We start from the raw sequence: 107,500 nt of genomic DNA on the forward strand, positions 1-107,500 counted from the left end.
GGGTTAATTTAATCACTTTCTTTGGACCCTCAAAAAATAATTGTGTTTTCACAAACTTTGTGAGATTATGATGGTACTTTGGGGGTAAACATTTTACTGACACATTTAATTCTACTTAATTTTTTTACTGAAGCAGGTCATTAATTGTTTTCAATTGTTATTAGAGAAAAATGAAACCATGGGAACAAGTAAGCTTGTGTGAAGACAAAAAAGACAAAGAAACAAACTAAACAAGTTTAAGGAACATTGAACCATGGACCTAGGCCCATGATTGTACATTCCTACTAAAAATGCAAATTTGAGGGAGGTAGGGGGCGGTCGCCACGCCCCCCCCCCCCCAGAAATTTTGAAAACTTTACATTAATGTGTTGAAAATGTCCCATGACAAGCTTGATCGCTTCGCTCGCTCGCTTTTCTTCGAAAATTTGTATTTGAGTCTCCCCCCCCCCCCCCTATTCCGTCCATTCCATTCCTTGTTTTATTTGGCAATAAGTAATGAGTGTCTATTTTTGCCACACTCTATATGTAAAGTAGGATAAACATTTTCTTCATTTTTCTTTCTTTCATTTTTTTCTATGGTCATGTTTCTACATTAATGGTGAAGATCATACACGACATTCGATCATTTTCTCTTGGTGCTGTTTTCGCAGCAAGGTCAAAATGGCAGTTGAAATTAGAATACACCTTGGTTGACTGCCTAATATGAAATATGAATTTGGAATTTACGACATATTTCAACCATGCTAACAGGGTTCATAATTATGATATACTTGGGAATTACGAAATATGATATCACTTACTGTTTGCGTCGCCAGCACGCACATGAACCTGGTACCTTGCTGGGTTTCTTCTTCTTCTTCTTCTTCTGGAAACAGTACAGTCCACCGTCTGGTGTATTGTCGTACTGGTGAAGTGCAGCGTGCAAGTGTATGTACATTATCCAATAAAAAATTGCTTACAGAGTGCAAGTAAAAAAAAAAAGCACCGTTATTAACGGAGCTGGGTCTTTTGTACCTCTTGTTTAAAGATGTGTAGAGAGGTACAATTAACTGTGCTTTGGGGGAGGGAGTTCCAAAGTCTTATCGAATCTGGGAAGAAGCTCCTCTGGTTGACAAGTGTTCTGGCAAAGGGAACAAGGATCTTCTGAGAATGACCTCTATGCATAGATGTGGATGGAGTGAGGAAGTAGGTGGGATGCCAATGAGTGAGTTGGTAATACAGTAGATCACCACCTTGGCCTGTGCTCTACGCTCTTATAAAGTTGGCCATTTGAGCTGGTTCAACATGGCTGCAACACTGCTTGTCCTACGGTGATCATTACAGACAAAGCGTGCATAGCGTCGCTGCACCATTTCAAGCTTTTTTATATTTGCTTGCGTGTGAGGGTCCCATATTATGCTGGCATACTCCATGATTGGTTGCAGGAGAGCTTTGTAGCACAGTTCCTTGACCTTTCTTGGACATGGCCGGATATTTCTCTGGAGGAAGGCACGCGTGGAGTTGGCCTTTTTGGTTACAGCATTTATATGTTGATTCCAGCTGAGGTTTCTCTGCAGCTCAACTCCAAGATACTTTGCTGTATTTTTATCAGATATAGTCTGTCCATGGATGAAGTAAGGCTTGATGATAGGTTTGCGCTTATTTGTGACATGAAGTACTTGACACTTCTGTGGATTGAATTCCATCAGCCAATCTTGCTCCCATCGTTGCAAGGAGTCGAGGTCCTCTTGGAGACGAATTGCATCTTCCTCTGTCTTGATGTTGGCATAAACCATGCAATCATCAGCAAAGAGCCTTACTGTTGACTTGTTGGAGAGATACTCTGGCAGGTCATTTACGAAGATGAGAAAGAGCATTGGCCCGAGGACACTGCCTTGCGGAACGCCTGATGTTACTTGGCTGGTATTGGAGATGGATCCGTCCAGTACAACGCGTTGGGTCCTATTACTCAGAAAGTCAGCTATCCAATGGTGAGTGTGATCTCGGATTCCATAAAATTGAAGCTTGTGTAACAGGCGTCCATGCGGTACTTTGTCAAATGCTTTAGAGAAGTCAAGGAGTATCATATCCAGTTGACCCTTGTCATCAATGGTTCTAGCAAGATCTTGGACGGCAAGAATCAGCTGAGAAACACAAGAACGTTTCTTGCGAAAACCGTGTTGAGCATCAGACAATACATTGTGGTCTTCAAGGTGGGTCATGACGTCACTAAGAACGATGTGCTCTAGAATCTTACAGGTCACAGATGTCAGAGAGATAGGCCTGTAGTTCTCTGGTTTACTACGGTCGCCTTTCTTGAAGATGGGGACAATGTTTGCCGTCTTCCATTCAGCAGGTATAATACCTTGATCTAGGGTGGCTTGAAAGAGGCTTGAAAGTTTCCCAGTGCACCTCAAGTCAAACCACGCAGCCATCTTTATACACTTTCACGAAAAAGCGCAAATTTACTGATCAAAACAAGACAATCTAGTAAGCCGATCGTGAGTGCAGAATTACGTAACCCAGTCCTACACCCATAAGATCACGTGGTTACATTAGGCGAACCAATCACATACAAGTTCTTCTCGGTTTTATTTTTTACGTACCAGTGTACGTATTGTAAAGGCGAGGAATTATGGGAAACATTTGAACAAGCAAGACTGCCAAACTTTCAAACATGTTTGCATCAAAGATGGCGAGAGACTCCTGTAATTTGTCAAGTGATTTTAATTTTATCTATTAAATATTGCACATATTTTAAAAGGGTAGCCCAATCAGCAGACACTGGTTTTCAAGGGGCCCTTTGTAAAAATACAAAATAACAATATACACAAATATATAAATATAGTGCAAAGATGACGGAAGGTGTATTGAAATATGTTACAAATCACAATATAAATGTGAATATAAAGTAATCATAGAAATTAGAAGGAAAACTAAGGTGAATAGGTATTAATGCCTGACAATAAATAAGAAAAAAATATTTGTATATACAGCTCGGATTTGTAGCACGAGAGATGGAAATTAATTAAGATGATTATTGAAAAAAATTTAGAATTATTATTATCATTATTATTAGTATTATTATTGTTGCCATTGTTATTGTTATTATTATCATTATCAATAGATTATTATAACTATTGTTATTATATCATTATTTTGATTTCTTGAATATAATCACCATTATATTATTATTATCATTATCAGTAGTAGTAGTAGTAGTAGTAGTAGTAGTAGTAGTAGTAGTAGTAGTATCATTATAATCATTGATGTTACTATTATAACTATTATTATTACTATTATTATTATTATCATAAATATTTTTATGATAATATTATGAGTATCAGTATTATTATTATTATTGTCATTACTATCAATATTATAATTGTCAATATTATTATCATTGTTTTTTTATTATTACTTTATTAAATCAAAGAAATATATAAAAAAATCTTGTTTAAGATTTTAAACACCTGTTCAAACAACTACCATAAGGTTTATATAATAAACAGCGTTGTATAAAAAAAAATAACAGTCATTTTAATGTGTTATTCTTCTCAGTTTTCCAAGAATCGAGGACGGCGTTGGGGTGGCTTTTGCAGTTAAAAGAATTTTAAATCTGCTGTCCACTTTTTTCTATGTAATTCCCCAAAGTGGAAACCATATGAGGATAACTTGTGTTTCAGTCATATAGCTCGTCCCTTCACATACTAAACTAGAACCATTATGACATCACAATCCAACATTATATGATGTCAATCTCACATGACTTATTATCATGACTTCCCGAGATACTTAACGTGTGCAGCGCACCAATCTCCCACTTTCGTTTTCCTCTTTTCATGCTTTCTGGCATACTGGCATTTTCATGGAAACAAAAGTCAATGAATATCACTTACTATTTTGTTACAAGCTACTTAAATACTCGTATCTGATTGGCTCAGAGCAAAATTTGTCAGTGAAAATCACTGACCGATTGTCTCATGAAACGTTTCCGCGGTCTTTTCAGTCAGAGTGTCATAAATAGTGGTATATTTTTGTCTTCATGCTATAGTAAAGGGGGTTTGCTATTTTAGACAACAGAATTAGATAATTTCCCTATAGAACCATGATAATCAAGTAGGGAAATTCGAAAGCTTATGACGGTTTCCACTTGTTTTTGGTATCTGTTGTTGTAGTTTTCGTTCTTGTTGTTGTTGCTCTTGTTGAATTAGTTTTAGTTTTCTCGTCATCGCCGTTGTTGCAGTTGTTGGTACTGTTTTTGTTGTCATTGTTGTTGATGTTGTCTCAGCCTTCTAAGACGGTCTTTCGAATCTTTAGTAAAGTGAATCTTCTCATGTAGCTATTCAAATCTTATCTCACATGACCGCTATATTATTTTCATTCTACCGTAATATTTTGAATTCTTATTGTAATTTCTTGAATATTTTGCTACACTGCTTATTTGTTAAGTTTATTGTTTTCTCTTTTGATTGTAGAACATCTGTCATTTCAGCTTTTAAGCTGCGATCACATGGTTTTAATAAATTTTTAATCTCGTCAATGCTATTGTTGTTGCTGCTGACGTTAGTATTGTTGTCGTTTGTATTGTATACGTTATTGTTTATTTTGGGGTTTTATTCTACTGCTTTTAACATGATATTCAGTTGGTTTGGGGAACATTTCATCGATTTTTAACTTATTTCTTCAATCAGTGCACCTTAGTTCTGTCCATATATTTTGATGATATACGCGTATTCAAATTGCAATAATCATTAGACTAATGTCGAAATATTAACACAAATATAACTTAATGAAAATTCCCATTAACGATAGCACCTCCATTATATAAATATGTATATCACACTTTTCCTACAAGAAAAAAAATGTCGAAAAGTGCACTATAAACCTCTTATTTCAAAATGTTTTCTAAAATAACTCTGTATTTATTTGATTTTACAATTATATACTACATAATATTTATTATTGCGTGATTTAAAAAACATAGATTTTGCAAAAATTCAATTGACAAGAAAATGAAGAGTGGGAAAATTTATACAAGTCCTTTGTAAATCCTTGTTAACTATTAAATATTATAATTCATTTTTAGTAGGTGGGCATAATCATTGAAAGCGATATGGATGAATCGTAACAGTCAGACGACAATTAAACCGACAGAAACCGGTCGAAAATAAATGTTATTTCGAATGGCAAATCATAAACCGGTTTGGAGTCGGTTATGTATAGGTGTGACTGCATGATAATACATCACCCGGATTCGATTAAATTCGAAATAATAATTAATGTGCGTGGATGACAATATCTCATACTGGCGCAATATCCTCCTTAGGAGTTACAGAAATTTTCTTAGATTTTGAAATGTGAAATCCATAAAAAAAATAACCAAAAAAACATAGCTTCTAATTAATCCCGGCCAGATATTTTTACGCAAAGATTGCAAAATATCGGTGAAATTACTTCGGGGAGAATTCAAGCTGAACCCGAACGGATTAGAAAATGATTTATATTAAGTAATCTGTGCTAAAGCTGATAGAATGATAAAGACGAATGATTGCATCTTGGAGTAGATGATTTTATGACAGGAATGAGGCATGTTATCTCACTTTTTGAAAGCAATTTTATAAAACTTGAAGAGATATTTTGTCGATGGGGAACTTTTCTTTCGTATTTTTTGTTAACACTATGCTCTGTCCAAATTAGCAAGAATATTGGGATTTACTTTTATTCTAAACAAGCATCGTTTTCCTATTATTTGTCCTTCTCATCATCATCATCATCATCACCATCATCATCATCACCATCATCATCATCACCTGATCACCATCATCATCAATATTCATCTTCATCATCATCAATATTCATCTTCATCATCATTATCATCATCATCAATATTCATCTTCATCATCATTATCATCATCATCATCAATATTCATCTTCATTATCATTATCATCATCATCATTAATATTCATCTTCATCATCATCAATATTCATCTTCATCATCATCAATATTCATCTTCATCATCATTATCATCATCATCAATATTCATCTTCATCATCATCACCATCATCATCATCAATATTCATCTTCATCATCATCAATATTCATCTTCATCATCATTATCATCATCATCAATATTCATTTTCATCATCATTATCATCATCATCAATATTCATCTTCATCATCATTATCATCATCATCAATATTCATCTTCATCATCATTATCATCATCATCAATATTCATCTTCATCATCATCACCATCATCATCATCAATATTCATCTTCATCATCATCAATATTCATCTTCATCATCATTATCATCATCATCATCAATATTCATCTTCATCATCATTATCATCATCATCAATATTCATCATCATCACCATCATCATCATCAATATTCATCTTCATCATCATCAATATTCATCTTCATCATCATTATCATCATCATCAATATTCATCTTCATCATCATTATCATCAATATTCATCTTCATCATCATCATCATCAATATTCATCTTCATCATCATTATCATCATCATCAATATTCATCTTCATCATTATTATCATCATCATCAATATTATCATCATCACCACCATCAAATCATCGCCATCATCATCATATTCAAATCATCATCACCATCATCATCATCATCATCATCAATCATCATCATCATCACCACCATCATCATCATGATCGTCATTATCATCACCATCATCATCACCAATACAATCACTTATAAAGGACTAAATATCAACATCATCATCACCATCATGTTCAGCCTCATCAGCATCAATATTCATCACCATCATCATCGTCATTATCATTATCAAATCATCACCGCCATCATTATCATCATCATCATCGTCAGAAATTTACATCATCATCAAATCATCATCGCCATTATCATCATCACAATCACCATCAAATTATCATCACCATCATCATAATCATCACCATCATCATCATCATCATCACCATCATCATTACCCTCACCCACCACTACAATCACTTAAAAGGACCAAATAGAAAAACTACATTGAACTGCTGTGATTTCCTTTCATACAAAATGTATAAACTCTTTTTTATCACATACGTACATAGACAATGTACAAGAGAATAATATCAATAATACTAAGATGAATTAATCATCGCTTTTCAATATCTTACAACATAATTCATGAAATAATAAAAAAACGAGCATAAAATAATTTGGCAGTTGAAACTTAACTCACTAAACGGTACTGTTAAAAATGAATACGAACCGACTATAGAGGGCGCCATACACATTGCAAAATCATAAAATTGTGAATACAAAAAACGGTGTATACACGATGATTTTAAATGAAACTTTCAACATTCATATCTGATTCAAATATCCTTATGTAGAAAGAATCATTTAAGACAATAATTAATGATTTTTTTTAAGACCATGGGTCTTGATAATTATTACAGGATGTTAAGCATAAATAGCCTTTTTTCGTAGTTTTCTAACGCATAATGTCACATGTCGCAACGCATGATGTCGCAGCAAATTGTCAACGCATAATGTCACATGTCGCAACGCATAATGTCACAGCGGTATTTTCTTTAGGACTCGAGCTACAGATAAGATATAAAATATGCTTTCACTTAGTATTTTGAGACACGAGAAAGAGAAAGGAATTATTTGGAAATCAGGATCACTCTTTGTATGGATATTTATCGGTTTATTGCCATTTCGTCTTCTGCCTTTTTCCCCACTATCGCATGGTCTGATATCATTTCGTCTACCATTAGTCAACTATCAACATAGTCCAATAACCATTTCGTCTAATTACCATTTCGTCTCAAAATAGTAAGTGAAAGCATATTTTATATCTTATCTGTAGCTCGAGTCCTAAAGAAAATACCGCTGTGACATTATGCGTTGCGACATGTGACATTATGCGTTGACAATTTGCTGCGACATTATGCGTTGCGACATGTGACATTATGCGTTGACAATTTGCTGCGACATTATGCGTTGCGACATGTGACATTATGCGTTAGAAAACTACGACATTATGCGTTGACTGCGACATTATGCGTCGGATGCTCTTGGCATAATGTCGCAAACTGCGACATTATACGTTGATGCGACATTATGCGTTGGTGCGACATTATCGGTTGTAATAGGGGTGACATGCTTCCGAGCAACAGCTATTTATTATATGCTTTTATCACCCTGACCAGCATGTAGCACTGCTCCATTCTGTAGTGTTTGTTTTTACCATGTATAATGTCATCTATGATTGTATCATGATTTGGTAAAAAAAAATGATAAAATCATCGCCAACATTATCATCATCATCAATATTATCATCATCACCACCATCAAATCATCGCCATCATCATCATATTCAAATCATCATCATCATCATCAATCATCATCATCATCATCATCATCAATCATCATCATCATCATCAATCATCATCATCATCATCATCATCATGATCGTCATTATCATCACCATCACCATCATCATCACCAATACAATCACTTATAAAGGACTAAATATCAATCATCAACATCATCATCACCATCATGTTCAGCCTCATCAGCATCAACATTCATCACCATCATCATCGTCATTATCATTATCAAATCATCACCGCCATCATTATCATCATCATCGTCGTCAGAAATTTACATCATCATCATCAAATCATCATCGCCATTATCATCATCACAATCACCATCAAATTATCATCACCATCATCATAATCATCACCATCATCATCATCAAATCATCATCATCATCATCATTACCCCCACCCACCACTACAATCACTTAAAAGGACCAAATAGAAAAACTACATTGAACTGCTGTGATTTCCTTTCATACAAAATGTATAAACTCTTTTTTATCACATACGTACATAGACAATGTACAAGAGAATAATATCAATAATACTAAGATGAATTAATCATCGCTTTTCAATATCTTACAACATAATTCATGAAATAATAAAAAAAAACGAGCATAAAATAATTTGGCAGTTGAAACTTACTCACTAAACGGTACTGTTAAAAATGAATACGAACCGACTATAGAGGGCGCCATACACATTGCAAAATCATAAAATTGTGAATACACAAAACGGTGTATACACGATGATTTTAAATGAAACTTTCAACATTCATATCTGATTCAAATATCCTTATGTAGAAAGAATCATTTAAGACAATAATTAATGATTTTTTTAAGACCATGGGTCTTGATAATTATTACAGGATGTTAAGCATAAATAGCCTTTTTTCAAAGAGAGAAAAAAATTATAATTTAAACCATGTCCTTTGATTTTTTAAAGGTTTTTAAAAATACATCTAATTCTGATAAGGACAATTAATTGTACAAATTTCAGTGCATAATTGTTTCCTATATATAACCAGAGGTATAAAAAAAACTATCAAAAACACAGTATCACACAAATTTGTCTTTTAAAAAATGACAAAGAGAAAAAAAATAGATTAAAATGTATAGAGATTTTAAAGTATCAATTGACAAAAAGATTTTTTTTGGTTAAATTAAATAATTTTCACATGATAAAAACCTAGCCCTTTTGTTATAATGACTTTAGATCAGCCATTTGTTAAAATAATTAAATAATTTTCAAATGATAAAAAGCTAGCCTTTTTGTTATAATGACTTTAGATCAGCCAGATGTTATTTCGATTAAAAAGTCTCTAAAATCATACACATCCACATTAGTCATGCTTACATTAATTGTTATCAAAAGTTTTCATAAAGAAGCATTATCATTAAAAAGGGCGTTTTGTATATATATAAAATACGAACAATGAAGATGCTTGAATTTTTTTAAAAATTGTATAAAATGCAGCGAAATTTCCCTTGATCTTCATGAATACACACATAAAAAAAAACATTTGCTTGAAATCTGACTTTAATACTCCTTTCATAAACCTATCCTCCAATTAGCCACCTAAGAGTAATGCGCATAATTCAATAAAAATTGTGTTCACACACTCCGAAAATAAGCCGCATTATTTTTACGAGCGCCCATCCTGAAAAAGGCGGATAATCGTCATGAAAACTGGACACGCCCCCTCCGATGCGGTTAAGTTGGAAAAGGGTGACCTTGTGACCGCACCATGGCAATTATCCGCATTTGGAAATGCGTTCATAAACTCAAAATCTTGTCCCGATGCTGCTATTAAGCGGAAATAGCAGCATCAAAATAATGCGGATAACTCTGGTCCTCCTCCAATTTTACGACCAAATTATGCTGCTATTAGCCGCATAATTGAGTTTATGAAAGGGGTACTAGACATGGATACTAAAGAGGATCCTAAAATTTCAATAAATAGTACATGCAAGATAAAGAGGATCCCGAAATGTGAGACAACCCATAATTTCAATCGAAGTGATAATTAACGGTCAAGTCCACTCCAGAAAAATGTTGATTTGAATAAATTAAGTAAAATCAAATGAACTTAACGCTGAAAATTTCATCTAAATCGGATGTGAAATAAGAAAGTTCTGACATTTTAAATTTTGCTTATTTTTTATACAAAACATTTATATGCACAACTCAGAGAAATGCAAATGAGACAGTCCATGATGACCCTCACTCACTATTTCTTTTGTTTTTCATTGTTTAAATTATACAATATTTCGTTTTTTACAGATTTGATAATAAGGACCAACTTGACTAAACCATATCGTATTAAACGATGGTAATTCCACATGTTCAGGGAGGAATTAATTGTTGTTTCACTTCAAAATGAGGAGAAAATTAGAATATTTCATATTGCATATAATAAAATACAAAAGAAATAGTGAGCGGATGACGTAATCAGTCTCCTCATTTGCATACAGACCAGGATGTGCATATAACTGTTTTGTGAAATTAAGCGAAACTTGAAATGTCATAACTTTCTTTATTACATCTGATTTTGATTAAAAAAATCAGTGTTATGCTTGTTGGAATTTTCTCTTTTTATTTAAATCAATTTTTTGTTGGGGTGAACTTGTCCTTTAACATCTTTCAATTCACTTCTTTACCATGGGGATATTGTCTCCATAATTTTACTCCAAAGTAATGATCAGTCTGCAAGTATTTGACCAAAACTCAGTTATTCATCCACATTGCAAAATAACCATTGATTTCAATAGCTGAAGGGAAATCCAAATAGAATTTGCAACTACAATCATTCACCGTAATTTCTGAGGTAGACATATATTTAGGGGCAAATCATCAACATTTAATAATTACATACAACCTAGCTTTAGTACTAAAAAATGTACTTCTCAAAGAGTGTACTGAAAATAATTTATAGGGGTGTCCTCCTAGTACTCATAATTATTAATAAGTTGGGGGTGATCACTGATTATTTTCAAGTTATAAAAGTTTAGTAAGAAAACAAATGAGGAGGAGGAAGAATAAAGAGTGTTGAAAAGAGTGTCTAGCTCTTAGAACAATGTAAAAATCTTATTATTTCATTTAGAAATAATGAATAAAACTTAACATTCATACATGTAGCAATTTTTAGTATTATTTTGTTCTCGGTTATAGCAACCAAACAAAGGGCACTGTAAAATACGCATTTCTGAATCCGTTAATGTGAAAAAGGTCTAGGAAATCAGAAACGCAGAATTTCACGGTAATAACTTTATTTTTCATCACATAACAAAAATATTAGACTGATTGTCAGGTCATAATGTGAATACAAATACAAAAAAACAAAGGTGTGTGCATGGAAGATAGGTGTTAAATGAAAAAAGTATTTTTCTTAAAGGAAGCAAAAAGTAAAGGTGTGGAAAAAGAATGAAAGCTTTATCTGATGGAAGAGAACAGGGACAAGAGGGAGAGAAGGGGAAAGCTGGAGAGAGATATGCAACTCTCAGGTTTAAAAAAAAGAAAGACAGACTCAAAAGAAACATGAATCGGAGGTAAAACCCCAAAAAAGAAGATATAAAGAAATGAAAAAAGAACTGAATATATATTCAAAGATTGCCAAGGGGAGGAAGAACGCAACAAGGATCTGAGAAAATGTAAAAACAAGAAGGCAATCTTCAAAATGAATAATAATATAATGATACCGATGCAACAAAAATGTCGAAAACTCGGCTGCCCTGGGAATAAATAATGAATGGAGTAAAGCTCATATATTACTAGTCTAACAAAACAGATATTTCAAGGGAGATCAATGAATACAGAACTGGGCAAAAATATACCCCAAATATATTTCTGGTGATATGTCTAGAAACTGTTCTAACAATTCTCGATTGTGAAGTTTTGTTTGGATCAGATTTGGAGCATCACTAATTTCATATAGAGTGGATCTCTTTTCCTTTTCTTGGTGTGTATGTGTCTCTCCTCTTCTCCTGCCCCCCCCCCCTTTTGCTCTCTCTCTCTCTCTCTTTCTATCTCTCTCATATAACGGTCTAAAAATATTTCCATAATCACACATTTTTTACTATTATGGGCTTGATCTGTAATCATGTTCTCAATGACATGAAGTCTTTTACCTCGTGTCTTCTTAAAAAAAAAAGATAACAAAATACAGCACCACAGAATATTAGAATGCCGCCAACATACGTCACATTCTTGTTATAACCTACAATATAATCTAAGTACAGACCTATTGACCTGAATAAGAACATTTCAGTATTCTAAGAGCTGAAAATCAATTGATGAGGAAATTTGTATTTTCAAAGAAATAGCGTAGGACAGAACATTAAACTGAAACTTTGGAAATAAGTATTCTGCATCAAATCATTAGTATTCTTCTTTTCATTACTAATGACTGAAAATTGGTAATAGTTGGCAACTCTCTAAGTAGTGCATATTTAAGAACAAAATTACATTCGTGATTAAAGATAAAGATTGAGGTGGTTTTTATGAGGTCTAGTACTGGGTGAAAATAAAAAGTACATCTTTGTTCATTGACTCTCCTTTCTATGTTTTCATATGAGGTGGGTATTTGATTGCTATAACCTGCTTTGGTAATCACTCAGCTATAAACATCTTGGGAACATTTTACGAATTAGAGTGTTATCATTCCGGGGTGGTGTTTCATAAAAAAGCTTTTCGTAAAGTTACGCACAACTTTAAGCAAGACTGGAACATGTTCTGAAGTGCTACATGTAAATCAGTTACATAAGGATATCATTTAGGAAGGATCACCAGTCGTGCATGAAGTCATTTGTAACTTACACAGTTTTATGATGGTCTGTATTACAAGACTACTCTGCTAAGAATACTGGATTGTGGGTAAGAAGCCTGGTCAGATTTGTGTAGTTGAGGACTTGAGCTGGTGCTATACATGACTGCTGCTAGTTTGTATTTCCTTTAAATCTTGCTGACACGCTGATGATGATCCAGACGATAAGTGAGCATACTCCTGAATTTATCGATTTTCTCAGTAAGTGAACAAACATGACAGGAACCTGAGGATGATGAATCTCAAATGATGTATCAATCACAACACCCCGAGATTTGTAGGATGCTCGCTGTTATAAGCTACTGAAATCCTTGTACGTGATTGGATGAAAGCAAATGCTCACGATGGGTCGGTTCCTTACATTTGCAATAACACAGTTGGATGCAATGACAGAATTTTCCAAAATACATCCTGGTGCGACACAAATCCTTATCCACATGAAAAGCAAGTACATTCTTGAAAAATTTAAACGATTTTCTCCAAGGGAAATTTGACGATTCAATTCAACGAACGATGACGAAACAAAAAAACGATGTATCAAACGCAGGACTGATCAAATTGACGGATGCTCACAGCGGGTAGCTAGCAGTTGTCATTGGTGCATTACAAGTAAAATCACATAGTTGAGAAATAAATAAACTTGCTTAGTTGAGATGCTTGAATTCGTGCTGGTTACAACGCTTCCAAACTTGGTCTTTTTCCCACCAGCATACAATATATAAAACAAAAAAAATATATATATCATATATGTATATCCCTGATATAGATTTTAATATAAACAATAGTCATGGCCGGCTCTCCCAGTCAGTGCAATAAAAATCTCATATCCTTCGACCGCTCATAAAGTTCTTTGACCTTTTGCATGAAAGTAGGTTAGAGGTCAACTGTCTTTCTTCATGTAGGTCATAGTTCAAAGACTTTCCAGAAGCGATATGGTCTCCGCTCGATGAAATAACCCGTTTATTAAAATCTTCCAAGTGCATGTAGAAAATATAAAGTCTCTTTTGTGCTTTCTTTCTGTGCTACGTTGAGTCCGTGGCGGGGGAGGGCGGTGGTGGGTACGGGTTGAAGAAACTCCGCTCCGTCGACGGCGACGGCGGACAACTGTCAAAATTGTCGCTTAAGTACTGGCTGTGCGGCGTCGGCGGGGGCGGATAGGGTTCAGAATCATAGTTCACCGCCTCCGGATTGGCAATGTTCGAATGGCTGTACTTGCCCTTTTTCCGCCGTGATTTTGAAATGTTTGTGTATTTATGATGCGGCACTGGCGGCGCGGCTGCGGCCCCTCCCATTGAGTAGGGCTCGCTGTCTTCGCAGATGTCCGTCGAACACGGCGTCGGCGGAGGTGGAATATATTTGGTGGAATATAATTTGTGATGTCTGCAAGGGTGAACATAAAGAGAAAACAAAAGATTGTTACCAGATCTTTGCTTGACTGCATAATAAGAAAGAACTATCAATACCTGTATTACAAGTTTAATATGTTTCACTCGTTTGAGTTGTATAATATTATTCAAAGAATTTCATATTTCACCAAACATGGTAAATCTTCCTTTCCTTCAACTTTGAGAGATAAAAAAAATGGGGGAGGGGTATTTTGTTTCTATTAATACATCCTAGGAAAGTACATTTCATTATGGCTGCATGAAATAAAATGACCTGAACTGGGTACAACCTCAGCCCAAAACTAAAATTATTTAAAATCTGATTTAGTACACAAGATGAAGAAAAGGTCACCAAACCTCATGCAAAGGTGAACAGAACACACAAACAGGTGGGTGATTCGTAAAGCTGTTCGTAAAGTTACGAACGACTTTACGCAAGACTGGAAAATGTTATTTATGTAATAACTCAATTACATAGAGATATCCTATAGCATAAGAAAAGATCACCAGTCGTGCGTAAAGTCATTCGTATCTTACGAACAGCTTTATGAAACACCCACCTGGATCATGAAATGGTCCTTGATTATTCCAACTGCATCACTTACCTATAAGGTCTGAAGTTACTGAGGGATGGATTGGGAACGGGGGCATAGTAAATCTCCGTGGTGCAGTGGGATCGCTCCGTGGCGGGGCTGGGAGGGGGGTTGAGGGTCTCCTTGGGGTAATTACTGGTCCCCGTCGAGCTGAACATCTCGGAGGAGCAGGAGGAGGCCCCCGTGGGGAGGTTGCGCTCGTAGAAACACGTGCTGCTCTCCCCTCCGCTCCCGCTCTTCGGCGAGACTTTGGATGAGCAGGAGTTGAGGTTGGTGGACTTGGGGTGGGGTCTTCCCGAATCTGTGGGGGAGGGGAAGAGGGATTATGAATATACCAATCTTTATGTTCCTCAGTGACATTAAAAAAAAGCCCTGATTATGTTGTTTTTAAAGCAGATACGAACCAATAACGCCATCTTGAGTCCTCAACTACTCATACCTGGCCAAGTTTCCTGACCCATAATGCTAGTGTAGTCTAGTAATATAGACCCACTTGAATGATAACATGCTAATTAACTACTCAATACATTTACACTGTTAAAATTATGTTACCAAGTAGCAAAACAATTACTTTTCCTCTCAAAACATTTTAGTTTCTCTACACAAATACAATTATAGGTCAATTTATTATCTGTAGTATAAGTATATATCTGAAAAGGTATTTTTAAGACTATATATGTATAGCACACAGTCAATGAGAGACCACACACAGTTCCCCTTTTAAGTGCTGCATACTTTTACCCCAGCTTAAGCAGTTTACCCTGACCAGCTGCTCAAGCATAAGAAAAATTCCTTCCTACTAGGTAGCCATTCACTCCACCTATGTGAAGAGAGGCAAATACGAATAAAACCAGAAAATCTCAGATAAACGCAAGTATCCATTATTGAAACTTTATTACCCCAAAATATAATTTTTTTTATCCAACAATTGAAAAATCTTCCCATATTCTATTGGCACAACTTGACAACTTACTGAAGTATTTGCTTGTGATATGTTCTTTGAAAGGCTATTTAGTTAGGTTGGAGTTGTGGTTGAAACTTTACCAACAAAAGTATATACTGTGATGGTAAAAACTTAGTCAACCCACCAGAAAATACACTCCTTCATGCTGAGTGTTCAGCTAACCCCCCAAAACAAATATTTCTCAATAAAATATCTAAAAACATGGCAGAACTTGAACACTTGAAATCTTCTCATTTCCATGATGGGTTCACTAACTACTTAGCACCACTGTATATAATATATACAAGATACATTTTTTCCCCCAACTATCGAAAAAAAATCCCAAATCCTGAAAGCTTACTGAGGTATTTGTGGGTGATGTGTTCTTTGCCAAGCTGATTCAACATGAGGACTGTCGAGAAGTTCTGGTCGGTCGGAGTCCCATAATCCTCCTGGCTTCCTGATTGCTGGATGCAACGTCGCCGACACAGGAAGAAGGTCCCGATCACCATGATGGCCAGGGAGAAGGCTGCCACCAACGTACCAACGAGGGCGGTGTTCATCCTTCTCCCGCCGTGCGGGGTGTAGCCGGGTGGTATGTCGCTAGGTGATAGGTCTGGAGAGAAAAAGATTGAAAGGAAATATTTGATTTTGTTGTTTAAAGAAGGCTGCAAGTAAGTTACAACTGATACTTATCCTGGTAAAAAGTTGATCATGTGATAAAATGCATGTATTTCCAATGAAAGCTGAAGAGAATAAGGTTAACCATTGCAGCTGGAGCGAACAATTTCATTACAAAGATTTTAGAATCAAGGGTAACTGTCACCATATCATCATAGATCTAAATCTGGTACATAGACACAAAACTTTACTTTGTGAAATCTATGCTAAAACCCCACATCCCTACCCTTCTTGCCCAATTTAGCCTTTTTGACACCTTTATGTGTCATGTGAGTGATATGCCATGATCAGCAAAAAGTACCATTTTAACAAGTTTTATGGTCGCAATATAGTTGAGTGCCCCCCCCCCCCGGGTTGAGTAGCATCATTATAATACAAAGAGAGGACTTACAGCAGCCAGCGTGCTCATCGCTCCCGTCCACACAGTCGATGATCCCATCACATTCCGTACCCTGCTTGACCACACACTGACCATTCAGGCAAGGGAAAGACTGCGGGTTGGAACACTGCGGACACTGCTCTTCATCGCTGTTACCGTAGAGACAGTCGGGCTTCCCGTCACAACGCAGAGAAAGAGCGATGCACTGGATCCCGCTGCACTTGAACTCGCCAACATCACATTCGACTGTATAGAAGAGATGAAATAAAGTTTAGGTTTCTTTAAGGGTAGTTGGTAACTCTTCAATCTGAAATTGACTTCAAATCGTCCCTCAAACCTCACTTGTTTCAGCAGATGTGTAGTGATTAATGTAATTGAATAAGCAAGCACCTTTGAATGTTTTGACAGAAACATGGCACAATATAAATGCTGTGGTTCATCATTTTTTTTCCAAGATTGATCATTAAAGCTAAAGATGAGTAGTTTCAGCAAAACAATGATTTCATCAGAAAGTCTTTAAAATCAAAGTTAATTGTCAGTCACCATATTATGGTAGGTCTAGCCCTGGATTATTTACATAAATCTAAATCTGTGTGAAATCTTGCAATCTACGCTGAAAAATCACCACACTGAAAACCACTAACACAGATACACACACAGTTTGAATAAGACTAAAATACTGCAACTTTATCAGTTGGAGATAATCACAAATAACATGTTATTCAGTTAAACACACTGTACCTGAAAATATATAAAGTTCTTTTTTTAATTAGATATCGTTAAATTGGTCAATAAAGGAAACCCAAGGCATACAAGAAGTGACCATCGATCTCAAGTAGACAGTTTCTATCTTCAAGAGAGGCTGCAGAGCCCTTTGAAGCTAATTAAAGAAGAAGAATACACCTTACAAATGAGAGAAAGTTATGGTGGCCATAAAAGACAAATTTTCAATACACAGGTGGATGCTAAGATAGATTTGACTGTACATGTAATAAATGAATGATTAAAAATTTGGTTGTTGTGTTAGTTCTCCTTTTTTCTATTTCTTTTGCTGTTGCAGTTCAGAATAGCTCAGACAAACACATACCACAATCCATTTCATCACTGGCATCTTCGCATTCTGAGAACCCGTCACAGCGCCAGCCAATCGGGATACATGCAATGTTCCCCGACACACAGCTGAAGGCGTCCGGTGCGCAGGTCGGCGGTTCAACGCACGTCTTCTCGTCCTCGTCCAGGACCAAGTTGAGAGGGCAGGAGCATCTAGCGCCCCCATCGGGTGAGATGATACACAGATGAGAGCATCCGTAGTTGTCAAAAAGGCATGGATGGTCTTCTAAAGAACACAATGATAAAAAATTAAAATGATAATAAAATATAAATAAAAAAAATATACCTTCAAAATATTTTTGGTAAGTGGCCATCTCCTATATCATTCACACTTCTTTCATTTTTTTCCTTTTTTGTAATATGTATAAATTGTTCAATGATAATGCTTTTATTGCCCACAAGTGGATGGAAGAATTCTCACCTATCAAATTGCCGTCAACCGCCAGGACATCGGTCAAGCTCACCATCTGACCCTTGACCTTGTACTGGTTGTTTCCATCCAGCTTGTCTGCTTGCTTGACCGCCTCAGCCTTACGGTCAACCCAGTAGAGATAGTCATCCATGATGGTCAGACCAACTGGACTTGCTAACTCAACGGTCAGTCTTAGCACATCCTTGCCTGCAAGCAGAAATTTTGGAAACAATTCAAATTTTAAAAATTAAAATCCAGTGATTATTAATGGTCAGACCAACTGGACCTGCTAACTAAATGGTCAATCTAAGCACTTCCTTGCCTGCAGATGTGAAAAAGAATTCAATTTTCAAGTTTCAACTTTTAAATTCCATTCCATGGACTATTTCAACAAGTTGAAATTAATTTTCTAATCAAGCAATCGAACAAAGAAGTTCATGCCTGGTAAGAGGGTTCGATGAACCTAAGACCAAGATGTGATAAACAGAGCACCAACACAGAGAGAAATAAGTGTAAAATAGACAAACAAAATTTAACTGAAATTCATAATGGTAAATTACATATTTTAAATGGAAGATTGTAAATTCATATTTAATTGAAATCAAACTTGAAGTGTATTGAAATTGAATTGAAATGAAAATTGAAATCCAATACTGAATTTAATTACATATGGTGAGTGTGAATTTGAATCTACATTAGATTTGAAATTTGAAATGCAAATGTGATTGAACCTGATGTAACAATCTATATGAAAATTGAAACTGAAAGGACATTTGGAATTGGAAACTAGACATTGGAATTTGAAATGGGTATTGGAAATTGAAAATCACCTGTGATTGTAGTACTAATGACATAATCCAGCTCTTGACTAATCCAATATATCCTCTCACTGCGATAATCAGCAGTCAGGGTTCGTGGCCGACCTAGACCCTCCGTCACGATGACCATGTGGTCCTCGCCATCGAGGGCAGCACGTTCGATCTTCGGTAACAGACGGTGGTTGGTCCAAAACATTAACCTATCGTGGGAAAGAAGATAATGATAACAACTGAATTTCTTTGGATTTTTTTTCAGAATATGCTTCCTCTCACACTTCACCCCTATAAAGCCAGAAACTCAAGAAATCTACACAAATTGGAACACTGAGGCCAAAAATTGCTACATTACTCATTTTCCTCCACATTTGTACAGATATGATTTTCTCTTGCCCAACCTATTCAAATATAATAATATCATTAACAATTAATGTTCATCCTAAATATCGTATCTGTCCGTTGACGTACAATCACCAGCATATGGTTGTCATGTACGTTTGGGTTTAGGGGTCAAGCGCTAAACACAGTTAATTTTGGTAGTGTGCTTTGGAGACAAGGGTGTTGATATCCAAACTTTCAAGTTTGAGTTTGAATACTCCTACGTCTTTAGAATTTCTGACATCCTCACCAAGAAGGTTCCATTCTGGGATGGAATATATGCAAACATGATTATTTATTCAGTGAAAAGAAAAAAAGATTTGCATCATATCAGTAAATCTGGCTATTTTTAAATAGTTACTGGCCCGACAGCAATTTTGACCAGCCTTGGATCGTCGGACTGCTGCCAGAATTCTTGAAGAAATTCTCGAATTTCCAACTCAGTAGCTTGGTATATGTATAACAAAAATAAAACACCCTTACATATATATCTTTGTCACAATTCCTATATGAAGGTATTGGCTATCTGTTTACTTACCCCTTCTCCGGCATAAGAGCAAGGAGGCGTGGCTTCTGAAGCTTATCGCTTACGACCACACCCACTGCCGAGCCGTTGAGCCGCGTGACGTTGATCGTGCTCTGATTGGCGCATGTCCAGAAGAGGAGGCGGCTGTAAGGGTCGATGGCCATGTCTGTGGGTTCAAAGGGCGCACCCCCGCCAGGATTGGCAATGAAGGTACGTTGCTGCATACAAAAAAAGGGATGAATTAAGCTGGGTGTAAATTTTCACATACAAAATCCCTGTAAAATGACACATTGGGCGCTTCGTTATCTAGTGGTTCTGAACTTAATTGGCTACCCTGGATATATACGGCTAATATTATTATTAATTTAATATGATTTTAAAGACTTTCTGTGGAAATCATTGCATGATGCAAGCTCTTGAGTTTAGCTTGAACTACCAAATTGGCAACACAAAAGAGAAAAATAATTTTTCAAACATGCAAATTAGCAATATTTGGTTGAAATACATGTAGTTCTTTTTTTTATTTGTGTTATATCCACAGTCAATTTTTTTAGAGTAAGAAACGAAACAGAAAATGAATGATTGTTGCAAATTTTAGGAGCAAAAAGAGATTAATGTTAGCCTCAGGAAAATACTTTGTTTCACAGAACAATGAGGAATGAAAAATAGAATATTTCAGATAATTAAATACAAAAGTATTTAATCAGTCCCCTCATTTGCATACCGACAAGGATGTGCATATGACTTCTAAATATCGTAACTTTCTTATTTCACATTCGATTTTGGTGAAATTTTCAGTTTTATGCTTGTTGGATTTTTCTCTTTTTATTGAAATCAACTCTTTGTTCGGATGGACTCGTCATTTAACTAAAACCTACCTCAATGCCATTATCATACGCCCTCTTGATATCATTACTGCTCTTGTCTATCCAGTAAACTCGCTTCTCGTCAAAGTCGTAGGCGATCCGTCGGATGTTGCGGACGCCGTGGATCGGGAGGATGATGTCCGGACTATCCTTGTAGTCAAAGGTTATACGACTGATGGAGTTGCGCTGGCTGAACAGGAGGAACTTCTCTGGAGCTGTTGGGCAAAAAGGAAAAAAAATCATATTTTACTAGTAATCGTCAGCATACATTTGTCTCAAAATACAATCGTGTAACGCTTAAAATTACAATTTCTAGAGTGGCTGTAGATATGTATTGACAAGTCTATAGAACAATTTGCAGAAATGGAGGTTGCCACTGAAACATCTGCTGATAAGACGCTGCCCTCGCCTTCCTCCTAGCACTATCGTCATCTAATTGAGCATTCCATGTAGTTTCTGTCCTCTCGACACCTACACTAACAGTGACTCCCTGTAGATGATGACTATCGGCAAAACTAGACTAGACAATACTAGTAAGATTCATTTTTATACTGTATTTTGCCAACCACCGATCTGCACTAAATTGTAGTTATTTGCCATACTGACATACATGTATATCTATATATCCTCCTGAATTTTTCAGACATAGCTTCCAAAGAAGTCTCAATTGATGACAAAAGTTCAAGCAAATAACTGGGAATACTGCATCATTCTTTGATTTGGCTCTCATCACACTTCGTTTATTATTTACAACTCAAAGTCTGGGCCCTGTTGTACAAAGAGTTACGATTGATCCGATCAATCGCATCTATGGATGGCCAGCAATGTCAACATCTATTATGCATGTTTGATCAAAATATTATTTAGCTGTGATGCATATTCATGCATTCAATGTTTTCTTGAAAATTCACTGTGCTTCTCTTTGCATAAAAAGGACATTGTGCAAATTTTCCGCAGAAAAAATTACGACACTAATGGATTTCCATAGAGTTACGATTGATCGGATCAATCGTAACTCTTTGTACAACAGGACCCTGGTGTACGTAAACTCATTATCATGATAAATAAATTTGAGATACATATCATCACAAAAGAAACTTTCCAATACAACAGTCTTATCTTCTATAGCATTATCAGTTCTTTAAAAATATGACACCAGGGGAGGGGGTGCATTTTTATCAAATATTTTGTTCAACAAGTTGACAGATTTGACTTTCTTTGAGTTTGATTGGCTGAGAAGCAATGTTACTATGTTAACTGCCTGATTACAGAGTTTGTCAGACAAAATGTCCAACAAGTCCTTTCATAAAATGCTCCTAAGAGAATGTTTGACTTACGTGAACAGGTTTTGTTGTCTGGGTTTAATGTGTAGTGAGTGCTGCATCCGCACACATAGTCCCACTCATTGCTAGTTTCGTTGGGGTGAGAGAGACACAACTGCTCACATCCTCCGTTCTCCTCCGAACATGGGTTCCAGCCTGTGACAGTCAAGAGACAGATGAAAGGTGGAAGTAGAGGGGATTTAGTTGATATACTAACAATAATAATACAATACAAATAATGCACAGATATGAGCGTATCGGTAGGGTTTTGTGAGAATAAGGTATCTATGGAACTGTAAAACCCACAAAGTGCAGCCAAGTGGGTATAGACCCGTTTCCATAGTTACCGCATGCTACAACTAGCACTACTGATGCACAAACCTGTGCATCATTTGTTTTATACAATGGTGGAATTTTTCGGCTCAAAATTTATTTTTTTCTACAACTATGCATAAATATTACTTAAGCATGGCTAGCATTACAGGATGCATTGCTGGCCATAAAACCGGTAATTACCGGGGTACCTTCTGCATGATACCCATTCTATAAAAGTTCTTATAGACCTTATGCATATGACATCATAATCTCATAGCGCCCTCTCTCAGAGGATACAGGAATACACATAAACTGGGTTGTCAGAGATGCGCCAGCTATAGATCACCAAAGCATGCAAGGCAATGGCTTCAACCTCCAAGATAGTGGTGTGATGACGTCAATGCCTTGCATCCTGTGGCAATTAATCTACACTTGCCAACCTCCACCCAGGTGTTAAATGGGTACCCGGTAGGATGCGAAAGCCTATGTAGTATTCCTAGCAATTGAGCCTTGGAACTCTTGTTGGACCACTCCGCAGGGAGTGGAGAAAAGCATACATTGTGCGCAAGGTTCCGATGGCCAGGTAAATGGCCAGAATTACAATGTTAAGTGCTTAGAAAGACAAAGTATGAAGCACTATATAAACTATTATTATTATTATCATAATTATTATCACAATTATTATTCAAAATGAATTTGAATTTAAATAAATGAATATTTTCTCTTACAGTTTTCTACTCTTTAATCATGCCAAGAGCTACTCACCGGCCTGCCTTGATGAATGAAAGACCAAAATGTCCATGACATAGTCCAAGCCACCTTGGATCCTGGTCCTGTTAGCTCCGCTGGTCTTATTACACCTCTCAATGGTCTGGGACTCCCAGTCAGACCAGTAGACAAAGTCCCGGAACTGCGTCACTCCGAACGGGTGGGGGAGCTCGTCCGTGAACAGATGCCTATGATCTCCACCTAAGGGGTGGGGGTAACAAGAAATTGAAGAAGTTAAATCAAAATAGAAATATTAGGATCGCCTTATGAGACAGTCAAACCAGCAAATCAACTGCAAACCAGCCAATGGTGTTGGAATAAATACACACGTAGATTAAAATGGAATTTTCTAAGACTAATTGAGCAAAAATAGAAGAGAGCTTGTAAGATTATACTAGGTCCTGGGTATGATTCGTATTTATCTGCTCTTGCCTCTTTACACCTGCAATCTTTGGAAGATATAGAAGCAATCAATTATGGCGTGTTTTTGCACGATCCTTAGTAAAAAAATGTTTACATCGATGATTGGTTTAAGAAAACAAAACAAGGTAGATAAATGCGTAGGAAAGAACTGAAATATGAACAAGCTAGGTGCAAAACAAAGAGATATGTCTTGTTTGAATTTTTATCACTGTTTGTATGATTTAACAATAAACCAACCAGCAAGGGAAAAACTTTTTACAGGTTCAAGCTCTTTTGGGCTATACCGGGACAATAACTGGTCACTGGTACTTTCACATCCTTTGATTTATATTTCATTTGATACCTTTGCACAAAATTCAATACAGTTGACTTAGTCTAAGTTGAATATCTTTGGGCCACAGAAAACTGTTTGACTTTAACAGACAAAATGAAAACCTAAGCGAGTCCTGAAAACTTACCGATCATGTTAATGGATTCAACAGCGTTGGTGTCGTAGGATGCCCAGTAGAGCCTCCGGTCTTCATAGTCGATGGTAAGACCGCTGGCGCGACCGCCCTGGTATAGTATTTCTCGGTTAGTCCCATCCATGTAGGCACGCTCGATGTGAGAGGCACCATCCCACTCGCACCAGTACATATACCTGATGACAAAACAGGATGAGAATAATTACTTTAAAGATATCGCAGAAAACTTCAGAGTTTCGCCTCAAATGTAAGTGAAAAGTCTGCTTGTCAGGGGCACGTTGCAGAAAGAGTTGCAATCAATCGAAACTCTAAAAATCATGCGAAACTTGATTTTCAACCAATCAACAGCGTGCATTTGGAACTTGTGATTTATTTTTTGACTTGCATTTAAATGCATCTCTTTCTGCAACGGCCCCCAGGTCATTAGTGTGACCACCCTGGTAGAGAATTTCTTGGTTTGTACCATCCACGTAGGCAGCGCACAAAATCGCGCCAGGTTACTTCACCACATATTATGTTGTTAAATACAATACATATTCATACAAAAGTATCTCTTTTTGACCCCCCCTTACATTTTTCTTTTCCTCTTCTCCCCCCTGAATTCATATTTTTGTAATTTCACATTCATGTCATATTTTCTTAGCAAACATACAAATACAAGTCTTTCATAGGGGTTCCCACTCTGACGATGTGACACAATGGTCAAATATCAAAGTGACCAAAACATGATGGAATGTTACACTCACCCCTCCATAGGGTCAAGCGCTAGTGACCGGGGCATGACGATGTCCTTCCAGATGATGACCCTTCGCGAGTTCCCGTCCAGCCGGGCGACTTCGATGCGTCTCTTGCCCGTATCGGCAAAGTAGATGTTATGGGCAAGCCAGTCAACGGCTAACCCCTCAGGCTGCTGTAGGCCAAACTCTATGACATCTTGAAGGTCAGTTCCGTTCATGAATGCACGCGTCACTTTCTGTGAAAAAGAAACCAATGTTTGTATACGAAAAGGAGTGTTTAATATTTTGGTCACATTTATATGCCAGTACACACTGGAGGCCTACTGCAGAACAAAGCAAGTCATTCTTGAAGATTTGTTAGACCTTTCTGCTATAAAAAATGTTAAATTTAATACCTCTCTACCCTCTAGCATTCACATCAGGGTGAGGGGGCAATAAACATAGTTTTACATCAACTTACACATTTTCCTCATTTTCATTACATAGCATCTTATCTTCCAACGTTATACCTTACATGTCATTTCCACGTTTTATATTTCTTCCAATTAATGTCTGGAACTAATTGGTATGGAAGGAGATCCAAATTAACGTATATCTTTAAAATTATCAAGAAATGTTCCCATGGCTTGGATTTAATATAATTCTTCTGTAGTCCCATACCTTTGCTTTTGAGTCAGTCCAATATATCCTATTATCCAAGATATCAAAGTCCAATGCTGTAGCCTCCTCAATGCCGCTAAGCGGAATCTCAACATCCTTGTAAGTCGTCTCCAAGGAGATGCGTCGGATGTCTTCAGTTCGGAGGAAGAGGAGGAACGCTTCCGGGACGATGCAGGTCTTTCCGTCGGCGAGGAGCTCGTGACCCATCGGACAGGCACAAACCTGCCCCTGAGGGCGGTAGAGACACAGGTGACTGCAGCCTCCGTTGTTTGTCCCACATGTGTTGGTGCCTGGATGGTGGATATACATGGGCAAACAAGAAATAGAAATGTAGCATTTTCTCTCAGAATGTCAATACTCAGAAAGCATGATTGAAGTACCCAATTCTTAATACAGAAAAATCTTCTTGAAATGGCTTTTGTTTACAGGACCCTGCTGGTATAAATCGACTAAATATACATACATTTAATGTATCAACTACAAAATGAATGATATTTAGTTTGCCCAATGTTGAACTGACTAACCTGTAACATCTAAATGATATACCATTATATGGTATGGACAAATTCATGAATTCATATCAATAATTACCATGAATATGAACTGATAAGTTTGTCCAGGCATCTTTGGGAAAATACTATTGTTGCACTGAACTTATTACAAATTTTATCAATCCATACATGTTTGTTGCCTGGTGAACAAAAAGAAATCTTCTGCCTTGAGCCACCTTCTTTCTCCATGTATTCCATTCAATTTCACCAAGAAATGTATGAACAGGGTTATTCTTGTCCCTCTTACCAATCTGTTTTTCCATGGTGATGGCTTTCAGCCCCATGAGTTCCGGAAGGGATTCGATGATGATCTCTCTTCCCGATCCATCCTCTTTGTTAACTCTCTCGATTGTTCTCTTCTGCCAGTCCGTCCAGTAGATATAATCACCTGTAAATCAACAAAACATAGTTGGTCATGTAAACTGAAGGACAAGTAATTTGCTCTTACATGTAAGTTGATGCCCAATATATTTTGCATGGAACACATGATTAATTAGTCTCTTTTGCAATTTAACTTGATCTTTTTTTGAAATTTTTTCCATGATGATAGTAATGATGATGAAGAGGAGGAGGAGGAGGATAATGATCGTGTTGCTGCTGCTGATGTTGATGATGACGACAATAAAGATGGTGGTGATGGTGATGACAATTCTAGAGATATTGGTGATGATGATGGTGATGATGATGATGATGATGATTATCATGATGAGGAGGATAAGGATGATGATGATTGTGATGATGATGATAATGATCCTGATGAATCATAATGGGCAATTCCATAAAATAATCAACCTTTTTTAATGTTAGGCCCCCATTTTTCTCAAGTTGTACTTCACTTTAACATAAACAGACTAAGTCATGGTCATTTGAGAGCATTATAGACTGAAGAACAAGAAATCGGAGACAGAAAATTTCATGAAGGTCGCACATATAGGGGGTCGGACGTACATATTTTATGGAATTGCCCTAATGATAATGATAATAATGAAGGTGACAATAAAGATGATGATCATGATGATCATAATAAATGCTTTAACCACCTACCCAACAAACTGAAGCCAAATATATGTGGAATATCCTCCGAGACGAGAACCCTTCTATTCGTTCCATCCGCGTTGATCATCTCAATCTTATCCTTCATGCCATCTCCCCAGTATATCCTCTGCTCCGCAAAATCCACTGCAATCCCATTTGGCCAAGCGAGGGAGGTGTTCACGAGGACGGTGCGGTTGGATCCATCCAGGTTTGAACGCTCGATCTTTGAAACGATCCCCCAGTCCGTCCAGTACATGTAACTGTGTGGAGAACAAATGCCGATTCAGAATTATCATTGTGTTACAATATATTCCTGTATATAAAGATGTAAAATCTGAATTTTGAGCAAAATTGGGGAAAGGTTTCTATTTTCTTATCCAGTCAAACGGTTTGAAAAAAAAATTATGCCTTCAGGGGCCCGTTGCAGAAAGCAAAAGTTGCAATCGAACGCAACTCAGATCAACCGCAACTTTGCGGGTGATATCTTACGCAACTTGCAATCTATCGCAAATCTCCGTTGCAGAAAACAAGTTGCGATTGATTGCAACTTGCGTTTGATTCGGGTGTGAGAAAAAATAAAAAATTTTCGTGAACGAGCCTGATATGGTCGCGCGCTGTTTCACCCGCGAAAATTTTACAGAAATCCACTGCCTGCACCGGAAATTTCTGCAAAGGTAAGACATTGAATTTCGCCCCTACTTTCTAAATTATGTCATTAATACTTATGTAAACCATGTAATTTTAGCATGAATTGGTATTTCAAGTATAAAGATGCTAAGTATCGTTTGACCAATCGAAGTGATGATGTGAAATTGCGAAATTTAATGCACATTTTTCGTCTTGGCATCGTTGAAATTCTCGCACAGACGTACCGAGCTGACACATGCAATCGTCTTCCCCGGAGTTGTGGCTGTGCTGTAGTGTGGTGACCTGTGGCGTTGCATGTGTAATGTCTAACGTTAGCAATGGTGTTTGTGCGGCCCATTTAATACCGACTCCCGGTAATATTATATTCAATGTCAGATGAAATACTAATAGTAATGACACGTTAGAATAATGTGAGTAAATCTAATGTTTGGTCCACATTTCAACCTGTTTGGAGAGTTTCCTGAATTCCCTGAAATAATGTACGGTAGGCTACCGTACCGTAGTCTAAGTCTGAGACTCTGACGTTAGAAATATAGAATTTAGGCATACCTGAGACTAGAGATGCTTTCAGACCCATTTTATTTTCAAGAGCAAATGCTGATTATTCTATTTCCATTAGTTTTTTCTTCAACCAGTCGACTGCGTGCGCGGGCGATCGTATTATTCGGCGAAGGTTTTGGGCACTACGAAACAAAAAACTATATTGAAATTCTCTATCAATCCTAACTAGTCTAGATTGAATACTAGTGCCATTCAGTGCAAAAGACCATCGCCGCATAATTTGATCCTCCGCGCACACAGTCGACAGATTGATAAAGAAATTTACCGACAACAGTTTATCCTGGAAATAACAAAGGTCTGAAATTCAGAATCAGATATATTCCCTATTTCTAAATATTTGGGGAAGATGTCCACAAATATTTCAATTCTGCTGGGCTGAATACTAGTGGGCATACTAGTCTAACTTGCACTTGCTTATCAAAAAAAAAGGTTAACATTACACTTTAAAAAGCCATCCATCATGATGGCCATGGGAATTAAAAATGTACAACATGTGGGCAATACTTTCACATATAATCTTGCTTGGGTTTGGCCTGCATGGGTGTCGATCACAATATTCAAGTGAGGGGGTGGCCTGTATAATCACCCCCCCCCAAAAAAAAAAATAATAATTCAGGGCAGAAAAATTATAATGATGAAAAAATGACAAGTTTGATCAGGTTTTTGCTGTGTACATTTTCAGTGACACAACAGAATTTCCATTTTTAGATAAAGTTAAAATGGAATTACAGATTTTCAGAAACGGAAAAGACAAGTTTTTTAATGGAAAATCACTGTCTCTAAGAGAGGTTTGGAGATCACAATTGTTGAATCATACGGGCATCGCCATTGGTTAACCCAATTTTTTTATTTTCGAAATTCTTTTTTAAACTATAGAAAGGGTTAATTTGACAAACTGGTTCTGACTTGAAAAAAATAAATGATTAAGTTTGCTTTCATTTTTTCACCATGATTTGTAATCTTTTTAAATTTTCTTCCATTGTGCAAATTCTTCTCCCCCCCCCCACTTAGATTGTCAAGACTCAAAATATTCCAGCACTACATGTATATATGTACATGTATGAGGAATAAACTAAAAAAAATTCAACTTAAGTGTTTTTTTTTTCTGCATTCTATTAGTGGTAGGCCTACCATGATTTATTTCCAGGGGGGGGTATGAATTTTTCTGTGGGGAATTCATTATCAAAAATTGCAGTCTTCTCTTAATTTGATACTCCCAAAATGTATTTAAAACATCAGACTGTATAGTTTAATTGATTTGCAGAAAATTGCATCATTCGTTGAAAAAAGAAAAATTAAAATGTTTTAAAACAAAAAACATTTTTTTTAAATAAAATGTTTTATTAGAACCCTGCTGACATATAGCTTTTATAAAATTATTTTAACTAGGGTCATTTAAAAGGCAAATCAATACCCTTTAATATTTTGGAGTACTGGCTTTAAATTTCACATAAAAACTTGTCTCTGTTTATATTTTCAGGTATGAATATTCATATTTCTTGTGAAATCATAGTTTTTGATTGGTCAATGTTTCAGTCATGGATAATGTCAAAGTCTGAAAAAATCTGAAAATGCTAATTTTATCGGTTACCAACATGCAAGATGGTGGCACACATTAAGTTGGCGCTATGCATGTACGTGATTTTATTTTTCCCTTTTATCTGATAGAGCTGCATGAGGTTTACCAAACTTGTACACAGAATTTTGAAATTTTGACCAGAAAATTACTCATGCTAATTTAGGGGAAATTTATAAGTGTTTTTCAAAATTAACATAAAATGCTTCTTTATTTGTTGACTGATTTTGACTTTGTTTCCATGTGGTAGATGATCATGAGGTTCACCAAACTTCTACCCATTGTTGCAGATTTCACAAGTTTCAAGCCAATATAAAAATGGTAAGAATCAGTGCCATCCTCCCAATATAAATGGAATGAGGAAGGGGGGGGGGTCACTGAGAAGCATTGATTCTTTTATGTAGTTTACTTTGTCAAAACATTTTTTTTATGTTTCAATTGGCTTTGAAATTTAGAATAGTGTTTACATACATGTAAAAGTGATCATAATTCAAATTAATTTGTGTATCAAACTAAACTCTTCTCAAGTGTTATCATGACTCCACATTAAAGCCGAACCAACCTTAAAATTTGTGTGAGATATTGAGTGAATGCATTATTATGAAATGGCATGGAAGGTAGAAGGCCAGATCTCTGTGCAATCACATCATCCTAATTGCCAGAAAATGGTTGAGAAACTTAATATTTTAATGGATCCATATTTTTCCTTGTCCAAGTTGGTACATAATTTTCTTTTTTATACAGGAAGATGAAAAGAAGAAAAGACGAAGAAATTGGCATGATGGGGAAGTGCACTGCCTGTGCCACTATGTTCAAAGGCACAAATCTGTGCTTTTTGGCAAGGCTGGCCATGCCAGCGTTCCGGTAAGAAAGATCTTCCTTATTAGCTATCATCATTTTCAAAGTAAAGATTGTAACTTTATTCCAAGATGGTCATAATATCTCAATGGATTTCAATTTGTAAATTATTTGTTTCTTTTAGTTTTGGGCTCAGTAACTCAAAGGTTTGCAATGAATTGCAAAAATAAAAGAAGCGCACCGTTTGGTTCCCGATCAGTATTTTAAACAGCGCTCATGCAATGATGATCTTGCTTGGTCATTGGTATTTAGCGATTGATTGCTAACCTTCGTGTTAAGAAGCCCTGGATATTAAACCTATGAGACCTGAAACAACTCTGTTTAAATTGAGAATTATAATGTATTTGAATTAAAGAAAAAATCAGCTTGATTTCTGTAAATTCTGTTTTATGTTAAAATAAAAAAAAATCTTGGAAATATATTATGTATTTGTCATTTTTCATTCATCCATCAAATGTAGTTTGTGGTATTAACTTTTTTGGGGGGCGTCACACTATACCAATCTTCTACATGTACATGTAAGTATTGTACATGGCTTTGTCCTCAGATTTGCAAGCATGGGTCTTAGCCTTGAATTAGATACAAAACTGCCAGAATAGAGTCAATTCAAAGGTTTGTTAATCCGAATCTGTAATATGGTTCGTTGTCCAAAAACGCAATAAGATTTGTAGTTCTTTAGGTTTGTTGGACAAAAAATGCAATAAGGTTTGTTAATCCAAAGATTTGTTAGTCTGAAAATGAAATACAGTTCGTTAATCCAGAATTAAAAATTAAAATGAATATTTTTTTCATGTTCAGGTGGAGAAAAGAAAAAAAAAGTACTGGAAAAAGGCAACGGCAGTACTTAGGGCCAATGGCTACCAGAGGGAGGAGGAGGAGGTCGTCCGGAAGTGGGCTGACCTCAAGCAAAGAGCCTTAAAATATAAGGCCCAGCGAAACATGACAGGTAATGAGCATGATCAATCGGTTAAGGGTTAACACCTTGTTGAATTTTTTTCATAGATTTTTCTGTAAAAATTGCTTTTAAAGTAATCTTTATCTCAAGTTTCAAAAACTTCAGTTTTATGAAGATTGATGAGTTTGAAAGTACCGCAATAAACCAATTTGTTCATGAGGATGCTGTTGCGTCTCAACACGGACAGACATTCCTACTCAAATTAAGTTCACTCAAGTAACTCCTACTTCAGTTGGATGTTCTTGCACTCTGAACATTAATCCATCATCAAACATAAACTAGTAGAACAAAGATAAATTCTTGAGTGAAATATTGTTTTATTGATGGAGAGATGCTATGCTCAAAGGAGTTGGCAAATTATTGTGGTGTGTTTACTGGTTGGCATGAATATTTAAATGCTAATATTTTAATGATCTTCTTTCGTCAGACAATTTTCTTATATGTGATTTATTTTTTATCTTTGGAAAAAAAAACAAATTTCAATTTCATCAAGGTAATGAGTAATGGATTTCAGTTTGAGATTTAAACTGACTGTTATATTTATTGCTACTAATGCTCTTGCTGTGAGATATTGATGACTTCATTTTTTTTTGTGTATTGAAAAAAAAACAGGTGGGGGCAGCCTTGAAGTCCGGCCCACGTTAGAGGCTGTTCTGGAGGTTCTCGCAAGAGAAACGGTGCAGGGGGTAGTCGGGTCCTCCGACGAAGCAGGCTTTAGCTCGTCCCAAGTAAGAAAATTTTTCAATTTTGATTTTGAAACTGATTTTACAAAATTATGCTCAACTGCAATTACTTGGAATTTTGCTGTCCATGTTTTGGAAATATGTAAAAGAAATTGCTCAAAGAACACTTTCTGTTATTCCTCATTCATATCAAGCAAAACACGTCAACATTTCTGTAATGTTTCAATGTTGTGAGTAAAATTTTCTGTCTTACGACATTAGATGCATTTGAAAAAAATAATTAAGCGACAGAATAAAATTGATTAGTTGTGCATGATATTGTTTAAAGGAGAAAAAAACCCTGGGAACAAGTTCGCTTGTGTGAAAACAGAAAAACCAAAGAAACAATCCAATGAAAGAGAGAAAAATTGAACAAATAATGTTATGTCCATCTTCCCATTGCAATGCGACTGTTTTTTTAAGTTGTACAGCTCCCCAATCACTTGTTTACATATTTTTTACTGAAATTTTTACTTTTATCAAGCCTGTTCATAAATCAGGTAATTTTCTATTTCTTTTTTTTCCCTTCATAGGAGGGCATGTTATAGGGGTTCCATTAGGGGCAAAGAATGTGTACTATCATAAGAATGAGCAAAAAAAGGATGTTTTGGAGTACATTTACAAGGGGGGGTGTAGAATGATTTGTGGCATCACAAATTTTGGTGATTTTGCCAGTGGAACCTCCATAGCATTAATGATTTCGACATTAAAATGCTCCTTTCTTATTTGCTGTTCCAATTGTTCTCTAACTTTCTTTGATCTTATAATTTGATTGCAACTTTTTCATACAACATGTAAAAGCAAACTATGGTTTTATTCTTCTTTAAAGTTAGATGTAACCATTGTTCTTTTGATCCTTTGATCCTTTTCATTTTTACATTTCCTTTGTCATCTCCTATATCCATCTCATCTCCACCATTTCTACCCATTGTACACATACATTTCCTCATTTATCATGCAATGATGTATACTTGCATTCCTTTGCTAGGATTTTCATGAGAGTCAAATAAAAACAAATAGAAATCATTGATTTGTGGTATTAAGTCAGTACTGTGAAGTTAAAATTACTTCATTTTATTGTTAAACCACAATATTAAGTTCATTGAGATAATAAAAATGCTTATGTGTCAAAATATTTAATCATCATTCAAACTAAATGCAAAACAATAAATGCACTCTACTATTATGTTGATAGATTGTTCAACCATAATGATAAGTGTTGTATTCTGACAATTAAATCCATATTCCTATTCACGGAAATAATGTCTCAATTTGCTGAAGATGTTAAAACTGCCACTCCATGACTTCTGAATTGAGTGGTCTAAGTTAAACCAGGGTTTAAAATAAAAATTGAAGATAGATGAAAATTCACTTAAAATAAGGTACAAGTTGATTTTGCACTTAGACTGCTATCTAATAGTCTTATAATCAATGAACAGGTTTTTTTTATTCATGCATTTAATCAAATGACAATGTTCATTTCTGCTTAGGACACAATAGATGGAGACAATGAGGCTTGCCTGCTGTTCAGCAGCATGGCTGCAGGAGCGTGTTCACGCACCCCTGATCGTGTCAAGACAACCTCCACTGTCGTCAACACAACAACTACTGTCGTCAACACCGCCACCGCTGCTGTCAACACCTCCACTGCTGCCACAACCACTACCACAACTGCAATACCTGCTGCAACCAGCTCCGCCTCCACCACCAAGACCCCTCAAAGAAAACTTTCCTCAACTGACCAGCTTGTAGAGCTGGAGAAGGAGAGGATTCGACTGCTTGAGAAACAAGTTTCCCTCTCTGCAGAGCGAAACTTGTTTCTCAGTAGAATTGCAAATGCCTTAGAGGCCATTGAAAAAAATGGCATTCAGTCATTGGGAATGATTGAATTTTAAGGCATTTGCAATGTGTATTTCATGTGATGTCCACCTTGGTAACAACAAGCTGAAACTTCAGCTTGTTGGTATCAAGATGGACTTTTCATGAATATACTCTACATGAAGGAAACCATACTCTGTTGATGATTGTTTTTTAATTTGTTTATCTCTTACATTCTTTACCTAATATTTTCAAGTAACCTTTAAAAAAAATCCTAGTTATTCCACAGTGCACATATTGAGAGAAGAAAATTTGGTACACAAAATATCGATGGCCAATGAGAGAGGCATATTAACCATTGGATAGGGCATGAATATTGCATTTTATTGATTTAAGCTGGGTTTATTCCACAAAAAATACATAATATTGGAGATACATGTTCATGTTTCAAAAAAAAATTTATTGCAAACCAACAATTTAGAGATAATTAAGCTTTTGGTTCCTGATCTGCTTCTCATTTCACTGTGGATGCTATTTTTGCCCAAACTAGTTACATTCACTCTGAATGTAGTAACAAGGAGACATTGTCTTCTGCGATTCATGTACAAGTATGGTTTTCTTCACGTCGAATCTTCTCCTTCAATATGTAAATGACATCCATGTCAATTGAAAGGCCAAGTCCATTACAACAAAAAGTAAAGTTAAGCACGATACTGAAAGTTTGTTCACAATTAAATGAAACATAGGATAGTTACTACGTTTATTTATATTATCAAAGTGCAGTAATATGCAATTCGTCTTCAGAATAGAAATGATAAAGTCACTGCTACTACCATCAACAGCAACTTCCAGAATAAAAAAAATGTTTATTTTAATGTTCAGGTGGAAAATAAAAGAAGTAGTACCGGAGTAATGCAACTACTGTTTTGAAGGTAAATAGGTTTCTGAGGAAGGACATTATGAGGAAGAGGCTGAGCTTAACAAACCGTTTGAATGTGATTTTGATGGAATGTTCAGTATCATAAATGCTTGATTTGTTTTTTGTTTTTTAGTAAACTTTTTCAGAGTGGACTTGGCCTTTACTAAACATAACAATTTGCTTTTCAAAATGTTTTTTAAACCAATTATTCCTGACAATAAAATCAACCTTACCAAAGGTGTGTTTCATTCCTAACAATTATTGCAAGCAACACTTCTTTTCAACTTGGTATTGTATTTGAACAAAAATGTGTACAGGTACAAAATTGAAATTTTGCTGCATTTGCTAGAAAAATTTGCATGAAAGTAAAATCAAACTTAACAAAGAAAGAGATCCATTATAAAGGATACTTATTCTACAGAGCATACATTCCTTAAAAAAAAAGGAACAAGAGTATTTGGCCATGGAAAAAAAGACAACTTGAATAACTAATATATAATTACATTGATGTACATGTAAATTCAATGTAGATTAAAAGTCTAAAAACCTTCAAGGTAGTGTTTTTTAATGGTATAAAAATCCAGCAATACCAACACATCAATAGTATATTGATGCTCACCTTGTTCAAACATTTCAATGTTGCTAATTATCAACACTTGCTGAGGTTGAGATTTGACATGAAAGGGCATTTTAACTCGAACAATCACTTTGAAAGATGCGTTAGATTGTGTAAAGAATATAAAAAACGCAAATCATTCCCATTCTCAAGACACTTGATTTTTAAACGCAATGGTAGATTCCCTTGCATTGTTGTATATGAAAATAATAACATGACAACTCAGTATGTTTTACATATTATGTTAATGTCTTGCCATAATACGAACCTTTTAAAATGCTCAGTATGTTTTATATACAGTAGTATATGAATGTCTTGCCATAGTTGGAACATTATTTAAAAATTGTGTTCTTAAAATCTTCACCACAAAAACAGTGTGTGCCATTTTGATGCATATTAAACATGCATTTCAAAAGTACAAGGATTCTTTACTTGGCTTTTACAAAATGAAGTGTTTACTGTGTTATAGCAAATCACAGTTTCATCTAGTGGACAGTAAATATTTATTCATAATGGAAGAGCATCAGTGTATATAATTTGAAAACTTATGACCATGTTGTTAGGTATTTTTGAAACGGACTACAACCAAAAGAAATTTGACCAACAAGTGTGTAGAAGGTTATACGTAATTGCCAGCTCCAAATATTACTTTTTAATCAACTTGTTATCCTTATAAAGGGGGGGGGTGGAAATTATTAGTGCTTACGGCATTACATAAATCCCAGCATTGATATAATGATAAAGCCATTGAAAAAATGATATACTACACAACAAAAGACTGTACGATCTGGGCCCGGACAGCGATGGCCGCTGCATCTCCCCTTTCCCTGTTGATTTCTCCTTCCATGTTGTCATCGATCATGTGGTCATCTTCATTATCGTCTGCTGCTGGCTGTCTGAATCTTTTACTAATGTTGAATAATATGCAGCATGCAGTAATGATGTTGCAGGCCCTATTTGGTCGAATTTGTAGGCCATGGCCGAGCAGACATCTAAATTTATTTTTTAGCTGTCCATTCACTTGCTCGATGATTGATCTCGTCTTGCACTGTGCACTGTGGAATAAGTAGATAATGTATGATAATCAAAAGAATTTCATTTTGAGCAAAAAGATATTTAAAGACAAATTGAAGTGTATCTTTTAAATGCAATCTGTATGGACAAAAATATTCAAGATAGCTTTGTGATGAGAAAAAAGAAATTAGGAAAATATTTGGTTTGAAAAGAAGGCACAAAAGCTATCAATATTTTGGCATTATAACACTACGAAGGCTTAGGATTAGCGGATATATCTCAAAGCAAACAATATCATTGTTAGTGGATACATGAAGTATAGAAAACATTACAGAGTACATGTCTAGTCGTAAATTTTCCAGGATTTCTTGTAATCACACACGAGTCTGCCAAAACTGTTAAAGGACAAGTCCACCGCAACAAAAATTTGATTTGAATAAAAAGAGAAAAATTCAACAAGCATAACACTGAAAATCGGATTTAAAATAAGAAAGTTATGACATTTTAAAGTTTCGCTTTATTTCACAAAACAGTGATAGGCACATCTCGGTCGGTATGCAAATGAGGGAACTGATGACATCACTGACTATTTCTTTTGTATTTTATTATATGAAATATGAAATATTTGATTTTCTCGTCATTGTCATGTGAAATGAAGTTTCATTCCTCCCTGAGCATGTGGAATTCCATTATTTTAACATTTCGTGCTTCAGGCAAGGAGGTCCTAATCATCAAATTTGTAAAAATTGAAATATTTTATAATTCAAACAATAAAAACAAAAGAAATAGTGAGTGAGTGACGTTATCGACTCTCTCATTTGGATGTAACTGGCTCGTTCATATGACTATTTTGTTAAAAATAAGCGAAACTTTAAAATGTCATAACTTATTTTACATCCGATTTTGATGAAATTTTCAGCATTGTGCTTGTCTGATTTTCTCCATTGATTCAAATCAACATTTTGCTGAGGTGGACTTGACCTTTAAATATAAGAATTACTTTTCACTACAAGGCGGTTGTTGACTTGAGAAGGTAGACTTATGCAGACACAATTGATATACGATAAATTGCATGATGGATCATAAATTGAGTGTCGACTGTTATGTGTAGCATTTATTACATGGTACAGAAATCGCTCATTCAAGCGATTTCAAAAATTTTCTTTTTTTACATGGAAAAGTTGAATTGCTCACTTGTTGTAGGCTTGTTCCTCTGGTGTCTGTGGATTAAGGATGGGGGTCATTAACCATGTCATCAAGGGATAACCAGAGTCACCGAGGATGATCCCTTTCAGTTCTCCATTATTGTACTTGCGGTACAGTCTGCTATTCTGTTAACAAATTAATAGAATAAATCAAATTTACTAAGATATCTCAGCTTTATGGTGATGCTTTTCTAACAATTAAGTTCGCATAATCTTGTGAAGATATTGGATTTTCCTTCTCATAATGCTTTTTTTAACAAGGATTAGTTATGTATTGCATGGGATCTATGATCATTTGCAAAGTGGCAATTCAAGTCCACAGCAATTTATCTAGTATTTGACATTAAGTACAAGAATACAATTGTACAAATCTAAATGCAAATGATGCTGATTGTTTTACCCCCAAAGAATAATTATTACTGTTGTGATAACTGATAAAGGTCTGCAAGCATAGACTATACTATGTGATTTCATGTGACTACTACCAAGGAGCTGGCTCCTACAAAGATGGTCACAGTGATGTTGTTGCAGCTAACCTAATATGTCTCTTGTATATCACAGTGATGTTGTTGCAGCTAACCTAATATGTCTCTTGTATATATACATATGTTACAAAGAACTGACTTCTAGTATGTTCAAGTTTGCCTCCAACATAAGTCGGTAATAATTACCTGAAGAATCCTGGAGTCGTGGGTACTCCCCGGCCATCTCGCAACGACATTTATTATCTGGAATTTTGCGTTGCAAGCCAATTGGACGTTGATGGAAGACCTGCCCTTTCGATTGGTGTAAACGTATTCATCTGGGCCTAATGGGCAGCCATGTAGGCACACGTGCGTGCCATCAACAGCCCCTACCACTCTCGGGAAGCCTGCGATTCTATAGAAATCCTGAATATTGGCGGCTGTTTCGGCATCAGTCCTGGGGAACTTGATGAACTGCCAAATAACACATACAGGATAAAGAAAACAAAAAGAATATTTAACATTATTTTGTGGAATTAAAGATAAGTCTCTTTTATTGCACTGTTATGCTGAGAAAAAATTATTATACTTGTATATACTTTTGTTATTGGAATGTAGAAATAAATCAAATTAAATCAAATCAATATTTCCCTTGTTTATGTGAGTATGATAATCCACAAAGAAAGGGATGAATGATGTTGTATGAGCAGTGAAAATACAGCTTGGAAAGTCGGTGAGCTCAGAGGCAATGAGAAGAGAAGTGGCAACAACCCTTAAAAAATTTCTAAAATGATTTTCTTCAAGATAAAAGGGGGCAACATTATGAGGCAATGTTTACAACAAAGTGGCAATCAAACTTAATGTTTGTATAAAAATTGGGGATGCCTTTGAAATTTTCTACCCCATATCCAAACAGGTACCATGAGCATAAAAATTATGGTAAATTGGTGTTTGAATCCCATCATACCAAGTACACCAATTTAATTTCTGTAAGGTATTGAGATTATTTTGGTAAAAGACAGTATTTCATGGCTTTTCATAGCTTTTAGAATTAAGTGGGTTTTTTTTTGGGGGGGGGTGGCTGACAATAAAAAGGTTGCAATAAGATTGTCATTTTATATTTTTGAAAAATGTCGATAAAGTGGGGTGTAAATGCTCTCACCTGAATCATGAAAGGTTATAAATAATTTACACGACTACCGCATATGCACTGGCATTAATATAGGCCTTGATTATGATTGAGGCAGAGATGTTTGTTCAAAGACTCGTATAAAGCTCATATATTCATTTTCATTTAATTTATAATTATTTTTTCATTATTACTATCATCATTATTATTACCATCATTATCATTATTACCATTAATGTTATATTTATCTAAGTTATTATCTATTCAAATTTAACCAGACCCATTCTTATCATAAAGATGGCTCAAACATACTACAAATGATGAATGTAATTATTTTCGTATAGCATAACAGTATATAAATTAAGGTTACTAATTAGTAATAGGAGAAGGTAGTGCACTGGGGTTTAGGGTGATAGTCTGATAGACATAGTGCATGTGCCTGTTTTATTACTATAGTCAGGGGCAGCAAAACGGGGAGGGGGGCTGAAAAAATCACAATTGTATGGTCATTTTTGCATTTTTGTACCAGATTTTTGTACATGGTTTTGGAAAAAAGTGGGGGCTGAAGGCCCCCCCCCCGTTCTGCGGTCCCTTATTGTTTCATGCTTTGGTGAATTAAAAATAAAAAAATAAAAATTGTGCTATTTTTAAAATAAATCAATTTTCATTTTCTTTTTATGGTAGATCAATAAAGAAATTTGCCAAGAGATTGGTTAGATACTATAAGTATTCTAGGCATGAATGAAACTAGCATGATTTCAAAATATTTTAATTGAAGTAAAATTCCTAATAATTTAATTTAGATTTCAGTTGGAACACTTAAATTGATTTGAAGAGACCATCGACTTCATTGTATCAGCAGGCAGGGCGAGCACGATCGATAAGCTAGCTCCTATCTTCAACAATAACAAACGAAAGTTGGATGTCGACTCGAAATTTTCAACCCCACTTCTTCAAAAAGGGTTGGCTTTAGAAATTGTAATCAATAGAAGTACAAAAAAGGAGAACCATTTAATGGTGAGTATATCAAGTCAAACATTATCGACATGCATATTGGCATTCATATCTTAGTTTGCGGTAATAAATTATTAATATGGATTAATACATCCAGTTCCGAATATCACTAGCAGAATTTCAGGAGCGCTCACCATGCATGCTAAACCGCATCCTGCGGGAAAGCCCCGGCCGTGCCTGCCCGCTCGCTCTGCACCGTCGGGCCGGCTGGATTACGGCTATCGCCGGATAGGCGTCTAACTCTAAGTAATAATATCCATTTACGTTTTTTTTTAAAGTTTCGTGCATTATCATCTTCACTAACTAGACTCTATTGAGTCTTGATCTATGACATGTAAATCTAGAAGTCCCTCATTTATTTCTGCATTTCAGTTGACAAACTCTGAAACATACAATTTTAAGTGTGGTGATCATGATGATGAAAATAGAAAAGTAAAGAATAATTACCTGGCTCTTGTGACCACACAAGGCTTCAGAGACCCTGTGGATTATCCTAGACACGGTGCTGCGATGAATGCCATGGATATTTGCATCACTTTCCAAGACCGATCCGGTTGCGAAGAAATTAAGGCTTATCAAAACTTGTAATGTGGGGTGGATTGCCTTGTTGCGTTCCGTTGTTGGTGCGATTTGATTGGTGAGTAGATTAATTAGAAAGAAAATTGCCTCGCGACCGAACCGGTATCTCTTAACTAACTGCGTCTCAGAAAGAGAGTCGAGGGGCTGGTCCCTATCCCTTATCACTCGGCCAGGACGTGGCTGCACTTCCTCAGCTTCTGCTAATAGTATGGCTGCCATGTTGTTGCTATGGATTTACTGCAACTTGCGTATGATCACTGATCAAACGCAAAGTTGCGTTTGATCGAGGAGAGTTGCGCTTGATAGATGCGTTAGAAATCAAACGCATCTCTTTTCTGCAACAGAGTTGCGATCTAACGCAAAGTTGCGTAAGATTCAGGGGACTTGCGTTTGATTTTTTGAGTTGCGTTTAAACGCAACTCTTTCTGCAACGGGCCCCAGAGGTCATTTGAATTGGCTGTTAGACGTTATGGCCCGTATTCTGAACTCGGGTTTAAAATTGTAGTTTAAATATGGAGAGCCAATTGAGGCAAAAATCTCTATTAGTACATGTTCCATGAGACAAATCAGAAGTAAATAGTTTTATCGTGCTTTGGCTGTAACTCTCCTATACACTTACATAAAACCAGGAAAGCTGTAATTTGCAATAAATTATGCAAGAAAAGAATAAAATCAAGAAGACCAAACTTCGTAAGAGACTTACCCATTGACAGGATCAACCGTAATCGCTCGAGGCTCGTCCATGTATTCTGCGTGTATCATCTTCCGGGAGGTACCGTTGAGCCGCGAAACCTCGATACGATCGTTACCCGTGTCTGTCCAGTACAGATTCCTTGCTACCCAGTCCACAGCGATCCCGTCGGGGTGTAGGATGTCATTGGTGATCACGTATTCACTCTCTGTATGGTAGGGGAGATGGCAAAACAAGAAAGGAATATCACCTTGAAGAATTATTGTGCATGGGATGAAGCATATATACTGAAAATGAACTACATATATGCTCCCTGTATGGTAGGGGTGAAGGCAAAATTAGAAAGGAATATCATCGTGAAGAATTTTTGTAATATTCATGTAGGTTGATGGGCTGAAAGCTTTACTACGGAATGCTCTGAAAAGGAACTACAGTACAAAAATATCTTTAATCAAATTCAATGGAAAACAATAGTACCTACATGTTCATGCACAAATGATTCATATAATCGTAAACATACTCGTACTAAAAAAAACTGCAAAACAATACATACTTTATGTATTACTTATATAATGCAGGCTATAGACAAAACATAGAAGGAAATGAAGAGTAACATCAACCTTAATCAGGGGTAAAATTACTAAAAAATAACTTTCCAGGCTATTCTTCCGCTCAAAACCCCAAATTTGTTACATTTTATTACACTGCATTCTGGACCCAGCGCAAATTTCTTGGGCCCTTTAAAGCATTTCGGGGGTAAATTTAACCCTATATCATTTTCCAGGTTTTATGGATATTTACTAAGTATAAAAATACAAACCTGAACCATCAAGCTTCGCTCTTCTAATTGCTCTGATTGCATCGTCTGTCCAGTATAAATAACCATCAATGGGATCGTAGTCGATGGCGATGGCATGTTCGATGTCTTCGAGGGGGAGGATGATGTCGGTGTAGTCTGGTGTGTCGAGTGATATCCTCCTGATATCTTTACGACGAGCCAGAAGCAACATTTCCTGAGCACCTGTTATGATAAATGAGATATCAAATCAATTAGTTTTTCAGTTCAGTCCCACTATATGCAATTGGATGTCATGTTTACAAATCCTACCACTCCCATACCATGATATTGTTTTGTTGGCCCAAGATCTCAGTGGTGATCGACATGAAGATGCAACATTTCCTATAAAGCTCCAAGGATGCATGATTATCATCGCATCTCTGTTTTTCGTACAGTCCCATCTATGCAAGTGGGTGTCATGTTTAGTATTGTTTACAAGGCATACATCAGTCCCATTATGCTTTGCAAGTAAAGGTCAGTGTAGGTCAATTTGTACATTTAATGACAGGCCTGAGGCAACATTTCCTGGGCTCGAGGTGTGCATGAATCATATAGGAATTGTTTTAATACATGAAGTTCAGTCGCACATATATGTGACTCGATGTCATGTTTACATTAGTTAATAAAATTAACTCTCATATGTCCTAGTGCTGTGCATGTCTAATGCAATACAATTCATTCTTTGAAAATGACAGTCATTTGTTTCCAAACAAAATTCACCAAAAGAATGAATATCAAAACGTAGGATACAGTATAAAATCTACATCTACTTCATTTTTCTGAGATAAAAAAATCAAAAAGGCAACTAAGAAAGAAACACATCATACACCTTTCCATTTTACATCTATGCTCTTTTAAGCAGCTATCCTAAATAATGTTTTCCCTTTTCAGCAAACCGTTACATTACACACTACCAATGCAGTGAATACTGAAAAAAAAATCTGAGGTAAAAATATCACACCCTAACTGTTAACAGTCATAAAGAGTCAACACTATTAAAAGAGAAAGAAATTTCATTCATACAATGTACAATGTAATTGCAGTTCATACATACGTAGTAATATCCCTTTTTCACATATCACAAATTAATTGAATTTTGAAAACTGAATAAATCATATATTCAATCACAATCAATCTAGAATTTATTCAGTTTCTTCTGCATATAGTATAACCAACATTTATTGGGGACTACACAGATTTTTCATGAACATTAACCAGTTGTCAGATGTTAGCAGGGAGAATTTTCTACATCTCATCCAGCATTTCTCCCGAATATTGTTTGCATGACACGGGCAACAGAAGTCATAAAGAAAACAGCCATCACATGTACACAACAACACACAAACACACACACACCACGCATTTCTGTCTACTGTTATTATCCACCCCTGCACACACACACAGTAGCCCTATGCAGATGAGCGCACCCATACACACAGCCCCACTGAGTGCGTTTTCACAGGCTGATGCCCGGGTTGATGAATGGTAGTAGACAGAAGCTGGGGTGCCATCAATCAAACTCTTTCCTGACAATACACACAATAGAGCCAGGGATGACAATGGTTATAAACAGGGGACAATGGCTCCCAGGTCAAAGGTCAGGGTGGCAGAGTACACTGTGATAAAGAGTTAAATCTGTTGAGAGGTGGAAGAGGAATTTTTGGAGAGGTATTGAGCGACTGACGAAAGGAGCAAAAAATTGGGTCTCGTAGCAATTTCTGGTGCAGATTTTTTTATTTGCAGAAATGAACCTGTGCTGTGGTATAGGCATATACATGTATGTAAAAATACCAACCCTGCGAACAATATCATATTTTAATAGCTTTTGTGAGAAAAACAGAAATTAAGGCCTGGTCACACCGCCCGAGCATTGTTGGAGCGGTCGTGGAGCGGAAGGGAAAGAGAGTCAAATTTCGCTCACAATCGAAATAAAAAATGGTGAATGGTAGCGAGCGGTGATGATTTTTCTCTCCGCTTCACGACCGCTCCAACAATGCTCAGGCGGTGTGACCAGGCCTTTAAACCTATGGTCGATAGTTTGTTTGTTTATGGTTGGCCATGTTCAGCCATGTTCATCCTCTGTCCATAATAACGATGACCTTATGTAACATGTCCCATTGTGTTTCACAAAGAGTTATGAACGATTTAGTCTTGTGCCTGAACGCCAACGTGAACATGTGGTAATTCAACACGTTATCTGATGGATACTTCGTAGAGGGCGCCCCATACATATCATTTGACCAATGCGGTGATGAGTTATATACCACACGCAAATGAAGTTTAAGGGTAGTTCTAAGTCACATTTAAATCTTTGTGAAACATCCCCCCCCTCCCCCTGATGTGTTTAATTTCCTCTGCTTTGAAGTGGTGGCAGCGGTGGGATAGTAAAAAAAATTCTAGTACCCTTTTTACACAGGATTTTCTTAACCCCGGACTATCGCTAACCCCGTACTATCCTTAACCCCGTACTATTTTTTTTCCTTTTCACACATGCCAAATTGTTATTGCTAACCCCGGATAAGGAATGCTTGCTTTTTACACACGAAACTCGCTAACCCCGGACTAGTGATTTTGTCGATCATTCGTAGTACAAGTACTTCACTCGTACACTTTTTACACACGCGAAAATTTCCTTAACCCCGTACTATAGGTGGGGCTAAATTGCTATTTAGCCCCACCTATAGTACGGGGTTAAGCTTAGCCCACTTTCGTTTTACACTAGCGATCTTAACCCCGTACTATCGCTCTTAGCACCGCAATTGCTGGGATAACCCTGCTTTTTTGCAGGGCCAAATAATCCCGTACTATAGGTGGGGTTAGCCCACTTTGCAAAAATGCTGTGTGAAAAGAAAGTGGGCTAAGCTTAACCCCGTACTATAGGTGGGGCTAAATGGCAATTTAGCCCCACCTATAGTACGTGGTTAAGGAAATTTTAGCCTGTCTAAAAAGGGTATAGGAGTATGAAGGGTATTGAAAGGACATCTTTTTCATCGAAAAATACAGTATTCCCTCTACAAATTAGATCCAAACATAATACTAAATTGCTTGTACAAGTGCATACGGATGCATGATCTTTGTCTTAAATATTCCAATTGTGAATATCTTTCATACTACTGTATAGCTATTTTATAGGCCTATATGTTCACAAACTTCAACCATGTTGTAAAAAGATGGAGTGATATATGAAAGAAAGAAAGAAAGAGAAGGAATTAGATAAATTTTCATGAAGAAAGCATAGGGATACGTGAAAAGTGAGGGACAATCTGACCAGAAAAACAAGAAAGAAAGAGAAAGAGAAAGAGGGGGAGAGAGAGAAAGAGAATTAACGAAATGACATACTGTCATACATGAATAAAGAATAAAGCAGTATGAAAAGCACACCTGCACATAAGATGCAAAGCTTAATGGATACAAATGTCTTTTCATTTACTTTTCTACTTGATTTATGACGCCATCCATCAATATTAAGGCCTGCCTAAAAGCACGTTCACACCATTAAAGATAAAAGTCAATTCAATGTACATCCCAACGTCTCATTACATGCTTCATTTTGTAACTGTAAGCGATTCATACATGTAAATCAACATTGAAGTAATTACATTTTTTAATGAAATGATGTACTTTGCGAGGAGTGAACTTGTAATTGTTATCACATGAAATTGGCATAGCCCCAAATTAAAGGGGAATTACATCAAAGTTAAAACAGATGCTTAGCACAGCAGCAGGATAAATGGGGAAAGATAATTAAAAAGGTTTAGGCCAATTTTTAAACAAATCTTAGGATGTTTGGAATAACAGACGATAACAAAGCTGTGAAAATGAGTCTAAGCCATCTTTGTTAAATCATTCTTAAATTGAAACTTCAATTTTCTCTTTCCATGTGATTATTTCCCGATCAGCATAACCACACCTGGGGCCCGTTTCATAAAAGACTTGCAACTGTTGTAAGTTTGCCATTATGGCAACTACCATGGAAAACTTGATTCTGATTGGCTACTGAGCCCTGTTACCATGGTAGTTGCCATTATGGCAAACTTACAACAGTTGCAAGTCCTTTATGCAACAGGCCCCAGAACTATTTCTCTGATTTAGCTCTAGGACAAAGCTCATTCCATATTTTAGGAAAGAAGACATTGGCATTCTGAATAATAATATTGCATATTTTACCAATATCTATTTTTCTTTCATCTAATAACTGATGCCAGCAAGAGATGAAGGTCTGTGTTATGGGCATATCAATGTAATGATAACTACTGAATGAAAAATTATATTTCAAAATATGAACGGTGTGGTATATTTGGTATTGCCTATTGGGCTTCCATGATGCTAGCTTTAGAGGACCAGTCTGCTCACTTAGCCTTCTTTTGAAATATTTTTGTGGAAGTAACATAAATAATGTGAAACAAAGTTTTTACTTTGAAGGGAAATTGGCTATATTACTTGAAACAGAGAGAAATCAACAGATTTAAGCAGTGTTCAACCCTCTACATACTAGAATACTGTCAAAAGTTGAGTGTATGTAAAAAGTTGAAATATAGGTCACAATGAGGTCTGAGAGAGTAGGCTAGCAGGAGTGTAGGGCTCTAGAGAGAGGTTATGGTTGAGAGCAGAGGTCAAGGGTTAAATCCACATTGGGCCTCCTGTCTGCACACTGGGGTTTAGGTCATCACTCAGCTACTGGTGCTGTGACCTTTGACCTTGGACTGCCGACATTGACAAATCACATTGCTGTTGTTTAGTAGTAGGCGCTGGCTGGGTGTAATGATTTGGGGCAGGATTTCTTTATAACGAGGTCATCATACAGGTGTATTATTTGGTTCATAAAATGTGGGGATCAAGGACGGTTTCCCTTGCAACTTTTCAAAGAATTCATATCAATACCAACAAGATAAAATCTCTGCTGCAACTGGTGCACAGGAAGAAAGCATGTTGTAACATTAATTACACCAATGGCAGACAATTCCAACATATTATACGAAAAGACAAATGCTGTGTTGTAAACATGCAAGATAATGTTTGGTTCTATAAAGCCTAGCCCTACAGGTAGAATTCCTGAAGTTGTGTTAGTATTGTACACATGATTTCCAAAATTTTCTTTTTGTGGACCTTTTCCTTGGAATGATTTTTAAAGAGATTTCACTGTTTCCTGTTTTTCTGGAATGTTTTTTTTTTAATTCATTAGGGCTACATAAAGTATTTCACCACTGAAATACAAGTAGGGGTCTGTATATACATAGTCTTGAAGTCAAGGTATCATACAAACAGAATGAGTGTTCTGATATTTATTTTAAAGAGAAATTCCAGTAGTTGCAGTAAACGCTGATTTCATGAGAAAGTCTGTAAAACCAGGCTTAATTGTCAGAATATCGAGGATCTAGATCTGGTACAGTTACATAAACTGAACTTTGTGAAATCTTGAAATCTACGCTGAAAAACGTTCACATTGAAGATCACCAACACAGATAGGCACACGTGGGACAGTGTATTATTATTGCAGGAATAAAGACCCGACGGAAGTGACCGAATCCGCGCTTATTTTGCTTATTTCTCAGCAATTACACAATTTCTCCCAGAATCCTTTGGCACATATTTTTTATTCATACAAACAGACACTTGGGTGGTCATTATATTAGATTCTGTAAAAAGTCATTTTGAGATCGTTACCAAAACTGGAATTTATCTTTAAAGTCATTGGCATCACTTATCATTGGTATGATAAATCATCATCGTCAGCAGAAGCAGTGCCATTATCCTAGTCATCATCATCATCATTACTGATCACTGATCTTCACAGACAACATCATCATCATCATCATTATATTTTCCTGCTGCTGCATAGTCACGGATTATTTTTTTAATCTGTGTCTTACCATTTGCACAGTTGAAACCATCCTCCAAGAGTTTGACCCCGGTAGGACAGGCGCAGGAGTATCCCCTTTCAGATGGAGAGAGCAGACACAGGTGCGAACAACCCCCATTGTCCTCTTCACATGGATTTGAAACTGCATTGGAAAGACAAATACAACAATAAATTCATGTTCCCATCCATATTATCATGACCATAATTATCAACTACTCTACTTCCTTAGACATTTTTAAAAGTTGCAATGGAGACATATTCTACAGCATAGAAGTCTATTGAAAATGCCTGTCAAATCACGATGAACAGCTGAGAGGCCTTTGTCAAAATTTGGTGGATGAAGACAGCTAATCATCGTAAAATTCTGAGCTGACAAAAAACTGCAAATAAATAATGTGTCCAGAGACGTGGACGACACTCCTGTTTATAGTCATTGAGATTCAACAAAGACTGCTTTGTCATGAAGAGCTTTTGACAATAGGTTCTCTACATTTCAGAAAGCATTGGTGTAATGGTTGCAAATACTCCCTACTATTATCATTAGCAGCATTAACATTGTATTTTTTCCATTAATCATCTGCTATCACCATCATCATCCTCATAATCACCATCATCAACATCATCATCATCGTTAATATGATCATCACCACCACCATCATCATCACCACCACCACCACCACCATCATCGTCATCACCACCACTGTCACCACCACTATTATCACCAACATCACCAACATCCTAACTATCACCACCATCATCACCATCATTATCACCACCACTATCACCATGTTTACCCTCAACCCCAAGACTGCCACCATCATCAAAATCATCACCTTCAACACCAATACCACCACCATCATCACCACCACCACCATCACCATCCCCACCACCAACATAACCATCACCATCATTCATGACTACTTACAATTGGAAGGTTGTCTCTCCCCACTCTACACATGGATGTCCATCGGCGATATGTCGGTATGGATGACCCATCGCTCCAGACCGGTGGTTTTATTGCAAGCGTGTATTGATTGAGTCTCCCAGTCTGTCCAGTACAACCACTCATCCTGAACGGTCAGAGCAAACGGGTGTTCCAGCTCCCCCTTCCCCTCTAAAATAATCTGCAAAAAAAGGTATCAAAAATTCAAGAATAAGCCCGCATAAACGTTAAATTATGAAGGGTGATTTCAGATTTCATATCAACAACTTATGTTGGTGTTTGGTAGAATTTCTGCTTCTTCTACAGCACCAAACTTTTAGTACATGAAGCTGGTGTTCGATACATTTGGGTGATTTCAAATTGAAGTTCCATGTAGAAAGTCAGTGCTGGTGTTGGGCTGAATGTTTAAACCTTCTACAGCACCAAATTTGTAAAGCTGGTGCTAGATACAGTAGGTGACTTCAAATTCAGTGCAAGTATTACCAAAGATAATTATAACATCATATTTTACCCATGGTAGCCACAGTTCAGTTCCGAAAACTGTTCTCCCAGTGGGCCCTGATTAACGTGATTATGTTGGACCATGGAGTTACTAGCTCAACACTATGGTTGGACCTATCGGTAATTAGACCAAAGTGATAGTAAACCAAGGGAGTTATATAGCCATAATGGTGGCAGGCAATCTGAGAATTAGAAAATCTACTAGAAGATATGAGCATAAACCCGACATAGTACAAATCGTAAATTTACAGAATAAACCAGACTGTCATTTTGATAATTTCCTTTATTCAAACTTTTAATGGAACACTTTTTCTTTCCAAATTCTAGTCAAATATGCAAATTTAATAGTACTTACCTCTTGATTTAAACCATGCATATCGCTGCTTTTGATAAAACTCTCCTTTGCATCCACCCAGTAAAGACGTTGGCTAGGGTAGTCGATGGTCAGCCCATTGGGCCAATAAATACCATCGGTCACTATAGCCACCCGGTCACTGCCGTCCATGCCCGCCCTCTCAATTTTTGGAATTTCCCCCCAGTCAGTCCAGTACATGTACCTGTTAACGAAATAAAGCAATGGTAGTAGACATCAATAAACAGAATAACTGAAATATCTTAAAGGCAGCAGAGATCTCAATCATTTTCCATGTCCTTTGGCAAGGCATCAATCGTCACTTTGCTGCTCGCTACCCAGGTGTAAAATGGGCACCAAGTATGATGTGAAAGGCGATGGGGTACATGTATGCATAGCAATTGAGTTTTAAAAAACTTGTCGGAATGCTCCCCAGTGAGTAGAGAAAGTGCAAAACTTGTGTGTGGGCATGCCATTATCTAATGACTGGGGCGATAATAATCTGTAAAGCACTTAGAGATGCTTTTACAATGTACATGTACATGCTATTCAAAAGCGGAATATCGTTTTTATCAATGTGATGACATATTGCATACAATTGCAACTCCCTGGTTGCAGGCTTCCAATATCTAAATCACATTAATGTAACAATGCTGACCTACATCAATATACTCAGGTCATAGTGTATGTTGTTCATCTAGGCAAGTTAGAAACACACCAATCAAAATTACAGAAGATTCCATGGGAATGGAATTAGAATTATGAGGCAATTTTGTGCTGTAATTTATGTTTAAAATAAATGCACATCTTGCATTGATTAATTTGTCTTTTGCAAGAAGGCAGAACTTGACCCTTTACATTGAAAATGAAAAGTATTCTACATGTAGAGCTTGGGATCTAATCATGGAACAAAAAAGCAAGTGACTTTCACTGACTGTTATAAGCTATTGAAATCCTTTTATCTGATTGGCTCAGAATAGTGAAAATCACCAACTATTTGCTTCATGCAACACACCCCTGGATGGAGAGCGTTTCACAAGACAAATAGTGAGGTTTGTTATAAGCTACTGAAATTCTTGTTTATGATGGGCTCAGAATGGAAAATAGTCGGTGAAAATCACCAACTATTTGCTTCGTGCATGGATGGGGAGCATTTCATGAGAAAAACAGTAAGGTTTGTTATAAGCTACAGAAATCCTTGCATCTGATTGGCTCAGAATGGATACGTCAATGAAAGTCACTGGCCATTCGTCTCTCGTGAAAGACACCCCGGCTGTGCAAATGTTTTCTAGCACCACATTCTACCTGGCTCAGACATGAATGTGAGTCATGTTGTTAGCATTTGTCTGCCGGCAGGGTACCCTCTCGGGGAGCTGTCAATCTCACTTGTCAATCAAAGTCAGGTACCAGGCTTGGCATGTACGCTTCTTACACCTCGGAATGTATTCAGGGTGTATGTAGACACAGGGTGTAGCAAGGGGTGCCTGAGGGGTAAGGGGGGGGGACTTTGTCACAGTACAGATGTCACAGTTACAAAACCAACTGAGACCAACCAAACCTTGACATAATTATGTACCACACGGGTCATGTAGTTCCTTCTCTGATTAAAGGACAAGTTCATCCCTGGAACAAAAAAATGATATGAATAAATAAAGAAAAATCCAAAAAGCATTACACTGAAAATTTTATCAAAATCGGTTGTAAAATACGAAAATTATGATATTTTAAAATTTTGCTTAAATTTGAGTTGTGCATATCACTATTTTGTGAAAAATAAGCAAAACTTTAAAATGTCTGCACTTTCCTATTTCACATCTAATTTTGATGAAGTTTTCAGCATTTCGTTAGTTTGATTTTTCTATATTTTAATATTCAAATCAACGTTTTTGTGGGGTGGACTTGACCTTTAAATCTTAAGCTTACACAGGGCCGAGTTGCTCAGTCAGAGAAAATGGAAGTTTTCATTTCATACAAAAATATACATGTACATGTACTATTGTAGGCCTATTTGAAGCATCCCTTCTCTCAAAAGCTTAAATGTACAGGACGACAAATATTATTGAGGAGAGGGGGGCTTCCTAGTCTGCAGGCACAGACCGTAATTGAAACATTGATCACTATTACCATGGTCACATTTGCTCTACGTTGAATCGAAAATAGCCGTTTCAACATTTTTCATACCAACTACATATAGGTGGTTTGAATTAAAATTAATAAAACGGCTGTTTTCGACTCGCCGTACGGCTGCCATAGAGCAAATGTGACAAAGGTAAAATTGTGTCTCCACGCAAAGACTAGCACATGCAGAATTTGCTGTTGATTAGGTTGCACATTCAGACCCTTAACTCGAGTGAAGCGTTTGCCAAGCAGACTAGGGGCTTCCGTTTGATATTGAATTTGGGGCAGTGCCCCATCCCCACCGCCCCTCTAATGAGCGTCTCAAAAGAATTTCCAGTTTCTGTTTATCCATGTCAATCAAAGTAAGCTCTAGCCAAGACTGTAGACATATCAGTGGAATTCAATGAGACAACATTCTATAAGTGTGATTTTTATTTGCATGTTCATACTGTGGATGTGTTCATACTGTACTTCACACACAATAGGTGGTTTCAAACCGCCTCGATCACAAGAATCCCCATTAAATTACGAGAACTTTTTTAGGCTAAAAAATACCCATTAATTATTCCTGCATTCACACCGCCCCGAAACATACCCTTCAGGATAAGTTCCCGAAGTTACGAGCATGCGCAGTATGGTCTGATAAGCAGGCAAGGCGCGAGATTCAAAATCACTAGCCCAGCAGCCACCCACGCCACCGCGCCCAACGACACGCTGGGCTAAAAGTTCCCGTAATTTGCTTTCACATCGCCAAAATACCTGCGACCTTGGAAAAATCCCCGCGAAAGTTCTCGTAATTTCGCCAAGTACCTACTATTTAGCGGGTATTTTCTTTCGGGGAGATTACGCGTAGTTTGCTTTCACATTACCAAAATACCTGGTATTTTCTGATCGGGGTAAATTTCCCGATCAGAGAATACCTGGAACTGGCGAACTTTGAGGCGGTCTGAAACCACCTAATATTAACCTCTACAGAGGTTTAAGTTGGTCTAATGTTCAGTATTGTGAACGAACTATTTAGGAATAAGCCTATATACATATTTTATACTAGTAGTAAGTGATGTTTCTGTTTGTAAGTTTTGGAGTCACATACATCACTTTGGATTTTTTTATTCTTGAATATATCTTTTTGATCCAAAGTGCTAACCCTTTTATTTCTCGTTTCTTTAAAATGCAAGAAAGCTGTGTAATGTGTACAGCTGCTATTTATTGTCATCATTATTCATTTATTTGTATACTGCACTTTTCCCCCAAATGGCCCAAAACGCTTACAAAAAGAAAATATGTCAAACAGTCAAAGTATAAAATGAAACTTGCAAACCTAAAACTCTGGATTGGAAAAGAAATGTTGAAGTCCCTTTTTAAATAAAGAGACAAATGTTGATTGCTTGAGTAAAAGAGGTTATTTGGAAGTAGTTACAGCATAAGTCCTATCCCAAGCCTGAATAAATCAAGTCTCTACCTAAACATTGTATTTAAGACAAATGTCAGTGTTTTTCTGCTTGATAAGCTGCAGAGGCTGGCTGATCTTTTTTTTTCTTCTTCAAAATGTATGTTGTTTTTGTTATTGGGCAATTCCACAAATTAATCAACCTTTTTGTACATCCGACCCCCATTTTTCTCTAGTTTTACTTCACTTCATAAACTGACAAAGTCATGGTCATTTGAGAGCATTACAGACTGTCAAAAGAACAAGAAATCAGAGACAGAAAATTTCATGAAGGTCCCACATTTAGGGGTCGGACGTACATATTTTATGGAATTGCCCTAATATTATTACTGCTGTTATTACCTTGTTTCCCCCATTAATTATACAAATTTTATGTACAGTGTAAATATTGTGATGTTTGAGATTGTAAAAACCAATCAATCTCATTTAAAAAAACATTTACATGTTTCTTATGTAGGTTTGCATGTAGCCCTACAAATAGGCTAGAAACATGTGGATGAAGAAACAACATTCAACCACAAAAAAATGCAAAAGTCATACACAATGACAACATCATACTTAATTCTGTCGCCAGCTAAATCATAACGATAACGATGATCCATTCAATCCAAACCTGCATGCCAGAATTAAACAAACACGCGGGACGGATTTAATCCGATTAGAAATGTTATTAGTTGGCATAGGGGGAGGGGATGGAGGCGAATCGGTGGCAAAAAGGCTGGATACATCGCAAGCACAAATACTCTTTTACTCACGCCTGATCAAACTTGATTTTTTTTTTCTATTTCGTCAAGGTTGCACAATGCAATGTAGAGTTTGTACAGCCCCCCTATTGAGTAGGTACTCGCTCATACATGTATGTTTTGACAAATCCATTTCTCTCTATTCCATTCATGTTTATTTTGATGTTCCATATTGTGTTGACACTCTTGGAGTCATCATCGGGTTCAATTTTTTTGCTTTAGTGGAGCAGTTACATTAATGGAATATGATTAGAGAGATTTTAAAAAATGTAATAAAACAATTGATATTATTATTATATGATGCCGTTCTTGAATAAAAGCTGTTTACTTGAGCTAATCATTACCCACTATAAATTGGCAATGCAATGGGATCATGGAACAAAAAAAAACCAATATTTATACAAATTGGCAACTTTTCAGTATGGCAACTTTTCAGTAAATTCATTCTTTCGTCATTTCATTTGACTGTATATCCATATTCTATTTTTTCAGTATGAAACATGAATAGAAATTAAAGACTGTTGCCAATTTGAGGAGAAAAATAATATTAATTTTGACAATATGAGAGCTGTGTACTTCTATGGTTTTGAAGCCGTAGGCTCAGAAGCAGTAGTAAATTTATACCCTCTGACGGGAGGAGTAGGATCATCAAATTAAATTTGATGTCCAAATAAATCAGGCAACTTTCACCAGGGTGACCTTGGTCAAATCGTTCGGAGCAGCATTTCACAAAAGGTTTACGCTGTAGTCAGTGATTTTCACTCACAAAGTTTCCCTTTACAGCCAATCAGAATTAAACAATGAATTCTGTGGATTCAACGTTCTCGCTACCACGCGTCACGGTTGTCGGGCGCCGACAACCCTGAAAATTTTCAGGGGAAATCCGACAACCGTGAACTTCCCCGACAACCGTGGCCGACAACTGTAAAACAGGCCTAGATCTACAAAAAAAACTGAATGTATTTAATAACAAAATCTGCTTTTCAGATCCTAAAATAAACTTGACGATTATTTCGTCCTAGATTTCTTCCCGGGATTTCTTTGACTCACTCACTACGCTATACGATACGACCTCGACTCGAGGCCCAATCTCTTTTGTGGGAAGCGCGAAGATGTTTACCTCGCATTTGCGTATCGCATTGCTCACATTATTTACCGGTACGTCTTTAAAATGGTAGTAAATACGCTCAAAAATAAAGTGAGTTGAGAGGGGTACCGTAGGTTACTGGGTTGGGCAATGTAATTATCAGATTATTAGGAATTTCATTTGATATTATCCGCGGATGTATTCACTTATTTTGTCAAAAATAAAGTGTCAAAAATAATATCAAAATTCGATCGGATTTTAATTTCATCTCGTCCCAGCCTTTGCTACATCGGGGCTACATCGACTACGGTACATGAATTCATTGAATGCTTTTCTGATGACACTCCCTAGATCGAGCGAATTGAGAGAATTATTCAAAGATCACGTTGATAATGACAAAGCCAAAGGAATGGATTGACATAATGTCCAACTCATTTACTTACAGCATAATGATTTATTCACATTTATATTCCGATTTTACTCCATAATTTCCAAAGTCTTGATCTCTACATCGATTTTTTTCAAAGTGTTGATTAATTTCGCGACGGTGTGTACCAAGTTCTGTATCACTGCACTAGCGCTCGCAACGACCACATTCAGGAAAAAAAATCGCACATGGCATCAAAATCCTTGATCTGGGGATCCGAGTCTTCCAGAATTAGATGGGATCCAAAACTAATTCAGTTTGAATGTTTTTTTTTTCAGATATTCATTGAATCTGTTACAATTTTCATAAGTAATGTTCTTTATTAATATCATTCACATCATTACAACTCATCTTTTTAATGTGACTTACACGTACATACAGTGTATTTTCATTTGTATTGTTCTTTATTGCTCATGGCCTGCCAATTGAATAATGAGCGCACCTGTCACGGTCCTGAGAAATGTTTTTAATCATCACAGTGAATGCTTTATGAATTTTGCTTAACAACTACGTTTTAAAATAAAATATTATTTGAAATTGATTTGTGTGAAGGAGAAAGAAAAAAATAAAGGAGGGGGGGGGTGGTCGTGGGCAAATGATGGGATGTTTGTGACTTTATGGAGGAGGGGATTGGCGAAAAGAAGTCAATGTTCGGAGCGAATGAAATTAATATTCATTTATGGATGTGTCTACTGTGATTGATCATTGTGGCTGCATAATCTTTATGGCGATTGAAAAATCCACCTTGGGTCGGGAGGGGTACGTGATTCAATAGATTTCGATAGAAATACACAGGGGGATTGACAATTCATTCACGAATTGTGTGAACGTTTTAGAGGATATGTATTTCGTTGTTTACGCCCACAATGAGTTGCTGGTATAATTTGAATATCGTTGGATGAATTTTTCAATTTCACTGATGTTATATTTTCTATCGGAATTGTGCTTTTATACAGTTAGCTTTACAACGTCGTTAGCCTGATTACTGCGAGTGGATGATATTCATGAAATGAGTTAACGAGACGCGCCAAAGCCGATGGCACGTGATCTGATTAGTATTCATTATCTTGGGCTTGAGCCAATCATTGTGCTTGAACGGACTTTCCCGATTTCCCACCCTGGAATGTGTGCCACGTGTGTGACCTTTTAACCTGTTGTTTGAGTGCGAATCAGCTGATTTCGTGACCTCAAATATTCTTCATGTTGTTTACGCTGGATGAGTGCTATACTACGATTAAGAAAATATTTTTACTTTTAATAAACTGTTAAAACGTGAATTTTTGAGAATTTAAAACTACTCACCTAAAGTGATATTTTGATGCAATTTATTGAATCACGTACTTCGATCTTCCCACTCATCATGCAAGAAAATATTTTTTAAATTTAAATGTAAAGAAAGATTATTCAGCCATCATCATCAGTAGAATTCAGTAGAATTCTAAAAAATATATTCGCTTCGAATATTGACTTCTTCACCAATCCCCCACACACGATCTCCATATCCCCTTGTCATTGTCCACGCCACGACCCCTCCCCTATCGCTCTTTCCCGTCTACAACCCCCCCCCCTCCCCTCTTCCTCTCTCTTTTTTATTTGTACGCTGTATTTGTAGGCCTACATAGTGTATTACCTAAAAATATTTTTCCTATCAATTAACCTATACTTTCAAAACATTATAAATCGCAATTAATAACAAAATCGTAATATTAAAGTTTTATGAATGACTAAAATAATTCTCACGCTCGTGATGAGCACATTCATTATTTTATAGGTGAGTAACGAACAAACGCAGCAATAATTGACAGTGATAAAAGAATCTTGATAACAGAGTATAAGTGTAAACATCATCAACAGAAATCTTATGAGAGTTAGTTTCAGAGAGTATCTGAATAAACAAAACAAAAATTCATGCAAATTATATAAGTTAATTGGGGACCCCTTCTCATGAATACCGATGTCCATTACTTGGACTTCCGAGGCTTCCAAACAAAGTCGGAACAATCCTTGGATTTCGTAAGGGCGTGACACGGCGCAAGCTCAAAGGGCTACGCATGCGGTCCGTAGATGTAGTCGGTCATTGACATAAGCAACACGCATTCACAAAATTAATCGCACTTTTACAAGGATGTAGCGGTCTAAACATTGAAATAATGGACTTAATTTATCGATGCCATCAATGTGCATAAATCAATGAACTGTAAGTATAAAATGAGATCGACATTTCCTTTCACCTTTTTAAGTTATAGATCTAAGTAATTGCCTTTCTTCTTCAATCGCAATTCGCGCAACCGTTACGGCTGTGTGGCCGGAAAAGCATTAAACAGACATAAAATGTGGTGCATTTAGCAGCAATCTAAGCTCGTCGATATTGATATTTTCGATAGCTACCGCGCTTCGCGCGGGAGGGGGGACACCCCCCTCCCGAACCCTCCCCCCGTGCGTGCTTCGCACGCACCGAGGCCGCTGCGCGGCTTGCGTCGCTTCGCGCCGACAACCGTCAGAGTGGACCTGGCGAGAACGTTGCTGTAGATCATATTAAAGGTATTGTTTAACTTTGTGAGCAGCTGATTTAAAAAATTCTCAAACCAACATGAAACATGTGTACAAGTGCATGTATTAGAACTAATAAACCCTGAAAACAACCATTATTGAGAATGAAAAGCTAAAACTACAAGGCAAACCCCGATTTTGTAAATAGGCGTCTTATAGACACCTAAATAGTACACATAAGTGTATGGGATGAAATTAAGATGGTGTTTCCGGTCACTTTATATTTCAATTTTTGAAGCACTAAATAATCATTTTCGAACGCAATTTTTTCTGGGCTTCATTTTTGGAACATATCACAGACACAGGTGATAAGTGTGACCTTCTAGCTCAGATTTTTTAAAAGTCAAACCAATGTTAAACAATCACTTTAAGCAATGAATTCCGAAGATTATAATAGTCAGTGACAATCACTGATTATTTGTTTCATGAAATACACCCTTGTTATGAATAGAGACTACAGTACCGTACACTAGGCTATTCACACTCATCCAAACAGAAAAAAATTATATTTTGTAAATTATGTAGAAGCATAATTTTTTATATGTATGCTAGCCTACTTGTGATATATATAATGGAAAATAAACCTACAAAACCAAAATTGACTTTTTAATATGGTGTATTTTTTCTCTCCAAAATTTACAATAATGACAAGGAATTTTCCAAGGATGAAGGAATGAATGATGCATTTTCTCGTATTATTATAGGCCCTATTACTATAATTTTCATGAGTAAGCAAGAAGGATGGGCATTTTTTTGGGGGGAGGAAGTTTTCTGTCAGGGTAAGATAGAATTGAGATTTGAGATCATGTTGTTACGACATGTAACTCTAATATATTGTACATACATTTGAATAATACAAATATACAACAGGAATTTCTTCCTACATTTACTTTTTGACACACCTGGGTGGAGGATGGCAAATTAAGACAAATGCCTTGCCAAATGGCGCAAGTGCCATGCGGTTTTAAGTCTGGAGGTTTATATCCACGGAGACACAATACTTCTACCATCTTCAAATTGGCAAAGTTCCGGCAAAGGATATAAAAAAATATAGGTTCTAATCTAATGTAAAACTTCTATGTAAGAGTGGAGGTATACATGGAGAGCCTTTTAGAACATATTCAATTCTGCCAATTTGAAATGAGAAAAAGGATTCACAAAAAGTATTTTTCCCCGACAGGGTAGGTGTAAATATACCTGAGTGAGTAAAAACACTGTCTGCACTCCCAGAGCTGAGCTTGTTGGACTAGTCTTCAATGCACAGCCCCGACCTAATCTAATTACGCTTCCATTTTCGGTGAGGGGAGGGCCAGCTCCACAAGGTTAGGTGGTGTAATGGAATTATGTTTAACTGAGTTATGCATGACTGACAGGCTCGGATGAACATTAAAGGGAGATGTGATGATGCGGTCCTTGAGGTGGTTCAGGAGAACATTATACATGTAGGGAGAGAGAAGAGGGGGGATGGATGAGAACATTTAAAGGGAGAAGGGGAAGATGTGATGATGTGGTCCTCGAGGTTCTGGGAGAACATTAAAGGGAAAGACGAGGTTGGGATATGATGATGCGGTCTTCAGGGTTTCAGGAGAACATTATACATGTAGGGAGAGAGAAGAGGGGGGATGGATGAGAACATTTAAAGGGAGAAGGGGAAGATGTGATGATACAGTCCTCAAGGTTCTGGGAGAACATTAAAGGAAAAGGCGAGGTTGGGATGTGATGATGCGGTCTTCAGGGTTTCAGGAGAACATGATGTAGAGAGAGAGAAGAGGGGGGATGGATGAGAACATTTAAAGGGAGAAGGGGAAGATGTGATGATACAGTCCTCAAGGTTCTGGGAGAACATTAAAGGAAAAGGCGAGGTTGGGATATGATGATGCGGTCTTCAGGGTTTAGGAGAACATTATTAGGGATAGAGGAGGTGGGGATGTGATGTGGTCCTCGAGGTTCTGGGAGAACATTAAAGGGAAAGGCGAGGTGGGGATGTGATGATGCGGTCTTCAGGGTTCAGGAGAACATTATTAGGAAGAGGGGAGGTGGAGATGTAATGATGCAATCGTCCAAGTTACAGGAGGACATTAAAGGGAGAGGGGAGGGGGAAATGTGATGATGCAGTCCTCAAGGTTTCGGGAGAACATTAAAAAGGAAGGAAGATGGAGATGTGATGATGTGGTCCTAGAGGTTTCAGGAGAACATTAAAGGGAGAGAAGAGAAGAATGGATGAGAACATTTATTAGGGAGAGGAAAGTGGAGATGTGGTTATTTGGGCCTCATGCAGGCCTTCCATAGGGCCCTATGAGAACATCATTTGCATAAATGTAGAGTAAGCCTACATGTGCCCTTCTCATCATATCATGGGTATATATAATTATTTCATTAGTTAATAACAAAATATTTTATTTAAAAAATGCACCCATATTGTTCGTGGCAATTTGGGAAAACGACAAGGCCATGGAGACGTGTATTCACAATGTACTTGACTGCAGAAATGATTTCCCTACAATGTACACAAGTGTACGTGTTCCTGACGTCATACCAATTTCATGAAATTAATTTGAACTTGGGATGTCAAGCCTAATTCATGAATCCCACTGTACAACAGAAATGAAAATAACTGATGGGAACACAGTGCTTTTCAGATATATGCTACACTGTGTGACTGTAAAACACACATGTGGACAGGGTTCAAAATAACACTGGCCCAACTACTAGCCAATGGCTAGTCAAATCACTGTCTGAATATATGCCGAGTGGGAAGAAGGGGGATGGGGAGGGGGAGGGGGTGGGGAATGAAAGAGAGGTGACGAACAGGGGAGAGAATAAGGCTTGACACCCCGTGCATTCCTGGCATGACAAATACATCAACAGTTATGAAGGTTATGGGAGCAGGGGAATGAGTGAAGGACTATGGGGTGCGTTCACTTTGTTTGTAAGGATCGTTAACCCTTTCAGACAATTAAAATCAAGTAAATTGACAATACATCATCATGCAGGCATGAAGTTATGAAGCTAATCTGTGCTGGATCCAGTATTAAGTCATAATAATGTACAGTATGATGTGATCATGACCATGTCCTACCCCCCCCCCTCCCATCCTCCCTTCCGTTGGTTGTAAAGATTCATATTTTTCTTTTCTGTATTTTAACAATTGTAGAACATGAGTTCAACTACCAGCTACCCCACCCTTTAAAATTTCTGAGGGAGGGGGAATCGGGATGCCTATTGTAGAAACTAGAAAATCAAGCGCAAACACTCAATGTATGCTTTTGTTTTGTGGAAAACATAAGGGAGTGAATTTGTGAAAGTTGAAAAATGGAAATAAGGAAAAGTGAATATAAATATAGGCCTCACTGTAGAGTGGAACGTTTATATATCTAAAGCGAGGGATGTGAACGTGCCAGTGAAACATTGTGTCTGTACAATGTATGTGAGGGGTGTGAACACGGCAGCCCCAAGTCAAGACAGGCACATAAAAAAATGAGAGCACTGTGAATGTGCCAAGAACAACATTACAAAGGTTGACAGATTAATAATGCTTGATTGACAGGCTCAGCAGACAAACTCAAGGTCAAAGGTCAATGCTAGTCTTGCCTCCAGGCACTAGCCATTAGACCAAAGCCACCTTTATGCCTAGTTTCACACAAGATGGACAGATCTGTGCTGCAGCCTGCAGCACAGTGTTCCCAAAGTGTTACCAACCAATGAGCATGTAAAGTTCTCCAATATTGTTATGACACTGTTCATCTTTGTGTATATTTCATTGTTAAAGCCACTGGAAACCAAATTTCTTCGTATGCATACAATGACCAATTAAAAAGAATCTTGAATATTGAATGAACCAAGGAGTTACCCTTGAATGAATGAACATACCTTAGCCCTACAGTACAGCCGATTCTGTGTAAAAACTAAGACCTATCAATCCACTAATTAAAGGTCAAGTCCACCTCAGAAAAATGTTGATTTGAATCAATAGAGAAAAATCAGACAAGCACAATGCTGAAAATTTCATCAAAATCGGATGTAAAATAAGAAAGTTATGACATTTCAAAGTTTCGCTTATTTTCAACAAAATAGTTATACATGTATGAACGAGCCAGTTACATCCAAATGAGAGAGCTGATGATGTCACTCACTCACTATTTCTTTTGTTTTTTATTGTTTGAATTATACAATATTTCAATTTTTACGAATTTGATGATTAGGACCTCCTTGCCTGAAGCACAAAATGTTAAAATAATGGAATTCCACGTGTTCAGGGAGGAATGAAACTTCATTTCATGTGACAATGAGGAGAAAATCAAAATATTTCATATATCATATAATAAAATACAAAAGAAATAGTGAGTGATGTCATCAGTTCCCTCATTTGCATACCGACCGAGATGTGCATATAACTGTTTTGTGAAATGAAGCGAAACTTTAAAATGTCATAACTTTCTTATTTTACATCCGATTTTGATGAAATTTTCAGTGTTATGCTTGTTGAATTTTTCTCTTTCTATTCAAATCAAGTTTTTGTTGGGGTGGACTTGTCCTTTAAAAAGAATCTTGAATATTGAATTAACGTACCTTAGACCTACAGTACAGACCCTGTGTAAAAGACTAAGACCTCTCAGTCCACTAATTAAAGAGATCTTTTTAGTGACCAATATGGGTGTGAATATTATCTGATGGTCACTTTCTTTTTGTTGGTTCATAAATTTTGGTGTCATACAGTTGCTTTTTCAAGAGTTTTGGGAACTACATGTATAAAAGCTTTCCTTGTGAATAAAAAAAATGCTAGATGTGAATAATGTGGTGACTACATGTACATGTACGGTAGTGACACTCAGTCTCAGCTCTAATTGTACTGTATAATGGTTTCAAATGTAGGCCAGTTAAAGTATAGGCCTGGATATAATTTTTGTTAATGTAAAAACTGATTGTTACAAGTCTTTGGACTACTACAAAAAAAATATTTCATTATCTAAAACTGAACTGAATTGAATGCATACATGTAATGTATTTGCATTTCCCTATAAAAGTAGACTGAGTACATGTAGATCTCGTATTTGCCACTCAGGGGTTTTATGTGACCAATTGCTCGGACAATACCATAAAACTTTTGAAGTGAATGGTGATCAACAAGACTCCCTTTGGTTGAATGACCAGTTAAGCACCAAGGACAATTTGCAATTAGTTGTCATAAAGTCGTTAAAATACTACTGAACTGTCTCCATGATGCGCCCAAAGCTTAAAAGAGAAACTGTACTGTTGTGAAAAATAGTGAAAACAATGAATCATGGGAGTTTTTAAGTTCTTTTCATGTTTGTATATTTAAGGAGACATCCATGAACATGTAAAGGAAAGATTTACAATGAAAAGGATTGCTATTCCGATAATCAAACATTCAATGACAATAGATCTGAACTAAGAGAAATTCTGAACATTTGCCTACTTGTAGTCTGATGCATCCATTTCTGTGACTTTGAGCGGTTATATGTGACCAACAGGCCACAGCAATAACTGATTGCTGATTACAGCTAATACATCTAGATCTACAAATTCGGAAGATTTTGTTATATTCATGAATAACAACACAAAGGCCTACATATGACAGCTTTCTGTAACCGGTGTGTTGGCTCAGTTGGTAGAGCGCCCGTCTCACAACCGGGAGGTCGGGGGTTCAAACCCCGGCTGCATCAGACCAAAAGACATTAAAAGATGGGAGTTGCTGCCACCCTGTTTGGCGTTAAACGATTAGGGGATAGAGCCTCGTCGATCTGGCGCTGCACAGCGGCTGCCGAGCCCACGATCAATCGGGCAAAGCAAATTTTCGTAGTATTTCATTTTATGTCTATTTCGAATCGAACAATAAATTATGGATTTTCTACATGGTTCACAGTTTTTCAAACCCGTGACTTTAATCATTACAAAACTTTTTGTTAGGCCTACATGTATTTCATGTACATACAGTACATGCACATGTAACTCCTCTTCAAGTGTAGGCCTACCAATTGGTTGAAAAGAAGGTATACATGTAGGTGGACATCATTCAAGTTGGGAAGTGCAAAAGCTTTGTAAAAACAATGTTCTAGTGGTAGCTGGCACCTTTGAACACTCTTATTGTCAAAAGAGAAGTACATGTAAGCTTTCCCTCTTCAAGTGCATAGGCCTACTGCAAAGACCCAATCTATTTTACACAGAGTGGACCGACACGGCCCCAGTTGGGAAGTGTTTTTCCTACCGACCAGGAACCAGCAGTCTTTCCAGGACGTCAGGGCCGTACCCCGTGGAGGAGCCTGGTGCGAGGAATATGGAAAATGCTGCCTGGGCATTAGGGACCGTCTCAACACTGCTGATACATGGGGTCATCTTCAAGTTTTTACAATCTACATAGTAGAACTTGTACCACGTGAAGTGATAAATATTGTTTTAACTTTGAAATAAAATTTCTGATTGCCATCCTACATTATGATTATCAATATTCACCATGTACTGTACTACATGTAATGTTAAATAGCAGGGTGCTACATAAGCACCTGCCCGATTGCCTGGGGCAAGTTAAAGTTAGAGTCAGGCAAGTGTTTTTAAATAAAGACTACAACTACTTGCCCAAATAGGGCAAGCAAAATTCTCAGTTACAAATGACAAAAATTAGGGTCACTTTAAGAAGGTAGAACTGGGGCCCGTTGCAGAAAGAGTTGCAATCAATCACAACTCTAAAAATCATGCGCAATTTGATTTTCGACCAATCAACAACGCGCATTCGGGACTTGCGCATGATTTTTTGAGTTGCGATTGATTGCAACTCTTTCTGCAACGGGCCCCAGGTCAAAAAAAAGAGAAAAAGGTCAATGGTTTATAAAACAGCAATACTTTCCTTTCAAGAGGTAAACCTTTTTTTCAATGATTTTTTTCTGGCAACTGAAATAGATTTTGGCAAGTATATTTGAACTATTTAAAAATTTACTTGCCCGACTGGGCAAGTTTTTTTAAAACAATGTAGCACCCTGTTTATAGGCAGGCCTTTGGACCTAAAGACCTACATACGTATGTTTATGGTGCTACCAAAGCCTAGCAATCTTACATAACACTTTATTAACTAATAATTGCATGAACTACAATACATCATGAAAATCAAGCGTACAATTAATTGCTAACATTTGTGTGATGCGACCCTGGTACACAGAACCTTGTACAGATTGAGCAAGAATGAGAGGAACTCAGGCCCCGTTTCATAAAACTTGTTACAGTAACAAATTTGCAATAACAGTTTAAAGATACTGAAATCATTCGATTTGATTGGCTGAGAGTAAACTTCTAATTGTGCATTTGTTATTAACGGTATAATGAGATTTTATGAAACAGAACCCATAAAAGGTGCCTACATGTACGGTATATGTTTACAAACTATGATTTTGGATAGGTTCCTCATTTATTCAATTTCTTTGAAATTATGTTTTCATTTCCTCCAGATTAATAATACACTTGACTTTTTCAGAATGTGACACAATATATCAAATCAAATCAAAGATGAATCTTCAACACTTACCCATGTTCCGGATCTAACGCTATTGCTCTCGGCAAATGTAAATCTTTCCAAAATAAAACAGTTCTTGATTTTCCATCAATCTCACTGACTTCTATCCTGTTCGTATCAGCGTCAGTCCAATATAATTTTTGGCTCATCCAATCACAGGCGAGTCCGTCCGGGGCGACGAGCCCCGTCGTAACAACGTCCTCAACGACATCGGAGCCGTTAATAAACATTCTTTTGATTGCTTCCAAACTAACGTCCGTCCAGAATATGAGATTTTGTGAGTAGAGGAAGTCGACGGCCGCGGCATCTTGGAGGCCCTCGACGACCGTGACGGAAGACGTCTGTGAGAAGTTGGAAGCGGGCACGGTGAGGAGTTGTACATCGCGCCGGTTTGCGAATAAGAGTTGTGTATTTGCTGTAAAGTAAGGGGAAAGAACAAATAAATGTATTTTATAAACTTTGTTTCTTTTGTTCGTAATATTTTTTTCCATATGAGCATTTATTTTCTTCCATTTCACAAATTTCTTAATTTGTTAACATAAATTCATACAAAATCAGTTTGTCATAAAAAGAATATGATACAAATTTATACATGTTAGCCTACAAGAAGGCATATGACTACACAGTGTCAGGCTGTCAGCACCTTAATAGCATTAATAATTTGGAGTTTCACATACACATGTACATCACAATAATATTAATAACACAGATACATTTTTTTCAGTTAGCTCACAAATTTTGCATCAAAGCCAGTGATTACATGTATTTCAACAGATTCAAATTTGTTTTAAAACATATCTTTTAAAAAACACATACTGAACATGTATGAGCCCTATAAAAAACAATAATTCTTCTACACGCACAGAGAATATTTACATGGTACTAGGCCTATGCGTCTCTACTAAGAACTGCTTATCATCTCATTGCCATACAAATATTAAAAAAGTGTACTCCCAAGTTAGAAACCAAAACCATTCAATTCAATTGATGTCAAATGTCAAAATATTGAATACTCAGAAAGTAATCATTTTTTGGTTTTACTAAACATACATGTACAGTCTTAAACTTAAAGTATATGAGGTCCTTCTATCTAAATAAAAACTAAAACAATATTTTGTTTCATAAAATTATACTGAGTGCATTCAAGCACACTCAGGTCAAAATTACAAAGTCCTTTGTACAATTACATGTGAGCTTACAGGACTACAACTGGAATTCACCACAAGTACATGTACTCAACAAGATTTTCTTAGAATGAACGTAATAGCTATTGAAGTAGTCATTTCTTGAAAAACAGCATGACTACAATGGATAAAATTGAATGCATCTTCCATAGTGCACACGTTTGCTGTGATGACACTCATTTTCTCAATTCATAGGCCTATAGTTTGGATCGGTGCTGTTGCATGCACAATACATGAGTATGCACACACACTGAAATGAATTAATTTCATATATTTATTTTCATCTTATTTCATTATGAATGACCAACATAGTGTGCGTATGCAACCAAAAAAATAGAGATTTGAGGCTCTCTTTTAATTAACACAACTTCTGGTAAATCTCCTGGGAAAAAGGGTTAGCCATTTTATTCCCATTTAAAATATGTGTAATTTATAGTTTTTTATAGTGGATACATTTTGATTTAAAATGTCAGTTTGTTCTGGTCAAGATCACAACCAAATTATGTAGGCCTACCTATATGGGCATCAATTTTTTAAGCTCAGCAAAAATACATAAAATATTTTTTATCCCTGGTTCTGATACCCATGTATACTAAACTTTAAAGTGAGTTTGTAGTTCTAACTTATCACAAATCGAAGCTCCATGTAAACAAATATTTTCCCTATACGAGATGGTAGAGTTGTTCAACCCCCCCCCCCACCACCAATGGAAGGGTTGTCCAAGATAATGGGTCAACCATTTATTGACCTAAATAAATACATCAACTCCTTCTGAACAGAACTCACAAGAGCATTATTTTCTTCCAACAATCTTTCCATGGTGCGCCCACTCACTGTGTACCACCAAATCACACACATGCACTTGATAATGCCCTCCAATCCACACACACACACACCACTCGATGCTATTCACCCCATGCAGTGGTATTTGTGTGTATACAATGTGAGTCCACCTTATCACAATGGCTTTGGAATACTGACCCAATACACACACACAATCTCAACATGTTTTGTGTTGGTGGGCTATGGTGCTTCAGTGTAAGGCCCCAAAATCTTGACTGGCTTCTCCTCAACAACAATACAGGGGTCATAATGGGGGCCTGATTACTGGGTATAGGGGTGCTGAATAGCCCCCCTTGGTCCCAAGAGGGGGGCAAGTGAACACCTCCAAATAGCCCAGGCTCATTAAGGAGGGTTTTCAAAAGGCGAGGGCTTACTGTGCACTGCTTGAAGAGACTTTAGTCTTTCAATGTTTTTCTCAAGAAAATACCTCATAACAATAGTCTTCCACAGAATGCGCAGGAAATAGCATTGTATACATGTATATAGGCCTATTAGGCTATACATGTAGAGTACATGAGGATTTATCTTACTGTATGAACATACATTTATCTGAGGAGGTACGTGTACTGTATACCGGTACATGTAGATGAAGACCGACATGAACATCTCACATGCAGCATGCAAAATTATCAAAAAATTTCTAGCCATTTTGAATTGCTATCCCGAAAAAAAGTCTAGTAGCATATATAGAAGAGGTGATTTTCTTTTCTTTCCTTCAAAATAGTGCCGGGGTGTCGAACAAATACTGCCATGGACAAACTTTCAAAATCATAGGCCTAAATAAATAAGGGAGGAAATATTCTTTTTGAAATTGGAGAGTACCAGCACAAGCGACAATTAAGTGCAAGAACTGAATTCAAAATTTTGGTAGAAAGGAGAAAATATTCAAATAATTATCAAGGAGATTCAAATACATTTTCCTAGATTACAGATCTGTGGTTACATGAAATTACAAATGCCATTTACACTGTTCGCATGATGAAAATCATGTTTTTTCATGAACTAAAAATTGAGGTTAAATAAGGAGAAAAAAACCTATGGCAATAGTCATGATAGTTACCATGAATAATATCATTTTAACATGACGTTATGATTAATAGAAGTCATCAAGAGAATCATGAAAATAAACATCAATATGCAATAATTGTTTTTGCAAATCACTGCACTGCAATAGAGGGATTCTAACCCATTTATCATACTGTCATTCTAATATTTCCTGCCAGAAACCAAACAACTACTCGTCAGAACGAACAATAAAACAAGGTTTAGACCAAAGACGAATGTTTCTCAATTACGCAAGCCTAATGGGGCTTCACGAATGGACTTCCCATTTTCTCAGCTCAAATGCTTTGCAATCAATCAATTACCCAGAGCTCCTCTGTAAGACGATACTCCTCCAAATTAAGCCAAATTAATTTCATACGATGTCCACGGAAGGAAGGTATTGCTTTAATAACCCTCTCGAGACGATCTTTCCAAATCTTGTCATATCATTTTGATTTACAGATGCCTCTAAAAAATATATTAACGCAATTTTCATAATGTACCATAATGACTATTCAATGGTACATGTAAAACATGTTACGTTAAAGTGATTGATAATGACCAATTGACCATGATCTAAAAAAGGAATTTGTCAAATGAAACCAGCCGTAATAACAATTCAATGGTTAAATCATGGAAATACAAGTTTCTACATGAATCTCCTTGGTAAAATCTGTATAAATGTATACATATGTCTACATGTATATTTAAAGTGATTGATATTGACCATGGTCTAAAGGTAAACAACAATTAGTCAAACAAAAACATTCTGTAGCTTTATATAAGCATTAGACTTTAAATGGTTAAAACTTAAAGTGATAATGATTATAAGAAAGTACAGTACATAATAGAAAATGTTGACCTCTCAGAATGCATTTAAATTCTAGCATAGGAGAATGACATGAAACTAATATTATCCTTCATGAAGTTGATTACATGTATATCAATGAAAGCCTACAATGTTATTAGCACACAGTATGGGGAATAAAGATTTTTATATTTACATCATAAATCTGTAGTGCCATGTACATGTAAAAGCATTATGGAGAGGGTCTGCATGCCATTATTGCTTCCTTTGTTTTGCTACGTGTAATAATCATTTGATTTCCAGTTTAGGCCTAGGCCTATATGTTATCAACCCCTTTGTCTTCATTAGCGGTAACCGTAATCACCATCATCACCATCCTAATCATCTTCATCGTCCTCATTATCACCATTATCATCCTCATTATCATCCTCATTATCATCATCATTATCATCCTCATCATCATCATCATCATCATCACCACCACCACCATCATCCTCCTCCTCCTCCTCATTATCATCACCATTTAATTGCATAATCGATTATTGCATGTATTATCATTATTATTAGTTACTGTTTATCAGCAGTATATCCAAAATTATCGTGTTCGTAAATAGTAATCATCTTTCCCTATTATAATGGGAGGGGTAAATACATGTTACTTGTAAGGGTGACAAATTCTTATAAAAAAACTCATTTCCTTCAGAACAATTATTTGAGAAAACGTACTATTTTCTCCGTTACATCCACCCAATATATTGTAAGCACATGGAGAGTAGAATTATTAATTGAATTGAAATATAGCAAAGCCCTTTGAACATGTTTACATGAAGAAGTGCAGGTGCTACATGTATACAAATGTTAAAATGTATAGTACATATACGAAGTTGGGTATATTACATGTATGTATGGATGTCCTGTATCTCCATGTAAGCCTACATCATACTACATTATGACTTTAGGAGGGAACACTAAATTATGCACAATTTTTGTATAGCTCACAACATATCTCACAGATATGATAAACATGCCTTTGCAATTTATGGCATTGTAGTACATGATGTATGATAAAGGAATCGCACAATACCCCCACACAGACCCACTTAAAAGCAGCTTGGTCGAAAATACATCCTCCAAATCTTCCTCCTTCGTCTCCTCTCGCATAATATAACCCACATCTTTTTGGCTGGCATAAATATTGATATGGACGGCAGCGCATTAAAGGCGCCTGGTGCGCGACGCCAAGGTAGCAGCGCAACGGGCCCGGCAAATGTTCGCAGCGACGCTGCGGCTATGTGAAAGGTAGACTAGCATTACATGACAAACGACATGATGTTAAGTCCCCTCGGGCCGCGCATCTATCTCGTCTTCTTCCATCCATCGAGCACTAATGCTTGCGTATAGCGAGTATTACCCCTCAGGGCGCCAGCTCAAATCCACCCTGCATTACTCTACGTCTGCAGCTCCTAAAAGGTAATCTCCACTGCTAGTAATGAAACGGTTTTGAGAGAAAGGGAGAGAGAAAAAGATGCATTGTGGGAGATAGGAGAGATTAGCTTTAGGAGAGAATGGATAGCACAGCAGAGAAATGGAGGAGGTACATGTACATGTATGTAAGAAAAGGAGGAGTTCTGAGAATGAAATGAGAGAGGGATAGGGAGAAAGAAAATACAGAATGAAAGGCAATATATTGAAAATATTGAAAGATAAATAGAAAAGAGAAAGGTTCGTTTATTGTGGGATATACACAGTAGAGAGGCAGGGGAAGTATTTATATTCCATTGCTCCATCCTTCTTTTCTTAAATTATGCACAGATCTATAGAATAATAATATATCTAGAATTATGTTAATTTATGCAAGGGAAATAGTTACTTTCGATGTTTCAATAAATTACATTGCCAGATTAGGTGACCTCTTTTCTAAGAAAAAAAAAAAATTTTCAGCATCAAACAAAAGAAACAATACATACCAATGAAATAAAAATTGGCAATATAGAGCAAAATTTCTGTTCTTTCTTCATATATACATACATGTGTATGGCATCAATTTTTTAAACTAGGAATCTCACGAAAAGTCACTATTAAAGCAAATACTGTAATATAATCACATCTAAATGGGATCACATAAAACACTTGTCATATTGGCATTCATTTCCGAATTAAAATTTTGTGTCAAAATCAAGTACCCACACTCCTTTCTCAGAATTTCTCTAAATATAGCATTATTTTCTATTTTCTATGGGGGCAACATGTTCTAGTGGTTACAACTTCTGTCTTTCAATCAGAAGAACGCGGGTTCAAATCCCAGCATGTTTTCATTCAGCAAGAAATTTACCCACATACATGTAGTGCTGCACTAAACCCAGGTGAGGAAAATGGGTACCCGGCAGGATTCCTTGAATGCACCAAGCACCTTCAGCAGCTGGAGCTACATGTAAAGCCAGGGTAATATACAACTGGTGCGTCATTGAAAGCAAATTACATGTAGATAATCGGTGCCTCATAAATGCTACATTATCATCATTATTGTTTTGTAAATACTACCAGCATTCAGCACAGTAATATTCTTTTAAATATATATGTTTTAATATTGAATTCTAATTTCAGATTAAGTGCTTGCCCGGCTGGATATTAATTTTATGCCAAACATGTACTTTTACGATGCTACATGTATTTTCTTGCAAGGGAATAGATTCACTGCAGCACAGTAGCCTAGGGTGGATTTCCCTTTGCATTATGCATTTCTGACAGCTCTTGCTCATCTTCTTTGATATGATCATGAAAACACAACTTATCCAATTCTCCGGTATCAGGGTAAAAAAAAAATCCAGCATCAAAAAGTACGCTGAACTTGACTCTCACGACTGCCTGACGTATATGAATGTACATGTATGTTTTTGAAACTCGCATGTGTGCAGAATGCGTGTATGCGTGATCGTTCTTGTCAATGATTTAGCCAGGCATCACCATGTGAGGAGGAGAAATCGAGAGCCGAGATGGCAGGATTTGTGGTGCCTGTGTGTAGTCTTGTGCAAGACTTGTAATGTTGGCCAATATACAAAACAATAAATTAATGAACATACATGTAAAAGTCGAAAGAGTCGAGGATGGTTACTTTTGGTGGCAGCGGTGGGATGTGAAATTGGCATTCTACATTGCACACAAATCAAAATAATGTGGATGGAACCTGCAGCTAAACCATAAATCAGTTTCACATCTGGTCTCGGGTGTTTCATAAAGCTGTTCGTAAGATAAGAGCGACTTTAAGAACGACTGGTGATCCTTTCTTTTGGTATATGCAATACACCATTGGCGATGGTTTAGTGCGTAAGAAAGGTTCACCAGTCGTTCTCAAAGTCGCTCTTAACTTACGAACAGCTTTATGAAACGGCCCCCTGATCTCATCTTTTGACAAATGTCTAGTCTCCTCATCAGTGTCTATCTGTGTCTCACTTTCTCAATGGTCATTTTAATAAATGTAGGTAGTACTTGTACCCCCTCTCATTCTCATATTCACAATCTCGATGGACCAGTACATGTACATATATACATCTCTTTTCTCATTTCTTTCCCTTCTCTTGCTCTCTATCTCTCCCTCCGAGTACAATACATGTACCTCTTTCATACACGTATCTCTCTTTCTCTTCTTTCCCATTCTCTCTTCATCCCCATCCCTCCCCTATCCATCTCGTTGGAAACGATGATGAACAGCTCCTGAGGGTCTTGTGCACTATCTATATGGGTTATCCATTATTTCGCATTAATGGCTGATGCATCTTGCACAATCATTACAAGGTAGACGTCGGAGATACACGAAGGTTATAATTGAAAACTACAAGAGGAACTACATGAGCATAAAGTATGATAGCTGACTGGCTTTGCAAGAAGTGAAAAAAATCAATAAAGAAAAGGGGTTTATTTATTTCCAATTGGTCTAATGCCAATTTGTCGTTTTACCGACTCGTCTACTATCCACATGGTCTAACTCCCATTTCGTCCTCTCAGAATTTTGTCAAGTAACCAGTTGGTCCAAAATATACAATTAATGCATATTTATGAGTGTGTTATGATGATGCAGCAAACTTGAGGGTATTTACAATTATGCGAAAGCAAGAGGCGCTTGCGCCGAGTGCTTTTGCATAATATTGTGAATGCCCGAGAGTTGCTCGCATCGTCACTAACATCACGAATCTTAAAATGTGCATTAATTGTTTTATAAAACGGGTCGGCAAAATGAATTTTTCATGGAAATCTTGTTCAAATCCCTCCAACTTGTGTACGATCGCACAGCTGAGACGAAGAGATCACAAGACTGTCAATTATGACATCACAGGCGCTTATCTACTATGCGCGCCTAAGTAAGCGCATCAAAATCCTAGCCAGCCTCTTTTACTGAACGCGTATCAGTTTTTACGTGCTATTGGAACTAATGCTGCACAAAAATTGCACAGTGCTGCACAAAAAATGCACAGTGCTGCACAAAAAATGCACGACTGGAAGGTTGCGCATAATTAAAGCATGAACACGTGACTTGAATACGCACTCACCATTGGCTACATCCTTGCACCAGATTTATAAAGCCATTTAATCCATACCATTTGGTCTAATTGGACTAATTGTTAATTGGGCAAAATGAATGAAAAAAATGGGTATTAGCCCAACTGGTTATGAGACGAAATGGTCATAGACGAACTGATGATTGGACCAAATTGTTTTAGACAAAATGTTGATGGACGGAATGGCACTGGAGAAATGAAGGTAGACCATGTGATGAGTGGACGAGCTGGCAATTTACCAATAAAAGTGGTGTCAACTACATAAAGGAGTCAACTTTACTCTGAGTCAAAAGTGACCCATTCTCTGACTTTATTTTGACTTGAAGCTGACCGATTTTCAGCAGATCCTACAATGTATACACCATTCCGAGTCAAATGCATCTGATTAACCCAGAAAAGAGTTGATCTCTGGTTGGCACTCATTTAATCAAATTTGACATCATAAAAATATGCATACATGTACATATCATAATTTTTTATGTACCGCATTTTTTTGTCAATTTGATGTAGTTAAACAAAGTGCACATGCTCTTTTACTTTAAAAAAAAAAAATTGGGGGTTTGGACTCCACCAAAGAAAGCTCTATTGTTCCAGAACCTAGTCTGATTACGACACAATCTTTACTGATTACGACACAATCTTTACTGAAAAATAAAACCTAGGTCCCCAACATGACCTAATTTTACTATTAATTCCAATACTCCAGAATCTTCATGTAGTTTTGAAAAATAAAATCAATCAACATGACAATTTTACAATGGCCATACTCATCCATCAAAAGCAAATCTGAACTGTACATGTAGTCACAGCAATAGAAAAAAAATGACAAAAGAAAAATACATTTTTGAGGCTGAAAAGGGAACGGCAAGATTAATTCAACATTTTTGATTGTACTAAAGGAAACCATCAGACTTATACATTTTGAAACCCCCCTACTGGCTTGCCAGCCAACTTGTCTAACAACCAGATAAAGTTATAAACAAAACTATAAATCAAGATGGCCCATCAAAAAAATTCACTGTCAAAAAAATTCAGTTCACTAGGGTTCCATTTTATTTTGCCCGCTCATTCCATTTTCTCCTTGATTCCATTTTCTCTTTTTTTTTGTTAGGAAGAACAATATTCCTTAACAGTTTCATTTTCCCTGAGGAGACTATAAATCAAATGTTTCTAGTTTTTTGCTTTGACGTTCATTCAAGCTCAAAAATACCAAACGTTGACGAAGCCTTATTGATTACAATTCTTTTGTGTGAAGTCTTTCCTGTCAGTTGAAGGCTATTACGACTTCCATTAGCTCTAGACAAGTTCAATTTCATTTCCATTTTTTGTGTTCAAGAAAGGAAAAAGGAGAGAAGAGGTTGCAGGAGCAGTATGAATCTTGGTTGTTATTCTAGAATGTATGCATCAAGTCAGATTTATGATGGGCCAAATCGAAAATGATTTACTAATTCTAATTACATACATGTTTAGATGAAATATTTACAATAAGCATTTTTAATAGAATTGAAAGAAAGGGGACTACACTTTTGCTGTTCTCTTTGTCAGGGTGAGGAGTTGCTTGAAAATCACACGTGGGATATAATGAGAAAGCAAAAATGTAGACCTTCTTTTAAATTGAGACCATATATTTTTGCTGTTCATGGCATGTATTACTGTACGCCATGGCTGCGACTTGGACCTACTGTACGACCATTAAAGTCTACAGACTAACTCCACTGGGCCACAATTAGACAATGCTCCACAACATATTAGGCAGAGAGCTACATGTACAATATGTACTTTTCTAATTTACACGTAAATATGTATAGGCCTATGTCATACATGTACATTTATGTAGCCCTCTATACAGTACCCATCAACATGTACGCTTATTAAAACATTCCAAAATACTGCACCAAGCTATTGGATCCTACGAGAATTTCCAGGACTCTTAAAAACATTCACTTCAGGGATCTTTCAGGCATTTCCCTGGAGCCCCCTGGCCCATATAACTTTGCCCTTGGATAAATCTTGCGAAAACTCATGTAATTTGGGGAGTTTCTCTGGGAAATAATTAGGACCAAGTCCTTGGTTTCACACTGGAGTACACTTGGTATTTTCTGATCTGGGGCCTGTGGCAGAAAGAGTTGCGTTTCAACGCAAGTCAAAATATCAAGCACAAGTCCCGAATACAGGTGCTTCATTGGCTGAAAATCAAGTTGCACAAGTTTTTTTTTTTTAGTTTGATCGCAACTCTTTCTGCAATGGGCCCCTGCGCAGGATTCCCGATCAGAAAATAGCATTTATTCTCTGTGTTTGGGTGGGTAAGAATTCACTTTGCGTGTCACAGCACACATTCCAATATCCTGGCTTTGCACATTTTTAACGACCACAGGCCAGGCCAATGACATTTATTTACAACCTTGGGGATAAAGAGGCAAATAAATTTATTGCCACCTCTCTTTAAAGAAATACCTCTATAGAAGTTCCAGGTTTTTATGGAATTGCAATAACTTTATATGATCGTTATATCCTTCAAGTTCAGAAGTTTTATAGCAGTATAAATAATCCACAGAAAAAAATGTGTACTATCAAGTGACTGCACAATGTAAAACTGATACATGTACATGTAGTATACACTTGTACATGTATGTAGTCTACACTTGTATTTCATTGCAAGGTAGCTCTTTTACACGTTTATCATTGTGAAAACTTATGCTCTTGGCTACATATTTACCTGCCTAGTCGTAAAACAAGTTTGCCCACTAGAAAAGTAAAAATCTACAAAACAATACCTTAAATCCTCAACCCTGAAAATTGGCAAAGGAAAGCAGATTTGTAATGTTCAATTTAAAAAAAATGCAAATCTGCAATGATTTCTTTATTTAATCATTTTGCATTATCATTCATTCGTTTTGATTAGATATGAGGTACACGTAGGTGGGATGAAATGTATAGGATCTGAATATAAAGAATAACATGAAATTAGAGAGTTTCAGAGCAGCACTCCGACCCACACCAGAGCAGCACGCCGGCGATTTGCAGTCTACTGCCCTGCCGGAGTAAACTTCAGAAGGCTAAAACTTTTAACAATTGTTGCAAATTTGAGTGAAAGCTTTATAATCAAGAACTCTGTAGGCCTAAAAGTTTTAAGTTCATTCACGATTGCTGATTAAATGTCATACTTTTATGTATGCGTTATCTTCAGAGAGAGTAGAAGTATTATTTTACAATGGCCATTTTGTTCATTAACAGTGGCTGTTTCAGAGTTTCAGGACTAATCTCTCTTTTATTAATAGCCCACGGTTTATATGTTTTATTATCACTGGATGCAACCACTCAATCCCCAGATCCCCTTCTTATAAAAAAACCAATGAGATTCATCACAGAAATTTACCAATATGGTGCATCCTTGAACTCAAACAATATTTTTTTGTTTTTCATTTGTGAAATGATAAATGTAGAGTCCCCTTTAGATTACTGAAAAGGTTCTACTTAATATCAGTGTTATTATAGAAAAAAGAACTGTTTTCTCGGATATCAGGCTATTTTAATGACTCTAAGAAATATAATTGAATGAATACAGATTAATTAGTACTCAATGATATAAGTTTCAACCAGATTACATGGATTTAGTGAGGTCTTTTTCTCTGGTATAAAGGCCATTAACTGGCTCTTAAAAATAATGGATACAGATTATTTGGTACTCAAAACTATTCCAAGTGGGTATTTCATTACATTTGTACACAGTACATGTATGGATTGTGAGACTTGCAGGGGTACTCATTACAGTAGGCACAAGTGCTTTTATCATATTCCAAAGTTTCAACCAGGTTACATGTACATGGATTTAGTGAGGTCTTTTTCTCTGGTATAAACTAAAGGCCATTAACTGGCTCTTAAAAATAATGGATACAGATTATTTGGTACTCAAAACTATTCCAAGTGGGTATTTCATTACATTTGTACACAGTACATGTATGGATTGTGAGACTTGCAGGGGTACTCATTACAGTAGGCACAAGTGCTTTTATCATATTCCAAAGTTTCAACCAGGTTACATGTACATGGATTTAGTGAGGTCTTTTTCTGTGGTATAAACTAAAGGCCATTAACTGGCTCTTAAAAATAATGGATACAGATTATTTGGTACTCAAAACTATTCCAAGTGGGTATTTCATTACAGTTGTACACAGTACATGTATGGATTGTCAGACTTGCAGGGGTACTCATTAGGCACAAGTGCTTTTATCATATTCCTATATCATACACTCTTTACAAAGATGCACTTCGTAACACTTTTAAAAATGAGCATCGGTTGTGATCAAAGGGAACAATTATAAAACTGATCTTAAAAATCTAAGAACTTTCTTTGTGGAAGATGTGACCATTAATATGAAACTATGAATGTACAGTCTTGTAAAATACACTTTAAAAAATCACACAATGCTATATTAAAAAAAAAAGCTTGAGCATGAAAACTTTCTATTCAATACAGAGTTCAAAGAAATTGATGAAATGAAAACTAATCTATTTGGTAGACTCTTTATAGTAGATTTCTTTCAAATTAAGTATAACATAAACACAAGTAAACATAATTTACATCATAATGTTAAATCCCCACATACTGACATAGGTGCAAGTCACCTTTCCTACATTTATTTTGTACCCTCTTTGACACAGAGTATAAAAGATAAAAATGTGTTTTATTGGATGAATTTTGTGACTCAATAAAACATATTTTTATCAGGTGACCAATGAAAATAAAATAAAAGATAAGGTATTTTTGTTTCTTTTTGTATGTGTACCCATGTTCATTTGTACAGTGTCACTCTTGTCCAATACTCCATCAACTGCTATTGTGCACAGTATTGTAGTTGATCTAAAGTCCATTTTACATCCCACTGCTGCCACCAAAAATCACATAGGAGGCCATTACTACATTACTGGCATGTGCAATATCTTATGCACACATTTTTAGGAGGGATATCACCATTATGTGATACAGCAAATTAATGCACTTCTAACTGCAGACTTTTTTATGGTAAGTTCATTCGTGTATCTCCTGAGCTTCTCTTCTTCTCTATTTGCCTTTCTGAAAGGAGTGATTGAGCTCATTCCTCCTTCTATTTTATCATTTGAAATTGAATATACAATGTACCAGTCAGCTATCATTCATAAGGAAGCACGATAGCTCAGTCGGAAGAGCGGCAGCAGTTTCAGATTCTGGTAACCCGGTTTTGATTCCCACTTGGTGCACTGGTCACCGTACCTTGTGGTAAGCCATTATTAATCCTCATTACCAGGTCCCTAGGAAAGGATCTTAAACCATCAGTCCTCTTGTTGCTTGCTAATACAAGCATTCATGTTTTTAAACAAATCACCATCACATTATTTGTTTTCGCATCTACCAACGGTGGCAGCAGTGGGATTGGGGAAAATATAAAATGACTACATTAATAACGCTTTTAGTTGAGCGCTCCATTTTTTATTCTGTCAGCTAATATTTCTCAAGTTGAAAATATGTACACAACTTACCATGTCTTTTTTGTGAGTTCTGTGGTGGAAAAAAGGCCCAGGTAGTATTTGTTTTGTTACAGCCACTCATATTAGGGTTAGGGTCACGGTTTTGGGGTGGCTGTCGCAAAAGGAACTTGCTACCCAATTGAATATCCATGTCTACTGAGTAATAGTACTTCTGCTTCTTGACCTTATTTCTCCTTCTTCTTTATTTTTATAGACTGTAATACATGGATGATTTTCACATCTACATGTACAGTGGTGGCATATTTACACAAGACAAAAAATCTCAGCAGAAAAATGTAAAACATCTAGCAAAAGTTTTACGTCTTACAATAGGCCTATATTAGATCAATTTTTCGCCTCTTTAATTCTATCCTGTTGACATTGAACAACATTGTCAACTGCCATTCATCCAAAATAAAAACAAGTTCTGCATTCTGGTGTGGCCTAGAAAATTTAGGTCTTGAAAACCATGAGGTACATGTCATGTCCATTTACCATATAGACCAAAAGCTTCTGTCGCTGTTTTTGGTTGTTCTGCGCACTGAACTATGTCGGCTCCACTCCCCAGTGAAATTTTGGAGGAAATCCACAGAAACGACGGTTAATGGACTGTCTATTCACTATACAACCTTTCGGCTGGTTATTTCTTATTTCCCATTAGATTTAAACTCAATTTTCATGTCAATACAACATTTACACAGTAAAAAACATGTCATACCCAGTCTACATAAAATAAACACCCCCATTATGCCCAGTAGTACTTCATAGCGGCTGTGATCAAGACATCACATAGGCTTGTTTTTACCCAAAAAAATGCATTATTAATAAAATTATTTATACTAATATTTGGAGGTCATAACTAGAATATATTTTCAAATTACGAACAGTATTTCAATGAATTGTTATGATACTCTAAACAGAAGAATATATATATGATTCAATTCGCATGTACAAAAAAGTACGAGTGAGTGATTTCAGGTTTGTTATGCACGCAGTTCATTGCCATACACACATTACTACACGTTCACGCTCTCAACAGTAAATCCAAACAGGGCTTCGCCAAAACTTACCGCGTACGAACGCCAGGAGGCTCAGTATTCCTAAAAACGTTTCGAGGCAGCCCATTTCTGCCGCTGATGGAATATCATCTACAACACACCATGGTGTATGCAGACTTTGCAGTCTGAAGAATTCCTTGGCTCTTGTAATCCAGAATTTTAGGTGTTATCTCGTAGAACTAGATATATGTTCGGACAATATATTCGGTAGTATTATGTGTTTTCGGTGTAGGGCTATGCATGTATTCAGGCCCGTGTATACTCGCGATCGCTGGATGAACTCGGGTCAGATTTGCGAGAACTATTTTCAGCAAATACGGCATATTCATCCGCGCGGTGTAGTTTCTTGATATTCTAATTCGTGAAGCCATATTATCGTCTTAATCTAACACCTTTTCATCTGAAGTCTTGGTATAGTTGACAATATTATCCGATCTACATCTCTGACGGTCAAAATTTGCATTTATCTCTGCTTAATATTATCTGGGTTTTCTAGTATTTAGAAGTTTATTTTTCTTGCGCATGTCCATTATTGAATTAAAGGTAATTGGGTCATGTGTCAATTAAAGATTTCGAGCTCCAAATTCTCTAAGTTGATTGACAGTTTTCAGGCTTTTGTTAATCATGTCTGATCCTAAATCCATAAAGGATGTTAAGCCAGGGTGGAAAAGAAATGTAGTGAAGCGGAAAAAAATTCGACTTGTTTGTTTTCCCAAGCAAACCAAACAAGGAGGAATCGTAAGAGAATATAACAGAGAGGAGGAAAAGAATGATTCGCAAAAAAAAGGAAATGGTTCAATAAAAAGTTCAGAGCGCAAGAAATGAAAGAATGAAGACAGACGTTTAAAAACTGTCATTTCTTCTCAGCCTCCAAGTAAATACTTGATGTTTTTCTGTCAGCATCTCAGCACTGTAGCCACTAGCTATTGTAACTATAGAAGTTGTAGTAGTATGACTGGAATTAAAAAAGTTTGTCGTCTTGAGGCGTTAACAAACTTGAGACATCTTTCCTCGTCAAAATGCCTAGAAGTTGCTTCAGACTAAGGAGACTTGGGTTACACCGGAAGGACTGAACTTCAAGTTTTCTTCTATTTAAGGCATCCAACTTGCACCTGCTTTTTTTCTTTCGAAATTTCGTTATTCGATCATAAACCTCAAACCTGCTATTTTTTGCGGTGTGAGTACGTGGGTTTTTTTTTTCTTTTTTTTATGAAAAAAATAATCATCATTACAAAATAATCATCAACAAATAAAAAAAAAACACCCACGCCCCCTCCCCCCCCCTCCTACCGACTCGGCCTTCCATATTTGTTTTTCTTCTTCTTTTTTTAATTTCTTCCGGAAAGTCGATTTCATAAAACTTGTATTCATTAAGAGCTATAATAAATTTTCTTATGAGACAAGATCTTTTTTCTTTTTCTTTTTTTTTACATCGATTTGTTATTCAAATCACCTCCTGGGTCGTTACCTTAAGTGAAATTCATATAGGCTATAGATCTGCGAGAAATCATATATTTCATATCATAGTTTCTAAGTTATGATAACATTTCAATAACTTAACCTGAGGTAAAGATTTGATGTTGACGTCGACACCGTCGGCGGCGCCGCGGTGTCAATTAACACCGCCGTCGGAAAAGCGGCGCCTGTAATCGCTCTGCAGGCAAGACAAATCCTATTATCTCATTAACGCATTCCCAATTTTCCTCCCATTTTGTGTCAAGGAATGCAGCAACACTGTTCAGGTGTTCAAATGGCTTCAGAAGAATAATATAGCAAATTTTAAGAATTATGTATGGCGCCCTCTATTGTGGTAGGACAGCAGTATTAACACTCAACTATAGTAAACTATTCCGTGAGTGTTAGAGGTAATATTTTAATAATAATAATAATTGGATTTATATAGCGCTTTTTCCAGAGGATGAAAAGCCCTGTTGATTGCATATTAAAAGACAAGTTAAGGTTTATGGTTAAATAAGTATGTTTTGAGATGTTTTTTGAAGAGGTCAAGAGAAGAGAGGTTTCGAAGAGATGGAAGGAGTTTGTTCCAAAGACGGGGGGCAAGAGATTGAAAGGAATTGAAACCGGCCTGTTTTCTGGATTTTGGAATGACATAGGAAGGAGCAGCTGCAGAACGGAGAGAGTATGTAGATCTTTGTTGCTGAAATAATGAAGAAATGTAAGAAGGTAGTGTGGTTGACAGAGATTTATAGGTTTGAACAAGTATTTTGTCCTTTTTTCCACTTCACAAGGACGGGCATTTTTTGTTTCCAGTTGGAATTTATTACATTAGAGCGAAAAATACATAGTTTATACTTTTTGAATCCTTAGATTGGAAATTGATTTCCATTATAAAGCAAAAAAGAGGGAAACAAGTTTCCTATCCAAATCCCCTTCCCTTTTGATTAATTTTACTAATCATTATATTTTATATAATGTTCTGTATTATTAGTAAAGGTTACTTTAGTTCTCATAAGTTCTCATATACCTTCTAATGCTTATGCATTATTCCGATTGATTTAAATTTGACTATGTATAGTTATTTTGATTTTGTTGTGCTTTGTGAAGGGAAAATGATTTAAAGCTAAATCTACACTGTTAAAAATACCCTGATTTTACAGAAAAAAGAAAGAATATTTTGCAAAGATCAATCACAGAATCATTCTGTTAATTCATAAAACAGGAATTTTTACGCAATTTAACAGATCAGGTCTGTTTAAAAAGGGGAAAAGGGTGTTTTATTAAAGGAAATTTGTAAGGTTCCATACACCAAATACCAATTTCCTGTAAGATTACGCAATTTGGTAAGATTACAGGTGTTCTCGAGACTCTGCTGCAGGAACTTCTTTTATTTTAAGGACAAATTTTCTAACAGTGTATGATTCTCATTAAAAACAAAATACATTTCATTTACATCCTTCCCGTCATAACTCCTTTCGAGCAGATATTATAATCTAGTGATGAATTGGAATAGTGACACGTTCTTTTGGGGGATTTACCAAAACTAAAGATAGTGCCCCTTGAATTAATTCTTCAAAGGTATATATATATATATATATATATATATACAGAAAAAATGTTTTAAAATCATGAAAATTCGTGAAAACTCTTGGAAGAATTTTATAAACCTATATGCAACTGAATAATATCTAATCATAAAGGGGAGACGGTACTACCATAAGAAATTATATTGTTTTAGGATGTGTATAATGTGGGCCTTATATATGTTCCTCGATGTATAAGGCAAAACAATTTTCAATTGTTTTGTTTCCCTATTCTGAAATTTTGGGTAACCCCGGAAAGAAACGTTTTTCTTTAATAGCGCAAGACCACCAAATCAGATTGAGAGAAAAAATACTTATAAATCTTTTAAATTGAAATGTCCCTCATTTCACTTAATATTAAAAAGAGTTTACCTGTACATAACTCTCGACCACAGATATACAAGTTAAAAAGGTGTTAAATGGAAAAAAAATATGGAAATATAACTACTCAAATTAATAGTCTAATTGAAATCATAGAGAAAATTAATGAAAAACTTCGATGATTATGGTCGATTCATTTTGACAGGGGTAAAAAGAAAACGGAGTAGAGAATTGTGCAATATAGGGGCGGCAGTCAGGGCATTTCAATAGGGCGCAAGAAATATTGATTAAGGAAACCATCATTTTAATGGAATAATATATGAGTCTTAAGAGTCACGAGACGATGGCTTCTCCTTTTTGTCGTTTTTGGTATACGCCTTTCCCTTTGACTGCTCTTTTTTTCTTTAGGCTATACCTGAAATATGAAGGCTTCACCGTCCCGGCTCACTCAACTATACTACTCTAAACATGTAACGTACTTAATCTCCCCCCCCCCCCCGAGTCCGCTGAACGAGGCGAAGGACTGAAGTTTTAAACATTTTGTTGTTGTTTGCTGCATTAAAGATTAAAAAAATTAAAAAGATATGTGATTTGATTTTTGCATCGGAAACAAGCCATGTCAGATGATGATGATGGTGATAATGATGATGATGATGATGATGGTGGTGATGATGATGATGCTGATGATGGTGATGCTAACGATACAACTTTTAATCAAAGCAATAAAGGTATATTAGGCCTATAATGATGGTGATAGCAAATCCTTTTTTCGGACTCTATTAATCAATCATAGACCTTTGTCTTGTAATTCAAATGTGCAACTGGCTGTTGATCTGCTTCTTGCTGCAGTTAAAATTGATCTCTCAATTTTAAAATATCAACATAAAATTACTATTGATTTCAAACAATATCTTGCGACATCCCATTGTAGGAGCTGCACCCCCCCCCCCCTTCCCTCGTATGAAAAATTGCACTCACTTTTTATAATTTTTGTTATCATGTTTGCTGTCCATGTTTTTTTTATTCGTTCTCATCCTTTAGAAGAAAAAGAAATGGTGATGGAATGTATTATTCAAATAATGACTGCAAATTCATAGCACAGGAAAAGAGCAACATCAAACTGGCGCATACTTTACCATAAATAAAAAAAATCAAGTTCACTGATATGTAATTTATTAACATCTAGATTTATGTCACCCTTTTTATTTATTTTTTTCCATTTATTTTTTTATTTCATCTTTGTTTTGTGATCTTACTGCTTTTGAACTGTTTCAAATCACTTCCAATTACCTGTAAATATTGTGATTATATGTGATTTTGAATACCAATAAAACACATAATTAAAAAAAAAAAAAAAAAAAACATCTAGACCAGTGGCATAGAGGTGGATTTTCTACATAGAGATGGTCGTCGTCGAATTCTGTAAAAAGTGTATACGCCATCTACGTTTAAAATCAGTGTAATGTCAGAGTTTGCGAATGCCGCATATTCACCGGAATGGGACGAGTTATTTCATCACCTAGAATTTATAGAAAGTTGGCTCTGATAGTGAAATAAATCTTAATTTCCGAATGAGACTCATGTTTTGTCATCTGCTGAAAGTTGGCAACATATTAATTAGCATGAATTTATGCTGAATTTCATGAGATGCGGTGGTTTCGAAGACTCCGTCCGTGCAGGTTTTGTGGAGAACGATGCTGCGTCGGTTGATGATGGCAACGAGCAGCCGAAACTTCACGGCGAACTTGCGTGGAGAAATCAAGCCGGGGCCGAAACTGAAGGAAAAGGATGCGATCGTTTCTCGAGGTAAAAAACCGGATATATAGATTCTAGGATTAAAACGTTAGAATAGTAGAATAACCCTGTAATACTTGATATAGAAGTTAAGGCATGCCGAAGTTAATTGGCATAATAATGACGCCGGGCCTTTTGAGTTTTTTTGTCAGTTTGTCTCACTTTGACTTTGAGTTTGAGACTGAGTCTGAGTTTGTCATGTGTTTGTTTGGACTTGGACTCTTTTGGAGCTGTTTGTAAGTTAAGAGCGACTTTAAGAACATATGGGGACCCTTTCCTGTGGAAAATGGTATATTCATTGACAATGGTGAAGCGTCGGAAAGGTTCACCAGTCGTTCTTTAAGTTGCTCTTAGTCTTAACTTACAAACAGCTTTATGAAACGGAACCTGAAGCGACTTTAAGTCACGACTGTGAACCTTTCTAGTTTCGTACACGCTCATGACATGACGCTTAAACCGCTGTCAATGAATATATCATTTTCCACAAGAAGGATCACCAGTCGTTCTTTGTCATTTGGGGTGCCTGGATATGTATTCCTCCTTGCCGAAATTAAGTGCACTGCGAGAGTGACCCATTAATTTTAATTTAAATTCCTATGTTAATACTTTATATTGCTTTTTGTCTTGTAATTGTTTTAATCTGTAATTCATGTTCATTTCAGTTTTTACTGCGAGACATGATGTTTTTGATAAAATCCATTTATGTATCTATCATCTATCTTCTTAAAGTTGTTCTTAGTTTGCCAACAGCTTTATGAAACACCCACCAGGATGAGAGATCCTCCCTTTTTTTTGATAGATCAACTCGGTCTGACTTCAGTCAATAGTAGTACTAGACAACATGTAACTGTTAGTCACACAAATCAGAAAGCTAGTAGTAGATACTAGGCCTATTTAAAGTCAGTAAATCTAGAATCTAGTGACGGTCAAACCCTAAAAAGATATGATCTTTATGAAAATTATGGCGTTATCCTGGTTTATGTCACTGGTCCATTCATGTTCACTTAGCCTTTTTGGCGGTTCATCTCCCATCTTCCCTTTTAATGGGGAAGTTCACCCTGAAAAAAAGTTTATTGTAAAAATAGCAGAAAAAATAATAAAAAATATTGCCGAAGGTTTGAGAAAAATTCATCAACTAATTAAAAAGTTATTAGAATTTTAATTATTTGATTTGTGACGTCATATGCGAGCAGCATTCCTACATAGCGAATGGTAAAAAATCAATGAAATGTCATTTTCTCAGAAAATTGAAAATGGTTTTCACTGTACCTTTTGTATATCAATAGATCAATCATTTCACACCTGATCATGAATAGAAAACAAATTGAAGTCATCAGGAACCATACAAAATTTTAAATTCATGCATTTTATATTACATAACACATGGGGCAGCTGCTCGTTTATGACGTCATAAATCCAAAACTTTGAACTCTAATAGCTCTCTTACTCTTTAACGGATTTTCCTCAAACCTTCACCAATATTTTTTACTATTTTTTCTGCTATTTTTACAACAAAGTTTTCTTCAGGGTGAACTTCCCCTTTAATAATATATTATATAGCATTTATGAGGCACTGATCTATCTAGTTGCCTATTCAGTGGCGCACTATATATTACCCCGGCTGTAGTTCCAGCTGCTAAAGGCGCTTGGTGCATTCAAGGAATTAATCCTACCGGGTACCCATTCACCTCACCTGGGTCGAGTGCAGCACAGTGTGGATAAATTTCTTGCTGAAGGAAAGCATGCCATGGCTAGGATTCGAACCCACGACCCTCTGTTTGAAAGGCGAGAGTCTGAACCACAAGACTAAGACGCGCCCACACATTTTTCATATTAAATAATTAATTTGAAACAAATCCGTCTCTCCATTGATATAGATCTTTTGAATTAACCCTACAGTAGCAATTGCAATATTTTTACTACCTGTTTACCTGTTTCACCAGAGAACAATAGATTCAGTGGACCAAATATATTCTCTGGTGAAACAGGTAAATAGGTAGTCAAAGAATTGTGACTGGCAGTGGTAGTGTAGATCTATGAATGTTTTACATAGATCTAGGCAATTTCGACATATGTATACCATGTATAGTTTGCCCTTTATTGTGAGATTATGCATTTTTGAGAACATATTTTTTAATGATTCAATAATTCAAGAACAAATGCTTATTTACTCATTTTTTTGTATTTATATGTTTTATTGGGTCAATACGGACCAAAAATAAACAAAAATAACAAATCAAACATAATTAAAATATTTACAAGTGATCATAACATCATTAGGGAAAAAAACATATATAGTAATAAAAAGAATAAATAAGAAAAAAAAAGAGCGGAAAGATTTATGCAATGGCACAGACGTGATATTTTATACAACTTTGATGGCAAGAATTTGTATGTATATATACAGGGTAAACATGGTACATATAATGATACATGTAAAGATGACAAAAATTATAATTCAAACTTCCATTTCTTAAAATGAGCCGTGAGTTTATGTCTTTTTTTTGGCCACACAATGGGTGATTTCAAGTTCAGTGTTGACCTTTTGGTGTTGGTGTTGGGTCAATTTTTACACGATTATAACACCAAACATAAAATGAGGATGGTCCCGAAAAGTCACTCACTAGTTGTTGAGATGTCAATAATGTGATCTGGATCAGTTTTACAAGCTCTGAATAAGTTTTGGAGCTAGGGGAAGCAACCAAAATTTCAACACTAACACCAACACCAAGGCCAACACCGAACTTGAAATCACCCATATTCAATTTCCCTTTTTTTTAGATGGTGTGTCATCAGCCCCCAATGCCAGTTCTGCCGGTGGTGGACGGACAAGATTGCGCAATCATTCCACCAAGCCACCACCTCGACTTCCGCGAAACAATGGCACCACTAGGGGTCCTGGATCGAGAAAGGCTCCTGCTTCCAGTAGCGCGAGCAACATCAATAAGAACCGAAACATCCTGAGGACAGGAAGTGCATCGTCGGAACGATCTTTGAACAAATCGTTTCAGAAATTGGCGATCGATGACAAAAAAGCATCAAGAAGGTATGAAATTAGATCAACCTTTAATTCATTGCAAATCAATTTTAAGTGCCTGAATCAATTAGATTTGACAATTGATTATGTAATTGATTGCAAATGCGTTCCTTGAAATTTCCCTTCTTGTTAGTAAATTTGTTAATCTTACATATATGAATGGTCCGACAAGTATTCAATTAAAGCCTATCTAAAGTTAGAGCAAATATGAAAAAGGGGGCAAATGACTGATTATTGATATTTATGATATCAATTCCAAAATAAATGTATAACATACTTATAAACTATACAATCAATTCTTAATAAAAGAATATAAAACCTCTGAAACAAGATAGCCTGTGTTAAAGCATAAAATTCAAAGAAACAGATCAACAAAAGTTTGATAAAAATTGAATAAATAATAAAGCTATTAGCATTGAAGTTTAGATCATTGTTATAATGTTGATCCTCAAGTTGGCAATGTGACAAAGATGTGTGATGTCACTTGTGAACAACTTTCCCATTACTTTTCTATATATTTCACTTAAACTGCCTCGTTTATCACATCTATCAGTAGATGATGTTTTCTTTCTATGAGAGGGCATGTAATATGGATTTTTAAAGAATACATCATGGATAAAGAGTTTGTATCACTCTAAGAAAGAGCAAAAAGGGACATTTTAGGGGTATTTTATAGTCCCTGACGGAAAGTTGTTCACATGTGACATCTTTGTCGCATTGCCAATGGCAGGATCTCCATAGCATTAGTTATCGCAATGTTCAAATGCTCATAACTTTCTCATTATTAGTCTGATTTTTCTCAAACTTTCTTTGATCTTATTCTTTGATTTTTCTCTTTCCACACAAGCCCACCTGATCCAAAGGTTTCATTTCCCTTTAAATTGTAATTGCAAATCAGTTGTGAATATTAGTGTATAAATATCTTAATGTTGCGACCCCCTAATTTGTTATTTATTACAGTGTAACGCCAAGCAGACGACAGTCAACGTCTGCTGGTAACAGTTCATCATGTAATAAGATAGAAGACATAGCAAGACGAATCTTAATGAAGAAGAGTAAAAACATTGTCGTGATGGCTGGTGCGGGGATCAGTACACCTAGTGGTATCCCAGATTTCAGGTAAGATGTGTCAACATTCATTCATTCATTCATTCATTCATACATTCATTCATCCATTCATTCATTCATACATTCATTCATCCATTCATTCATTTATTTTTATTTTTTATTCAGTCCATCCATCCATTTAATTGTTCATTTATTGATTTATTAATTTTTATTATTATTTTTTTTTCATTCATTTAACTTGTTTTATTTACTATTTTGTATTGAGGGAGAGTGAAAATACTCTCATTTATTTCTTTCAATAATATATACATCTGAAAACATGCAAATATACATTATTTTGAACATAAATATATACAAATATAATCATGAGACATTTAGATGAGATAAAAAAAATGAAAGAAAAAGGTATCCCCAAAAGCCTCAAAGGCTTGAAAAAAGAGAAACCAAGAATAAAACACAATAATGATTATAGAAAATGATTCACAAAAGTAGAGTAGAGTAATGGAATGCATCGCCAAAACACCATTTGTTTACTTATTTCTTTACTTTTTGTTTATTTTACTCATTTTGTTTATTTCATTTATTTTGTTAATTTTATTTATTTCATTCATTCAGATCTCCAGGGTCAGGTCTGTACGACAACCTACAGCAATACAGCATCCCTTATCCCGAAGCTATCTTTGACATTGACTTCTTCCGCAAGAACCCAAAGCCTTTCTTTGCCCTAGCCAAAGAGCTCTATCCTTCGGGGAAGTACCGTCCTAATTACGTTCACTACTTTGTACGGATGCTCTACGAAAAGGGACTGCTGCTCAGGATGTATACGCAGAATATAGACGGGCTGGAGCGATGTAAGTCTGAAAATATTGGATTCTTCATTTCTAACAAACCTAGATGAATCTGTTGAAGTCGGACTGCTATGGAAGTCGAGTCGATTTCGGCAAAATTTGACTTAGAAGATACATGCTTTGCACTTTCTTATAACTGTTTCATCAAAAAAGAAATTGTCAGTGTCTGAAGGTTACACAGCAACAACCTGAGACTTAAACAGTTGCTTCTTATCCCATCAAAACTGAAAACAAGTTGTCTGTCAAAGACATAGCTGTCAGATCTGATGGCTTTATCCAACAGAATATGTTGATGAAACGCCTTTATTCCTCCTGAAGTTGAAAATTACTTCCCCATTTGCATATCAATTCACATATTGATGTTTGACTTAGGCAGTCTTGGCTGTATTTTATATTTATTTAAATGTTTTCATTTTATAGAAGGCAGATCAGGGGCCCATTTCATAAAGAGTTACAACTATTGTAACTTTGCCATTATGGCAACTACCATGGTAACCTTGATTCTGATTGGCTGCTGAGCCCTGATACCATGGTAGTTGTCTTCATGAAACGGGCCCCTAATGGCAGAGGGGAATGGAGTACATTGGTATGGGCATGTTTTGAGGAGGGATTCTGGCCATGTTTGAGAGGGGCGCTTGAGTGATGGAGAGTTGGGTCGAGGGGGAGGATACACTGAATGGAGTAAAGAGGAGGGAGGGGTTGAAGGGGATCTCTATTAGTGCAAGGTGAATCAAACCACCCCCCTAGTCGGGGACTAAACTGGGTATAGACCCTGGATGACTGACATTTTGTATTTTACCCCATTATAGGTGAGGTGAATGGGTACCTGGCAGGAATTTATTCCTTGAAATGCACTGAGCGCTTGAGGGCTGCTTGAGCTACATCCGGGGTTATAACAGAGCTGCCAAGTAGTACTGATTTTCCGTATTTAGTACTGAAAATGTAGAAGAATACTGATTTCTTAAGTTTCAGTTTATGTGTTGTCCTATGGTATTCCTGTGAAAATACTAATTTCCTCACCAAAATACTGATTTTCAGCCTTGAAAATACTGAAATCTTGTTCAGGTTGGCAGCTCTGTTATAATATCCAAGTCCTTTGGAAGCACAAAGAGACGTTAGTCATAATGTGTTTTGTTCGCTATAATATAACTGACTATTAATATTATTATTAATAGTGGCTGGTATCCCTGGAGATAAGCTGGTAGAGGCTCATGGGACATTTACGACGTGTACCTGCACCAAGTGTGGTTATGAGCACGAAGGAGAGAGTGTCAAGGTATGTCAGGGACCCGTCTTACAAAGAATTTGGAAAGCCAGCAAAGCAAACATACAAGATGCATGTTCGTTCAAAAAAAAAAATTCTAGATATGTTATCCATAAATTCATTGATTTCTTGACAATTCGGTGTGTTCTCCTTAGTGTACAAAGGACATTTTTCAAATTCCCTGTGAAAAAATTATGACACTGATGGATTTCCATAGAGTTATGATTGATTGGATCAATCGTAACTCTTTGTTAAACGGGGCCTTGATTGACCTCGACTGTATGGAAATCATCAATGTCATAATTTTTTTGTTCTGAAACTTTGCACAAAGTCATTTGCAAACAAAGAGGACACTGAAGTTTCGAGAAAAATTTGAATGTATGGATCATGCATCATATCTGGAAAATATTTTAAATAAACATGCATGTCAGAAGTTTGCTGGCTTTCCATAGTTGTGCTTGATTGGATCAATTGCAGCTCTTTGTAAGACAGGGGTCAGTTTGACACAAAAATTATAAAAACAGTTATGATAAGGTATCAAATCAAACAGATTTTTTTAGTTTGTGTGATTGTTGGCAGTGTTCTGGAGCTATTGTTGAAACTAAAAAGATTTATCACTTAAGATTTTGTTTCTTTTTGTATAAATTCAAGTCTTGTATTGTAAGTGTATATCATTCTGTTGTCTTATTGCTTTCCTTGTCTCATGTTGAACGCAGGAAAATAAGTTATGATATTTTACTCTTCTGATATGGTGACAAAGGTCATAGGTCATTAGAGATCAATGAACTTAGGATTTCGTTTATTATCATATGAATGTTATTGTTTTTCCTTTTTCTTTTTTGTAAAGTTGCACATTCAGTTATTATCAAGGTCAGTACTGCTGCTATATTGTATTGCATAATGCAGGCAAGACTGCCATACACTTTCCAATGTTCTTATCTGAAATCCAGACTTATTCCTTTATCTTGTTGCTTTCTTATCTCAACACAGGGAACTATATTCAATGACAAAATACCAAGATGCACAAGGCCAACTTGCACAGTAAGTTTCTTCAACAGGGGCTGTTTCATAAGTGTTGTAACTTTGCCATCATGACAACTACCATGGTAGCAGGGCTCAGCAGCCAATCACAATCAAGGTTTTCCATGGTAGTTGCCATAATGGCAAAGTTACCATAGTAGTAAGTCTTTGTGAAAAAGGCCCCAGAACTGTAATTATATTTAATGTATACTTGCTTATAGTGCCTTACATTTAACTGGTAAACAGATAAAACCAATTAACAAGATCGCAACTTGCGCAGCTCAATGGATTCCTTGGTATTACAGATCCCATCTTTAAAAACAAATGTAATACTAATACTAGGTGATCGAGCATTTGCATATATGTAGTCTCAAAGGTCTCGAAAATCATACCCCTGGAAGTCAGGGAAGCACCATCTGTAAACAGCTTGAAATCAAAACTTAAAGCACATTTATTTAATGCCGGTAATTAATAAGGAGCATGTTGGGAGTCTTATTTAACATAGCAGAACAAATTATACTTTACTTAATAGTTTCTGTGCTCTCTAGATTTATTATATCATTATTGCTGTAAAATTATTAACGTGGAGGTTTACGGTTCGCCAAGTGTAATATGAAGAAGGGAAAGGAAATACGGCAGAAAAATTAAAACGGAAAGAGGAGGAAGAATGAAAATAGGAAATTGGAGATATTCTTTTCTTGGAAGTGGGTTAAGTCCTGAAAAGGACTGTAAACCAGACGGGAAGAGCTGAATATGGCTTGAGTAGCGATGGTTTGAGTAGTAGCAGGATGAAGTGAAGAGAGGTTATAAGATTATTTACGGCCATTACAATGTTTTCATGTGAAAATCTTGATTTTCTTTTGTAGGGTGTGGTCAAACCCAACATCGTGTTCTTTGGTGAAGACTTGCCAAAGAGGTTCTTCTACTACATGAAAGATATGCCTCTGTGTGATCTGCTTATCATCATGGGAACATCTTTAGAGGTAATAATAACAGTTACCTTTATATACGTGGGGGCGCCGTGGTCTAGTGGTTACGACTCGCCTCCCTCTGATTGAGACGTGAGTTTGAATCCCAGCCTTGGCATATTTTTCTTCATTAAAAATATACCTACGTTGTGCTGCACTCGACCCGAGTGAGGTTAATGGGTACCCAGCAGAATGAATTCACTGAGTGCTGGAAGGCAGCTTGAGCTAAAGCTGGGGTAATAATAATAATGGCAATGCACCTCGGAGTAGATTATTTCTAGATTGATGGCGCAATAAAGATGCCTGTTATTATTATTATAGGGCTTAATACATTTTTTTTTAGCGCTTAACATTACATTTGTTCTAACCCTGGTCATAGGATCGTGCCATGCTCGCACATAATGTATGCACTTTCTCCACTCCCCGTGGAGCGATACAAAATGAGTTCTAAGGCTCGATTGCTAGGCATACTACATAGGCTTTTGCCACCTACTGGGTACCCATTAAACACCTAGGTGGAGCGTGGCAAAGTGTGGATCGATGCCTTGCTTGGGATGCTAGGCCATGGCGGGATTCAACACACGACCAATTCTATATCTATTTTTTAACAAAATTACTAGATGGCATCCGTCTATCAATTTGTTCTATTTATTATTTTCATTTTTCTGACATGTACTAGGTTATATTTAGAATATATTGTCAGTGTCTGTCTAAAATTGAATTATAGTAATAATTAACGAAAATAATTGCCCTCTATCAATTCAGTTTCAAATTACTGAAATTACTTATATTTACAATTTTTGTCTCACCTGCGAAGCAGAGTGAGATTATAGGCGCCGCTTTTCCGATGGCGGCGGCGTCAACATCAAATCTCAACATCTAATCTTAAATGTGGATCTACATTTTCGTTTTTTTATCGTGTTTTCATTTTTTATTTATGAACCTAATATAACCCAGACATTTCAGCCATTGGCTGCAGTATGTTTATTGTTGTTTTTGAAATAAAAATAAATCATAAATATACATTGTATGTTAATAATAATAATACAGGTATATTTACCCAGGGAAGCCGCTTCAGTTCCGAAAAGTGTTCTCCCAGCGGGCCCTGCTATTATTATTACCCCAGCCTTAGCTGGGCTGCCTAGGCGCTCAAGCATTCAAGGAATTTCTTCCTACCGGGTACCCATTCTCCTCACCTGGGTTGAGTGCAGCACAATGTGGATAAATTTCTTGCTGAAGGAAATTGCGCCATGGCTGGGATTCGAACCCACGACCCTCTGTTTCAAAGTCCGAAGACTAATCCACTGGGCCACAATTTCTGTTTCTGTTTGTGGTAACTCCCGTAGGAACTCGGCAGGACAGCATTTTTTGCTGGTAAACGCCAAGCTGGTATATAACCAATTACCTTGGAAACATTTTACGTCTAGGTTAATCAGTCATAGTGGCTGACGTAATAGACGACAGATATCACTCTTGGGCCTTTTTATCAAAGTGGAGACAATGGCAGAGTTGGGATTCGAACTCACAACCTTGCGATTATGAGTCCAATGCTCTAACCACTGGACCACACGACCCTTGAACATGCTATTAGGAGAACATCTGAGTAATTCCCTTTTCCATTCTCTCCCTGCATCTTCTCTCATTTTCAATGTTCCAGGTGTACCCCTTCGCTGGTATAGTGGACTCCGTGCGCCCCTTCATCCCCCGTCTCCTCATCAATCGCGAGGTGGTGGGGCCATTCTCGCGCCCCACCTCCAGCCGCCACAACGACCTGGCTGTGACGGGCGACCTGGTGGAGTGCGTCCAGAAGTTCGCCCGGGTTCTCGGCTGGAAGAAAGAGCTGGAGGATGTGATAACGCAGAATGAAGCGAAGCTGGTGAGTTTGTGAATCAATTTCAGGGTCCTATCCTAGAGTGTTGTGATCAATATTCCAGGGAACCCTTGCTGAAAGAGTTGTAATCAAACGCAAGCCCTAAAATCAAATGCAACTTGATTTTTGGACCAATCAGGAGTGCACATTATGGAGTTGTGTAAGATTTTGAGAGTTGTCTTTCATTGAAGCATTTTCTGCAACGTGACCCAGATCGCTTTTAACTATGAGATGGATCTCAGTGTTGAGATTAGCACCGGCGTGTTGGCTCAGTTGGTAGAGCGTCCGTCTTACAACTGGGAGGTCAGGGGTTCAAACCATGGCTGCGTCAGACCAAAAGACGTTAAAAGATGGGAGTTGCTGCTACCCTGTTTGACATTCAACGATTAAAGGGATAGAGCCCCTCGTCGATCTGGTGCTGCACAGCAGCTGCAGGGCCCACGATCAATTGGGCAAAGCAAATTTTTGGAGTATTCCATTTCATGTCTATTTTGAACATTAAAAATAAAATATGGATTTTTTTTCATGAATAAAGATCAATCACATCTCTTTGTAAGACAGGGCCCTGACTTGGAAGGCATAAGTACAGCGAATGAAACAAAGCTGATGAGTTTATCAATTGTGATCACTTCAGACCATTTGCAATCAAGAGATAACATTGATCACAACTCTTTGTCAGAGAGAGCCATGTGCCCATATTCTGAAGTCTGGTTTAATTCTATCTCTGATCTAAAGTTGTGGTTTAACTATGGAAAGCCAATGGTGACATAAATCTCTATGAACCCTACATGTATTCTCAACTCGGGTTTAATTCAATCTCTGGTCTAAAGTTGTGGTGTAACTATGGAAAGCCAATTGTGACATAAATCTCTTACAGTTGAGGTTCAATTAATCGGCTCATTTGACTCTCAAGTCATTCTTAACTGTCTTTGGAAGGATGAATGAGATAGTTGTCTTCACCATGAAAGAAATAGGAGAGAGCACAGTGAGCATAAGAAAGGTACAATGTAAACAATATTTTGACATGTTTGGCTTCCCATAAAGCATAAAGTTAGACCATGGTCTACCCGACTTCAGAATACGGGCCATGGGGTCAGAGGAAATGTAATGGAGATTAGAGTATAATAATAAGAATACCAACATGCTTATATAGCGCATATCACTGCCAAATGCGTCCCTATGCGCTAAATTGGATATTATTATTCTGGCTTTAGCCCCGCAGCCTTTCACAGCGAGGTGGCATTTCAAGGAATAAATTCCTGTCAGGTACCAATTATACTCACCTGGGTCGAGTGAAGCATAATGTGGATAAATTTCTTGCTGAAGGAAATTACGCCATGGCTGACACAAAGCTGCTGGTTTTTCTATTGATTTTAGTGTTTTGACAAGTTTCACAAAAAGTTGAAATCAATTCAGCTCAGTTGCTAACAAGTAATTGATCTCAGAATTGAGATTGATCCAAATTGATCACAACTTTTTGCAAAACATTGCCCCAGAGTTGGGGGTCATGATAACACATATTTTTCCCAAATCAATATCATTTCTTCATTAAATTAGAGATTCTACTCCTTATCACTAATCTCTCTTTCTTTAACTTCATTTTTCACGTCATAGGATGAAATGGTCTCTGAAATGGAATCAAATGCTGAGCCGTCATCTGCAGAGACGTTAAAGAACAACAGTAACGGGACAGATCAAAATGCCAAAACAAACACTAGCCCACAACGCCTTACAGGGTTACAACGTGAACAGGACACCACAAATATACGCAAAATACACACGCAGAGTTTGAGCAGAGCCAATTCACAGAGGGCCCCCTCTGCGTCCGTGCGTCGAGTAAGCTCTTCGGGCACAGGGCGGTCAAGCTTGCCACGGATTACAAATTTTAATAGAACTGGTGGTTATAGGACAGGTCGCAAAGTGATATCGTCAAGTAGTAGTAGTAGTGAATCGTCATCATCAGAAGAGAGTTCGGAAGACGATTATTGAGTGAATGTCGTCGATCATTAGCATTTAACACGTTGGCATTTGCTGGATAGCGACTCGGTGAGAAACTGGCTTTGTGAGTCTGAACGTAGCATTGTTGGGATGGAAGAATGGTAAAGAATTATGATCAGGAAAGAGGTCGCAGAGCTCGTCTGAAAGAAGTTATGTTATGATGAAGGGGTGAACTATGGGAGGTGTGAACAACTCAGCTAAGAAGTCATGCGGAGGAGCAGCTATTTATAGTTATCATTCAGTCTTGAAGATTGTCATATCGTCGATGGCAGCTGACATCATAGATACAAACTTTTGTTGGGATAGATTTGCATAAAGCTGAGAGGTTTGCATTTCTAGCGTGACTCTCTTGAGTTGCCTTTCTTCAACTTGGAGCCTAGACAATAGTCATCAAACTATAGGGATAAATCTCAGAAATGTATTTCTAACATGATATTCACATGTTAAGTCTTTTCAAGAGAGAGCTTAGACGATGATCTTCCTTCAAATTATTATGTCTGCTTGGAATCGGATGATCCACCATATTTGGTGGATTCGCAATACACTGCGCCCTCTCTCTCGGTTGCAGCGGACAGGCCGAAATTTGTAATGCATCATGGGAAAAAGTCGACATCTGTTGCGCGTGCTAGCACTAAAATGAATGCATGCATGTGATTATTCAGAGCCAGCCGACACGGCTCGACCGGATATGCTGTTACAGGGTCGAGGAGGTAGGGAGAAATTTGCCTGCATATTTCTTTGAGAAATGAAGACCGTTTTTGGTGAATTCTTACCATATATATGATTTTGATTTTTGAAGTACTAGCACTGAGAGCTGCATGCGCCTGTCGACCCCAATGTTAGAAATTTGGCCTGTTTGCTGTAACCTGTAGATGATGCACCATATTTTGAATCCACCGAATTGTCAGCTTCGATTGACACCCAATGACACGTGTATGTAAAGGAACTTGTCATGAGTATTTCTGCACTTATAATATGTATTGTCGTGCTGAAGCTATATTTCAAAATATAAAGAATGTGCAATTGTTAGTTTAAAAGAAGTAGTACAAATTGATATGTAGAAACTTGCAATTTTTTTTCTTTTACCATGATTTCTTGGATTTAATTTCAGGGTTTCATATTGAAGCACTGTGTACGGTAAAGAGTGAATAATTTCAAATTGATCAGATACATGTATTCTTTCTTGACATAAATTTTCTTTACAAATCTATGTTAATTCAAATTGGCAACTTACAGGTGTTTGTTTTTAAACTGTTAAAATGGTATGTGAAATATTTTTGCAACTAACGTACATGTACATGGACAACATGAAGATTTTATATCAATCTGTTGCCAATTTAACAATTTGTAATCTTTTGATTTTTATCACATTAATGCGCTAAGCAGCATTCTCGCCAGAAAAAAATTCACCCATGTCGGGGACTTGTGCTGCCACTCCTGGGGGGTGGGTGCGGAGCGCGGAAGCGACGGCCTTTTCATCAAATAGAGACGCTAAGGAAGCCCCATTGTGGCGTATTTTTAAGCCCACACAAATGCACATAAATGCACAGATACTTGCCGTTCAGTCCAAAGAAAGAGAAGTGCAGCTTTCCAGCTTATGAATTGTAAATATTTTCGAGAAAAAAGAAAGAGTCGGGCCCTGGTCGGACCAGACATGAGAAGTCAAAGGGCTTTGTCGTGTTTCTAGATTTAGGCTGGATCTGCAAAACATGTCCGCCGCTCCGTCGATCGTCTATATAGCGCGCGCGTATCGTGCATGCACCTAGTTAGCGATCTGTGCATACATGTACGGTACAGTATACAAAATGCGCATCCAACAAGCGTCGGCGCTAGCTAGGGCCCTGCACTGATTTTCATTGCTGTTTGCAAGTGGTCTTAAGTTGGTGGGACTTCGGTGCAACCTGATAAATGAAGTTGATATCACTAAGAGGAGTTCATGGAGTGTATTATTTATTTCTGAATATTTTAATTTTTCCACGCATGTCGCTGAAATTTTACGCATGGTTCCACTTGGTCTCCATTTCCGCACGCATGGTGTTTGAACCATGCGTATTATACACTGGCGAGAACGCTGGCGCTAAGCACATTTTGCAAAAATAAATTCACTTCAGTATGTGCATTTATGAGAGCCTTCGATCAAAGTTTTCAAGCCAAAACACAATGAAAACAACATCATATACTATTATGGACAATGATACATGTCAGGTAGTTGTCAAATCAAAATAACAAACATAAATTTGTATAGCACAGCTTTATATGAATATATTCAGCTGTGCTGCATATGTTTATTGATATGGTCGCAAAGCGCATAGACTGTAGTCATTGAATATGATATGTGTAAAGTGTTTTGGTTTTCATAATTCAATCATATTACTATATTCTGTCAAAAGGTATAGGATTGGAAGAAAAATCGATCTCGTTAAGAATGAGGATGGACTTTGGACCTTCATGTATTTTTTTCCAAACGCAGTTTTATTTTTCTTTCTTTCTCTCTCTCTTTTATAGCAGCAATATGCTATTTGATGCTGCCTCTAGCAATTTTTTTTTTCATGGCTTTTATTCTCTCTGTTTTTTGGTCAATTTTTGGTGTGTGTTCAATGATATGCAATATTTTTTATTCACTTGCTTGAAAAGTGCCTTGCTTTTGCTGTTTTTGGTGAATGGGAATAAGACGTTGTGTGTTTACAAGTGTTATGAGTGATGTGGTAGGGCTTGTTATGGTGATTGGTGTTTTTTTTTTCAATTGGACAATTCCTAGGCGATAGGCATACCTTATGGGCACATCACATGTCATGGCTCTAGTGGTGTATGACTCTTGTCCTTCTAAGAGAGGGTCTTGGGTTCAAATCCGTGTCATGGCATGTATATCTTTGACAATAATATATCCTTGGTGTGTAGCACTCAACCCAGGTGAGGTAAATGGGTAACCGACAGCAATATTAATTCCTAATGCCTGTGCACCTTAATGGTGGGGTTACAGTCGGGGTAACTGTGATAATTATCGCCTTGAGCACTTTGGGCTTTAAAGTTGCATTCTCATCTATTGAAATTGTCAAAGAATTAGTGCAAACATTTTTGTGATAAAAGAAAGTTTCCTGAAAGTAGCATGCATAAAATAACTAGTAACGATGATAATAATGATAATAAGGATAATAATGATACTTATAATAATAGTAACAATAGTAATAATAATGATAATGATAGTGATCATGATATGGATAATGATAATAATAATGATAATAAAAATAAGAAAATAATAATGAAAATAACAATATAGTAATAATAATAGCTTGATTTAATAAGCGCTCTTTACCCGAGAATACATATAAGTAGTAGAAAAAATTAATTCACCTACACCTTGGTTCCTAACGAAATATCAATATTTATTGCAATGTCTTTCAAATTATTCTAAAAATTTGGAATATATTCATGAATTTGATTTCTGTACATATATCTCAATTCTGATGCACATATTTGTATGGCTACTGTATTTGCTGAAACTAAAAAGGGGAAAACTATGTTCATGTATATTGGTATTTCATTGGTATTTAGTATCGTATTTTCAAGCTGCTCGCTGAGGACAAAGGTTAGTCTGCTGTGCAAACCCTTCACTCAACTTGAGTTATAAGGGTCTGAATTTCAGCCTACTCATGCCGTGTACTAAAGGCCCTCTCGCTCAACAGCAAGTTTTGCATGTGCTAGTCTTTGCATGGAGACACACTTGTTGATCAAAGTTTCAATCAGGGTCTGCACCTGCAGACTAGACAAAGGTAGCCATTTGATTTCATGAATATGAGAACAACCCAAGTTTATGATAATTCTGAGAAAATCAAGAAAAACAGAAGGATTTTTGTGTACGGCCAAATAAGGAATCTGGTCAGATTTTCATTCATTTTGGACCCTTCATGGAATTACAGGATATAAATTACACACAATATTGGCTCCTATATAAAGCGACAAAGAGATGGACTTTGGTTTTTCTTCATACACTACACTCCATTGTCAATGAGCAATTTATTATTTCATATTTTATCAAATATGTACATATGTCACCTTTGACTTCTAATTTTTTTTCAATACATACGAAGCACCCTTTATATGTCTAAGAGAGCGCAAGGTAGAAAATGAGGCCCTGTTTCACGAAGGAATTACAACTGTTAACTTTGCCATTATGATAACTGTCAAGGTAACAATGCTTAGCAGCCAATTAGAATCAAGGATTCCAGGGTAGTTACCATAATGGCAAAGTTTCTGGAATTGTGAGACTTTGTGAATCTGGGTCCCATCTGACATGTACAAAGAGTTGTCCGAATTTATTCGGGAGAATTCTGTTTTTGTGGAACCCTAGCTTAAGACGGGACCCTAGCCCCTTAAAGTGCAAAAGGAGGATCAAATTCAAATGGTTGCCAATGAATAAAACTATAAGCTGCATTCACCAACAACAAAAAAGAGTTATATTTGATACGCAAACTTTTATTTTTATTTGAAGATGTAGTGGTAAACCCAAATTCATATTTTTGTTTGAGTGTTTCCCAAGAAGTAATAATCCTTTCCAGTGTGTTTGTTAATCCTGGCCCTGTATCACGAAGCTTAGCATTCGATCATATAGTATAAATATGTGATTGATTGCATTGACCATACTGTTAAATCACTTGTGAAAATCAGTTGTATGATCAGTCGTAAAGCTTTGTTTTATCGGAGCCAGCTTACATGAATATGTATATGTGATAAAGTTAGAGTATTTTGTGAATAAATCAATTTGAAAGCTCAGTGTTGTGTGTCTCTGAGATTACTTCGTAGCAATACCATGTCGTGAGATACTCTGGCCTGTATTCTGAAGTCAGGTTTCATTTAAACTCTGGTCTAAGTTATGGTTTAAATATGGATAGTTAACTGACACAAAGCTCTTACAGGATAAGTTTGATATATCAAGTCATTTAACTCAAATCATTCATAACTGTCAGGAAATAATGGTAAATTGCCAATTCGTCTACTGCGACTCCTTCACTGACCGCATGGTCTACTCTCATTTAGTCTAATGTCTTTCCTTCCAACATAATACATTTCATCTCACAACCATTTGGTCCAATCATCACTTCGCCTAATCACCATTTCGTCTCATAACCAGTTGGTCAATTATCCATTTCATTTTCATTCATTCTGCACAATTAACACTAAGTCCAATTAGACCAAATGGTATATAGACTAAATGGCAATTGGGCAATTGGGTTGTTCGACGAAATGGTGAGTGGATGAATTGGCAATTAGACCCTGTGGATAGTGGACGAACTGGTGGTAGACCAAATGATAGATGAGATGGCAATTGGAGGAACTGTTTCCTTCACCACTACAGCATAAAGAAGGAGCAAAGTCAACACGAAACAATGTAAATATACTTTGGATATTTATGGGTTCTCAAAGAGGCTGTTCTCACTACCTTCTTAAAACTAGTTTAGTGGAAACTAGTTTAACGTGTCATGAGAATGGTCGAAGTGACCTTGGAAGCGATCTTCCAAACGGGTTCAGAAATCCACCTCGCGATGTAGTTTTCAAGATCGCTTTGCCTCAGACTGGTTTTAGCACGAGGACACAACCGTTCTTCAGGAAGCGATCTTCGCACATTTTGAGCGCACTACATGACAGGTGTATAATGACCATGCTGCGGTTTCGAATTTCGCGCGAAACGTGTCGCCCCACTGAGAGCGTTTACATAGCAACAAGAGCGCTTTACGGGAAGTGATTTTGAAAACCACTTTCTTGTGATCAAGTGGGAAATGCTAGCAAAGCGATCTTCCAAACTTGTTTCCTGAATCAGTTTCCAGTAAACTAGTCTTGGCAAGCATGAGAATGGCTTCTTTGTTTTAGCACAGAGTTAGAGTATGGTCTATGTTATATGGTCTATGTCGAACCAGACTTCAGAGTATAAGCGTATGTGTTTACGTAGCTATTTATGGTTGGTAAGCTAAACAATAATTCAAAAAATATATATTTAATTTCTTCTCTGCTATCAAGGTAACAAGAAAGGGAACACATTCAAGAGAATAAAATGAGGCAATCAAATGCAGAATAATTGGATAGAGTTGCAAAACATTTTATTGACAGACACATGATGTGTTTACAATAATAAAACAATAGGCCTAAATGCATGAACCATGATTGGAGGTTTAAATCATCACAGATTTTGTTTCCAATGTCAAAAAGTGTTGTATTTTTCACAAGCCAATTTTAACACCATATATTTTGAGCAAAAAAGAAGCAATTTTCATGCAAGATGAATGTTAACATGTTCTCTGGTATTGAATCAGTGATCTGTCAATATGCGATCACATTATTATCTGAGACCCAGAAGAAAGATTTCCCAGACATAATACTACTCAATTGTGGCATTTTGAGGCGTGGATAAACAAGAAATTTGGAACAAGCTTATTGATATGTATTTATATTGGTGATAACGCTGTACACATCTGGTCGATTCAATCACGTAGACATGAAAATAGTTAAGGTCAACCGGATATGGACAGTAAACAAGACGACTGCTCATTTTCATCCACTAATGAAATCATTTTCGCATTCATCCGACCCTGTACCAGTCTGCAGGAAGTTAACATGAAACAGTGTGATTGTGAGTGAACTGTGACCCACTGCAGGGCCAGCAGGATCAGGAGAACTATCACGACAGGAGTCGGTCGGGTGATACAAGGGTGGATGAGGTCACCATGTACGAAATATCGTTTGTTTGAGAACAGTGAGACTGAACATAAAAACCCTTACGAGTCCCGAATTTGTGTATTGGATGAAAAGCTTATTAAGTACACATGTTCAGAGCTTAAAAATTCCCCTAATCTCATTGAATTCACCTAGAGGACAAGCCAGTCGAAACCTCATTAACATCACAATATTGCAGTTTAGTTGGATATATGAACAGACTACCAGTAAAAAAGCACTTACAAAAAAAGAAGACATTTCTAAAAGGTTCTAGTCTGTTCGCAGAAAAATTAATGCATCAAATTCTGATGATTATTAAAAATTCGGAATGCAAAAGTCGGAAATAACAACAAAATAGACTGAATGTTCACCGATTTTCAGTGAAATTTGACCATTGGTTTTTAACCTAATTATTTTCTGTACTGATTATCATAGAACTCAGAAACAGCTCCCCCTCCCAAAAAAGGGCAAGAAATAAAGATGTCTTTAAACGTTTATCTTACAGTAAAACCAAATTAGAAAAGAGAAATAAAAAAAATATCCTTAGTCAGATGCAAGAAACAAACAGTGTAATATATTTTCCCACTGACCAAGCTGACATAAAACACTTTGACATTCTTCACAAAGTGCAAATATTACTCTCTCTTAAATGAAGACATTTTCAAGTAAGCGAAAGCTAGTAAAACGACAATGCATAGAATTTACACCAACAAAAAAATTCTCAAGTTCTTACAATGAAAAATATTGCACCAATCTATTATAAATACTCACAGAAAGCAATGTACATTAACTATGGTAAAAGGAAAATATCGACATACTTGCCTTAGATACAGCGTAAAACTGTGATAAACAAGGGCCCAAATTCATACAGGTGGTTTTGAAAACCCACGGTTGAATCCATGGTTTATGCAGATTTCCTGTATAAATTACGCTTAATTTAGCGCGTATCGGGCACGTTTGTAGAACATTCCAGTGCTGATGCGTGCTTTTGTCACTGTGCGCCAAATTAACGCCTGTTACCATGGTAAGATATGCTATATAATTCATGAGTCCACTGTTTGAAGAGTGGACTCATGAATAAAATAGCGTGGATAACCACATCAACAGGCGTCGATTTGGCGCACTGTGACAAAAGCGAGCATAAGCATTGGACATTGTTTATTATACGCAGTAAATACGCCTAATTTATACAGAAAATCTACATAAACCGTGGACTCAATCGTGGGTTTTCAAAACCGCCTTTGTGAATTCGGGCCAAAGAGTTTGGAGTCAGTTGCATGGGGAATTTGATGCTAAATTGCTTATCAAAAGACCAGTGTTGTTAATCACACAGAATGGAATCATCATTTTAATTCTTTGATGCACTTTTGCCAAACCTTGGCAGTTGGTGATTTTTTACAAGATGGCTTAGAAAACGTGAATACTTGTAAGCAAGCAACCAAAGAACCAAAGCTAACGGTCCTCTCCGAGGGACCTGATAGTGAAAATAAATGCCTTATCAAAGTGCACTAGCGCATCAAGTGGGAATAAAAGGTCACCAAAATACGATACCTACGTTTTACCAACTGAGCTATCATGCCCCCTCCACCTTAACTACTGTGTTTCTTTAATTTTCTGCTTTTTCTTCCCTCAACTCGTTCAAACAGGGAGTGTTTCATGAGAGGACTTGTCAGACGCTTTATCCGACAAGTCCCATTTTATCCAGTTACCATAATTACATCGCTTCTCAGCAAATCATAATCAAAGAAAGCTGTGATATCTTACAACTTGTCGGACGCAAATGTTGATGAAATACTCCCCTTCAGAACATTTAAAGGACAAGTCCACCCCAACAAAAACTTGATTTCAATAAAAAGAGAA

General features: G+C 36.7%; 4 protein-coding genes across 4 annotated transcripts; 2 read left to right on the forward strand and 2 right to left on the reverse strand.

Moving 5' to 3' along the window:
* Window positions 1-10,931: 10,931 nt before the first annotated feature.
* Window positions 10,932-81,987, reverse strand: LOC121421396 (low-density lipoprotein receptor-related protein 6-like). Its single transcript, XM_041616096.1, has 23 exons — window positions 81,719-81,987; window positions 66,724-67,126; window positions 50,818-51,019; window positions 49,944-50,142; window positions 49,029-49,160; window positions 43,141-43,341; window positions 42,333-42,528; window positions 27,561-27,811; window positions 26,764-26,904; window positions 25,966-26,255; window positions 25,315-25,541; window positions 24,563-24,744; window positions 23,679-23,882; window positions 22,614-22,754; window positions 21,289-21,491; window positions 20,423-20,628; window positions 19,522-19,709; window positions 18,701-18,898; window positions 18,257-18,505; window positions 17,182-17,415; window positions 16,471-16,725; window positions 15,179-15,467; window positions 10,932-14,568 (listed from the first exon to the last, which is right to left on the reverse strand). Exons 6-23 carry the CDS (start codon window positions 43,328-43,330, stop codon window positions 14,211-14,213), a joined length of 4,002 nt encoding a protein of 1,333 aa, XP_041472030.1. The 5' UTR covers window positions 43,331-43,341; window positions 49,029-49,160; window positions 49,944-50,142; window positions 50,818-51,019; window positions 66,724-67,126; window positions 81,719-81,987; the 3' UTR covers window positions 10,932-14,210.
* Window positions 30,587-36,442, forward strand: LOC121421398. Its single transcript, XM_041616098.1, has 5 exons — window positions 30,587-30,657; window positions 31,081-31,200; window positions 31,993-32,140; window positions 32,762-32,877; window positions 34,362-36,442. Exons 1-5 carry the CDS (start codon window positions 30,655-30,657, stop codon window positions 34,764-34,766), a joined length of 792 nt encoding a protein of 263 aa, XP_041472032.1. The 5' UTR covers window positions 30,587-30,654; the 3' UTR covers window positions 34,767-36,442.
* LOC121421397 (putative nuclease HARBI1) lies at window positions 35,556-42,029 on the reverse strand. Its single transcript, XM_041616097.1, has 4 exons — window positions 41,498-42,029; window positions 39,115-39,381; window positions 38,433-38,569; window positions 35,556-37,279 (listed from the first exon to the last, which is right to left on the reverse strand). Exons 1-4 carry the CDS (start codon window positions 41,846-41,848, stop codon window positions 36,988-36,990), a joined length of 1,047 nt encoding a protein of 348 aa, XP_041472031.1. The 5' UTR covers window positions 41,849-42,029; the 3' UTR covers window positions 35,556-36,987.
* A 4,537-nt stretch (window positions 81,988-86,524) lies between the features above and the next one.
* Window positions 86,525-99,214, forward strand: LOC121421399 (NAD-dependent protein deacetylase sirtuin-3-like). Its single transcript, XM_041616100.1, has 9 exons — window positions 86,525-86,874; window positions 89,644-89,908; window positions 90,860-91,018; window positions 91,583-91,818; window positions 92,991-93,091; window positions 94,070-94,120; window positions 94,966-95,082; window positions 96,725-96,943; window positions 98,552-99,214. The coding sequence occupies exons 1-9, from the start codon at window positions 86,763-86,765 to the stop codon at window positions 98,924-98,926; spliced, it is 1,635 nt and encodes a 544-aa protein (XP_041472034.1). The 5' UTR covers window positions 86,525-86,762; the 3' UTR covers window positions 98,927-99,214.
* The last annotated feature ends 8,286 nt before the right edge of the window (window positions 99,215-107,500 follow it).

This window comes from Lytechinus variegatus, chromosome 9 (genome assembly GCF_018143015.1).
Source record: "Lytechinus variegatus isolate NC3 chromosome 9, Lvar_3.0, whole genome shotgun sequence".
Taxonomy (NCBI): Eukaryota; Metazoa; Echinodermata; class Echinoidea; order Temnopleuroida; family Toxopneustidae; genus Lytechinus; species Lytechinus variegatus.

Excerpts from the sequence above, each read along its gene's own strand:
- LOC121421398 (XM_041616098.1), top strand. Across the intron at positions 32,141-32,761 it reads GGCCCAGCGAAACATGACAG|GTGGGGGCAGCCTTGAAGTC; the intron begins GTAATGAGCATG and ends AAAAAAAAACAG. Across the intron at positions 32,878-34,361 it reads CAGGCTTTAGCTCGTCCCAA|GACACAATAGATGGAGACAA; the intron begins GTAAGAAAATTT and ends ATTTCTGCTTAG.
- LOC121421397 (XM_041616097.1), bottom strand. The coding sequence starts at position 41,848 with ATGGCAGCCATACTATTAGCAGAAGCTGAGGAAGTGCAGCCACGTCCT. Across the intron at positions 38,570-39,114 it reads ACGACTCCAGGATTCTTCAG|AATAGCAGACTGTACCGCAA; the intron begins GTAATTATTACC and ends ATTTGTTAACAG. Across the intron at positions 37,280-38,432 it reads GAGGAACAAGCCTACAACAA|TGCACAGTGCAAGACGAGAT; the intron begins GTGAGCAATTCA and ends CTTATTCCACAG.
- LOC121421396 (XM_041616096.1), bottom strand. The coding sequence starts at position 43,330 with ATGTTGCTTCTGGCTCGTCGTAAAGATATCAGGAGGATATCACTCGAC. Across the intron at positions 18,506-18,700 it reads GGTTGACGGCAATTTGATAG|AAGACCATCCATGCCTTTTT; the intron begins GTGAGAATTCTT and ends TGTGTTCTTTAG. Across the intron at positions 14,569-15,178 it reads AGTAACTTCAGACCTTATAG|ACATCACAAATTATATTCCA; the intron begins GTAAGTGATGCA and ends TCACCCTTGCAG.
- LOC121421399 (XM_041616100.1), top strand. The coding sequence starts at position 86,763 with ATGCTGCGTCGGTTGATGATGGCAACGAGCAGCCGAAACTTCACGGCG. Across the intron at positions 93,092-94,069 it reads ACGAAGGAGAGAGTGTCAAG|GGAACTATATTCAATGACAA; the intron begins GTATGTCAGGGA and ends ATCTCAACACAG. Across the intron at positions 94,121-94,965 it reads GCACAAGGCCAACTTGCACA|GGTGTGGTCAAACCCAACAT; the intron begins GTAAGTTTCTTC and ends TTTCTTTTGTAG.